This window comes from Channa argus, chromosome 4 (assembly GCF_033026475.1).
Source record: "Channa argus isolate prfri chromosome 4, Channa argus male v1.0, whole genome shotgun sequence".
Lineage (NCBI taxonomy): Eukaryota > Metazoa > Chordata > Actinopteri > Anabantiformes > Channidae > Channa > Channa argus.
In genome coordinates this window covers 4,861,134-4,996,548 of record NC_090200.1, presented here as the reverse complement: position 1 = coordinate 4,996,548, position 135,415 = coordinate 4,861,134, and the positions used below count along the sequence as shown (strand labels likewise).

Sequence of the window (135,415 nt, the reverse complement as noted above, 5' to 3'; positions counted from 1 at the left end):
TGTGAAACTATAGATTCAATTCACGGCCCTACTCAAGTGTCACTGCTGCAAACGGGTGACCGGCTTGTTGCCGTGCAGCCGCTCTCCCCACCAGGGGGAGCGAACGGCCCGCAGAAGGTCACTTGTCCTGTGGCAAGCGCCCGGATTGTGAGTCAACTTCAGTGCTTGTCTTCCTCCAGCAGAGCACACACATCCAGTTCAAGGCCAGTGACGGCTGGTTGGCGTTAAAAAAAAAGGGGGGGGGGGCAAACACATGTCTGGATGGTTATACACGGTTAGATTTTTCACAATCCATCAATTAGAGACAGCTGACTCAAAACCAGGGTCGTCCACCTCATGACGACAACTAGAGCAATAAACCCCAGTGAATCCAGAAACCGTGCTACAAAAAAACCAAAGTGGTTAACGAAGCATCGAGCTGCGGGCCTCATTCGGAGTGTTCACAGCTGAGGGGCTTGGTGCTACCTTACAGAACCAGAGACGACCCCTCCCTGCTGGGGTTTCATTCACTGTGTTTCTTGATTTGTCTCATCTTCTTCCTGCTTATCTATTTTAAATTAGGTCACTCGATCCTGTATTTCACACTGTCAAGCAGCCAGAGCGCGCACGCACACACACACAAACACACACACTACATTTTTCTTTGCTCATGATAAAAGCTAGTCATGCATGAGCTACATATGGTGCTGAACCCATTCAAAACATTGAAAATGCGCAGGTTCATTTGACATGCGCATATTAGTGAATGTGCATTTTGGTACTTTGCTGCACACTGACCTGATTCGAGGGTTTGAAGTATAGTCGGGTTTGACTAAAACCAGCTTCATTAAAGTCAAGTGACTGAGACCCTCTCTCGTGCGTGGTCAGACCACATTCCACTTTCCTGATCATATATATTCCCTTAATATGCAAATGCGAGTTCTAAACATATCGTCCTCGTCATGTGCCATTTAGACCAGCGTGTCCTCGTGTTTAGGGTATTTTCCCCTCACAGGCCCTTTGCCTACAGTACACAGACGCCCAAACACGTCCTCATGCAGTGACACTTCCAGTGCATTCGGGGCGTCTAGTCCACTGACACCTAGGGGAACTTGTGTCCTTTGTCACAGCAACTGGTTCTGCAACACTGGCACCATGTGTGCACGAGAGACGAGGCGTCTGAAAGACTAGAGCAGGGAGAAGTCACCGTCTGTGCACCGTGTGTGCTCGGAGAAAGCCCAATGTAAAGCCGATCTCCCGCAACGTCACAGCTGTGAGTGCTTAGCAACGAGGAGGAGAGAGAGAGAGAGAGAGAGAGACAAGACGTATCCGCGTTTTAATCTATCATCTCGAAAAAAGGCGTATGTTCCCGACAGGAACAGCTGCCAAAAAGGTGACTGCATTTTGCTGGAAACCTCCACATCTAGTTTCCAAAAAAAAAACATTTTTCTTGACATTATTTATTTGGAGCCGTCCTGGTCAGAACAGACTTTTATTATATGTTCTCGGGTTATAAATCTCACATTTGAAGAGAATCGTGTTGCAGGCTCTGGGAGGGGGACTGGAGTGGGCTCAGAACATCCCAGTGACCCAATGCACAAAGACATTGTTGGGGAGAGAGGGGGGGGTCTCCATGTTAAACAAATCAACACTCAAGCCACTTATTCATCGACCTTCAAGAAGGTTCTACATAATTCAAACCCCAATTCATAATACAAACAAGAAGCTACAATTGAGAGACATCTTCTCTTGACGACACCCACATTTTACTGCGGCTGCACACATGCTGATCACAGCTGACTGCAAACAGCATTTCTTCTTGCAATCACACGCAAAGACATATGGACACTGTCCTGGTCTGCTGACCGTTTCAAAAAAGATCATCCTGCAAACTATTTTACACATTTATCATTTTCCTTGCACAAGCCTGATATATTGCATGTGTGACTTCACAGTACGTCTGCAGCCTGTAATACTCCGGCTCTTTTAGTCGACTCTACTCTTTCTTGAGCCCCCTGAGGTCATCCCTGGTGTTTGTGCGCTACGGGCCATCCAACTTTGCTAGCGTCAAAAACTGTCCCTCTGAGGTTCAGTGATGTTCCTCCATGTGTGTGTGTGTGTTTCACATCTCCAGCCTCTGGCGTGGTCAGGTCCAATTTCTATCACTGCACTTTTGGTTTTTGGACAGACTAAGAAAACTCCGCCTCTGCAACCCCTTGACCATCCATTTGTCCATGCATCCATTCCATAATCAACAATCTCCGTTCAATGATTCCCCCATTTTGGACGTGCGTGTGCTTCTCCCGCCTGCCCCGCAGTTACCGTACCCATAATCCCCTGGCTCACGTCACCACGGTTCAGCACGTGGTCGCCCTGCTCATCATCCTCATCTGATTTCACAGCTGTATGTGCCCCGCATCTTAACGTGTCAGATTTCATTGGATGGTATGAGTCTAAATCCTATCGGGATTGTTCCAGGGGGAGCCCACATGTCGATGCGTTGTGTTGATTAAAATAGACTTCTATCATACCGTATTTGTTAGGACTCAACCCCAGTGATCTCTCCTGTATCAATCCTTGGGTTGAAGCCAACGCGCTCAGAAAACACCTGTGCGTGCAAAACATACCTGCACTTACTGCTCATTTAAAAGGGCAAATTCACAACTCTGAGGAATGAACTCAAGAGAGCTTTCTCACAAATGAATGTCATTGCGTATGATGTGATTCATTTTCATGCTTTTTTTTTTTTTTTTTTGTACCCTAATAAAGCAAGAACTTGTTTGTACCAAGAGGAGTCAGGCCCAAAGTTGCTCGCCAAACATACAACCCAACAAATCTATTCATCATCGGTTTTTGCCGGAGGGCAATGAGTACCCATTACTGGCTGCACTGACCACATGAGTGGAGAGGGTCAGGCGATATTTTCCATTAGGAGCATGGAGTTGCTTTGTGTGGAGCAGCTTTAGAGTTATGGGCAAAGGCTTTCAGACCATGCTGAACACTTACCGAGGTTTTATTGTCCCCGAAACACAAGAGCGCTCCAATTATGGCTATCGGGGAGAAACTATTGACGTAGAAGACGACGGTCAGACATTATCAAAGGAAAGGAAAAAAAAAAAAAGAGTTTAAAAGGACTATTTTAGATAATGGTTATTTATTTTTAAGTACTGCAAGGGGGTTTATCACCTTTCACCTTCATACTTTACTGCAGTGTTTTTTGTTTTTTTTTATAGAGACTTGCAATAACAGAAGAGTTAACGCAATTACAGATCATGCATCATAATCAGTTTCCATGTGCTAGTTATTTTCCTACATTCTAAGACCAAACCCCTATGTAGCTGTGGTGTGCTATACCTGGCCCTCACTAAGACTATGCATTTTTAAAGCAATTCAGAATGAGACGTCGATGGAGAATAGCAGCTCGCAAATTAAATAAATACCCTCATTCCACAGATACAAGCAGCCGGGCTGCAGCAACAAATTGACTAAATTAAAGTTATACTTTGTGACATTGTCTACAAAAGGCAAAACGTACGCCGTCTTATCATATCGGTTATGGCTTTTGTCCGTCTGTATGTTTTGCATCACGATATGGAACGAGGAGCAATGATGGCAGTTTGCCCAACGCATTGTAGAGATGAATCTCAGAAGAGCCAATATGGAATAAAAATTAATAAGAACCATTCCTGTGTCTTTGAAAGACACCGAAGACTAAAAACTAATGGTACAGACCAACATGTCAAACAGAGCAGGAGAAATAACACCTGATATGCAAAAATCCCCTCGATGTGGGCTCTGCTGTACCATAACTACAAGTTTGAGTTTTGTTAGAACTGGTTATAAATGTGTCAATTGATTTTTTGGGGGGAGCGATGACTCAGTTTGTCAGATATAATAATATGCTTAGAATGTTGAGTATCATCGGCGTAAAAGTAAAAGATGCCAAAAGATGTAGCTACAGAACTTCAGTAGGTCCAGGATGGTGCCTTGTGGTACATTACAAACCTCGGAGATCATTTATCTCATTAGCATGACTCAACCATGTTCGCATTAATTATTCAACAGTGATGTCGATTAAATAAAAGAATATTGTTTGCTTCACTGCTTAAAAAATGTCCAATTTGATTAGTTAAACTAGTGATGCGGGAAAAATAATAAGCTGGATACTTTAGTTTCAACTATGTTTAGGTTTTTAAAGTGTTTTTTTTTTCAGTGATACTAATTAATGGTGCAGCAATGGTCCAAGTGAAATCTCTGACTAGATTTTCAAGTTCTTTCTATACGGCGGGGTCAAGGGGGCCATCTTTTTTCTCCACTTTCCTTCCCCCTTTCAACAATCAGTGTGATTGACTATCACTGTGATCTTCCTCACTCTCTCCTTCATGCCCTTCTGCCTCCATTAGGACCCTGGCACCCTGATATGAGACATGGGCAACTACGAGGAAAAGCTCTGTCAAAGGGCGGGTTGGTCTACACTGGCTAGACTAGCCTGGGTTTATCACCTTGCTGGAGGCTATGGGCGGGGGCTAGTCAACTTATAGGGCCATGGAAGCTGCCCCGGCTTTTAGTGTGCCCGTAAGCTGCCATCTTGGTCCTAACTCCCAGGCTGCACCTCCTCTCACCTGATCAGGAGCCTCCCTACATCTGAACCGGTAAGCATTTTGCTCTTTGACCCTAAACTAGTGCTATGTTCAAAAGGATTGGTCACTTCCTTTAAATGACACAATTTTTTATTTTTGTTTCAGCCAATATGATTTCTACTTAAATGGTCATTTCACATATTCAAGCTACTCCTTGAAACCAATGAAAGACTAAAGACAGAGCACAATTAGCAACAATAAAGATTAGACCTTTCTCAATTCACACAAGTATGTTATGTAAAGTAGTTTTTCCCAGGGCTGCCACCATTCTTGGATTTAGGCTTGGAAGGTGAGCTGTCGTTCGAATATAAAGCAGATTTGCTCTGACGTGGTGCTTTACCACACACACTTTTCTTTTGCCTCCCATGATCCAATGTGGAGCACATTTAATGCTCCATTTGTAATTTATCCCATGGACCCTTTTACTGTTGGGTGGGTAGGCGGCAGGATGGTTAACACTTTCCGGTTATAGGTAGTAAAATTAAAACCCGACTGGGAAACGGAACACAAAGTTCATATGGTGTGTGTGTGTGTGTGTGTGTGTGTGGGGGGGGGGTCACATACTCTATGACCAAGTGTAGCTGTTGCATGGAGAGCATCTGCACTGAGGCAATTGACCATGAGGTAAAACACATTCTTCATTGTCTGAATTGCCCCTAATCCTCGGAGCATAACCGCACTGTTCGCTTTTTTCCTAGCAGCTCCCTGAAACAGTCTGCTGCTGCCATCCAACCCTAATAATGTCAGATTAAGCTCTGCACAACCGTCCCATCTGACATGAGGGCTAGATTTATGCTGGATTGGAAATTTTGGATGGGATGCTACTAAAGCTCTGTAATTCTGCACACACACACTCACAGACAGACACACAGTCATACCCACACTGAGGCAGATTAAAAAGCAGAGGGGCCGGGGAGGATATGCATGTCATGGTAGTGTGTTTGTGCACTGTTGGGGTTGTGTGTATGTTCAAGTGTGTGCCAATGTGTTCTGACCTCTGCGGCTTTGTGGGTTTTGGTTGCATCAAGCCCGAAAATTTCCTTTTTTTGTGGCTGCACATAGAGCCTTCCGGTGGGCCTCACTGCGTTATAAATCAAAGTAAAGCACGATTTGAACATGGGGGCGGGTTATCTCTGTGTCGACGAACATCAACAATTACAAGGACGATAGGTTTGGTGGGTGCACGAGGGTGCTCGACCCTCCCCTGGGACAGACGAGTAGCCCGGAGGCAACAGTTCAGATTCAGACCATGCCCCATGATGCCCGTGTACCTCACTGGGCATGCCCCCCCCTCCCCCTTTTTGTTTTTTTTTGTTGCAGCTGAAAGAAATGGGGCGTCTGACAGGACGGTGGGTGATGGTCACCCAGATTGCACATCCTCATACGGCCTATTTACACTCCACACCAAACAGTACGGCAAACAGAGTATCGAGCCACAGTAACAAAAACTGTGCTCATTGAGCACGGTTTCGTTTCATCATACAATTTCGACAAGTGTCACGTGTTCCTCGGGCTGTTCCCGTGACCTGGCGGCACGGACCAATAGGGTGGCATCATTTGTCCTGTGCAGAGCAAAAGGAAGAGGGGAAAAAAAAACTCCATTTGCGATTTTTAATCTTGCAACGCTGAAAGTGCTCGTCATCTACTGTATCCTCCACTACTAAAAGGTAAACTCTCTTTTTATGGCTTTTGAGAATAATTTGGTAAAACCTAGATAAAAAGGTGTGTGTTAGCGTTTTTTTTTTTCCATAATCAGGATATTGAAATGTTAAATTTGTTTTTCTTTTAAATTCTTGGGCAACTAAGTCATTGCTAGGGGTTCTGGACTTCTAAACGTTTTACAACTGGCCCATACTGAGTCGGATATCAATAATTAATTAACTTGATAACTTACCCACAGTCAAGAATAATCATTATCCTCATAATGAGCTGTAGCACGGTCAGACGTATTGACTCATTGTCTAATTTAGTCATTCGAAGAAGATCCAGTTGGCATTTTGGGAAGTTACCCTAAGAACACCCCAATATGGTGATGGCATGCAGGGTGCAATTACTTTGGTTTTCCCCAGGGATTAGTCAATTTTATGGTCAGTCGATTTCGCTTTCTGAGGTCCCTTGATTGTCATTGTTTGCGTGTTCATTGTCTTAGTTTAGATTCGAGCATGAGCGGTTTTATTGTTTAAGAACTAGTGCGGAAAAGAGAAAAAACCCAGTCAATGAAAGGATGACTGGACGAACTGGTGTTTATCCACCGTTGAGTACCAAGGTGGACTGAGCTTTATTGCCAAACGAACATGAACCCAGTTGAATTGATACATCAGTCCCTCCCCCCCCCAACCGAGATCGTTATTCCAATTATGATCACAATGATATTAGCACAGCTGATGGCCGCAATGTCATTCATTATTTCCACAAAAGCTAAACGCGGCATCTGACTTGAATTACGCTGATGATTAACTCCTTTGTTCGGGTAAAAAGCTTGTTACCCGGGTGTAAAATGACCAAAAATGAGTGTACTAGGTGGCAAAACTAAAACAGGGCAACGAGGGGAAAGACCGTGAAGACAAAGTCGATAACAGTTGGGTGGAAAGGGGAAAACTTCAAGGCGAAAGCTCCACGTACGGAAGCCATGACTTTGTGACAAGCAGTGATCTCATATTACAAATTGTGGCAAATCTAAAATGGCCGACGTAACGCTCAGCTCTTAGCACCGCGTTCACAGCACAACATGGTGTGCCTGCATTGTAAAGCCTGTGTGTCAGTGCGGCTCACTGGAGCCCCCACCACCCCCCCCCCCCCACCCCCCCACCCCACACTAGGACTATTTTTAAGTGGACACACAGTACTCCGCGAGGTACTTTTCAAGCTACTTGGCGATAGTCGGTCCCCGTTGTCGTCTTTGCTCGTTGCTCTCTCTGATTTGACTGGTTGCGGTGAGGATGTGGTGGCCGCAGTTTTGATTGTGATTTAGGCTGAGCTATCAGGATGCTGGGCTGCTGATGTGGGCTGACAGCTCTTGAGAGCACTGTCATAGCGGCGTATAGAGAGGCCCATTGGGTAGACGCCCCCCCTGCTCCTCTGCGCCGCGCCACATACAACAAAAGCCTGCGCCAGACGAGACAAGAGCTGCTCATATACCAGGAAAAGGAGGGCGAAAACCTCAGGACTCAGTGTAACTTGTTTCTTCTACTCGATCTGCCCACAGTTACATTTTCTGACAGGAGGAACCATCGCCACCAATTACTCATCATCCCCTTTTTTTCCTGCTAGTTGGTGGCTCTCATTCTCCTGCCGCAAACTTTCTCTCAAAGCGGTTGGTGCTTATCTAATGCTACGGGGGGAAAGTGCGACCTCCCTCCACGGGTAGTTGAGATCCTGTGAAAACATATGGATCAATGAGGTCACCCTCTGTGCTCTCCCTCGGCTGCCCCGTATGCATGCTAATTTTCCTTTGTTCGCCCTTAATTGGTGCACAAACACGCACAACAACCCACTCGTTACTTTTAGAGAGGCTCATTAACCGACTGACTTCCAGCGGCAAACATCTGCAGGTCAATGGCGGTTGCTTGTTAGCTACTCTGCTACCATGGAAATCTTCCAAAAACTGTTAAGTTTGGCTCATAAACACAAACAAGAGGCAACTCTTCACGAAGAGAATATAATTTGGAGATGTTTTTTTAGATTAGTAAGCAAGAAACGCTGTGCACAGTTGAGGTTTTGCTCTGCACCATTGACGATATATATATATATATATATATATATATATATATATATATATATATATATATATATATATATATATATATATATATTCGATCTTTTTTTTTTTAAATGTGTCCACTCAATCAAAAAAGCTCCCTAACAGAGTCTGGAAGACGATTCCACATAGAGTAGATCTAGTTTTTTAGAGACAGAGTGAAAAAACAAAAGGGTCAAAGGTCAAAGACTTCAGAGGTACAAACCTTCTTTCTTCGCATTTTAAGTATAAATTTAGGTTTAATGGCAAGTTTTCTTAGTACACACTGTATATGTGTACAATTCTTTTAGCAGCTGATTATGACTTATTTCCATACTCAACTTCCCCTACTATGAAACAGATGTGAGCTTGAAACGGTGACTGTATATTTGGGACAAAAAGACAAAAAGCAAATAGTTACCGCTAGAAACTCCCAGTATTTGTATGAAGAAAAACTCTAAACTAAATGTAAATAAATGTGCGTATTAATTATGTCAAGCTTACAAAACGTCATAGTAACACAGCTGTAGATCTGTGGATTAAGTTGGAACAGATGACAGGAGCTCTGGCCTAGATTTGACTGCTGGCCATCCATTTAATGATTTTCTAGACAGGATTTCACATGTCACTTTTTCTGTCTCTGTCAGCCTGCGTCTCTGATGACTGAACAGCAACACAATGTGTTTGGGGGGGGGGGGCGGTGTTTGGTGGGGAGTGTAATGTCTTACGATCACTTTGATTTGTCTTGGAGACAGTACACTTCTGCTGAACTTTTATTTTGAAAGGGGTAAAAATGAGGACAATTAGCCTTTAATTAAAAATCTAATAATGCATTCATGCATTAATCTTTTAGCTTGACTAATTCATCGGATATTTGAAACTTCCGTTTAAGCAAAAAGCCCAAAAGTTGAAAAGCATTTCCTAACTCAGGGAAAGGACACAGGAAATTGGAGTAGATGGTCACTTAACGGTGCAGTGGCTCTTGGTTGATTGCAGAACAAGCAGTGAGTTGTGCAATGAGCTGCCTCATTCCTGTCAAAGACGTAGGACAACAAGCTTTTTTTCTCCTTTAAAGGCAATAAATGGGTTCATACACCCGTTTTCCCTAATGAGCAATAAGCAGCTCTATTCTTTAGCAAAGCACAAAAAATGGACTTTAACTTTTCTTCTGCCCATTTCGGTGTTTTCCCATCAGTTACCCGCCGGTAACTCTGCATGAGAGCAGAGCATCTCTTCATTGTTAGCAGTACATAAAGAAATTTTTTTTTAAAATGAGTGGAGACCTTAGATTCAAGTTCTTCAAGAGCAGTGCGCAAGTCTTTACTGTAGTGAGCACTAAGCAGACACGGGGAGAGATGGGAGGTGGGGGGGGGGGGTGCGGTGCATTATGTGCGCTGCGTTGTCCAGCCGAGCGTAAAGCGTGATTAATTCAATAGCTTCCATAGCGGAGGAGGCTAGCAGCACTGCAACACCGAGCATGACCCACTTTCCCCGTCAGATGTCATGAAAAATTCCCCGCCGTCCCTTCTCGAACCTCCTGCCTGACTAACGAAGAGACAACGAGGGGGAATATGCACAATCGGTGCACGTGCAATATGTTTGAAATGCTCGTTTGTTTTCTGCTTTTAAAAATGCACTTAGGAGGAAAGAACCCAGGCCTTAAAATATAAAACTGGAATTTGCTGGGAGGTTTTAGCCCAACGGGGCAAATGATTCACAAGGCCTTGACCTAATTCTATTATGCTACAGGATGTATGAGTAAAATACTGTGTGAGAGGACAACTACTCAACACACGGCTCGTTCATCTGTGGGGTCCAACGGAGTCTTTCTGGTTGACCCAAATCTGCAGAGGAGTATCCCGGTTTAAGTGTCTTAGTCAAGGGGAAGATGCTCTTTGTATGGCCAGCTCATTATTGCGCTGGGAGAAAGGAGCATGTACAGTGTTTGTTATTTAGTTATTATTTATAATGTGTGGCTTTCTGAAAGAAATATTTGAGTGAAAGCCCCCCAGAACCCCAACTTGTAGTCTAGAAACAGCTGATTACGGTGCCATCTATCAGCAGCTCCGGCTTGAATCCTGTCGTCAATCTTGGGATTTTTATTTTCTGCCTCCCCCTCCCGCCCCTGGAGAGGACCTGCACCGCTGGCTTGGGTCTTAAACCCGGATTAAGGCTTTTTATGTAATCTGGTTTCCTTTGGGAGATTGGAGAGACAGCTGGCGACAGAATCCCTGTCCTTATCTCTCGAACCTCTGCTGGCCTCCGACCAGCACATCCCTCAGCACAGCCCAGATAATAGGAGGCCTGACTTCTGGAACATACCGTTACCACAATAAATAAACAATATTGCTTTTTAGCCCGTGAAAGGTGCTGCCTTTGGTATCGCCTCCGGTGATCCACACCCACAGAGCAGCACTGGCAGTAGTGCAGAGTCATTCGCTTTGAAACTCTTTAAAACGAGGCTCGTGTTTCTAACCAATCAGAGACCTTCATTTGCACCAGCTTGACTTGCATATTATCCCCTGCAAGTCCACCTGATAGAGAAATTTATGTTACAACAAATCAACTAGGAAAAAATTTCCAGATTAAAAAAGTAAATAGATAAAGTAAATAATTCTTGCCACTCTTGAATATACGTGCAGCGGTGTTAAACATAAGCCAATTTTGATGGGGATTACTGTACGTTACCTATATTCACTCCACAGCAGTTCACTTGTCAAGCTGCGACTTAAGCTCCCCTCTTGCTCTGCCCAGCCCTCCTCCTATCCGCTCTGCTGTGCTCTGCTACGCTCCGTCATAATCAAATGAAAATAATGAAGTTGCTGCAAAACTTACTAATCAATCAGAAGTCACTGAAATAGATGTTGCAGCATCGTTTTTACCAGTCACGAATGCACAGGCTCCCATTGTGCACCATGGCTCCCTTTGTAAGCGTATCTGAGACTGAGATTTAACCAAAACCCTTCCACGTGCCGCCTGGAAACACATTATTCTAAGTGGAGTAACTATTTCATGAGTTTTGTTTCACAGCAAGATCGTTAACGTCACTTCGACAAGCTGATTAGCGATTATGCCGCGAAAGGAGGCAAAATAAGAACTGATGAGTGGGATGAAAAGATTCCATTTCCACAGAGGAACAATGCCTCTGATTGACAGACAGTGACGTTATCTGTCCCTTCAGTCAAGGTCAGCCGCATCAGGAGGCTTTTCTTTCTGCATTTTGTCTCCAAGTGGCAATAATGTGATGTTTCCCTTCATACGATGTGGCGCAGTATTAATATGTGGAGGTTAAATGTGCTTTTTGTGCTATGAAATGTTAAAAGAAATCAAGCAACGTCATCACGTCACTTTTTCGGGCCCAGTGTACCAACTTCATAGGCCTGCTGTTAATGAAAAAACGTGCGGTGTTAATTTATCTCTCCATTTAATTTACATTCACTTATAAAAATTTAAACCCCCCCCCCGCCAAAAAAAAAAGAATCATCAAATCTGAGTGTCTTCAGTTGTACCTGGACTGTTATCATCCACTGTCTGGTGGGTTTCATCTTTTGGTTTCGTCCATATTCATTTATTCAAATAATAAATTAGCACCAGATTAAAATCCTCCTGCCTTGACAGCAATGATTAAAAAATAAATAAAAAGCCAAACTGCTGTCAGGCAGACTGGAGCGCCCTCTTGTGTTGGCTCTCCCAACTCACGTCTGCTTGAGTCATTACATCACTTGTCAGGCAGAGTTAGGGGGCTTCCAGCTAAAACGGGCTTGATAAAAATAAATATGCTGCTGAACGTTCGATGCCTCATCTCACGACGGAAATAACATATGCTGACCTACATTTCAAAGCCTTTTACTGCAAAAAGTTTTTTTTTTTTTTTCAAATTTACATCCTACATCATATTGTGATTGTTGCAAACATGTAGTTATTTCTCCCTTTGGGCAAAATTGAAATGCAAGGCCCCTTCTAACCCCCCTTTTCCCCCTCTTTCTGTGCAGCGAGTTTAATTTTCACCGTTTCAACTAATGGTTAATTCACTATTATCTACAATCTATTTAAAAACACGTATGTGTAGTTTGACTCAATCCATTACATGTGGATTAATCCGCCACTAAAAATAGGCCCCAACAACTTCAGTTGTTACTGCTGCTTGTTTGTATTTGCTCCTCCTGCTTTAGGAAGGTCCAGCAGGACGAGACAATGCTTGTGATGGATGACTTAAGATGCATGTACAATTAGAGTTGTATCAGAATCAGAAAGACCTTATTAATCCCCGAGGGGAAATTGCTTATGTGTGAAAAAAAAAAAATATTGAGATATGGACTAAAGCATTGTTAGTTTGGGTGTTTTCTTTGCATTTGTTGACCAAAATCGAAAGGATAAAACAGCCCTTTTCTTTACTTTAGCTCTTTTTGTTGTTGTTGTATTATTATTATTATTTTTATAAATGTATTTATTTTTCCTTACTTTTAGTAGTTGATCGGTTGGCTGCCTCCACCATCACACTCGTGTTGGCCCTTGAACTCCTCTATCACATTTCCTTCTTCCTTCACATCCAATCCCAACATGGAGCCCATCAAGGTCCAATCAGAAGGCGGACTGAATGTGACCCTCACCATCCGGCTGCTGATGCACGGCAAGGTACAAGAGAAAGCGTTTTTATTATCTAACTTGTTCTGGTTTTTATTTCCAATTATCTGTCTAAAGAAAAAAAAAAAAGCTCATTTCAAGTGCCCCTGCAGCACTGACTCAACCTAACCTTGTTTTTTTTTTTTTGTGTGTGTGTGCGTTTCGGCAGGAGGTTGGAAGCATCATAGGAAAGGTATTTATCACCAACACAAGAAGCAGGCCAAGTATAGCACAAATTCTGCAGGGAATTAAAGCTTACCGTGTCTTTTCTTTGCCTTTAGAAAGGAGAGACGGTGAAAAAAATGCGTGAGGATGTAAGTTAGAAGCTTTCTGCAAATCCTTCTCTACTCTTAATCGTTTTTTTTTTTCCCCTCATAATTGTGTATTGTTTTTTCTCTTGTGCATGTGCCCTGAAGAGCGGGGCCCGTATCAACATCTCAGAGGGAAACTGCCCCGAACGGATAGTCACCATCACTGGGCCAACAGATGCTATTTTCAAGGCGTTTGCCATGATAGCCTACAAGTTTGAGGAGGTATAATCCTAACACTGCACTTCGGTTTTACTGTACAATCAGATGATCTTCAGATCAGTTCAGAAAGTGAGAGGTTTCACATGAAATCATCTGGAAGAGCCACTCGACTACAAGATGACATCATCTGTGCTGAAAGAGCGATATTGTAACACAGGCAAAGCAGATGGAGGCTTTATGTCCTTCATGTGCTCTTTGAACAAAAACCACAGGCTGCAGGGTTGAAAATCACAAATATCCCACCTTAAAAGCAGAAGCCGCGCACTGAAAACGTTACTTGAGTAAGAGGCTTAAAGTATAATCAGCAAAATGTACTGTGTATTAAAAGTACAAGTACTAACTTTCGTTAGCACCAAATAGGACTTTACTCTTGTAGTATCACATTACTTTACAGTGCACTGAAACTACTCCTAAATACTTTATTACTCATCAATGTCATTGGCGTTGTCCAACACTAATTATTTCAAAAATAAAGTATGATTAGTTTAATATTTAATGAGGAGACCACCTTTACATTTTTTGATTTAAATAACTGACTGAAATAACATTTATCATATTGCTTGCCTCTATCTTGTCAATGAATTAATAGTGTCATCATTTCAGCTCTCTGTCTACTGCATATAGTTGGGTAAAGTCGTTTAATCTGTAATCAAACACCATATTTAATGTATTAATGAAAGCAACTGCTTTGCTTTTGTGTCTGTGCCTATTTCCAAAATGGAAGACGACCCAGGCTTGGCTCTGTTGTGTAGGACCGAGATGTGCTGATCTAACCTTGCAGCACCATTTGAAAGTGGGCCAGTACTTTGCTTCTTTGTGGTCCAGCCACGGCGAGTCAAAGTGTCTCCAGGACAACGAGCGTCAAACCTGTGCTAGGTCCTGACTATCGCGGTCTAATTTAATAACACAGACTATTTCAGTCATTGTAAGACATGTTCAAGTCTTTTTGTCCAAGTAAAGATCTGCGTACCTGCCTTCACTGGCATCTAACTTCTTTTGGTTCGAATGTAAAAAAATTGTCATTAAATGTTGCTCCTGCTAAATCAAAATCTCGCTCAACTTCCACTTGAAAAATGCCTCCAGATGACATCACTTGGAGGAACCTTCAGTTCACATTTTGTCATCTTAATGCTGATATTATGGAGTTTGTCATCACGGTCACTGCTTTTGCAGAGTTCCTCCACATGACATCATCTCAATGTCTAATGGTGAAAATCTCCTCCGGGTGTGAGGTCATCTGGAGGAGATTTTAAGCTAGTAGCAGAGAAATATTTTAATATAACAGGAAGTTGTACGTTTAAAATGATTAATGCACATTTACACCCAAACTAAAGCCATAGAGAAGCAAGTTGAAAATTGGTGAAGTCGCCCTTTAAGAATATTTGAGTGAAAATTCATCCAGTAAATTATGTTACTGACTAGATGTGTAGCCATTAGCCATCAACACTAAGGTTGATAATATGTAATTATTAATTTGGATAAGTAGAATTTTAACAGTTGTAACAAGTTATTTTTAATACCAGATACTCTATTTCCACCACTTAAACATTACGTTGGGTATAATCGGACGGAAATACCAAACTATTCTCTGAGTAAATAAGTGTACATATCTCACGTGGCAACATTCCCCACATACAAAAACTATAAAGGACCTGGCATTCGTCTGATAAAATCGGGTTTCTGCTTCCTTTGACCCCCCAGGATATAATCAACTCCATGAGCAACAGTCCAGCTACCAGCAAACCCCCAGTGACCCTGAGGCTCGTTGTCCCGGCCAGTCAGTGCGGCTCCCTCATTGGCAAAGGAGGCTCCAAAATCAAAGAAATGAGAGAGGTAGAGTGTAAACAGAGACATCTGTCCTGTTGTAGTCCTGCACAATCCCACGTGCATAAAGCTCAAGTACTTAACGCGCTTCGAAGGACCAAAATTGTAAAAAAATTCTCTTTCTTACCTCCAGTCCACAGGAGCCCAGGTCCAGGTTGCAGGCGACATGCTCCCCAACTCTACTGAGAGGGCAGTGACGATCTCCGGGGCCCCTGAAGCCATCATCCAGTGTGTCAAACAGATATGTGTGGTGATGCTTGAGGTACAGTATAGAAAGGAGGAGGAAAAACAAGGGGAAAATACTTAGACATTACTTTGTACATCCTTAAGACTAATTTTGTACAGCAGTTAGTGGAAGGATTTATTTTCCGTGATTGAATAAAAAAAAAGGCAAATTGACGGAAAAAGGAAATAAAAAAGAAAATCTAAAGGATCAAAGTCTAACACAGCTAAAGAAAAATGGTCTAATTGTGTTTTTTCTCTAAACGTTTGCATCCAAATGTGGGAGGAATTAATTCAGCTCATAAGAGGAAACAGGTGCCCTCTCTCCTGCAAAAATCGTGTCTGCAGCCGAAACACAAACAGTTAAACCATCGTCTCGTGTGTTGATCTTTTGACGGGGTTTTTTTTTTCCCCCACAGTAAAACAAAAATCAAACACGACATAAAAATCACCTATAGGATCAATACCGGACCGGAGGGCACCTGCTTTTGGGCAAACACTTTGCAGTTGTCTCTTGTTTTCTTGTACCATTAATTTTAACTATCTGCACAGCCGGTTCTCCTCTGGGCCGTCGCCGTGGCATCAGCAAAGGATGCTAGGACATTTGTGACCTGACTGTAAGTCTCTTTGAAAAGATACCGAACATACAGTGTGTACAGTAGAGTCATCATTATCCAGTTGAAAGTGTTGTTCCAGGTAAATCCGAGTTTAGTTGTGCACTGAGCGAGTCACGATTTGGAGCATGAACACGCACAGTGAAGAGCACTTTGGTGTCGCAGGTCGTCTTCCCCAAAGGCACCGTCCCTTTTGGTCTCACTTTATGCAACTTCTTTCTTTCTGTTCTAACACTCTCTCTACATCTCACCCCACCCTTCTTCTTCTCCCCCCACTCTCTCCTCCTCAGTCCCCACCGAAAGGTGCCACCATCCCCTACCGCCCCAAGCCTGCCTCCACGCCCGTCATTTTTTCAGGTGGCCAGCTAAGAGCAGACCCACTGGGGGCGTCCACAGCCAACCTCAGCCTCTTACTGCAGCACCAGCCACTGCCTGTTAGTGTCGCACCAGGTTTTACTCACTTGCCTCCCTTCCTCACCACCCCCCCCACTACCCACCCACCCACCCACCCATCCCTCCCTCACCTGCTCCCCACTAGCATGAAGCCATCACTGCTGTTTAATATGCCCTCACTGTCACCACCCAGAGCAGAACTGGGATAAATATCATTAGTCAGTGGGAAGATTTGAACAACGTTGACATCAGATCACAGGATCAATCTGATGCACAAGTACTACTACTGCTACTACTACTGCTACTACTACTACTGCTGCTGCTGCTACTAGTAAAATAACTTAAAATGAAACATCCAAACTTTAGCATCTGAACATCCACAAAACTGCAACTTACCAAGACAGCAGATTGATTTTGGAAGCACAGCTGAGTTAAAACTAAATATGTTATATTGCAAGATGCTCAGACAGACACAAGAAGAAAGGAAGGACACACAAAACAATACTGACCGGACAGGAGACGATCGGTATTCGGCTACAGGTGTGTTCAGTCACGTGATCTCGGCAGGGGAAAGGCAAACTCAACGGGGGCGACTAGTGGACGAGTGGGGTATTACAGGTACGGGACGACAGGAAATTAAGGGAAAATAAAACACTGAAGTTATTTATTTGCAAAGAGAAATAAAAGACAGGAATAGTACCAGGTTGACTTATACTAATTTAGGAATATTAAGAGTTCAAAGCACTAAACCTGTCACATAAACCAAAACATTAAGTTTAAAATACAGTCAATTTAATATATGTAAACAAAGTACTCATGTACTGTGCTTTACAATTATGAGGGAATTCTAATTTACCTGAGTGTTTCCACTTTCTGCTACGTCACATTTAGATTTTACTAACTTTAAGATATTGATTACTTCTGAGATTCAGATTAATGTTACACAATACAATCTAATCATGAGACTTCCTTAAAAAAGAAAGTTGTTAGATTAACTCTTATATTCTAAACATGAAAATCAAAACGGCATTTAAACACTTTCAAATTGAAAGTTTATTTATTCACTTGGTGTATTTATTTTATGTTAGACGGCTGAGCACGTGAAAGAATCAATAACTGTAATCGAAAAAAATCGTATTTACTGATGAGCAAATGAGCAAGAACCTCATAAGTTTAACCGCATATTCTATTTCTAGGTGCGACATTTTAAAGAAAACAAGCCTTTTTTGACATTTGATCATTTACAGTAATGTTTATCCATGTGTGAGGTCAAATAAAGTAAAATAAAGCTAATACCCTTGTACTTTTACTCAGGTACAAAGTAATCCTACTACTATGTCGACCACTATCACTAAAATGATTAACTTACATACTGTAGAAACATATGAACGTTCTAACAACGATTAACATGAAAACTGTGCATTTTAGATTTCCATAAAGCATATTGGATATTATCTCGGGAGGCCCGTTATTCAATTCATAAAACTTCATACAGAGACGTGAAATGTGCTTTTTTCTGGGTTTAGACGTAGCTCCGGTTGCTTGGCTGATGAAATGAAATGTGGCTCACGTGTGACCCCTGCGCCCCCCCCCCCCCTGTGCATCGCGGATTCAATAGGGCGAGTCGCGTTGCTCCTCTCAGGGCTGCTCCTCGGGTTTACTCCACACTCCTCCCCTGTCGCCTCCCCCATGTCTGAGTGCTCCCCTATTGATTTAGTTCAACTGGATCTGACTGATGAATAGTAGGAGAACGTGATTCTATAGTGCATGAGCTAAAAATACTGATTAAAAAGGCAATTTTTTTCATTGTTGTTGCTTTGACTGGATTTTGTTGAGCCATCGAGAGTTTGCATTTTTAAAAACTGACATAATACCGATTTGTGTATGATGTAACGGGATAACAATAAGCTCTTCTCCTCATGTTTGCAGGCTTATACCATTCAAGGACAGTACGCAATCCCACATCCAGATGTGAGTGCTAACCCACCGACACTCTTTAATTCTCTTATCTCTCTTTTTGAGTCTTTTCACACTTTCCACCCTTATTAATATTAATTGCTAATATTAATACAGCTCTTTTTTTTTCTGACATGTAATACCTTTATCTTCTAACTTTTCTCTCGCCTCCCTGCCCTCTGTTTGGCATCAAACCTCATAAGGCTTGGCCTGCCTGTTGGGTTTTTTTTATTTCAGTGTGATGTAGACTACCAATCAATTTGAGACCTGAAACGTGCTTAAAATAGAAACTACACCAAAAGAAGCATAGTTCAGTCTCTCCAGGATTTCACGGGGCTTTAGCTGAAGCCTAAAATTGTGATTGCAGGTTGCGTGCGGTCCACGGGAAGAAATGGTTAAATGAATTGCTGTGACCACAACATCACAAATTCCAAGATATTTTCATTTTTATTCTGTCGTTAACAAATCAGTTCCAGATAATAAACAGCTGGATAATACAATAAGTGCTTTAACATACTGTAGCATTTGCAGCAAAGTAACCATGGCAACGAAGATGCAAACCTTTAAATAGCAAGTCACTAACTTTAGACAATGACAACTTTTTTCTTAAATTAAGTCGAGCAGTTTTTTTGCCACTGAATGATCGAACAAGAAGCACGTTGGCACCAATGAGGACAAATGACCTGTACAGTTGTTTAGGTAGCAGGACTTCTGCCAGCTCAAACTTTGCCACCTAACAGGGAAATATGTGGACCACAACAAGGTTGGGATAAAAACAGACTTTGATGCAGATTTAAGCCCAGGAACACAAATGTATCTCAAGGGAACAGGCCAAGTCCTTCATGAGTTTCTTCTTCTTCGTTCTCTCTCTCTATTGTTTATCCTTCACCTGTCTGTGTTCTTACGTCTCCTCAAATCCTGTCTTTGCTCTCGTAGCATTTTTAACAGACCTTTATATATGTGTGTTTGTGTGTGTGTGTGTGTGTGTGTGTGTGTGTGTGTGTGTGTGTGTGTGTGTGTGTGTGTGTGTGTGTGCAGGAGTGCGTTTTTAACAATGACCTCATAGCTCTGCTGTCCTCCTACTCCCACCCCCCCCACCCCCCTCAGCAGTTGAGCAAGCTCCACCAGTTGGCTATGCAGCAAACCCCCTTTACCCCCCTCGGACAGACCACCCCTGCCTTCCCCGGTACGTACCCACCTACACAACAACCCTCTCTACCAAAGCTCCTTCTCTTGTTTTTACCTGTAGAGACAAACACATTTTCTTCCTCCTTTTTTTCTCTTTCTCTTCCTTTCCTGTCTCTGTCCTTTCTCTTCTTCTTCTTCTCGTCGTTCTCCTCCTACTGGTCTCTGTGGTGCACTGCCATTGACATGGCCTGCTGGTGGTCTGCTCTTGTTGATGTTGAGGTCTCTTTTGTTCTTTGGTTTTCCCTTAGCGTCCTTTTTAACGAGTCTGACTACGAGTCAGTCATTTTTATTTAATGCACTATACATAGTCCCTGATCAGACCGGAGCAAGACTTTCCAGTGACACGTAAACGCTACCAGCACATAGACAGGGATAGAAAAAAAAAAAACTCCAGGACTATAATTCAACAATGCAGTTCACCTCCCCATTGTGTCAAACTCTATTTTATGTCCTCTTCCATCTCCTCTGCTCTTTCTGTTTGCTTCCTGTGGTCAGCAGCAAGTCTGGATGCCAGTAACCAGGCCAGTACTCATGAACTCACCATTCCCAATGATGTGAGTACATTTGCTGTAACGTAGGTACTAATGTCTACTCGTGACTAGATTTGCCGTTCAAAACTGTTGGAAGACTGCTTGTCATTGTCAGAACAAATACCTTATTTAAAATCATAGAGACCATTATAACAGCAACGGTTTTTAAAGACGCCCGATAAAGGTTAGTGGGACATTGGGCCTCTGTTTACTATTCAAATCCATTTTCACAGAAATTATAAAATGTGACAGCAGCTCAGCACACATGTAGTATGGCCAAACGTAAAGGGGGGGTCCTAAACAGAACAGACCTGCTGGAAGTATTGAACGTATAGCGAAAGGCTGACGATGGCGGCTCTGGCCATTCTAAGTCCTGTCCCCCTTTTCTTCCCAGCTAATAGGCTGCATAATCGGACGCCAGGGAACCAAAATCAACGAGATCCGTCAGATGTCTGGGGCGCAGATCAAAATTGCTAACGCCATGGAAGGGTCATCGGAGCGCCAGATCACCATCACAGGGACCCCCGCCAACATCAGCCTGGCTCAGTACCTCATCAATGCAAGGTCAGGAATAGTCCATATGTGATGATTAATACCAGGTTCATGGGCAACATTTGAAAATGTCCTGCTTATTTTGCCTCTTCAGGTTCAGAGACGTGGCGGCCATGTGGAATGACCCATCTTCCATGACCACATCTTGAGATCCCTGACTGGCTCCTCCGTTTGGCCCTTTCCAACGACTGACCACCGCAGACAACCCCCAGTGAAGCCCTTTGGACTCTGGCTCTGGCTCTCTGAAAACCCTGACCCCCCTTCCTGCCCTGTTTCAACGTTGTTTATACATCAGGGAGGGCTTAGTGGTCATTTTTATTTTCAGAGAACCACAATAAAATGATAATTAACGAAAAAAAAAGGAACTACAAAAAAGAAATTCTCTGTTGATTAGGTTTTTTAGACACCTGTTGAAGCATGTTGAATGTTTATTAGGAACAACTTGTGTTACTCTACTTTATCTCTTTCTGTCTATTGCTTTCTTTCTCTCTGTCAGTGCTGCGCCATAGAACATCATTTAAAAGTATTAAGTATTAGTGAAAGACTGCAACTTCTTTGTAGAACGTAGTTATTTGCATATTACAGCTGCTCAGTGATGCTACCAGCGGAGCGTGTGGTGGGACGTGGCCAAATTGTCAAATTTCGATAATATATTTTGACAAGACAACAAAATTGGACTGTTACGCTTTTGTCCTGATTTGCATCTTTGTCTACTAACAAATCCGATCACTACCCATGACTCTCTGCTGCATCACGTGACCCTTTTGAGCCAATGGTATCGCTCCTAGAGCCTCCCTTCTCTCTGTGATTTCCTTTATTTACATGATTGTTTATGTCGCATGTGTTCGGTGTTGTGTCGTCGGGTATTGAGTGAGCCTGTTCAGTGTACGTGCACCTCGCAAACGTTACTTATTATTATTATTATATCTTTGTGCTCCCGTTTCTTTTCCGCAAACCTTTTTCAGCATTTTTGGCCATTCACATCTAGTCCTACTTCCTGCCCAGGAGAAAAACTTTCCGCCATAGCCTCCTTCGATCAGCACCGATTATTAGCGTATAGATGCATGAATGAAAATTAGTAAGAAAAAAAAAAAAAAAAACAACAAAAATCAGTGGCTAAAACACTGACGGAAATTTTAAATGATTGTTTACTAACTTTACTAATCTTCTGTATTTGTTTTGTACAAGGACTATTGTGACTTAGCACATTGGTCGACTACGCGGCGCTCATGCAATAGACTATTCAACACTTTATTTCTGGCCTGCCTCTGACGTGGGAGGAATTAGTTGGACTTAAAAGCCAAGAGTTAACGTCCAAACCTATTCGACTTCCTTTCCTCGTTTTTGCATATATTCACCTGGTCCTCGTGGAAGCTTTTGAAAAAGCGGGACACGGGGGAACGAAGTCGAATCTTAATGGCAATGTGGCCTGAATGTTTGGACAAAGGCAAGGAGTGGTATTTTTTTGGGGCCAAGGAATGTTCAGGGGTTCATTAGGGGGGGAACCCACAGGGCCTGGGCGGACATGACCACTCAGTCTCTCTTTCACGATTGTTCATCTTGTCATGTTTAGTTCGTTGTCGCACGGTTGATTTAAGGCTTTAGGTTTGAATGTCTTTTTATTGTCACGACTATGTCAGCTACTTAATAGTTTTTGGTTGAAAAATGACAAGTTGGATGACAATTCCTACTTTGCTGGTTTTAAGTAAAAAAACCATCATGTATTCATTTATAATGTAGCGATGCACGGATGACTTTTTGTTTGTCGATCATGAAACATAAGCTGAATTGGTTTCGTCGCGCATTTAATTTGAGAGGAAGTTGTGGATGCTACGATTCCTGTGTTTTGAGCGATCCCTTGCATATTCGAGTCATGAAGCTATGCTAAATACTTTTGGACAGTTTGGGTCGGTCTCCGAGCTTCAGCTGAGCTCAGTTCAGTGTTGACGCGTACAAACAGCTGTTGAATGTTACTGTCAAGTTCAACACAGCAAATTATTGCTTTTTAATTCATTTTAAATTCCAGTAGCCTCTTAGCTTAAAATGTTTTGATGATTTGGGAAAAACACTTGAGTTTTCTTGAGTATTAAAGGGCGACTTCACCAATTTTCAACTTGCTTTCTCTGGCTTTAGTTTAGGGTGTAAATGCACATTAATGCTTCCCTAGGTTAAATTATTTCTCTGCTTCTTGCTGAAAAACGTTTTTTTCATTTTTAGAAGTTCAGATGACATCATATGTGGGAGCTCTGGAAAAGCATGATGGCAAAATCCATAGCGTGAGCAACAAGATCTCAATTGAGGGTTCCTCCAAGTGATGCCACCTGGAGGCCTTTTTCAGCTAGAAGTATAAAGATGTTTTAATGTAGGGAAGTGAGAGGGAAGTTTAAACGCATAGAGTTACAGGTACGACTCAAACTAGAACAAAAAGAACCAAGTTCAGTATCAGCGAAGTCGTCCGTTAAGTTACTTTGATGACAATTAAACAACGAACAATGAGCCGGAAAGACAAATAAGTATCAACACACCGAACGATGCACGGTTGAAAATTCTGCAATAATTCGAATATTTGGATGTGAACTCATGTGGTAGTGCTAGCACCGAAATTACGGATTTGTGTTTTAATTTTTTCTTTTCAATTTCCGTTGTCGTAGCGTGTACTTTAATGGGAACGTTTGTCAAATGATCGAGGTGAAATGAGGTTTTCCTTTGGCAAACTCGCTCTTTAGCACAGTTAGCTGATACCTAAGAAGGCATTGTCGCTGAATTAGTGCGCGTAGAGTGAAGAACATCCTCGATGGGGTATTATAGTTTTTATACAACAGCTGCATGTGTTTGCTTAGAACGTGGATAATCGAGGACTGCTAACGGTACTAGCACAGTGCATTAGACAAATTAGATCTTGTGTAATAAGAATTTAATCAAGCTGGAATTTTGAGTTGTAAGTGACGGCAGTGTGATTTCAATGACATCGATATTCATGTGTTACTCTGTGTTTGAAATCTGTATTTATATTTGTGTTTATGCCTGAATATGCTACAACTTTGAAACAAACTGCAACTAATGCAATAATAGGGTGCAATGTGCAATTATTTATTCAGTTATTTCTATATTATACGTCTAGATGCAGGACAGCTGTGTAGCTTATTGGGGGAAAAAAAAAAAGCTTTTTCGTATTTTGTCCACTTTTTATATGGCAGCAACAGCAGGAGAAAAGAACGACGGGACATGTTTTGTTTTTTTTTTTCTTCCAACTTTTATTTGTGTGTATTGCAGTTTGGGACGGGGGACGTGATAGAACTTTGTAACAATTTTTGATGGATTTATTTGCTATGTGCAGATCTATATTAGTTGTGAGTAATAACATAGGTTTTAATTTCAAAGTGTTGGTAAGTATAAAAACAAATAAAGTTTCATTTTTTTCTTTCTGTGACTTCTCTTTGCTGCTTCTTACAAAAAAACGGACCGACTTCAGATTCTCTCCTTGAGCTTGCACCACGAGCTAACAATCGCTTATGTCGAGATAAAATCCCCGGGCGGAGATTTTGATAGTTTGATAGAATACAGCAAATGATTGTTGGGCCAAGTGATTATGCTAATTAGAAGATGGAGTCTAAATAGACTTAAAATGAGATTTTTAAAAAAGCCAATTAAATATTACCTCCAGCATTCTTATTGTTTAGAGCAGTGGTTGACAAAGAAGAATTTGTTGGAGATCTTCAAAATAATATTTCAGTATAATTATCGAATCTAAAATGGAAACTTTTATTGGTATTTTAGGTCAGAACCCTTTAAAAGGTTTTTTTTTGGGGGGGGGGTTATCGCAGTGTAAGTTATTACTAGTTGAAATATCTGCAAAGTTCTGATATCTTGTAAAGTTACTTATGGATCCATAATTACACTAAATATAAGAAAAACAACATTTTAAGTTAAAATGTAACCAGACACCTTCAACTGTCATCTCTTCATAAAACTCTGACACGTGGAACAAGTATTAACAGCACAATATGGTTCCGCAATAGATGAGAAATAACCATGACGCTCAACATGCAGTTATCAACATAATTGGAGAAATTTGAGGCTCCGGCTGACTGAAGCTCGACGCTGAATGAACACAGAGCTTCCTCATTATCTCTGACCCAGTGAGCTTGTTTGACTTCTTTCTGTGGAGGGTATTTGTCACTTTAAAATCAGTCAGCAACAGACGTATAGAAGGTGAGCTCTGAAGCTTTGGTCCCTTTCTGTAGTGGAAAAGTAATTCCAACATCTTGATGTATGCTGCCTGACCTTTGAACCTGAAAATTGCTTTGTGCGAGTGAATGTTGAACATCCAGACTGCAGACAGCTTCCAGGAAGCTCCCAGACATGCGACTGAGCCTGGGACCTACTGCACTCTCATTTTCTCTGGCCCTGAAGCAGTTGTGACAGCGTAGGATTTTCGGAGGACTTCTTCGGCCGCACCTAGTGAGATATTCAGGAAGTGAAGTTGTTCTGTGCCCGAACGTGTCCTAAGGCTGAGAAAATCCTCCAAGACAAATGTAAACGCAAACGTACCATTTGCAATCTGCCTGTAACCACCGCTCTACGATATATAAAAGGTGCTTAGAAGTGCAGAATCCTCCAAAATGTACATCATTTAGGGATTAGGTCTTTGCATTTGATCAGAAAACACCATTTTATAATGCAGCTATTCATCTTTTGTATCGCATTCAACGTCCATTCAGCCCTTGGAAGCACTCCAGCTGCATTTCACCTCTGTTCGTTTTCTGTTGATGCAGAAAATGAACTGGACTTTATTCTGGAGACCTGCTGGCACCCAAAATAACTCCTTCATCCTCTCAGCTCTACTGGGGGCCAGTTAATCACATAAAAGAACAGTGTGACATCCAGCTCCTTGTAATGAGCTGAGAGGATCGTGCGACATCTGGCGTCACGACACATGGCATATTGTGCGTGTCATAATTTGACTCGAGTCCCGTTGCTAAATTAAAACCATTTTAAGTTTATTTCTATTCTGAAATCTAACCCAGAGTGCGCTGAAGCTCATGCTGCGACAAAGAGGGGATGTGAAAATTGTCCAAAAAAGTGTCCAAAACGCTGTGCATCCGACTGTGCTCTCCTCACTGCATTTACCTTCAACAACGCCTCAATAAGAGTTTTGTCTGACCGGGCTTGTCCAAAATGTGACGGCCTCCTCTGCCCTTGCATTGGCTTGGTATGAAAGTTGGAGTGGGTCCATGCTATCACTCAGCATTGCTGTAAGCTGCTTACGAAACAACCTTCCATATAATGTGAGCGTCCACCCTGAGTTTGAACATCGGCCGAGGGGGTGGGGGTGGGGGGGCTCGTCTGAGTGTAGAGGAATTGGAAGGAGAGCGAGTGAAATCCAATGTCAGCTGGATGGTGTCTGCAGCGGGAGGCCATTACTACATCAAATGTCGTAACCATGGCTTCAGAGAGGTCAATATACACTGTAGGGCAGCGCAGTGCAGCTTCCAGAGAGGGACTGAGCAATGTCACCTGTAGAACAAACAGACAGGGACTGCGGATTGGACACAGTGATGTCCACACTGTGTCTCTGATCAGAGGAATAAAGCTGTTTTTACCTGATAAATATGGGTTATGATAGAACCATGCGCAACACTTATGCAACAAAGCTTAGCTTGAACTGGCTCGACTCCATGTCATTGCGATGACAAGAGGAATATGTTTAAGATGCCAGGAGCCTGACAAGACCAGGAAGAGCCCCAAACAAATGGCTTGGCGAGAGGCGTGAGGCTTAAAGAGCAGGGAATGTGAAATAAATCTGTCATCAGGATTGTTTTGGGATTATCGGTAGTGTCACAATAAAGCAAACTCACGCAGGGAAAAAGTGCCTCACTAGTCAATACGATCAATGATTCTGCCTTTCAGACAAATTGAGAGGTCTGTGGCTGCTATTTAATCATACAGATGCTTTGCAAAAAACTGCTGGCTTCATTCACTCACGTGGTCTACAGCTGGGAGTCCCTTCAAAGAACGGGTGTGACGGCGGGAATGTGTGACACAGGAAAATAAACAGTCCGTCACAGGCGGAGCGTGAGGAGGACAAGGTGGTAGGTTATCAAGGGGGGGGGGGACTCTGAGAGGAAAAATGTTAACTTTTCATTTTTTGCTGAGTAGCAGTGAGACGGTACAGAATCAATATGGAGATTTATATATGCATTATCTGTAAGTACTTATCCTTCACAGGGTCGTACAGTAGGGGGCTGCAGCCAATCTCAGCTGGTAATTGCTGAAAGGCAGCATACGTCCTGGGAAAGGTCACCAGGATTTAGCTGGTGCCACGATGCCTGCGCGAATTTAATAAGGCAACTTCCAACTTATACGTGTGCAATACACATCAGATGTGCCTTTAACTTAAGAAAGTGCATTTTTTGGCTTTGTTGGTTTTGGACACACAGGGAAAGAAATGTAAGCGAAGCGACGACATTCTGAAGAGACGAAGACTGTGATCCCCTTTCGGGATATTTAAGCCCCAGCGTTGACTTGCAGGATTTTTTTAGGAAACAAAACTGCACCTTCAAAGAGCCTAACAGTGCTGACATTTCATGCCCGGATGCGTTGAATCGCTGAATTTCCACCAAACACCATCTCGCGCGTGCGCAGTTGACCGATTCCAAGCGTTTTCAGGCAACGTTTGTTAAATATTCCTCCACAAAGTGTCTTGAAATGAAGAAACACATCATCCAGTGGAGCAGTTGGACTGAATATTAGACCCTAAGTACGAGTACAGAAGATCGACTGAGGGTTTTGGAGTCTTGCACGGTGATTGAAAAAGACATTAAAGTGTCTCAGTGTTCTTATGTAACGCTCAAGAGCGCAATACAATGTTCCTCATTAGACACAAAAGTCTTTAATACTTAAAGAAAACTATGTATTAAATTAGATCTGTAAAATATTCCTCCCTAAAATGTTTTTATTTTTTATTATGCCGACAAATGGTTAATTTAATATAAGCATTATTTCATTTTCACAGTGTTATATAGGAATGGATACATAGCACTTTGCCACCAATTTAAAGTAGATTACATCAAAATGACATTTATTTACAGCAATTAACAGCTGAGTATTAAAATGTTTTAGTTTGTGTAGCTTACAATACATCTGTAATGTAATGCAGGTGCTGTCACACAAATAAAGTTTGATGCTATGTGTGGGGAGGGGAGTAACTAAGTCCAACTGAGTGAGAAGAAGAAACAAGACCACGGCAGTGCAACCTCTGCACACACACACTCACACACACACTGCTGCTGCAAAGCTGCACCGACAGGAAGCTGAAAACTATCAAACACTTGGATCCGTGCTGCTGAACCGCCTCTATTCTTTTGGCTGTTAGGGAGACGGCAGGAAGAGAAGGATTATTCTTTATTCCCAGGTCGGTCAGCAAGCAGGAATCTCCCCGGTGACTGCGCTGTGATGTGAACGGGCAGGTAGGAAGCCAGCTGAACGGACTTTTTGCACCTTTTTAATCACCAGGAGGAAGTTTAGCCTGTGTGTCAATGAATGAATGTATGATGGCATTTAACACACACAAAAAAACTATTTTTAATTCTGTGATCGTTATGATTAGTTTTCCACCATCACATCATCGTAATTTACACAATTACTGCTTCTCAACTGAAAAAAAATCTCTTATTATATCTTTTTTTTTTTCCCACTGTGACTAATCTCATAACCATTTTTAATCAAATATATTTGACACCTTTAATTTGCTTCTTGTCTCTTACCAAACACAATGACATGCTGACACCTATTCCTCATCAATTCATATGATTTCTTCATGTATATTGATCAATTGCCTGTCAGATAACAAACCTATTCTAGTGGATTTATCTCCTTTATTTCCCAATAACCTATATTTAAAAATCGTGCGCTATCTCTGTCTTTCACCCTTCTCTTGACATTTTCATTAATATTCATACAGTGACATTACTTTCTGAGACATTTAGCTCATCAATATTAATATTATTCCAGGAATCGTGAAAGAATCAGAAACTATAACTTGTTTGACATTTATCATCTTGATGAACAAAAGCTGTTTCCTCCTTATCGGTTCTTCCCTTTATTGTTATCTTGCAGCCGATACATTTGCGTCCTATATTTATTTTAATAAGCATTCTGACCTTCACCGCTGTCTCATACCGAAACTGTTAATCTTATAGACTGGAGACCAGTTTATATTTAAACAAAAATCTAAATTTTAAAGTTCATCTGATGCATATTGATGAGCCGTCGTCTAATGGCTTGTTATTTTTTTTCACAGAGACAAATCTTGGGTGAATGGGCTCAAACTATGGAAACATGCTATTATTATGATAATGTTGAACTTTACTAGCTTTCTCTCCAAGGAGGGGAAGAGATTGAAAAGAGGAATTGGTGGAGAAATTTGACTGAATGGGCCCTTGTTACATGACAGAACCAGAACTTTAACAATTTACCCAAAGAATACAGGAAGTTCGCGGTGTGGTTTAACTTTTTTTCCCCTTCTGTCTCTATCCCCGGTTTCTTCTAGGCAGCCCAGAAGCTTTGCCCTCCCACCCTGGACACACATTTATGCCTCGGCCTGTCAAAAATCTTTTTTTTTCTTTCCTCTTTGCTGCACTTTGGTACCTCATTCAGCGAGTATGCAAACGTTCGGCGCTCCTTATATTTTGCATCGGGGCTCACATTGTCCGGGTACATCATGAACGACACTGTCCGACTGAATGATGAAAAGTTTCCCGACAACAAACTTTAGCCATTAGCACCCACACAGGTGAAGTGCCGACACAGTTCAGCCCATTCATTCGATACAATGACTGCCTTGATTGTGATTTAATGTCTCATCTGCATTTGAAGCAGCACACCCCCATCCACATTGTCCGCTAATGGGGGTCTCTCAAAGGCGTGGGTCTTCCTTAAAGGCTTCTTTCTTTGTGGGAACGCTGTGGCTCCTGTGGATGATCATCACTGCGTGTGCCTGCCCTAAAGTCTGTCACTGCACGGACAGGAATGGGATGGTGGTGCAATGCACCTCGCGCAACTTGGAGAACATCCCATTGAACTTACCCAAGGACACTGTAATCCTCCTGCTCTCCTCTAACCGGATCAGACACATCCCAAAGGAGGCCTTCACAGACCTCCATCGCCTCAGGGAACTGGACTTATCCCACAATGTCATCGAGAGCGTGGAGGTCAGTGCCTTTCGAGGAATTTCAGAAGGCCTCCGCACTTTGGACCTTTCAAACAACCACCTCAGCAGCATCCCTAAGGACACCTTTGCCAAAATCCACGCGCGCGTCCGCCTCTCCCACAACCCCTGGCACTGCGAGTGCTCTTTGCAGGAAGTGCTGAGGGAGCTGAGGCTCGACCCCGAGACGGTGAACGACGTCAGCTGCTACACGTCGGTTCAGGAGGAGTATGTGGGAAAGCCGGTGATCCAAGTGCTGGACTCGGGGATAAACTTTTGCAACTTCCACCACAAGACCACAGACGTGGCCATGTTCGTGGCCATGTTCTGCTGGTTCTCCATGGTGACGGCTTACATCATTTACTACATCAAACACAACCAGGAGGACACCAGGAGGCACATGGAGTACCTCAAGTCCTTGCCCAGCAACTCACGCATTAGCAAGGACTATGACACAATGAGCAGTGTGCTTTAATGTATTAGAAAAGATGCAACAGTAGATGAAAGTGCACCAATGAATATGTTTCTGGTCCATTCTGTAAAGGATAGTGATACGTGGCCCTTCAGTGCCAGTCAGTATTCAGTGAGATGGGCTACCCAGAGATGCTTACCGATAGTGGATACTTGTGGAAAAACGTCACATTTTCTCTGAGTAGACTAGAGTACGCTGCAGAGTGCGTATGTTCTAATAATACACATAGGATCTAAGTGGTGTAACTAAAGTTATCTAACTCTCCCAAACCTTGCATTCAATGTAGAATTGCGAATGTAAATTGAATTTCACACTTGAACACTTGTCACCTCACTTAATGTATTGCTTCAAAAGGTAATAAGTTTGCCACCTATGGGAGAGAAACTAATCAATTCCTGTCACAGAAAAACCTTGATCAACTGAGTTTCTCTCAGATATTGAACAAATACTCGTGAGAATTTTTTTTTTTCTTCTTCTAAATGATGTTGTAGGCTTTGAGATATTGTACTTACATAACAGTTCTCAAGTATAAAATTGTTTCTTCTCCATAGTTGATTCGGTCGCCTTCCTTAAAACAGCTCTATCTGTCCGTCTGACACACGAACCTGAATTGGGCAAACAGACTCATTTCACGTGGTTTTACAAGTTGCTGTAAGTTTCCTTTCAAATGTGGAACAAATATTTACTCAATTTCAAGAAAATCGGCACAAAACCGTGAATTTAAAACCTGTTTTTATGTGTTAAGCCACTGAAGAACAACATTGTGGGTCACACAATCACAGCTTGTCTGTTTCATGTATTAAAGCGGGATTTAGTACCTTTTTGGTTCATTATTGTGTACGTAGAAATGTGCTCCAAAACGTCTTTTAACGCAGACAGGTGCCTGTCAAAGCGAGACTGGTCCTACAAACCAATCAGAGAAGGTCAATTATGTCTCGTTTGCTGGTACGTTTTAAAGACTAATATCTCGATGATTGGGCGGAGAGAAAGAAAGGACTGATCGGAGTGGACTTTATTGACTTTCAGTCTTATGCTACTGTCAGCTTGATTCCCACATGTTGCCATGTTTTGTTATCAACACTTTTTTCCTCTGGATATTAGACGTTGCCCCAAATTACCAGGAAGGAAACACCTTCGACTTGTTTGCTTAAATCTAAAGTATATCATTTGTTAGTACCAATGGATGTAATATTTAAAAGAGAAGTTATCAGTTTACCTTTTAAATTTTATTTCATATGCCCTGTATTGGCATTAGAATTTAATCCTGTGTGAATCCCAAAGTTTGCTATGGTTCTAAACTATGATCTACTTTTGAACCAATCATTTGATCCTCTCTGCATCCAACATAGTAAAACATTTATGCTTATTAGGCTGATGTAAGGCTTTTTCTGTGCAGGAAACAGTATTGGCCTTTGGTGGCGGTGTCAGATTGTGAAACTCACTTGTCCAATTTTCCCCCCTGATGTCTGCATGAAGCTGAGACAGCAGTGTTTTGTATTGGGACTTTAAACCACTGCCATTAGCTTTTCAAACCAAGCTTTCCACTGCGCTGCAATTTGCCCCTTTCTTGTTAGACAACAAAAATATAACCACCCTCCTCTCTCCATGAGGACACTTGGAAATGTGGGTCTCAGTGAAGATAAATCTTTGTGTGTTTGACGGAGCAAGAGATTTGACTCCCGCAATCCTTTTTAAAATTCATTTTTGTCAGTGCTTTTAGTCAATAAATAAACCACAGATGGGTTAAACCTCTCACACCATCCTTTCTCAACTCGTCTGGAGCTATAAACCATCCCTCACATTGAGATTCACCTATTTGTTCCTCCAGAGTACTATAAAAAATGCCCACAGCTCTAAATATGAATGCCATGTATCTTCAGCTGCAAAGATCTGAATGGGCCAGAACATTAATAAATGTCTCGCAAGCCAAAAATAGTTTCATCCTACTAAGAGTTCTAATCCATAAATGTAATGAGCCTTGGTGGAAGGCATTACGAAGGCTACTCGCTTACAGTCTTACTACAGATTACACCGAATCATGAATCATAAATGACTTGTTCCAACTGCTTATTCTTTCTTAATGTTTTATTTTATGGACACAAAACCGTACAGTGTCTTTCTGCCAACACAGAAGACTTATAAGGCGACGTTTGCAATTTTCAACTCGCTTTCTATGACTTTAGTTTGGGGTGTAAATGTACATTACCGCTTTTAAACTTCCCTCTGACTTCCCTATATTAAAAGATTTGTATTCTAGCTGAAAAACTCCTCCAGATGACATCGCCCGGAGGAGATTTCCATCGCACACTCCATAGTGTGAGCAACAAGATAACGGAATCTAAAGTGAAGGTTCCCCTAAGTGATGTCATGTGGAGGCATTTTTTCAGGTAAACGTAGAGAGATATTACCCAAACTAGAACCAAAAGCAAGTTAAAAATCAGTGACGGTGTCCTTTAATATCCTTTGTATACTATCTGAAGCTGACCTCAGAAATCCCTGTCACACAGCCACAGCGTTAATTACAGTCCACATCAGTGTGTCTTATAACTCCTCAGGGCAGTGCCGCACAACGAATGGAATATCATTATCAAGCTGGGTACAGTTGAGGTCAGTGTGTCTCTTTGAGTTTAAGTTCAGAGGAACGAGCTTCATTACCATTAAATGATAAACCGAAATGTGTCTACAATTCATATTAAAAACTACAAGATACTTTTGAAAATATTCTCTGCATCTCAAGTACGAGTTCATTTACGTCTACAAGTTAAAATAGCACAAGGGGTTAATAAATGTGTCTTGAGGTGACCTAGTACTAAATACACTGTAAGTACTGTAAGTAAATTTAGATTACTATAAAGTCTTTATATTAGATATAACTGCATCATCAAAATGAGCACAGCTACATGTGGCACATGAACTTTATATGAAACAAACACTGAGAATGGACCAAGTAGGAGCTACTTTATGTTACAGTCGAGTTTGTGTTATTATTTTAAGACATAACCTATAAAAACTATAGATTTTTTCAGTACAGCTCAGAACAGTTCACATTAAGCCACTTGGTCGGTTATAGTGTTGTTACTAAAATCTTAGTTCATGGGTTTGGTCCCTACCGAGCCTCCATTTTTCTGCATTTTCCATTATATTAGTTACTGTGGAGCAAAAATATAAAAAGTAAATAAGTCCTTCATAACAGGGCTCACTGTTCTTTGCTCTGCAGAAACTACCATTATGGAAGATACTGGCATGAGATCCACTTATAGCATGAAAAACTGCCTTAACAAGCACAACGGAGCCACGGCTGTTTGTTGTAGGCTTGTGTGGAGCTTTAGTACAAATCTAACAGAGGGCTGCTTGTAAAATGTGAAATTGCAAATAAACCTTTTTCATTTTGATCCTTATTCGTTTCAAAAATATGTTCTTAGTTCTTACATTTGGAAAAACAAAAATGCCTCCGCCACACACACAGATGCACACACACACACACAACTCACTTACTGTATATTAGTCGAGGCTGTTGTGTGGTGAAGCACCTTCGCGGATCACTGTTCAAGGCTCAAACATCTGCCAAATGAGAAGGATATTTCCACTGAGATGCCCTCAAGTCATGACCTGTCTGTCCCTTTCATTAATTAAGTTCAACCGTCGTTCACCACGTGCCCAAACAAACCTCTGTAATGCCGTAGAAGGACCCAGCATTAATTCGAGTTTCAAAGCAACTTGCTGAATTTAAAAAGCGCAGTTTTATTGCTGGTGTTATTAGTCTCACCGAGGCGGTGACGTGCTGACAGCATAGCCAGAAGTGCTCCCCAAAGAGGAATGTAATTTTCTCCTTCTCCCTCAGCAGCAGGAATTGAATTTGTCGGCGTCCATTGGTTGAGTTGTGGCATATTAGTTTTCATCACATTCAATATGAAGGAGACACCTCAGCTACTATTCATACAGGAGGATGCTCCCACGGTTTGTGCCTTTCCTGGAGCCGCTAAAGGGAAATAGTGTCTGTGCAAAACTCTCAACCAAAGGGAAAAGCGGACAAAGCAAGACCCATTTGTCTTTTGATAAAGGACAGGACCATCTCTGCTTAGATGTTTGACATACTTATCAACAGTGATGCACAGCTATAGGAGGATGTGAAGGCAGGTTACTTCAAAACCCTTAGGGCCCGACTGCAATAAATGATGTCAAATAATAAAGGGCGACACACTTTCTGGGTATATTACCACCACCTAAGTCCACCACCATTGTGAGTGAACATCCATAAAATTGCTTAGAAAACACAGAAAAGAAAAAAATCGATCAATCGATTAAAGCACTTCCTGTGATTGCAACTTTTCAAAGCATGCTGTTTAAAGCTAACTCCAAAAACATTGTCAATTAGCAAATACACTTTGATTTCCGGTTCAATTAAGAGCTCTCCCTTAATTGGACCAGGGACTTAAATGCATGCCCATGTCCATTTTCACTTTTGAGGTACAGGTAGTGAGAAGCAATGCTTCCTCGCCATTTTTCAGACTCCAATTGGGCCTCGATGTTCTTACTTTGTGCACAACATTTGACGCCAGGCCCACAAACACTCCGCTTTCCAGAGCCATTCATCTTCTCTGAAATTGCTTCTGCAGACAGACAAAAATACGGCGAGCACACGTGGACACATTGTGAAATAAGGGCGGTTAAACGAAAACCTTGCTATGAATACTAACTGCTGCCTCAAACTTAAGGGAACGAGAACGAGAAGTACTACAACCGTGTCATCATGTTGCTTTTCCTATATCCTTATACATTTCCATTCGGAATGCAGTGTCTGAGCACATTTCCGTTGTGCTTTTATTATGTAAATCAGCGACGATAAGAGGTCCTCTCCATTTCAGACGTGTTGTTGAAGAAAGATGCAGTGTTTGGGTTTAGAGGTGAGGGGCAATAAGTCACTGTCATTGTGCTGCAAAGGAGTAGGAGGATAAACATGCTGGCGTATCACCTACCAAGCAACTGACCAAAGGATTTGTCTTGGAACTTTTTTGGATTCATCAACATTTTGGTTTCATAAAAGCTATAAAAAAATTTTTTGCATGCATCTAGGGACAGTTTAAGGATGTTTTTAATACTAATCATAAAAACACATATGGCCAATGTCATTAGTACAGGTCAAATGTTGATCCCATATGAGCCGTACTGTACAATACTGAAATTTTTTGCAGGATTTTGCAGGCTGTGGTGCATCTAACTGTTGCTGCTGAGGTTAGAAAACGAGAGCAGAGCTACAATCTTCTTAGGTTCATCCACTAAGTAGGAAGTAACTTGAGTGTCCCACATTTCAGGAAGGTACCTACTAAACCATACCTATGGGCTGATAAGTACAGTGGCCCTGAGAGCTCATGAGAAAACCCCTGCAAATTAAAAAAAAAAAAACAACTTTTGGAAACACTTCTATTGGTTTTCTTCCCATCCCCAACAGAAAGGGTTGTTTACTTTAGTTTTATATATATTTTTCAGCCCTGTTTCAATAAGATTTAGCTGTGGAGGCAGACTTGGACTTGACCCAGTCAGTGCCCACAGCGACCCATTATAACTAGTGGCTGCTGGGGAGGTCATTTATCAGAAGCTACAGCTCTTGGACCTGGTGAGCACACAACAAATCTTATCTTAATCTTATTTATATCTGCAGAGGAAAAGTAAAAAAAAAAAACAACTCTATCACAGCTAAGTTTGCGGAATGAAATGTTTAATCCTCCTCTGCTCCTGGAAGTTAATCTTTTCCTCCTCTGCTGCTCTTGGGTCAGAGGATTGTCTTTGCAGTATTGTGGTTTCCAAACTCCCAGCGGCAGGTCGTGTTTGCCACGTGTTATAATGAGCCGACATTACTGTGCCTCCTCTGGATGACTTTGATTGTGACATGGTAAAGGGCTACATCAGGTTTAGTCAGGTGCATTTGACACCTAGAAATAATAAAAAGATTTTTTTTTAAGGTGAGAAAATGCACTCTTACCTACAAGCTTAGATGGAAACTCAACTCCGTCCTCTTGTCTAGTTGTCTTGGGATTTACACGCTTATGCTAAAAAAACCTTTGGAGGCCTTCAAAGTCAAGGGCACGCTTCACAGATCCTGGACAAATGTGTTTTTTCCCCCCCCTTCTTTAAAATATGCTCCAAAGTTAAAATAAAAGAAAATCCAGCTAAGGCCCTTTGTCTTGTCTGTCAAAGGACATTTTTTGAAGGTCTTTCTGAGACCATCGGACTGTGTCCAAGGGTATTTTTGCCGGCCCAAAAAATGCGCTCGTCTGCAGGCTGCAGAGGGCGGCATTAGCGTATCGGCTTTAAAACCGACACAGCTACAGATGCATAGCTGAGCCAGCAAAGGGCTCCTCCGGCTGCTGTCCAATCAATTCTGACACGCATCGAGCTGAAGTTTAAATACACGGGGAAGAGGAGAGCAAATGAAGGTTTAGAGCCACTCTATCGAGAATGGGCCCACAAAGACAAAGGCTGTACATCAAGAACAACACTGGCAAGGTCCAATAAGAACACAAGAACGTGAGGGACAGAAGGAATAATCAGATGCAACAGGCAGGGAGACAAAAAAAAGTGCTTCAGTTTTCACATCTCTTATAGGAGAATTTAAAAATGTTCTGTAACTTTTTGAAAACTTTACGCAACACTGTAATATCTAGCAGAATATGAACTGACAAATCCATGTGTATATGGGGTAATTACCAGATATTTGACCTGCATGACAAAGGACGGCGGCCATGACAGCTAACCGTGAAATATCTCAGGAAGTCTTTCTTTTACTGTTACTTATTGCACCTGTGCTTTTCCTGCTGTCGTATGTCGGCTGCAAAAGGATCCCAACAGTGCTCCGCTGGCAGGACTGGAGTCGTGTTTACATCCCCAAAAAGCCATATATCCGTTCACTTTTGATTAGTGATTGATCATTAGATTAATCTGCTCCATTAATTAAACCTGCTCGAAGTATATGTGGCGGAAAAAATGCTCTCCACCTCGATTTTGAGACATTTTTTTTGAGATATCAGCCAAGCCACCGAATTAAAACAGCTGGATGTAGATGCTTTGATTAACCATTTGTTGTGTTATTCACAAGCAAACCTATTTTATAAATTTTATATTTTTTTTCTAGCAACTGCATCCGGCGTGACAAAGCACAAAATACTTCAGTCAGGTTTCTCTTTGTGTAATTTTCAGATGCTTTCTAAACTAAGGTGACGGATTAATGGTGATTTATTGCAGCAGGGTTCCTCATGTCAAAATAAACGTGCACCTTTTTAGTTTTTGTGCACAATTAACTTTGTCTATTTACAGAAATACACAAATATTACAGAAGACGCATCTTTGAATTATTAAGAAGCAGGCCTCACTTCCCTCAGTCCCTCTTCCTTTATCCCTTTTTCTACAAAATAAAGTCCTTATTATTCTGGTGATCCCGGAGCGAGTGGCGGTCCCGCTCCTCAACCGATTTAATGGATGGTCCCTGGCAACGTGAGGCCACGCCTCGCTGGTCCAGCTGCTCCCGAGTGGAAAGAGCTGGGCTGCGCCGCCGGCCGTCTAGTCCTAGATGTGTGCTGATCTGAGACGACCGAAGGCTGCTCATTTGGCCTCTTGCAAGACCTTCATACTTCTCTACAGGAGTTTTCTTATACCTGGAGGAAACGGATGGTTATTATACTCAGCTCTGAATAATAGGATGAAATTTGATAGAAACTCCAATGATGAGAAGCAGAAAAAGCACATATGTTGACTCACAATCTCAGCAGTAAAGACGACAGAACCACTGAAACAGAAGAAGCAGCCATGGCGGCCGAGCCCATCCAGGGTTGAAGCACGAGGCCAACGGTCATGAACACACCTAACACCCAGCAGAGGAGAGGCCGGCATTAGCAACAGTGTGTTTACGGTTGCTCACCACAATATATGCGGACTAAACGCTCGGTTAGGGCTCAAAGTTGGGGCGTTCGGACATAACAAGGTACCTGCGGCGACTGGTATTCCTAAAAGGTTGTAGATGAGCGCGAAGACAAAGTTGATCCTTATCCTTCTTACCGTCATCTGCGACAGTTCGATACTGGCCACCACGTCCAGCAGATCATTCTAAAGATTATAAAAAACTTTAATTCAGACAGTTCAAACGTGTATCTCCACGCGGGCACGTGTGCCACCTACTCGTATCAGGACGATGTCGGCCGCCTCGATGGCCACGTCTGTGCCGGTGCCGATGGCGATGCCGACGTCAGCCTGAGCGAGGGCGGGCGAGTCGTTCACGCCGTCCCCCACCATGGCGACTCTGAATCCTCGTTCCTGCAGCTCCTGCACTTTTGCCACTTTATGTGAAGGTAGCACCTCTGCAAACACCTTTCTGATCCCAACCTACAGTACGTAAAAAAACCAAACAAATTTCTTTTATTTCTTTTATTTCATTTATAATATTTACTCGAGTACTTTTCAAGATCCTTTGTGCTTTACCTGGGCAGCTATGGCTTTGGCTGTGCGTCGGTTATCTCCTGTTATCATGGCCACCTCGATGCCCATGCTGCTGAGTGTATGCACTGCTAACGCTGACTCTGCCTTCACGGTATCTGCAACAGCTAACATGGCGCACAGGACACCTGCCGAGAACACGCACAGTGTTTGACGTGTGCAACTGCCTCTGCAACAGCAGCAAAGTAAGAAACAGCGGAACCACAGTAGAAGATGCGTGTGGAAGATGTTTCGCGCGCACCATCTATAGCTACCAGGATAGCTGTCTGCCCTTTGGCTTCATGGCTGGACATGGCGGCATCAACGTCTGCTCCGATGTGGTGGCCGTTTCTTCTCATCCACTCTCTATTTCCAATCAGGACTGAGTACGACTGCCGCTCACCTAGACATGGAAATAAAGGAAAGAGGACTTCTTTCCAAAGCTGTCCTGCTTTTAATACTGTTCCTCTGAACAAACAAAACCCCAGAAACTGACGCCGGACCTGTAGATGGGGCTTCGGCAGCAGAAAGCAGACTGCTTTCATCAGTGGTGGCTCCCGGCAGCAGGAAACGCTCGTCCTTCTGCTGCTGCAGCAGATGTTCCACGTTGGACACCCGACAGCTGATCCCACATCCGGGCACCGCCTGGAAGTCCTGACAGTAGCCAAGCGTGTCACAGCCAAGCTCCTGTGAAAAATGTGTGACCCTGATGATTTTAAATAGATACAAAGCGCTTTACGGAGCATTAAATGGCTCTTTTCGACACACAAATGTCTGACGCACTTCCATGACCTCACTGCCTCCTCCTTTTCTCACCTCTCTGCAGTGCTTTGCTACGGCCACGCCCAGCGGGTGCTCGCTGCTGGCCTCCGCCGTCCCGATCACCACCAGGATCTTTCTCAGGGGCATTCGGGCCATTTCCCACAACACCAACACACGAGTCACCCGCGGCACGCCATTAGTAATTGTGCCAGTCTTATCGAACATCACCACGCTGATCTGTGATCCAATGACGCACAAAAAATTCTGATAGTTTATTATGATAGAAGCCTACAAAACTACAAGCATTTTTAAAGTTCTTCCTATTCTGTAAGTTTGACGTGGATTTCTAACATCAGTTATCAGTGCTTTACCTTATGGGCCATCTCCAGCGGCTCACCTCCTTTAATAAGGATCCCGTTCTGCGCTCCAACACCGGTTCCCACCATGACGGCGGTCGGGGTTGCCAGCCCCAGAGAGCAGGGGCAGGCAATGGACAGCACAGTGATGGAGGCCTGGAAGGCGAAGCGGACTATAACTTCTGCCTTGGAGATGTTCTGGTTATAGCCCTGTGACGAGGAGAACAGGTTAGTACAGCAGTGATTAACTTGGCAGATCTTTCTTAAAGCTGCTCGCTGTTGGAACATTTGTGCGCGCACCTACCGGGAAGTTCTCTTTTACAATTTCAAAGTCGACAAAGCCGACTGCCAGCCAGGCCACCAGTGTCAACAGAGAAACAATGACGATGAAGGGCACAAAGTACCCACTGAGCCTGTCTGCAAACTGCTGGATGGGAGCCTGAGGAAGCAAGAACACAAGGCTAACTGCTATGAAAACCAATTGTCCCACTGTGGCTAAACCCTTGATTGCCCAACAGCATGTTTGTGTTTGTGCATTTACTGCATTTTTATACAAGCTACATGCACAGAAAATGCTAAATCAGCGTTCGAAACAATCCTTTGGAAAAAAGGGAAAAAGCCAAAACCTCAAATTAAATTAAGATGAGATCCTGTTAACTACTGCCATTTGAAACTGTTGGAAATCACTCAACGTTAGCTCAGACATGTCAGTTCTGAGTAAGTTAGTGTTTGTGGAAGAGAAAAAGTCAGCTTACATTTTTTTTTTTCAATTTTAACCAGGACTTTTTTATGTCAGCTGTCATTTTCTTAATGTTGTCACGTTGATTTCCTTGTTTAAAGTTTTTACTAAAAAATCAAATTCTGAAATTTTGCTGACGTTTTGTCTTGTTTCAACATACAGAATGTTTAATACAGTATTCAATGTTGACCTGGAACGAAAACAGGACGTCCCACAATTATACAGTACAAGTACAAGTGATGTGCAACATGCTGGATACTTTTAGACGCTGCTTTTTTTTTTTTTTTTTTTTTGATTGCGTCTTACCTTCGACGTCTGGGCTTCTTCCACCAGTTTGACAATTTGGGATAAAGTTGTGTCGGCACCAACGTGAGTGGCTTCCACCAGAAGGGCACCGTGAGCATTGATGGAACCGGCAATCACCAAACTGCCCAGCTTCTTACTAACAGGCATCGGCTCCCCTGGCAGACACAAGTGGACAAAGACAAATCATAAAAAATACTTCTGGGCTTGACAAAGGCATTATATTATTTGGTTTTGGTTGTATTATTCTGACTTGTTTGTCAGATTTGATTTGCCTTTTTAAATCAGATGGTAGAAATTCACCATCAAAGAATTTCTTGCCTTCGTTGACAGAATTCACAACCAGGGTTTCCAGCCCTCGTACCTGTAATCAAGGACTCGTCTGCCATGGAGCTTCCCTCGATCACTTTCCCATCAACAGGGAACTTTCCTCCTGGGACGACCTTCACGACGTCGCCTCGCTGGACCAGCTCCACCACCACCTGCTCCTCACTGACACATAGTGTTTGAACCTCATGTTGGTAAATGTGCACACACTTGCCAATGATTGTGCACTGTTTTCGTACATTTTTTATTGATTGCATCCTGTGTGTCCCACCTGACTATGGAGTGGTCAGGTCCCAGTGTAACCACAGTGGCTTCAGTGGCTTGAAGTGACATTAGCTTTGCTAAAGCCGCTGAGGTTTTACTCTAAAGGAGAAGAGCACATTCAATACAAAAATTCCAAAATACATTTAAGAAATCAGATATGTTTTCATACCTTTGCAACATGCTCCAGCCATCTGCCCAGAGCGATGAACACAAAGAGCATGGGTGGAGTGTCAAAAAAGGTGACAGGGCTCTGGCTGGCTCGCTCAGCCATGGCTACGATAAGGACCACGCAGGAGTAGATGTAGGCGATAGAGGTAGCTAACACAATCAACACGTCCATGTTGGCCGTGCGGTGTTTCAACGAGCGATACGCCTGGATGTAGAAGTATCGGCCTCCGAAGATCTGGGACAGAAAGACAGTCCGGCTCATCCAAAAGGCCTCATACTGCATTAACTCGACGTTTCTGGGTAAGCGATGTGAATCCAGCAAATAACCCCTTTAAAATAAAGGCAGCAACCACATGGTCTAATACCTGCACAGGTGTACAGAGCAGGAAGAAGGCCAGGTTGAGGAGAGAGAGGCCTGGCAGCAGGTTCTGCTCGCCGGGCATGGAGCCGCCGTGCTCCTGGTGCTGACTGTCCATCACCATCATGTAGATCATGAGACCCATGACGGGCAGGCCGAAAACAAGGCTGAGCAGGAAGGACCTCTTCCACCTGGAACAGTAACAGAAATGTGTTAAAACACTCTGACATAAGTGCCTGTGTCCTTGACATTGAATTGAGTCGATTTCTATGTGTTTGTTAGCCTTTTGCCCAATGAATAATGCAATGGCCTTCAAATCCAGAGGTCGTGGGTTCAAGTCCCATCTGGGTCAACTTTCTGTAGAGTAGTGCAGCAAATGTGCACTGGTCTCATAACCATAAATCAATGGATGGCAACCAGTCTCTGCCGTTTTAGATCTCCCCCGGGGATTTCTTCTCGTCATCTTCATATATATTCATGTCTCACTCATCGATATATCAACAATAAAATTTCAGATTCCTGAGAGAATTTAGCATCATGCAGCCGGAACTTTTGAAAAGTTTTCACAAGATTAAACCTAAAAAGTTTGGTAAACCACAAAAAAACTTACTGTAGAATTTCTTCGGTGTGATCGAGGTTGTTTTTGAAGCCAGTTTTCACCAAACTGGCCTCGAATCCCAGACTCTGGAATCAACCAAACGTAAGATTATAATGTCACAGATTTAAGAAAACCGGAGGTTTAAGACTAGCTTACAAAGAAATCAATGATAAATACCTGAATGAGCTTGATGATGTCTCGAGCTCCGAGCATTTCTGGGTTAAACTGGATCTGTGCTTTTTGGGTTGCGAGGGCCACAGAGGCCCCGAGGATACCTTTGGTTGTAGTCAGTTTGGACTCAATGTTGTGGACGCATGATGCACATGTCATGCCGGTTATCTACATATTAAAAATGGTAAAGATCAAGACAAACGTTTTTGTGTGTGTGTGTGTGTGTGTGTCACTTTTTTTCCTGAGGACTTACAGTGAGGTCCAGTTTCCCATGTGTTACTGCATTGTCCTCCATCAGTTTGGCACCAAACCCCAAATCTTCTATGAGGAGGGTCACAGCCGCAGCATCCAGGATGCTTAAATCATACTTCACCTCTGCCTTTCCAGCCATCAGAGATACTAACACAGAGATGATTCCTGCAAGTCGACATCCACGTGAGCGTTAATATGCTCTCACCAGAGGATTCTCACTTATATTTCGAATTTGGAGACCATTTGATCAAACGTACCCTTGTGTTTCAGCAGGTTCCTCTCGATGTTGGCCACACAGGAGGCGCAAGTCATTCCCGTGATAGAAACGAAGCACTTTTGTAATTTAACGTCAGGGGAACTGGGACGACAGCTGGCAGAGGTTGTGTGTAACCCAGTGCTGTTGCTGACCCCCACTTTACTGGGGGATTGCAGGTCAGAAAAGTCAAAAGGTCCAGAACTGACAGGTTCTGATGAGAAGAGGAAACACAGTCACGATGGGCAGGAACTAAAGATGCGTGTACACAAATGGACGGACAGTTAAAGTCAGGAGACAAAAAGTTATGGATATTCAACTTTATGGAATATGTAAGACGTTCATGCTACAGTCATAGGAGGACTGTTTAAATACAAACTGTCATTGAACCACAACCTTTAGTGGTCGTGGATTTTTGCAGTTAGTCACCTTGTTAGAGAACAGCATGTGATGCAATAAGTGCTAAAACACTGAACAGTTGGACGTGTGCATTCAAAGGTTTAGAGAAGGTCAAATTCTAATTCCTGTAAAGGTTATAGTGCATTTTTGTGGCTTTTTGAAATTTCACCCGAAAGTTTAATATCCCAAACTTATGTATATGAAAATATATCGGTTTTGATTAGCCTTTTATTTAAAGGTAAATTTTTAATATTTAAGAGTTCATATTTAAATAACCATGGACACTGTACAAACATTACTGACTTTTCTGATCAACTGTCCATATTATTAACCTGCATAATCACTTTATAACTGCAATATATTTTTGATTGGGGGCCTATCGAGCCTTTAAGAACTGCTGGACCTGTAGCATGGATTTTATATAGAGATTAGTGACAGTTCTTCACAGCTCATTAGCAGAAATATGCTCTTTAACTTGCAGTATGTATGAACTTTAACAAGTCAGCGGCGGAATTAAAAAGCTGCACCGACAGCTGAAATTTAAAAAATGTGCATGAAAGAACCTGCTCATAATCTAGCTGAGTTAAGTCCACATTTTGGCTGGCAAGTTTTGTCATTAAATCCAGCAGGACATGAGCACCCTCTGGGTCACATCGGAGAACATACTTGTCTGGTTTCCACGGTAACCGATGGAAACTGAAACGAGGCGATAATATGAGCTGCACTAAGCATTGTATGCAGTTCTACATTCGAAACCACTGCTGCAACGTCTCTGAACTGAGAAGCTGTGCATGTGGTTTCAAATAGCGTAAATGCCCCGAACGCATCATGTGCAAGAATTCTCGAGCGTGATGGAAAAATCAGCTCGAATGGCACCGACACAATCGATGTGAGGGACCTCACCGCTGCAATACATGAACCAGTGAGGGGACAAAGTGAATTTAAAAGGAAAACCTTTCTCTACCTTCAAGTGATGCATCAAAGCCCATGTCCTCTATAGCGACCCTGAGCTTCTCCGGGTCCGTGAGGCTGGGGTCAAAGGCTAACATTCCCTTTTCCTCCTTAAGTGACACCGATATCGACTGCACTCCGGCCATCTGAGACATCCTCCCTTCTATGGACTGCGTACAAGACTTGCAAGTCATTCCTATAATCCTAATAGTTGCAGTCTGGGTTGACGAGTTCAGCGTGTCTCTCTGCCAGTAGCTTATGTCTTGTCCGGACAGATCCTCTTTGAATAAAGTGGCGTCAAACCCCATGTCTTTGATCTTGTCTCTCAGCTCCTGTTGGGTCACCAGAAGAGGCTGAAATACAATCAGAGCAGCCCCGTCTTGAAGCGACACCTGAATGTGTGAAACCCCGGGTAGCTCACCAACCTGTCCCTCGATGGACTCCACACAGGACCGGCAGTGCATACCATCCACCTTAATCTGCGCAACAGACTCCACTCGGTGCCCGAACGTGTGGAGCTCCATGGCGAGGTCTCTGGTGGTGACAACTGAGGAATCATAGTCCACTTTTGCAAGTTTTCTTGGTAAAGAGAGGCTGATGCCAATGACTCCGTTCAGGCTGGAGATTCGGCTTTCTATGGCTTTGGCCTGGAGCTCCGATGCGAGTCCCAGGAGTTTAAATGTCACTCTGGAAAAAGCTTTCGGTAGACAGTTGAGTTCACTCTGGCTCCCAAACTCGTAGGCCAAGTTCTCAAATCCTTGATTCTCACTGTTTGTGCCATTATCCTGGAAAGTGGAGAGAGAAGTGTTTTCACCTGTTTAAATTTAGGGACCATGTTCAAATTTATCACAGTGAAAAAGTGGGCAGAACACAAAAACAAGGCAGAAACCACTGGAGGCTAATTATTAGACTGAATTTATAACTAGAAAAAGCATTTCCAAAGACAAAATGCACTGTAAATGCTTTTGGCCTAAACGATTTTCCAATCAAACAGTTTTTGCTGAAATAGCTGATAGAAAATGTCGCTCCCTTATTCACTGGTTAGGCAAACTTCAAAGCCTGTTAGGCTTTAGGCAAAAACTTCAAAGACAATAATGTGATGTCATCGACATCGTCATTTTTAAAAGGAAATCTTAAAAAGTATAAAAGAGATTTTAAAAAGCTGTATTCAAGCAATAATGTCCTTTCTGAGCTGAGGCAATGTTTCCATAGATAATTAGAGTTTAATTTAATAAATTCTGATCTGATGATTATGACTTTTAATTGTAATTCTGAAAAATGTTCTTCTAATTATAAACTACTTTTACTGCAATTATCATCCTGTGATCCTGTGAATGGGATCCTTTTGCATTGGTCTGAGGTTTCATAGTTCTTTCAATCATGAGATCCAGCTCTTGTTATTCTAAAATATCATGACAAATATATTTTTCAAATTGATCAGATTCAAAATATAGTGTTCATACACTAATTCTGAAATATTTATCCTCGATTATAAGCTTTGGGTCTTATAATAATAAGACATTGTAACATATTTATGTGATATTATTTTAAAATGATGAAATACGCAAGTTATAAAGTTCCAAAATGATACATTTGCAACTTTTGTTGAAAACAAACAAATGCAACACTGATTGCAGGCTCTTGCTTCAGGCACAGGAGAAAAAAAAAAAGAAAGAAATTTATAATAAACCTCAAGCATAAATGGAGGAAAGACATGAATAACAATTCCTATATGATCCTCCTTTTATGAGCACATATTTTCATACAGTCCCTTCATCAACCTTCATGACAAGAAGTATATTTAATGGAGTTCTATGGCTGATTTATTTAGTGTGTCTGGACACACCTCAGAAGAGACCTTTTCTCCCTGTTTATGAGGAATTGTCATAAATCCAAATGTTTTAAACATTAAAAACATACCTGCCTTAAAACAAAACAACAGTAGCTGCACAGGAGAAATCTTGTAATATTGTGTGTTGGCTCATGTGGGACCAAAGGCAACTTCCAATTTCCTGTTTCGTCTAAACTGTGTTCGTGATATTACAAGTTCGGCTTTGTGGGTGAAGTCGACCATGGCAAGAATTTTAATCCCCTGTGAATCAGCGGAGCAAGGTCACTTTTCAGTTTAGCAGGTATCTGTTCTCACACTAGTCCCACTTTGTTCCGTCCACTCCAGGCTGCTGCACAACGTGAGCACTGACCACAGTAGAATGAGGTCCAGCTTTCTGTTCCCATAAAACGCGGGGTCGTCAGTTTGGGGCCTAAACCCCAGGCTTTCACATAAGCTGCCCAACGTGACTGCGGGAGCCAGCAGTCACTGTAGCTCACAGCACCGAGGGAATAAATTGATGATTTTCAATAATGTCTTATTTGTTTTCATTAGTGTTTCAATTATAAGTCAGTTTCAGTTTCACAGTGATACGTTAGGAAGAGATCGATCGATAAAGTTTTGAGGAGATACACACTTTATCTCACGGGCATCCTGGTGAGCTCTTGTCACTGCTCGGCGGGGGGTGGTTAGCGGGGGCTAACTTGACAATCATGGGTCAAAAACCTTCAAAAGGCTCCAGTCATTTCGTGACTGTCACTGAAGCTGACTTCGTGTTCCCTATTTGCGTTGCTCCTAAAAACCATTAAAAAGTTCACGAGTACTGTTTAACAGTTCAAAGTGCAGCTTAAATAAATCACACACACACTCACACACACACTCAGTGTATGGTTTCCCAGAAGCGTCAAAGCTTTCCATCCTCTATTATAAATTTCCAGTGTTTGTGCAGCAATTTATCGTCATAGCTGTGTTTAGAAAAACAAACTGGGCCTTTTTAACTCAGTGTGCAGCGGATGTGGATGCAGAGTTTGATCTGTGCAAACGATGTTTGTACGACTAAGCCTTAAAACCTAATACAGGGTCAGATACTGCACAGGTCCAAATGTGTCCCATCAGAACGGATTCTAACAGTTGACACATTTTGCAGCAGCATCTCAGATGAGCGTGAACATTACATCATCCTAATATTCATTTGGTCGATTACTCAGTCTATTACTGAGTCTATGCATGAAAACGTTAAACTGCATATTGTTGCGAAGGTCTTTTAATCAACACAGTTGCAATAAACATCATAAAAAAAATTAAATTCTATTATTTATTTTCAAAATCTATGCAAAACCCTAATTTTCCTCCTGGCAGATATAACTTTTTAACTTAAAGAGCCACTCGGTTAGTGGTTTAATTAAATGTAACTCATTATCAAAGACCACTTGCATAAAACATGATTTACTTCAATAACAAACCGATTGGTATGATGACATCACATTTGAATTATTGATCTTCTGCTTACACGCTTCATGACTACCTGCCATCACGATGCCTTACTGTCTGCACCTTTCCTCAGCTGCATAAACTGTGAATATGTTCTGATAACGCAGAGGATCGAGACATAGATAATAATCATTGGGTAACTGCTGAACCAATCAAATCCATCCTCTGACATTTTCCATCTGTGTTCACTGGCTGATAGGACACAAGACTGCAGGAATTAATATTTAGCGTTTATGGTGTAAATTGGCCTTTATTTATTGCAGCACCATGAAAGCAGCTTTAGTAGACAGATTGAGTCCAGTTAGTTATTTTTCCCACAGATTTCTAATAAAAAGCTTGTTGCTTATTTTTTTGTTTCTTCAGTATCATTGTGGATTAACCACTGGCAGCAGCTCAAATAGACAACAGATTTTGTTCCACACATTTCTACATATTTTTTTTCCCTTTTTATACTGTGTAAAAATCCTCTGGACAACACATGGACATTTATGGCATTAACAGCATTCAAACAGTTCAACAAAATTCAAACACTTTAAAACACCATTTTCTTAGTGGCTGCACATTGGTACTGTAAGTAAACTTTACAGCATAGTACACTGACTTGAAGACAACTTGAAGCAGTACTTCAACTTGTTGTGGAGTAATTTTTTAAAAGCTAAGTAATGGCACTTTTACTTGAGTACTGAAGCAAGCTGCAACCGAAAAGTGTCCCCTTTGTTGAGCCCTTAGAAACAGTACTGGACTAGTTTTTTGCATCTGTACATACTCCAGTGTGTGTTACCAGAAATTTAAAACAATGTCTTCAAGTGGACAACCAGAGGGGCTCTATCCAGGGCCACCTACCTTGATCCCCCGCGGACACTGACTCCGTCCTGCGGATTGGAAACTACAGGTGCAGTCCGGCTTACAACCACATTCAACCATGCAGATCTGCTCCCCGGGGCCCTGCGGATTCTTGGGGACAGACTTGGAGCGAGTCATGGGGGACATCGACGGAAACATGTTCGTGCCGCTCGGTCGCCTGCTGGCTTATCGTCACCTGTCAACGGGGGCAAAAGTCCAGAGCTTCGTCCTGTTCCTGGAGATAAGCGCAGCGCCGTTGCGCACTCCAGCAAAAAGTCATGTTTTTTTGGTCGTTTCAGGTCTGCACAAGGTTTTTGATCACGGGGGTGGGGGGTGGGTAGAGGGTAGATGGATTCATGAGAACAGGCTGGACCAGACCCGAATCATGACTCCTGCATGATTTGCCAGTGAAAGCAGAAAGACTCAAAAAGCACTGTAACAATTAGGATCAGAAAAGCTGCAAAAACTGCACGGAAATGAACCATATCTGTATAAAAATAAGTTTATTCACGTCCAATCAAATCCGAATACAAGCACTACATAAAAGCAAAAACATACCACACAATAAGACCACCTTCATTTCCCCCTTAAGCAAACTTTTATTTTAAGGGGGGGGAAGTCGCACAAATTTCAAAATAAAAGATTCCTAACTTCGGGGTGGGCACGAAATAAAATACTGCTAAAAAGAAAAAAAAAAAAAAAATCAATATCACTTTCAACACAACTTCATCTGACGAATAAAACTAATAATTTCAATGTCAATACTCTGAATTGCACAAAGTGACTCGAGTACATATTTACAAAAACGTTTTATTGACAGCATTTAGTATAGAACACTGTAAAATACAGTTTAAGAGTGAAGCAAACCAAATGTGGACAAAGCGGCAAAGGAATGTGTAAAACTCCCCCCCCCCCCCCCCCAAAAAAAAAACGATTCAGTACTAATGTTAAAATGTGGCACATTACAAAAATGTCTCATTTTGTCTGCAGCTTAAAAACTTATTTCCCTGCAAATTCTCTTTGTCTCAGTCATTTTAAGGACTTTTTGAGTGAAACTGTGTAGAAACCTACAAGGCACACAGAGGATGATTTCTGCTTTTAAACTATATTTAAAAATGCATCCGATCTCAGTCTTTTCTCTTAGACAAAAAAACAAAAAAATCATCTCATCACCTTTGTATGATTTCTCAGTTTTTATAGGAAATACAGCATTTTCAAATTGCACACAAGATGGCACACACATACACACGAGTTGTTTTCTTTTGTTTTGTTTTGCGGTGTGCACCAGTTCAACGAGGGCGACATGTTGTAGGAGTATTGAGCGGCCTTTTTTTTTCCATTTGCAACTGTTCAGCGCTGTCGGTCCCAGCGCCAGATGGAGGCATCGTCACAAACGGCTATCAAGATGCTACTGTCGCGGCTGAAGCAGGTCTGCCGGATGGCCGACGTGCATTTGGGGAGGGTCAGTGTGGTGCACCTGGAGATCAGAAAGATGACTCTTTGGGTTTGTTTCAAATAGAAATGTTTGACTGGTTATATATTAATACGCCGACTGCAATTCACAGAAAGAAGAATGTGTTACAGCATCAGTCTGATAAAAAAAACATGTAAGTTATCATCACATTTTAAGCCACCAATCACCGTCAGTGAGCGGTAACTAAGAATTTAAAATATGATTTATAATAATAATCTTCCTCCCAGAGATGTGTCCTTACTTGGCTTTGTGAGGGTCTTCCACTTCCAGGTCCCACACATAAAGCTTCCCCACTTGGTTTCCCAAAGCCAGCATCTGAAACCCAGCAGTGCAAAGCACAGAGCATCAGCAACTGGTAAAAACTTGCATTTTAGTATGTTGACTGTAGATGAAAGTACTTGATAAAAAGGCAACAAGTGAAACAATTCGTGGTAAAATCCCCAATATTTGAAATGCAAAAGGTCTAAAACAAAAAAAGTGGCACGTAAAAGGAAAATTTGATCAGCTGCTCATGAGAAAAAAAAACAAAAACAACTTGTTCACCTTCTGCCAGAAGTCCATGGAGAAGCGCATGTACCAAATGTCACACTGGCTGTAATCAAATCGTCCCAGAATGGACACATTCGACTCGTTTGGTTTAATGTGATCAATGTCGTCCTCCATCTTTCCTGGCTTCCAGCACACAATGGCATTTTCACAAGACTGTTAAAACAGATAAATAAATAAACAATACATTATGATGGGCTGACATCTCTGCAACAGAGTACAATAAAATCACGAATCATCATGAACATGGTTAAGTTTGTAAATAGTCAAACTGTCTAAAATCTCTGCAGAAGCCACAGTAAGGTCATTGCTCTTTATCTCTTACCTTGGAAAGAATGAGATCCCCCAGCCACCGCACACAGTCCACGTAGTTTCTATGAATGTCTCGTGTGGAGAAGTCAGGAAAGTGAATTTTCTGCGAGACGAAAGGCCTGAAGGAAATGCGCAATTATTGAATTAAGACACCTCAGCGTATGTAATAGATAGAAGACTGACGATTCCTGCAGCTTTCAAATCTACAGAGGTAAAAATACACGAGCCATTTTCAACCTGTTGGTCTTAGAGGGGTTGTACTCGTACGATCCGCGAATGGCTTTCCGCATTCTCTCCGAATTGATTCTCCACAGTTTGAGGGAGTGGTCCATCCCACAGGACATAATCTTTTCACCCAGGAGATCAAAATCCTGCAGCGGGACACAAATACAAGTGTGATCACACCCAAGAGGGTTATGGATTAAATCCAAATTATCAAAATATTCTGGAAAAATAAAAACAAACAAAATTCAGTTACTCTATGCATTGTATGTAGGTAATTCTTAATTCCAGGTGTGTTGAAGCACAGTATAATTTAATAATACTCACAGCACTCAGGACTTCGTCCCGATGTCCCTCCACGCCGCCAAATATTGCCACTAACGTATCTGTCTGTATGTTCCATAGACGAAGGGCATGATCTGATGTAACGAGCCCAAAGAAAACAATGCTAAACAAATGAGGCCATGTTGGGAGGGGCAGATTAATATTAAGGCCAGATATTGAACACATTATGGAACTGGGCTGTGTGTGCAGTTAGCGTTTTATGGAAACTGCACAGAGGCATTAGCAGAATGTTACCGCTACACAAAAAGAAAATCTTCCACATATGTTCACTAAATATTCAACTGCTTAAATTAAAGATTACAAGTTCACATGACCCTTTCACCTCAGATTAAGGAACCACCTGACAATCACACAGTAATAAAAACACCAACAAGCCCCACTTCAGAGTGACACACCTGCTGTTACCTACACCAATATATTATAGTGCTCGTGCCACTAAAAATGCAACAACAAATCACTGGATTGGTGTCAAGTGGATGCCATGTGATACTTTATACACAAAGAAAGGATGTCAATTACTTTAACAATGCTTGAGAATATTTACGTTTCTTACCTTTGCTGACAGACAAGAGCAGATTTGGATCCCTTGGGTGAAACTTGAGCTCATTGATGGCGTTTCCATGACCCACATAATGCTGGATTTGACAAAAATAAAAAAAGTTAACTGTAGATATGATTCTGAAATATTCAGTCTTAATACACAGACATGGGAATGCATCACATTATGAAGCTTAATGAATTTGATTCCCACGTGTCCCACTCGTGATAAATTTCCACACAGTGATGCATGAGACTGATGCAGTGATTTCCCCCCCCCCCCCCCCCAAAAAAAGAAAAGGAAAGAGCGTGAAGGTAAAGTGCTCGATTTACCATAAACCATACAGTTCAAGGTGCCTGAGCTATAACAGATACCTTGATGCACTGCATCGTGATGTGGTTGATCACCCGTATGATACCGCGTGACCCAGCTACAGCCAGCAGGGGATGGCTTGTGTTGGTGTCGTAGGTCCAGGCACATGTATAGAAGTTCTCATCTGCCTTCGTGCACATTTAGTTAAAGAAATCACAATGACAATTCTCACCATTCATCACCAAACTGACCATTACTTAGACAAATATGAGTCACACATATTTTTTCCTGCAACATTTACTGTATTTTTGCAGTTAGGGGAAGGATACATCTGCATCGACGTATGACTGCAAGAGTCTTACTTCTCCCTGAGAGTGACACTCGTACAGAGTTACCTAGCAAAGAAACAAAGCCGCTTACATATGGAACAATGCGACAATAGCAAACAACAACTGAAAAACAGGGCAAAGCAAGGATTGGATCCAAAACACAGCATTGTTTTTGCAGTACAAATGCTTTAAATGCTGTAGTACCAGATGAATTCCTTATCACTGAGGTGCCTCATCATCTCTTACTCTGTTACTCCCAACGGTTGCAAACACCATAGGGTCTCCCTCCTTGCTGTGCCAGTTAAACTGGACTCCAAACAGTGGCTGTCCATGATCCTCCTGTGCAGAATTTAGAGTTAAGAAAAAGTGTTTATTATTATTATGAAACAGAAAACCCAAAGGTTACTTGATAAGGTTTGATGGAAGGAGGGGGGGGGAGGGTGTACTTACCCGCAGGCTGTTGACACATTTAAATAAGTATCTGCACTTCTTGGACTTCCACTTGCCCTTGCCCCAGCTCTTTCTACCGGGAGCGTTCGCGGTGTTAGTGGGTGTGTCGGGGCGCTCTGCATTGGTCCCGCTCTCAACGCTGACAGCATCATCCTGCATAAACGACACGGCCGAGGAAAGTTTCATTGAAAGACTGTGGTGCAGAAACACGTCTCCTTATGTGCTTTTAAAGAAGGTAACCAGCACAGTACAAGTAAGATGATTCGCAGTGGCTGTATTTTACCAGCTAAATCCCAGACAGAAAAAAAAACTATTAGTTGTGAGGAGATAAATAGTGACAAGCAACAAAACACACAACCCAAGTAATTTCACATATTAATGCATCTTAGGTATGGGTTCCTGCACAACCACACAGGAAAAGTCTTAGCATCTGTGGGTTTTTAGCTGAGATAATTTCACCGAAAAAGCGAGCGAAAGTCTATACAAGCCTGGATCACTTCAATCTGCTGGAGGGAACCCAACCGTATTATTATTTATCAGTTATCCCGCTAAGGACATGCGTGTCTTGCTCAGTTATATGAGCACAAAAAGTACAAATTGCACAAATTGTAATGCGATAGATCTTTCCATTCTTCTGATTTACAAGGTTTTTGCAACGGAGTGCGTGTAAACGCTAATAGCTACAGCCAAGGATGGCACTCGTATCATTCGCCACCATGTTGCTTCCAGCAAGGGGGGGGCTTCATTAAGTCAAGTTATTTCTACGCACACCTTTACATTATGTTTAAGTCGAAACCTTAATTCAAGCGCTACCTTGGATTACTACCTCTGCCACAATGTACAAATTGATCACCGATTAACCGGATAATTTTGTGTAGCAGCGGCTGCTGCTAACTCTTATTTCAGTTTACACGTGAATGACTATTCTGAAGCCAAAAAGCATCATTAGCATATGTGCCCTTCAAAGACAGCGACAGGCGGTACACACGCCTCTACATCTAGTACTTTTTTGAGATAATTCGATGGCTTGTAGCAAATTGCACTAGAAATAATATTTCCAGCTGTCAAAATTCAGACGGTATAACTTAGATGGACAAAGCTGCTAGCTTCCCCCATTAGCTACTCGTCTACCTTAGCACGCTGCTAGCTTGCTAATGGCTAACCGCAGGTAAGCTCTCGCACAAAATCAACATGATTTAACTGCTTACATTCTCGTCGCCAGATAAATCGGGGTTACTATTCTCGTCGCTGCTTAGTTTTTGCTTTTTCGCCGGTATTTCTTTTCCCGCTTGAGTAGGGGACTCGGACATGTTCTTATTTTCCCTCATCTTGGCCCAAACTCCGCCTTTTCCGCTCGGCCGCCGCAAGTGCTGTCGGGAATGGTAGTTGAGTGGGACTGAGGTTGTAAAGTATGCGCTTCAATTTTTCTACTTCTAATGTTACATAATTTGTTAGGCTCCGTATTATTTAAACTTAGGGCGGTGGCAATTGGATTACAATTTTCCATAGTTTGTAAAATAATTTATATACATTTATTATAATAAACCCAAAGAAAAATGTGGCCACAGCTAAGGTTGTGGTCTGTCTGGGATCTGTGCAGTTCCTTCACACTTGATGGAAATGATCACTTGAATTATGAGTTCATTCCCATATTACAAGGCAATAAATGCATGAAAAGAGCTAAATGTTAAAGAAATGCCTCATCCCATCTGTCCTGGGATTTAAACTAGCAACCTTCAGGTAAAAGGCATTTTGTCACCGCTACTCAGTGATTTATAAAAGGAATTCAGATACCTAAGATACCTGCATTACATCAAAGCAGTATATTTTGGAGACTGGTAGCTGCTGTTTTTTTAAAACATCATATTATTGCACAAATATCACTTTAAACGCATACAATTATAGACCAAAGACAACATTAGAAATGCTCATTTACACGTGAATTTAATAAAAAAACATTTGTTTTCATAATGTTCATAAAGTACATTTACAATCATTCTCTCTCTTTGTGCCAATGGTAAAATGTGGAGGCGTCAGCCTACAACGTCAACTCTGCACTGTCCAACGAAGCTTCGCTCATCTCCTCTGACAGCTCTTCGGCGTCCTGCTCTTCCTCCTCGGCAGGCCTCTTCACACCCCTCTGCTTTGAGAGGGCTGCGGCATAACGGATGTTATACATGTTGAAGTCACACCTGTACAGAGAAAACACACATACACTGTTAACGACTGATGTGAATATCAGAATTTCGTCAAACTGGTCAGACTTTTGTGGTTTCGGGGTCATTTTTCATTACTTGTTATGACTAATCTCCCTTTCATGTAATAAATTAAGCAAAATCAGTAAAGTGTAACATTAATTTGGTTCAATGGGGGACAGTGGGGAGTCCACGTTGAGACTTACAGTTTGGACAGATCATCAAAGTGTCTCTGGATGCTCTTCTGCAGCGCCTGCAGGGTGGGAAGTATGGCTCCTGATCTGTGCACCAAAGAAATACACAGAACATAGCTACAGTCACTAAACACCATGAAATGCTTGTCTTACAGCCAGTAACTATCTGAAGAGTTATGTCTATGCTTGTTAGTCAGAGGTCACTGTGGCTTACATCAGAAACTCTCTCCTAACTTCCTTGTAACGCACATTCATTAAAACAAACGGTAAGAAACAGACTTCGGGCGGACCTGTTTTTGAGTTTCTGTCCGTGCAGCATCAGCAGATTGTTGGCCCAGGTCATGTAGAACTGCAGGTGACCCGACTTCTCCAAACAAGTCGTCACAAAGCCCAGAAGCTTTTCCACATAAATGTCAGGAAGAGAGCCGCACACCACTGGTACTGTAATCCAAACCAAACATATATAGTCGGGTTCAGATGTGCTAAGCTCAAAGCCAGTAAGTTGTAAACAACTCAGAGGAGAGTGTTTAGAGATTTAACACACGACTAAAATACCATGGCTGCATCGTGTTAAAGATCGTTCACTCACTCTGCCCATGCGGCACGGTTTCCAGCACTTCCTGCTTGAGGGCTGTTTCATTTAATCTAAACGCCAGGACAATGGCTGATGTCCACTCCTGAAGCCGTAGCTGCTTGCGTATGCTGGCCGGTGTCACGTCCAGGTCAAGGTCGTAGGGGTCAAAGACTAGAGATCCATCAAGGGAGTATACCAGCAGGCCCTCAGTGGTGGTGGCTGCCCAGCTACGACCTGAGAGACAATGGGCACCACAACAACTTCACTACAAGCAAAGAAGCTGCCCTATTTTTTTAAACAATGTTTTTTTTTATCATCAACTCAGGCAAAACCACTGCTGCTGACTGTTATTCTGTCACCTACCAGTTGGGGAAAATCGCAGCGCGCTGACTCTGATTTCTGGCTTGAAGTGTCGAGAGCTCATATCACCTTTAAAGACACATGCAATGAGTAAAACGTGTAAAGTCATAAAAAACTAGGGAATGGAAAACGTGAGGTGGAAATGTGAAAACAAAACAAATAGTGACTGTAATTGATCAATTTGTTGAAAAATTACACATTAATGCAGTACAAAAACAAAAGAAAACCTTTTCTGACTCCAGGGAGGCTGATGTTGACCTCGTCTCCGTCTCCAGCTCCCTCGTCTACCAGAGCCAAGCTGCCAAACTCTGTCATTTTTCGTCGGTCCAGGAACTCCTTAAAGTTAAACATGGCCAGAGCAGAGAAAACATATTAGGGGGACCCACATACAAGGTTTGTGTCTCAACTGCACTGGCAAATTCTGGGTCAACTCCAACAATCCTGCGGTGGAGCTGTATCTGAGGTCGTACCTCCATTGCATCGAAGGACAGGTTGCACGAGATTTCAAACTTCTTCATGAGCATCTGCTCCTTGACATTGTAGATGCAGACAAACTTGGACTGACCTCCTGCCAAAATGGACTCCCCATCGGCAGAATAACACAGCGACGTGAAGGACCTTGAAAGTGAACACAATCCAACCTGAACCAATGCTATGCCACAAAAATCATTCTGTTTAACCATTGCACTATGAAAAAAAAAAAAAAACTGTCTGTGTCCTCACACTCGAGTCTCTCACTCACTTGCCCTTCGCCAACTGCTTGGCTGTGATTTTATCTGTCTCTTTGCGGCCTGTTTCCAGGTCATGGCGACCAGCCACAGAACCGGTCTGTGTGGCTGTTTGGGGGTTCCAGAAAGAGATCTCGCCGTTCAAAGTGGCCACGGCCAACTCCTGACCATCAGGACGGTAAGTCAATGACAATCCTAAGTGAAGGGGAAAATAAAACATTCCGTGGGGTCAACAATCTACAATCTAGATGACCCTTAAATCTTTTTTTAGGAGAAGGATGTAGAGTCAATCATGATTTACCATCAGAGGTGAGGGGAAGGGTTTCCTTGACCTGCCAGCTGTCCAACATGTCCCATAGCCGGACAGTGCGGTCCCAAGAGGCACTGGCCAGAATGGACTGAACTGGACTAAAACACAAGCAGCTTACAGGACCCTCATGGCCCCCAAGGACCTAATAAATCATAGGAATGAAAAGAGATAACACATGACAAATGAGATCAATGTCCACACACTGTAAGCAAGATGGCCGTGCCTACGTTGTTGCAGGCTGCTTGTCGCCTTCTCTTGTCGTTTCTGTCTTTGTTTGCTTGTGCTCCTGGAGGGAATCTGGGAGCCCCAGTCTAATCCTAAAATTGTTTTACCTTCAATCATAGCCCCCTGAACTACATTGGAGAGCAGCCGGAAGATCTCTTCCAGCTCACTTGATGTTACTGCATATTATTAATTGTTCTCTGGTCTCCGGCTGTTTCCCCCTTAAATTTTAAACAAGCAGTTGTTCAGTCTCTCCTTAAAAAGCCCAACCTCGACCCCTCTATTCCAAACAATTTAAGATACTTCCTTTTATTTCAAACATTTTAGAAAACGTTTTAGCAACTCAACCGGTCCCTGTTTTGAACCGGCAATATTGTTTATATATTTCTATCTGGTACATGCTGCCCCTGGGAGACATCATCAGCAGGTTTAAGGGTGTGTCATATCACATGTACGCCGACCATCTCCAGCTATACTATTCTTTCAACCTTGACAAAACTGACAAGGTCACTGTGTTGCTTTTGCTACTGTGGCAACAATCCTGTGAAATGCTCCTGCACAGGTTTTAAAGGACTCCTGCTTCAAGGGATATTTGTTTTTACAAAACTGTAGATAAGTGGTTAAGTTGATGTTGTACATTTGTCTTTGTCTGTTGTTAATATTTGATGTGTTCTTTTTTGCCCTGTTCTTATCAATTCATTGTCCCATTACCTCCACATGGCAAGTACATATACACATGCACACATAACTGAGTAAGCCACACGTTCCTCAGCGGAACAAGTGCTTAGTAAATAATAAAGTTAGGTTACCTCCAGCAGTCTGCCTGTCTGCATGGACCACAGGAAGATCTCAAATGAGTCCTGGGCGCCCGCGCTCACCAGCTCTCCACTGGAATCTACTGCAAGGGAGGAGAACTGTGCAGGCCGAGGTGACGTGAATGTGCGGAAGTTTCGATACCTGCAAATGCACGCAAACATATTTACCCGTGTGTGCACAGTTAAATAAAGTGCATAGTACTTTCACAAAGTAACCTCTGAAGTTCACCTGTGCAGGTCGAACGCTCTAACCGTCCCGTCCAACGAAGCGCTGACGATGACGAAGCCGCTGGACGTAAAGGTGACGTTGGTGACGCTGCTGGTGTGCTCTGTGAAGGTGACGAAACAAAGGCCGCTGTTGGTGTTCCACACTTTGACCTTAGGAAGTTAAAAAAAATACATTTAAAAAACAGCCTAACATTAGATACAGATAGGCCGCTAGGCCCAAATAAAAGCTTTAACATAAATGTAAGAAAGTAAAGATGCTTAAAAAAATAATTTTATTCTTTTGCTTTTTGACATTTTTACTAAGCTTACTTTCATCAAACTAGGGGTGGAGCAGAAGACTGTGTGCCTGACAAACAGGCTAATATCTCATACCAGTTATTAATGAATCCATTTAATGTTTTTCAAAACCAAAATCAAAGAGGTCAATTTGTCTCACAAAGCCAGTTATAGGCCTAAAGAACAGTCTGACAGCATAAAATACTCCTCACAACCAGACTGAAGTTATAATCCCAGTTATAAGTTTGGTCCCAGTTTTTGTTTGGTCTTTTCGGTTTATCCCGTGAGTTCAGGGTCGCCACAGCGGATTATTGTCCACATGTTGATTTGGCACAGTTATTATGCCAGATACCATTCCCGACGCAACATTAGCCAATTTCTACCGCGCTTGGAACGGCAGAGCACAGCTGGGGAGGAATATGGGCTGTTAGGCCTTCACTGTCTTGCCCACTTCGACGTATAGGACTGGGGATCGAACCACTGACCCTGCGGTCCGTGGACGGCTGTCTTACCAACTGAGCTACAGCTGCCCCCAACATTTATAATTTTAAGTTACACAACACTGATATAACAACAGTGGAGGGTGTGGAGCACTCACTTTGCCGTCATCACCTCCCGTTACAATGTACTGTCCATCCGCTGAGTAAGCCAGATAGGCCATGTTGTTGAAGTGTCCCTGCTGCTTGAAGACGTAAGACTCGCTCTGCCACTCCCAAACCAGCAGCTGGCCCATCCCTTTAACAACAAATAATACACAGATATTTTAATCGTTGCATGTTTTTGCATGTTTTACTAAACCACATGATACTAATCAATAGATGTGTGCAGAGCTGAAAAAAGGACACAGCTTCTTACCTGAGCACCCAAATCCAATCCAGTCTCCTGAGCTGTTTATAGCCACTGAAGAGATTCTCTGGTCTGAAATACTTTGAGGAGAATCATTAAAACCATCTTAACACATGCGTACTGTCATTAAATTCACCCTACAGCAAGTTAATGAATCGATTAAGGTTAAGTTAAGTTGAATTTTCCCTCACCTTAGAGAATGAATGAGGTTAAAGTCTGGAAGTTCGTGCAGGTGGAAGATACCAGAAGCAAAACCCGTGACCAGGATGTGAGTTGGCTTGTGGTAGGCAGCAGCGGTCAAGTTGTTAAAGTCCCCTTCTTTGTTGAAGAAGTGTCTACAAGGATATAAAATTATTCAGCGATAGAAGGTTGCTACCCACTTTAACCCACAATGAACTGCTTTTAGAAGTTACTTACTTGCTTTTGTGCTGGTACCGAACATTCTTGATTGTTTTCTCGTTTGGTGCTTCCGGTTTCCCTCTGATGACCTCTCCCTCTTCTTCCTCCATCACCTCATCCTCTTCGTCACCTGGTCTCAGGGGCTTCGGTTTGTCCCGGCTCTTCTTCAGAACGAGTCCGTCGAGTTCGGTGTCGCTCTCCCATACACACAGCGTCCCATCCTGGCTCACTGTGTACAGCTGACGACACAGGAAAACATTTACATGTTTAGAGTCTCTGTTTTCATGATCGCTTCTTAAGCTTTATGCAAAGCAAAAGGTAAAATGCGAGATGTCAGCTTACATCCAAACTGTCTTTCTCAAAGAAACAGCCCACAATAACGTCCTTGTGTCCACCCAGAGAGTAGTAAATAAGGTTGGCCCAGCGCTCCGCACCAAACACCCACGTTGACATGTCTTTGCTGCCTACCACAAAACACCTGCAGAAAAAAAGTGTATTATTTTTCTCAATTAGAAGCTTTGACATCTAACACATCTTTTAACTTTTACGCACTTAGAGTCGTCTGTCCAGTCGATACAGGTGGTTTCATCGTACGGACCGTAGTAGCTCTTGTCCAACACAAAAGCGTTAAACTCCCGCTGTTTTCCAGGAGCATGGTACATCAGAGCTACATTCTCCTTTGTAACAACAAATTTCCTGGGTTTGGGAAAAAAGCCAGATAAACACAGACATTTTATAAATACTGCATTATTTTGGGTTTTTGATGATTTTTAGTTGAGACATCCAGGGTTGAGCTGCTCACCTGCCGTCAGGTGAGAAGCGGATGCTGTTGACAGGTTTGTGAAAGTGGAAATGATGAAGGACAGCACGGGTAATGAGACTGACCAACAATGCGGAACCGTCTGTATGACAAAGACATGAAGACGCGCAATTATTTTTCAAGACGACATAAACTTCTGCTTAAATCACTACCAAAAAACGATTCAGTTCAGTGCGACATCTTACCTTCATCAACCAAAATTGCCAAGTTGCCATCAGGAGAGAGACCCACACATGTGATATTCTTTGTAGTGGAGACAGGCAGTGTCTCAGATGTGTTGCTTAAAATTAAGGAGATATGTGTGAATTCTTGCTTTGGTTTTAATAAACAATTAGGGTCAGCTTAGTTTACTATTACCATTTAAAAGCATCAGCATTTCTAGCATCATCCTACTATATCTTAATAGAGATGTTTTAGCCCCATCACTGGAGTATAATCAGGAAAAAAGAACAAGTTATCCTACAATGTGATTTAGTGAATAAGCGCACAACATCTGGACATCATCTGGCTGTGCAAAACAGCAGACTTGTGACAGCGTGGATAGTATTATTGCCATTAAAGTCCTGACTTACTTTTTCAGGTCGAAGACAGAGACTCGGTTTCCGACGGGGCTGATCACAGAGTTACCATCTTTGGAGAAATGTAAATTCCCCTGACGATAAACTGCCCCGAGGAGGTTGGAAAACTGCAATGACAAGACAAAGGTTTTCTTTTGTCTGGTGAAGTTTAAGGTGAGGAGTTTTGCAGTCGCACCCCGCCTTTCCAGCAGCTAATTGCTCTATGACAAATTAAATACTTTTATCCACATGACAAAACCATAACGTATTCTGGTAAAAGTGGGGCTTTCACTTAAATGTAAATTCACTGCGTTTTCAGGAGCGTATCCAGTAAATTGAACATAAGCCTCCCCCCAAAAAAGAGGGCAATAAAAACGACATAACCAATGTTAACAAAATGTTTATCAAAAACGTTAGCCGGTCTGAGCATTTAATGCTAACACTTAAGTTTACATGGTTCGTTATAAACAGTAGCGTTAGCATACTTACCCTATAAGCAAACTTCATTTTTCCGAATATTCCTTATACCAAACACATTTAGACACTTGTAATTATTTTATACAATCCAGTGGAAGTATTAAATTGGGGGATAACATCACACATGCACGTTCGACCACACGTGTTTGCGTTTTGTTGACACTCGCCGCTTCCGGGTTTACTTACGTTGACAATAACGCACAGCACCTCCCAGCGGCGGGGAGGCCAAATAGATAGGTCGATACTTATTATTATTATTATTCATACCAACGTGAAACTCACAAAATTCCGCCATATCCACAACTTAAGGCAGGGAGGCAAAAACGCAATAGATACAAAATCTAAGGTCTATTCAAACTGTGAGTACATTTCGATCTCCTGTGCAATAAGAGTACGTAGAATATTGCTTAAATGTCCTGTGCAGTCCAAATATTTAGAGCATTAAATGGGCGCATTGTGTACAGTTTGTAGTACAGCTCAGCACAGTAAGGAAGGGCCACTTCTATAGCTTATATACCTGATTATACACACACACACCTTGCTGCCATGCCAGGGCTCAGTGCCTAGCCCAAGCCACGAGGGTCGGGAACCGAAGCCACTGACCCTGTGGTTCGTGGATGGCTGCCTTACCAAGTGAGCTACAGCCGCCCCTTCTTGTGATGATGATAATAGAAAAACAGCCATGACTAAGTGGGGATGCTGCCGTCCTGTTTCCTCTTGTAGTGTTCGCATCATGGGCTTGAGTTTTTTGTCACAATGTGAAAGTGGTTCCATATACAGATGGTGCGTATACGTACTGTATATTTGTGTCCATGTACAGTTTTTGTACCACGCCACTCGCCCGATGACAGCTGGAACATCTCCAGCCCTCCAACGACCTACATAGCATAAGCGTTGACAGGTAATGGATGGATGGATGGTCTGACTAGTTGATTACCAGTGAAAGATGTCATTTCTGTTTCATTTAATTTGGTCAACTTTGATTTGGATCATCTTAAATTTAACAATTTAATGTAAATGTGCACCAAAGCCTGCATGTCTAAGTAGAGGACAGATGACATTCTTGCCCTTGATCAAGCTGCTTCTATACATGTCCAAGCTTTGAAAATTACAGGGAGTATACTGTCCACAAAGTTAATATTGACATCAGCTCCTGAAAACTTCTTACATGTGGCTTCTGAAGCCTTCAGGCTATTTCTGGATGTATAGACCAGACAGCAGTGTAGCCACAGGAGAGATCAGTCAGAACGATGGAGATGATCCAAGCTTAAAAAAAAACAAGCTACGGGGAAGAAGTAGAGATGTCCTTAGAAATTTCCAGACTGTTTATTCAGGTTTACACAAAAAAGGGCAGATGTTTTATGTAGAGTCAAAGGAGAGGATATAACTGTTTAGGCTAAAATCATCTGTTGTAATAAACTTTAATTCCCTTACCTTCGTAATCCTGTAATGAGTTTTTGCATCTTGTCACATGTCAGGAAGCTGCAGGCCTACAATGACCTATCATGTGAACACACATTGTCCCATATTCCCTTACACACAATCTGCATTATTCATTCTTTCACAAGTCCGGAAGAGTCTTCTCCATCCAGAAGGACTCAGCAAACAGGACCAGAACAATCAGTGAAACTAGAGTCCTTTTCTGTGTGTGTGGTTTTTAATAGAGGAACATATTTTTATAATGTTCGCTGCAGCCACTAAGAACTTTGTAAAACAGGTTGGAGACACTGGGAGGCTGATACCCGTCCCGAGCCTGAGTGAGGCCGACCGCTACCAGCCCCTCAGCCTGGTCACCAGGAAGAGGAAGAGGTATTTCTGGAAGAAGAACAAGTTCGCCTCAACCCCGTTCTCACTGAAAGACATCCTGGTAGGGGAGAAAGAGATCACAGCAGGTAGAGTTATGAGCAGGTTGAGATGTTGTAATTAAGACATTTTAACTTCTGTTTCGGTGCATGTGGGTCAAGATAAGGTATAGAGTGTCTGTAAAGCTTTAACCCAAGCAATTATATTTTTTATGGTATTTTATTGAAATAATTGTCAATGATAAAGTCAAAAATCATCACATGCAAAGGAATAGTTTGACATTTTTGGGAAGGTTTAAGACTATTCTAGCTGTGTCATGGCAAAGGAACAGCTAGTCTTTGATAATGATAATAATAATAATTTAGATTTTAATATAATAATTAAATGATATCAGGGTTAAATGTTTACATTGATCTTTTTTTAAACCAGTGGTTTATTTTTACAATGTTTTGACACATAATTAACATTTTGATGAGAAAAGTTTATGAACAATAAATACAGCATTTATAAAGAACAAAAACTGAGTGCTGGTCTAATATTACTTAATATTTACAATAATAATAATATTTGTACACATTACATAATTTGTATTTAAAATATGAATAAGGTAAGTTCAGCAGAGTAGTATAAAAAAGGAAAATGGAAATATTCTCAGTAACTGAGTGAATGTAGATACATGAGTAGATGTAGATACATGGCAGCTCTCAATATTTCCTATTAAATCCTCCTTTTCTTTGAGCAGGAGTTTCCTCTTATCAGCTTCTCAACTATGAAGACAAATCTGACGTGGCTCTCAACGGTCGACTGGGAAACCACCTCATCAACGACGTGGGCTTCAACATCACCGGATCGGACTCGGTGGCCGTCAAAGCGTCCTTCGGCATCGTGACCAAGCACGAGCTGGAGGTGCCCACACTACTGAGGGAGCTCAGCTCCAGGTATGGCGACACACTGTGTGCAAGCAGCTGCTCGGCGTGACCAGGGTCATCGTGGTATCACTTCAGGCTAATTAGATAAAGTGCTATCTCGGTGATGTTTCATTAATAACCGCCTTAAGATGTCTGTGTTGTGATCATTGATTCAGTGTTCGAACGGAGAGATGTCGTCCGTCATGAGCAATTTTTTTCCAGTTTGAAATTTTTGCTGCCAGTTTTGCTCCTCATACAATGATATCTGACCTCTGAACTCCCTGACACAGAAGGAAAGTGAGAGGATGAAAACACGATCATATATTTTCACACAGGAGCTATGTTAAAGCTCAATGAAAGACAGGAAACAGACAGCAGATGCAAACTACTGTGTTGCAAAATGGCCACGGGAACATTAAACACTTAGTAAAGGATGAAATGAACATTGGACAATATGAACTGTCTTTTCAGGAGAGTGGACCTGGATCACTGCCTTATTCGACAGGCCAAAGAGAGCAGACGAAGCGTCCTCTGCGTCGTCGTGGAGAGCATCCGCACCACGCGGCAGTGCTCTCTGACCGTCCACGCTGGGATGAGAGGGACAACCATGCGGGTAAACACACACCTGAAGACATTTGAACTCATTTTGAATGCAGCTCTTTATGTGGGACTAGATTTAAAAGATCAGTCAGGAAATCAGCACCTGGTACTTACAGTCTCGTTTTTTAGTTTGAGTGCATGTATTGTTCAAATCGCCATCTTTTGTGATCATATTTCAAGGGCGACTCCCCCTAATTTTCAACTTGCTCTCTATGGCATCAGTTCAGGGTGTAAATGTACAATAATGCTTTTAAACTTCCCTATGTTAAAATATTTCTGTGTCGCTCAAAATGCAGCATTTTTCTACCCTATTTCTTTGTGCATTAATCTTTTCTACGTACAGCACAGTTCAGTAGAGTTCAGTACAGTTCAGTTCTCCCTGACTGCGTTTGGTCTGATGCAGTTTCAGATCGACGACGGCAGGAACCCCAAAGGCCGAGACAAAGCCATCGTCATCCCGGCTCACACCACCATCGCCTTCAGCATCTGTGAACTGTTCGTCCGACTGGACGGCCGGCTCGGTAGGGAGGACACCTTCATTCACACAAACAAACTATTATGCGAACTAAACTAAAACTGTTAAGTTAAAAGCTCTCTGGATAAGTCTCCACTTGTTAGAGGCCTGGAGGGTCTTTGAAATCACTTAGTGAGTTCTTAGAAATTAGTTTAGTGAACATAGTAAGTAACTGCACCTTTGCATGAAGTAAGCTCCCACAGTCAACAGGAAGGTAAAAGTTGCTTTATTTCATATGGCTGCAGTGGGATGCTGATCATGAAAGTTATGCAAAACCGATGCTCACAGATAAAATACTGTAAAGGTGCTCGATGAACTGCAGGGTTTAGGACTCATTCAACTACTCCAGAGATTAATCAACAATAAAAATTAAAAAAAAATAATAAGCAGCAGCCATAAAGCAGCAGCCTTGGATGAAAATAGAGATGAAAAGCTGCAGCTGAGCTGATGTTATTGTCTTCTCTTCAGACATTTGCGTAACCCCAGAGTTTCAAGGCGGATTTGAGCGGGAGCAGATCAGGGAGCAGCTCGGTGGTTTCATCGGTCGCTTCTCCATTGGTCGCCTGCGCCGCTTCCTGTCTGGGATCATCTACGGAAACCCGTTAAGAGCAGGTACAGTAATGACCTCTGCTACATGATCAAAAACCTCCTGTGTGCACTACAGCTTTGCCACTTACCTTCATCATGCATCTTGTGTAGATGACCGAACATTCGAGGAGCTCACCCACTCTGACTCCTACATGGACGACATGGTGAACGACTACTACGAGAAGTCCGCCAGCATGACGGACGTGTCCACCGCCTACCTGAGTCAAGCCTCCCACGCACGGGTCAACCTCCTCAAACACAACATCCCTAAGGGACCCTGCGCGCTGTGTGGCATGGGCAACCAGAGGCGGGAAACCGTCTACGGCTGTTTGGAGTGCTCGACGGGGGGCCAGAAATACGTCCGCCTGCACGTGGTGCCATGTTTTGACCTTTGGCACAAAATGCTGAGGTGAACCAGAGGAGATCTGTGCAAGATGCTACAAGTGTTACTGTTTACTAGGTTGTTTCAAATGCGGATTCACACAAAACCGATCACTATGCCCGTGAAACACACCTGCAGCCATTACGTCAGCCAACGGTTTCAGTAAACGTGGTGTCATCTCTCCCTTTGTAGTGTAGCGCGTCACCAATATCGCTTTCAGTTTGCCTTTGACACCAGGCCTTTTCTACACGTGTGCTGTGAGTGTTCTGTGGCTGCCAGATGATGAATAATTCAGAGGGAGGTATTAGAGGTGGATTGACGTGGGATCGGGTGAAGGACTGAAGAGGACAGCCTGGTGTTTGTATCTTTCCTCATGTCACATATAAAGTGTGTATATATGATAAAAAAAACCCCGACTCTTTACACTTGAGCCTTAAGTCATTCAGCTTTTCAAGCATTGAAGTGACTGGACATGGCCTGTCATTAGAGGACAGTGCCATGCTGCTTTTGCCCTCATTTCCAATGAGTCACCATCATGTTCTGCATCACCCACATTAGCATTAGCTACTGGTACGAGCATTGTGTTACTCCTAAAACCTCTATGGTTGTTTACGTGGAACCAACTGGCTGTTTTAAGGAGCAAAAGTTAAGCACATGTTCTCAAACCATCAGCTCATCACACGTGCATAAATAAAACATGACTACGCAGAAGGTGACCTCTGATCTGATGGAGGAGCCGTCCTCCCATCTGCTTTGGTTTCTGTTCCCCTGTGGCTCTGCCCGGCTCTTTGAATGGGAAATCAGTCTGTTATTCAAGAAAAAAAAAAAAAAATACTCAACACTTCCTGTCTTGTTCTGCAAAAGGAAACAAGTGAAATCCTCTTCAGCCACTCACAGAAACGAAAGAGAAAAATCACTTGTCCAGAGACCAGTTTCTGCGTAGCAATCACTAGTATTTCGCAATGTGTTTTTACCTCCGAGACATCACCTCAAGGATTGATGGCCTGATGCACCATCTTGTGCAGAGCGTTGCGCTGGAAAACAGATCAGAGAAGTCTAACATGCACATTGTAAACTACTCAAGCTGGAGTGCAAAGATGTAGGTCAGCAAATTCGGGGGTAAACAGCAACAAGACAAAAGATCATTAGTCATCTGACAGTTGCTTGGGTCATGGACACTGTAGTCACATCATACTACGAGTAACATAACCATTGATACACACCAGGTTACAAGTTAGAAGCTCCTTTCTTAAATCGCTTTAACATTATGAAACTACCTGCAATCTGGTGAGTTTACCATCGAACTAAAAATGCATCAGCTAAATCAAGTTGTGCATTTTTATCACATTGTCTGCAAGATTAAACCCACTCTTATGTCGTGTTTCTATTAGGCTTTAACCAGGTTAGCGTGGCTTAGCAAATAGCTCCAGTACCTCCTAGTTAGCATGTTTAATTTTGTATTTTATTTTATTTAATCTGTGCAAAAAAACAGCATGTCAAAATGATAATTTGGGGAATTATTGGGGATGCGTGCATGGATTGTTTTTTTGGCTGGTGCAATGACTTCTGCAGGAGAGCAAATAAAGACATTTCCCGAAAATTAAAACTATTTCTTTACATATGTGTGTAACAGTTGTTAACAAGTGATATTGTAATAATAAAATATGTTGTTTAACCTGTCACCTGTTTTTTTTTCTTTGTAGTTTTAAAAGACACCTGCACTGATGTTTAACTTGGTTTTGTAGTACATGTAACTGAAAGCCATTAAACTTCCCTTTGAGTCCCGTATATTAAAATATCTCTCTACTTCTAGCTGAAAAAAAGCCTCCGGATGACATCACTTGGAGGAAGCTTCAGTTCAGATTATGTCATTTTGTTGCTCACACTCTGGTCAACCTTCTTTTACAGAGCTCCTCCAGATGATATTATCTGAAATCCTAATAATGGAAAACTTCTCCAGGTGATGTCATCTGGAGGAGTAATTTATTAAGTGACACAGAGGAGCAGATATAAAAACAGAAACAGAGGAAGGAGCTGGAATTGTATATTTTTCTATTTAAACTTTGGAGTAGCAGCAACAAAAATGGCTGTTTTATTTTCAGCTGCAGCATCCAGCCCACCTTCCTTCATCAGTCATTTGGACAAATTTAATGGAGTCTTTAATTAGCTGCATCTTTCAAAACCCATCTCGCAGCCCGAGGAGGAGGTTGGCCCTGGAATAAATCAAGAGGAGGAGAGTGAGGAGTGTAGGAGGGAGGACGTGGGGGAGAGGGAGCTTGTTTCAGTTTGCAGCAACTGCTCAACCAGGAGCCTGTAGCACTCAGGGATATTTGGATTTTGCAGTCTGGATGCTGTAGCTCGGGGCCTGTCTCTGACTTCCTCGTCTGTGTGTGAGGACGCTGCATGTCTGGTGGGCGGACATGGGCCCCTCTTTGTGCTCTGGGATTACTGTCTGCCTGGTCGTCGCCTTGGCTCAGGTGATCTCTGTGACCTGCCAAGAAGATACCAAGAAAGGTGAGAGACGGTCACCTACATATGACTGTGTCTTCTGATTGGTGCTGACAGGTTTATGAACAGAGGAACATCAAAAAAAAAGATCATGAAAATGCTTGGCTTGGTGACACCGAGTCATTGAGATGTTTGCCTGGATCTGTGGGCGTCTGTGCTGATACACATGTTGAAGTTTTTTACAGTTCTGTTTGTTTTTCCCATTATGTCCCTGGTTTGTGATTTTGTCTCTTTCAGAGTGTTTGCATGTGGCTTGGGAAGTTTCTCATCTCGTCAGATTTTCATGCTCCTTGTTTTAGTCTAAACTGAGCTGCTGTGCCTCCCATTACCTGGACCACACTGGCCTCGTGGTTTGGGAAGTAAAGGTTAAACACACACCCACCACTCGGAGCAGAAAGGGTTATTACGCCTCACTGAGACACTATTTTCCTGTTTAAGAAAACCACTAAGGGCTGATTGGGTGTGTGGCCAAAACATCTGGCAAAAGCTGCAAAAGCAAAAGCTTTTTAGGAATCCATAGGAAAAAGCTTTGATGCAATGTCTTTAGTACTGAGCCTAAAGAGGCCCCCCAAGTGGTCCCAGAATCTCCAGTTCAAAGATGCTTTTCTCGTTCAGGCAACAGTCAGTTTTCTAAAAAAACAAACAAACGTCTAAGTGGATGTGAGCTTTGGTCAGAAATACCTTCAGGCTGAAGTACACACTAAAGAGCGCGTACGGCTGGCTGGGCTATTTCAGTGCGAGGTCGAGCCTGAATGAAGGGGTTTCGAGTGCCACGGCTATAATGATGTGGCGTTGTGGATGGGATGGACAAAAGCAGGCCACTAATTTTGGTCAGACTTGAGGCCAAGGGCAGACGAGACACACCCAGAGTGAGAAGATGCTGCATATGGAATATGCACACTTTTATCCACTGATGTGGCAAAACATACAGATGTTTGGCTACATCGAAGTTAATATTTTTGGTTCTGACATGTGCGGGAGCTGTTTTTGTGAGCGTGGGCTCTGCTTAGTAAAGGTGTCTGTGGACTGACAGGTGTGTCCATACAAGGCGAACACCGAGAAGGTGAAAACCATAAGATCGCGTCTTGTCCCTTCAGGGGTCGCATCAGCGGAACATGTTCTGCACGTTGATTTGGTGTGTGCTTTTACGCCAGATGCCCTTTCTTGCCGCAACCCTCCCATTTTGGTCCGGGCTTGGGACCGGCACCAAGGTTGCCCTTGGTGGCTGGGTGTTGCTACACCTGGTGGGCTGGGATTCAAACCCCTTGCCATTTGTATCCCATCCCAATGCTCTTTCACAAGAGAAAACTATAAAGGGAGAAAATTCATTCAAATAAAATTTGGCAGAAGTATAAACTACATCAATGCGTTCTAATCATAATTAAAACACAGTACTAGTACTGGCAATACTAATTTTTATTTTTGTTTTTTTTAAATATATACAGTAAAAAATCTAAGGTGTCAATGTTAGGTGTCTTAATGACACCTAACATTGAAACAAACATCAGCTTATCGTCACCAAATCTCGCTTTTACTGATTTAATCATAATATTAAATGTATAACTGGATGCACGTGGTTTCATCGGTCATGTGCCGCACGGTTTCTGCGAGTGTCAGAGAAAGTGTGGTTGTCTAAATGCTAAGCTGAGCTAATTGGCCGCTGACACGAGAGCCGTATCTGTCAATCGTCATTAGCAATATATCAAACTAAATTCAATTGTTTGATTTTCGGCTGCGTATTTGCTCTAACAACCTTAATTTATGTCTATTTGAAGTTCTTTCCAGCACCAGAGTCAAGGAAGTTGGAAAAATGTGTTGCTGTAATACATTTTCGATTATTCTTATTATTTTTATCTTTGTGCTTATTTATTTATTTGTTGCTGTCACATTTTGATCACATGCAGGCTCCCAGTCCACAGGATGGGAACCATAGTGAAATATTGAGGATTGGAACCTAAAGACCTAAATTACAGTCTGTGTCAGCAGTTTTAAGCCAAGTGTGAATAAACAGGAGCAACCAAGCCTGAACAGGTTCTTTTATGATAACCAACGCTGCCACGTGGAAGGAAATGTGCACTGAATAACCAATTTAGTGTCTTGATATTTCAGAAATGTGCAGTTAAATGATGTTATGTGTGTCTTTTTAATTTTCACATTAGCTTAGAGTCATACTGGTCTACGTTGTCTTCCATCTTTTGAAGAATATATTTTCCTTTTTATCATCTTTCCATAAATAATTTGGACCTGATTCAACCTTCAGGTTTAACCCACATATTATAATATTGCTTAATCTTTTAACTTGCATTCAGGCAGTTTGGGAGGCTCCGGACTACAACGTCAGTGAGAAGAAGAAACCCACAATTAGTCACAATAATTGCTCACATACTGTACATATACAGTAAGCAATAATTACAAACAAATGAGGGGCCACTACATAAAAAATAGGTCTTGTGAGTTTGTAGTTGGTAGCTTTTCTTTTTACCATCTATGTCATCTGCAAAGTCTTTCCCTGGCAAATAAAAGGCTCAGTCGTCCAAAATCAACGCAGATGCAGCCGACCAGAGCTCTGCATCCTAAAGATGCCTGAGACTGGCACTTCAAACTCTCCTTCTACGTTTCTGTCTCCGGGTGTGGCACCCCATGTGCTCCCCGAAATAAAGGCATGCCGCAAGTTTTACCCGAAGCCCAACGTATAATACAGCCACTGTGGTTTCCCCTGAAATAACTTCTGCTGCTGAAAAGCGGCCTCTCTCGCGGGGGGAGAGGCTCCACCACATAATTAGCACTTAGGGGACGTCACTAAACTGCCCGGATTAAAATATGCTCTCAAAGCCGGCAGCAGGTGGCCATATTTGCCTTTCTCCCCTCCTTCTTTCTGTTTAGCTCTGCACTTCCTGGTCATTTTGCTTTAAGAGACAGGGGAGCAAAAAGAGAATGAAGTCAAATAGAAGTCACAGTTCTGAAAAATGTTACTTGCAACTTGCAAAAAAAAAAAAACACACATCCTGTTCCACAAATTTCCTACATAAAATCACATTTATAGACACGTACTTGTGTGAAAAGTACACATCGGCGCATAGTGTTTACAGTTGACGCCGAGACAGAGACACTGTGCTTGTGTGGAGATGATTACACACATGGATACAGACACGTTTATAGACAAATTTACAGCCAGGAGCTGTCAAGTTCAACCGAAGTCTAGTCGGGCTAAATGGTTGTAGTGCTTTGCTCAAGTGCAGGACGAAATCTCAGTCTTTAAGCAACACTTTTTTATATTACATGAAGAACCTCATAGATTCTCACGTGTTTTAGGCTCCACTCCTGCAGTTTAACCCCGTGGTGACATCACCTGGACGCCGATCCACAGGGAACAACAAACAAAGACAACAACAACGAAAACGCTTTGTTCACAAGTTGGGAACTATTCACCATAAACAGACTCCAACATGCAAAATTCATGGAATGTCCCTTTCAGTTCCTTCTAAATATGAACTTATGCAGTATTTCATGCAAGTCCACCTACTCAAGTATTCCACAGCTTTCAGCTGACTGTACTTTGCTATAATATACTTTTAGGGGGCATATTCTACTTTATTAGCCAGATTATATCAAATGGGTTATTTTTTCTGTACGTTTACTTCTAATACTCTACATTACTTTACATTATGATTCAGAGGGCACTGCAGGACCCAGGTTAGAGGGAATCGACCCCTACCTGCTGATTTTTATCGGTACTTTCTAAGTCGAGTTGTTTTTGAGTGATTTAACTTCAATGTTCAGTTTTCTGGAGGCTCTGTGGTTTCTGACTGAACTAGAAAAAGCAGAGTGTTTCTACATTATTATGGCTAATTAGACACTCGTGCTTGTGTTGGAATGCACTACTGTGCTTCACTGGCATCTCCCTCAGGCTTTTGTTAGTGTTGGAGCCATCTCCACGTCTTTTCTTTGTCACTGTGCTGTATGTGTGTAGGTAGTGTAAGAGTAATGTGTTTACGAACGTCCTGGCTCCATTTTAGATATTTTGTGTTGGAATTTTTATTTTGGGAAATGGTGTGTCTGTAGGCCATTTTTATAGTTTGGTGTCTATTTTTGCATTTTTGATATCTTATCTTGGACAGTTTGTGTCTATAGTTGCATGATTTTTCATGTTTGGTCATTTTGCACCTCTTTTTTTGTTCATCGAGTAATTTTGCATCTTTATGTGCTTTGTTGTCATTTTATGCCTTTTTTCAAACAAGACCCCGGGACAGTGACTCCAGATGCTCTGTCCCACTGGCCCCTGACTTTTTGGGCCCCTTCAGTCATCCATCTTCTTGTATTAGTGGCAACCAATGCTGAATCAACTGTAAGAGAGATCGAGATCATTGATAGTTGAATTCAGATAACTAATAAATAGAAAATCATCACTTCTAATGTTGCTTCCTGTGTTTTACCAGCAGTACTTCATTGTCACATATTCGCCTGAGGCAGTTAGCTCATTTCAGCTGTCACAGGTTGAACTACAACCTGACAAATGCATATAAATAAATATATATAAATATATACCTTGAATGGAAGTTGTGTGGAAATCCAACTGTGGATGGAAACACTGGATGATGCCGTGCCAGTATTTACCATGTGGTCTAACTGAGGACAAGTCAAGGTGTTGACTCTTGGTGCCATGCAATCTGCCATCTGTGGTTCAACCACTTTCCCACTGACTGTGTTTCGTTTTTTGGATTTGTAAGTCCATAAAAAGAGAAAATCCAGTAGATATGTATGTATGTGAAAGTCGGAATTGGCCAGTGGTTTGAAGTAACTGTGACCTACTTGTGAAATGTCTTATTAGAGTTAAATAGAAAAAGATTGACATGTAGCTCCGTAGATCTTGTGAGTCTTAGACTCATAGACAAAGTTGTTTGAGTTGACTGAGGTCTACATGAGTTGCTTTTAGTGTCATGTCTGAAAACCCTCCCTTTGGTTTTAGTTGTTTTAAGTCTGGTTGGAGTAAAGTAGCATTTGTATTTGACTGTTTATTGAATATTTTTTGGTCATGTGGGTTGTTTTTTCATTAATTTAATGTCTTTTCTGGACGTATTTTGTCTCTGGACCTGTGCCCAGTTCGTATAACCCCAAGCTGATGGACAGATTTCAGTGTCATTTAAAGGGAATCACGCTTAGATACTCATGTGGTTGCTGTTCTGTTTCATGAAGATCCCTGCACACACAATGGCAAGACCTACTCCCACAATCAGATATGGAGTCCGGAGCCATGTCGAATCTGTGCGTGCAACACGGGGACTGTTGTGTGTGAGGAAGAGGTATGTGAGGAGCTAGGGGACTGCCAGACAACCGAGGCCCCTGAGGGCCAATGTTGCCCCGTGTGTTTGACAGCCAGACAACCTCCTCTTTACACGGACAATAAAACTGGTAATTAATGTTTAAAAAAAATTAGAAACGTAGGATTTTGGTGAAAAGATTTAACATTTACAAGCCTTGGCTCTATTTATGTATTTCTGTTTTTTATTTCTATCCACTGTGACACTGACATAGAAACATTATTGTCACTGTAACATGTACAGCGAAATTGAAAAAGCCATCGTAAACATCGTAAAAAAACATCCTAACACGGAGGATAAAACTGCTTAATGTATTCTGTACGATTAAATGTCCATAAACCCACTCTGAAATGGTAAGGAAACATGCTCCCTGCTTTTTTCAGAACTTGCCTGAGAATTGTCAGGTTTTTAAGTTTTTTTCGCTGTCTGCGTGATACAGTGATATTTGTCTGTACATCCAATGGCAAATAGCAAACAGGAACTTCTAATTTTTTTAAATCGAAAATAATGAGGCTGATGTTAGAACTTAGAGTAGAAACTCGCTATGTTGCAACTGAGGACTTTTAACATTTTATACAAAATTCAAAAGAATTTTAATTGTGCATTGCATGTAAGCAGCTGTCGAAATGCAGCTGCCGAGCGGCTTCACTCATGTAATAAATGCCTGGTCTCATGTCCATAACAATGTCTTTTACTAACTGTGAAACAGCCATCAAAGAAACATCTCGGTCTCTGATGTCAGTTGCTGTTCTTTTTCATGAAGATTCCTGCACAGAGGACGGAAAGGTCTACTCCAACAATCAGATATGGTCCCCACTCCCGTGTCAAGTCTGTATATGTGAAACGGGGACGGTGGTTTGTGAGGAAGTGGCGTGTGAGGATTTAAGTGACTGCGAGACATCAGAGATCCCCGAGGGCGAGTGCTGCGCAGTGTGCGTGGCTGCAGCACAGCGGCCCATCGCAGATACTGAAGCTGGTAAACTGGAATGTAACCTGCACATTTGACTGTTTGAAGAAAAAGGTGGATGCATTGTGATCGTGTTCTTTGTGTGTTTGCGGTGACTTCAACGCAACCTCAGCAGTCGGACAATCTTCCCAACTGTGTCAAGACTGCTGCTCTTTCACATCTATCCCAGCCTGAAGGCCTCCTCTTCAGGGTCCATCCTGTGCGCATCACCTCAAAAAAAACCCTCACATTTTGTTTTGAGCGTCCGTTTGACTGTATTTCCTGTCATTTTGCTAATGGAATACACTGACTTTTTGCCAGATAAGTTCACTTCTCAACCAACTTTTGTCCAACAAAAACTTTAGTAGTGTGTCCTTACGGCCTTAACAACAATGGGCAATGAGGACGCTTTCGCCGCTTCCACTGCCCCACAAAAGGGGGTTGAGAAACTTATTTACCAAATGACGTGTATTTCTATGGGGATGCACCGTATCAAAGCCTGATCTTCTTCTACTGTTTCAGAATGATTGCCGGCATGGGAGTCAAAGCATGTTAGACAGTAATGCTGGTATTTAAAGGGCCGTTCCAGTATTTTACCTGCAAATCCTGCACATACTTAACTTTAAAGTTTTTGTGTGCAATGCTGTTTTCGATTTTTAGATGCATTTTCCCGCCATTCCAGCAGCCAGTAGTTTTGATTTGTGCAACGTTAAGTCTCGAGGCCCGTTTGTCACAACTCAAGTCTCCGTGTTGTGCAAAGGGCATCGTGAATCTTAACACAAATGAATGAGAACCTGTGGCCGCCTGGAGTAACTTGAGCCGTATTTAAAAATCACAACAGCGTTGTTCACAGAGTGTGCGTGATCTCTAGTAAATGTGTTTGGTCGTTTTCTGCACAGTTTTGCTCCTGTTTGGCGACTAATTGAATTCCCCCACATTCCTGTTTCACAGACAACTGCATGGAAAATGGAAAAGTCTATGCCAACAATGAAATGTGGAGCCCGGAGCTGTGTCGGGTGTGTGTGTGTGAAGAGGGCACCCCCGTGTGTGAGGATGTGGTGTGTGAGGACCTCGGCGACTGCCAGAAAACGGTGACCCCAGAGGGCGAGTGTTGCCCCGTGTGTTTGACTGCAGCTTCAGCGTCCACTCCCAGCACAGACCCCAACACAGGTAAATGTTACATCTGACATTCAGCTCAATCTTTAATTTTGCTGCTTTAGCGACGTCGTGCTTTGTTTCTTTTTCTGACGAAGCGGCAGAAGAGCAAAAAAAGGGGAGCTGCACAGTCGACGGCGAGCTCCATCATCACAACGACATCTGGAAACCTGCGCCCTGCCGCGTGTGCGTCTGCGACGACGGTGTCGTCATCTGTGACGAGGTGCAGTGTGAGATACTGTCCAACTGTGAAAAGGTCGTCACTCCGGAGGGAGAGTGCTGCCCCGTGTGTGACACCTTCGCCAGTGCAGGCCGGATGATCGGTGGGTTACACAAGAGGAACACTTCATTACATTTGCCACAAAAACAACGTATTTTTACTGTATCACCTGTGTTGAAAGCAGTTTGTAGCCATTAACATCCGACTGTGCTGAGTGAGAAATGGGAAAAAGTAAGCTGAAGTGTGAATCTAAATAACTTTCTTTCTCTTTTCTTCAAGCAATTATGGGTTTCAAGGTGAGTCCCACAGAGGTTTAACAATCAAAATAAATGTTCTTGCTCTTTAAATTTATTTCAACAAATTGTTCATTTATATCCTTTGTAGGGCCACAAAGGTGAACCAGGTGACATCCCATATGTAAGTAAGAACAACTGCATGCATACAAAGCAAATCTATTTCCCTTAGGCTTCTATTTTGTTGAGCTCTTGACACTTTTTTCCTCAGGTGGTGGGGAACCCAGGGCCTTCAGGACCTTCTGTGAGTTTTATAGCATCTTCCTCACATGTGTAAATCTAGAAATGACTTGGAATGCAGCAGGTCTGCAGATTGTGACACTAGGTGGCACCAAATATGTGTTTGTGGTTGGAAAACACCCCGTTAACCTGGTTGACTGGAGCCTTTAGAGAAATAACTGTGCTGCAGCTTGTCAGGCCGGGTTGTGTGTAATGCATAGTATTTTAATTCTTATATCAAAGGACCTATTTTGAGTTTATTGTGAATTTTATATAATACATTTGGCCAGCGACTGCAAAACGAGGAGAATGGAGAATAATTAGGTTGATTTTTTTACATCGGATTTATTTTTGGCCTTTTGGCTTTTCCTGTGAGTTCAGAGTCGCCTATTTATTGTTATTTTATGTTTAATGTCTCAAACTGTGTTTGTGGTTCAGGGTCCGCCAGGAGCTCAGGGCAACACTGGACCGAGAGGCTTTAAAGGCAGACGGGTAAATCCTTTAGTCTTCTTTGTCTTTAGTACTGTAACTATGCATGACTCCAGATGACATCATCTGGAGGAGTTTTTCAGCTATAAATATGTGATGGGCAAGACAGAGGGAAGTTCAATACCATTTTCACACTGTATGTAGTGGAACCAGGATGCAAGTGGGAAAACGGTGAAGCTGCGATTTAAATTAAGTTAATTTGGCGCATTATTATTTTTGTATTTTATATCTTAAACACATTTGTAGCATTAACCAACTGTATCATTTGGTGCTTCAGAAACCGGGAGGCTCTTTTGAGATTACACTGTATGTTTAATGTCAAAACTTTTAGAGCAGCCTCGGGAAAAAGTAAAAAAAGGGACAGGACTAATTGCTGGCAGTGTGGAGATGTTTATCATGACATTTGTTAATTTGTTTATAAATCTTTATTCTAAATGAACTTGCCAGAGGTTACAAAAAATGTAATCATAATTACATAATTGCAATCTTAATTATTAAGCTTAATGATTAATTTATTGATTATTAGTACACTATTAGTAATGTTTGTACAGCTATGGAGCTACAGGCTCCAGATACTTCCGTTCTTCTTTCTCCAAGTGAATGATTTCTGGAAAACTATGAGCCGTTTCCGGTTATTGATGCATTTCCAAAAAATCTACAGGGATTCCCCGGGCCTCCAGGATTTGATGGCGAGCCCGGCGTGCCAGGTAATCCAGGAGAACCGGGACCCCCGGGCCATCCCTCACCACCTGGGGTGAGTTATTCCTCAGTTCGTTTTAGTGTCTCACCTACAGATGTAATAAAGTTTGATCAAAGCCTCACTCCTCTGTGATGGTTTCCATCTTTTTCGGTGAATGTCTCTCTCTCTAAAAGGGCCACTTAGTGTCACAGATGGCTTCGGGGTTCGATGAGAAGTTTGGTGCGGCTAGGATGTTATCGGGATCAAGGGTGAGTGCAGCGCAGTTGTAAAGGACAAAAGCTATTTGACATATTTTACATTTATACAGCATTCTGACGTTTGAATTGTTGCTATTTTAGGGTGAAGCAGGACCACGAGGACCTCCAGGGTCGACTGGACAACCAGTAAAGTGTTCATTTAATTTTGAGCTGATGACATGATGCAAGAACGCTGCAGAATTCAAATTCATACCTTGTGTTTTGTTTGATTGTGATGTTAATTTTTTGGGATTGTTTTCACGTTTTCTCCGTTTCCGTTCTCTTCCAGGGTCCAAGTGGTGCTCAGGGGATTCCAGGAGAAGCTGGAGAACCAGGACCAATGGTAGGAATCTCTCTTTTTAAATTTTTGTATTGTAGACATTCAGTTGAGCTGTTCCAACCTGATCTTTAACTCTGGGATGTTACAGCAAAGCAACATTGAAAAGAAAAATGTCGAAATTGATGCTTTTACCTACTAACTTGATCTTTATTTTTAATTTTTCTTCCAAAATGATCTGTTAATTTATTCGTAAATAAAATGACCGATGTACAGTTGCATTTGCTGAACAAAATTGTATGAAAATAGTTTATTTTATTATTATGATATTAACTGAGCGCTGGCAGCACTGTGGCGGAACGATTAGAGCTCTGAGTAATAACTGAAAGCTCAATGTCCTTGTGTTTGTGCACAGGGTGAGCCAGGTCATCGAGGACCAGATGGGCCTCCAGGAAAACCTGGGCCAGATGTGAGTCAAACATAATGCACATTTGAAAATTTATAACATCCTGATTTATAATTATTTCTGCCAGTTTTGGATACTTCTGCTGTGATTATGACTTTTTTCTTGTTCAGGGAGAACCTGGACCTGCAGGGGCTACGGGAGAACCAGGATTTCCAGGATCTGCGGTAATGCCAAAATTAAATTTATTAAAATCCCAGAAATTCTGATATACCACAGCACTGACACAGCCGGGTCCAAGCACATGCACATTATTCCTCATAAATGGCAAATGCCACATCTAGCTGGAGACGTCATTTATGATCTATGTTAATTTACTTATTTGTTTTATAAGTTTTATCAGTAAAACACAGTCTCCAATGAAGACATCAGAAAATGACACACACTGACATCTAGTGATTTTCTCATGACATAACAGCAGGAACCTGCACACTAAATAAAAACCGCTTGTAAAACCTTTCGTGCCATCGTTACATACAGGAAATATGGCCGACAGACCTGACAAATGTACCCACTAATCCAAAATGAAACAAATCCAGAACTGACAGAACCAAACCAAAGAGAAAGGGTGCGAGCTGTGAATTTATATTCTAATGTTTGACTGCAGGGTGCAAGGGGATTTCCAGGACTTCCAGGTCTTCCAGGTCTGAAAGGTCACAAAGTAAGTCAAGCACACAAGAGCCCTCACTTTTTATCATTGCATCTCTGTCTTGTTTTTTCCCATGTGTGATTTCAATCTCTCCAAACAGGGACATGGTGGGCTTGTTGGGTCCAGAGGTGAAACTGGAGCTGTTGGAACAAAGGTATGAATCTTGTGGGTCTCAACTTTTCCCTGTTGTCATTATTTTTTATTTGAATAAAATAATAGCAAACTGTACCAAAACCTTTTCTGCTGCACTAGTTGTTTTCACTTAGAGGCCTTAGTAAATCCTTCATGATACATTCCAAAAGAGCGATGGTTATGAAATTACTTGAGCTTTTTTTCTCCATCTTAAACCTATTTGACAAATTTTGTCGTTTAGACGTACAGAAACATACAGTGACATGAAAAAGTACGTGAACCATTTGTGTGAACCCCTATGCGATCTGGTCTTCACTTAAGTCACAAGTACTGGCAAATAAAACGTGTTTGCTGTAAATTACTGTAGTTGTTTTAATGTTATTTACCAGCAGTGTTGTGATTGTCAAGGTGTTTTTTGCAAACTCAAAAGGATGTATTTTTTTGCAATTGTTACATAGACAAATATTTCATATATAATGCACATACCAGTAGCTGCCACATTATAAAACTGCAAATTACACATATAAGAGCCCAATCCACATCAGGATTGGGTTGGTCCCATCCCACCAGGTGTGGCCCCACACAGCCACCAAGGGCGACCCTGGTGCCGGTCCCAAGCCCGGACAAAAATGGGAGGGTTGCGGCGGGAAGGGAATCCGGCGTAAAAAGACATTCCATGTTGACGTGCGTTCTGCTGTGACGACCCCTGAAGGGACGAGGTGAAAGCTGTTGAGACCCAGCAGTGCTTGTTTTTACAAACCTGGACATCTTTGTCTTTGTGTTTCGCAGGGTGCATCTGGTACCCCCGGTGCCATGGGTGCTCCAGGCCCACTGGTGGGTGACAAACGCATTAAACACCACATCCCCATGTTATGTAAGTGGCACAGCTACTGAGACTGTCTTCTGTTTCAGGGGCCAGCAGGCATGCAGGGAGAGAGAGGCCGGGCTGGACCAACTGGTCCTGTGGTAAGAAAAAAAAAAATTACATGATTGAATTAGAATCAATTTAAAGATTCATGCGTGATCTCTGATGATAAAGATGTACTTTCTTTCTTAGGGAAAACGTGGTGCATCTGGTCATGTTGGCAAACCAGGGCCTCTGGTAAGAATTTATATACGTGTACATAAAGTATAATTAAAACCAGCCTGCTGCCAGTGTAAGCGGAGAGAAGTACGAGCATGGGAATAATTGCATCGAAACTTTTCTTCATTAACAGGGTCCAATAGGAATCGTAGGTGTTCCAGGTTTTCCAGGTAGCCCAGGAATGAAGGTGAGGTTTTCCATTGTTTGGTGTCATTGAAAGACTTTTCATCCGTAAATTTAAGAACTGGACATTTTTACACACATTAATAAACTGCCCAAGCTTGAGTCTTAATCCAACGTAACGTCACCTCAAACTTTTGAAGATCTCTATCAGAAATGATGACCCTGACATAATTTTAAGTAAACTGGAAGCTTTGGTAGACCTGCACTATGAGTCCAATTACCAATCAATTCCTTTGACAAACTCCATTATAATGGAGAAAGCTGCAGGTTAGAAATCTGTGACTCCACGTTTACAGATTCGCGTGTAGTAAATGAATACTTCAAACTCATCATTTGACCTGAAACTGTCCCCTTGTGCAGGGTGAAGCGGGACCAACAGGAGTGAGAGGAACTCCAGGACAGCAGGGACCCAGGGGAGACGCTGGTCATGTTGGACCACCTGGGCCAACAGGGCAACAGGTGTGTCATGTTAAGTTTAAAACTGTGAAAATAAACACGCAAAAGTTTTTTTTTTTAAGTCTGGAATTAATATTATTAATAATTGTGAGTTAATGTTTTTTTCAAACAGGGCGCAGCAGGAACTGATGGAGCTCCAGGTCCCCGTGGCCAAACGGTGAGTACACCTGCATAGTTATGTGTATCTTGATGGATTTGTCCTCCACAGTATCACTTAGTGCATCACATGTGATTAGTTTCTGTGAGCACTGGGTTCTTTCGATTAAATCTGTGATCACTCCATCTTCTTGCCAGGGTCTAGCTGGCGTTCAGGGTCCGGCAGGTTTGCTTGGCCCACCCGGTCCCCCTGGCTCTCAGGGAGTTACAGGACTACCAGGACCAAAGGGCCAGTTGGTGCGCACTCTCATCTAATTAAAATATAATTATTAATTTTTTATAACTGGAGCTTATGAAATGTCACAAAGGGGAAGCTTTCCTAAAGATTGTTCTTTTACAGGGTGATGTTGGAGTGCCTGGATTCAAAGGAGAAGCTGGACTCAAGGGAGAAAGAGTAAGCTGAAAACCACAAGAGTCCATTCGTAATGTTTTGGATGTACCGAATTTAGGGATTGTCTGATTGTGGATTTCTGTCACGTTAGGGTGACCATGGTGTTCCAGGTCCATTGGGACCAATGGGAGAGGATGGAAAGCGTGGACCACGAGGTGATGCTGGATCCATCGGGCCTCCAGGACCTCCAGGAGAGACAGTGAGTCCACGTTTTATCTCCAAATGGTATGTGAGTGGGTTCGTGCCGCTAAATCCATTGTTAACACATTGGTGTAATTTCATTAATTCTAGGGCTCTCCAGGAAACAGAGGTTTCCCTGGTGCAGATGGTTTACCAGGTCAAAAGGTGAGTGGCCCGATGGTAAAACAGAAATAATGCAAACGTTTTTATTATTAGCACAATCCTCATTCAGTTTTGTGTTTCGAATATTTAATGTTTGGCCAAACAGGGAGCCCAGGGTGATAGAGGGCTGCCAGGGACGGCTGGCGCGAAAGGTTTAGAAGGAGACCTGGGACGTAATGGAGAGCCAGGTTTAACTGGAGCCCGGGTAAAGCTACATATCCAATGTTCTTGTTAATTTATTTGTAATTGCAGCATTGCATAACATATATACGTGTGATCCATTTATTAAGTAAAAATTAAAGCAAAATGCACAAAACCAGGAGTTGAAGTGCTACAGCAAAGGATCTTGATGCTTTTTCAAATTTACATTTCCTCCTGAATTTTAGGAAATTTCTAATCCATGTGAGAAAACATGGGGGATAATTTACATCCATTTAAGATTTCTGAACACTTTTACTGCACTTGTGAGAGGAACCAGAGCCTTGTTTATGTCTGATTGTATTTCCCAGGGCCTAACGGGACCTATTGGTGCTCAAGGACCAGAGGGGAAACAAGGACCAGTGGTATGTAAAATCTTTTAATTACATCATTGATCTTACCACCACATTATCAAAAGTTGTTTGCCCAAATGTGTTTGTAGTGTTTACTTTACGTTGGCATGAATTTAATCATAATTTTGCCTTTTCAGGGCTCTGGAGGAGAAGATGGGAAACAAGGGCCAGCTGGTTCTACTGGAAACAGAGGTGGAGCTGGATCGATGGGCCTCCCAGGACCAAAAGGCTTGACTGTTAGTATGAATGGGTCTGTGATCACCAGAAGACATATTGTTTGGGAGCATTTTCAGAATTCTGGGACAGGATTTAATTACCGACTAAAAAATGTGAAAATCTAAAACAAACTGTGCCACACATGAATGTAAATAGGTAGTCCAGACTTTGATATTACTTTAAAAGCAATTAAAAGTAACACAAGAGAAGATTATCATGTTCCTGTTGATTTTAAGGGTGATCCTGGGAAGATCGGAGAGGCTGGAAGTGCCGGACCCCCAGGTCCAAGGGTAATTATTACTATTAATATAAATACTAAACTCCTCCTCCTGCTCATACTGAAGCTTAATCAAAGTACAAATATAATGCTAAATATTACACTTTTAACATTTTTCTAGGGACAGAATGGAAAAGATGGAGAGCAAGGACCTTCTGGCCCAACTGGCCCAGCTGTAAGCACCTCCATTTGTTAAGAAAACCATCGATGATTCAACTTTATGTTTAGATTATCTTACAGTCAACTTGCTTTGTTAAAGGGTCCTGCGGGAAAAAGAGGAGAACAAGGGCCACAGGGAGTGAATGGATTCCAGGTACACTATATCCCATAATTCCAAAATTCAGATTTTGACTATTGACTGTTGTCAATTCTATAGTTGAGTTTTTCAAAAACTATAGTGCTTCTTTTTAAATAAATAAATAAATAAATACTTAATACTTTATACGTAAGTTGATATTCTTCTCTGTAATTGTTGTGAGCATTCAATAAAAATGGGTTTGGTCTTTTGCAGGGTTTGCCAGGAACACCAGGGCCACCTGGAGAGTCAGGAAAGCCAGGTGATGAGGTATGATGGGATAACACAAATATATGTGAATCATTTTACTCAGAAAGTCTTTATATGATACAATGGCAGCGTGTTTTTCCAGGGTCTTGCTGGAGAGGCTGGGGCTGTTGGAGCTACTGGTCCAAGGGTAGGACAATTTTGCCTTTCATTGCACTTCTCATTCTTGGTGAAGAGTTTAGTTCTTATTCATTGGGATTAGATTTAGTCAATGTTTTGTCTTTTAAAAAAAAAAAGATTGTTAACCCAGTTTATCATTGCAGGGAGAAAGAGGCCCTCCAGGAGAAAGAGGTGAAATTGGACCCAATGGGCTGCTGGGACCCAAAGGAAGTCCAGGTGGACCTGGACCAGATGGACCAAAGGTACAACCACATAACTGCCACCAGACACTGATATTTAAAGCACTGACTTTAAAAGTCTACATATTTTTGAGTTCCTGTATGTGAATCTATGATACTTTTTTAAAACTTTTAGGGTAGTAATGGTCAAAAGGGTGCTGCTGGAGAGCCAGGAGGTCCAGGGCTTCAAGGTATGCCAGGGGAGAGAGGCATACCAGGACCAACAGGCCCAAAGGGAGATGCTGTAAGTCAGACTATAAAATTAAGTAATCTGCAAAGAAATTTAGACTTGGGCTGATTGGGCTGTTTTCCTATAACAGGGTTCCGTTGGAGAAAAAGGACTCGAGGGTAAAGCAGGAGCTGATGGAGCACGGGTCAGTCATCTCAGCATATTGGTCCAGACACAAATGATACGGACAGGAAAACACTTGATTGACAGCATTAAAACTGGAAACATATGAGCTGTTAAAACCACCAGGGGCTGACAATCTCACAACTTTTTCTTTTTTCTTTCGCTAAATCACACATTCAAATTCATGTTTTTTTATATTACTTAAAGGGACTGCCTGGTCCTGTTGGACCTGCTGGTTCCACTGGGCCCAATGGGGAGAAGGTGAGTTCAAAAGCACTACAGAACCTGAAAACCAAAATGATCACATTCTAAAAAAAAAAATTATAAAGTCCAATTGCCAAAATAAAACACTGAATATTGTAATGAGAGCTAAACGAGGGAAAAAGTCAGCAGTAAACAAACATGGCAAAGCAGGTAAGCGTTTTGCTTTTTTAGTTCAAAATGGCTGCCATGGAAATACAGCTACACTTGAATAAAACGTGGTGACATGACCTAAATGTTTAAGTCTAAAACTTTAAATCTAAATTTACATTGTAATTTTAACTTAAACCTACAAGTAAGAAAAGACTTAATTGTTCCATTATTTCAGGGTGAACCTGGCCCACCAGGACCTGCAGGACGCCGAGGATCAAGAGGAATTGCTGTCAGTAATTTGTTTTGTAAGAGTCACATTAAATTGAGTGGATGTTTAATGTCCTTGGGTGAAGTTTCTGTTTTTGTGTGTCATGATATTAACAGGGTTCGACTGGTGATGCTGGCCCAATTGGTGCTGCTGGCTTCCCCGGACCTTCTGTAAGTGGCCACTGTTTCAGTTAAGGCAGGGCAGTCGTGTCCAAAATACAACAGTGAAATGGAATAAAAGCTGGAGTGAAGGAGACTAATTTCCTGTTTGTTTCACAGGGTCCAGATGGTCAGCCCGGGGTCAAAGGTGAAACAGGGGAGCCAGGCCAAAAGGGAGAGGGAGGGCTACCTGGACCACAGGGAATGGCTGGGAAACCAGGGGAACAGGTGCACATTGAATACATCAATGAAATCAGTAAATCACTATTGATCGCTCACTTAAAGGAAGATATACAATGGTTATTTCATCTATTTGTGTGTGTGCGTTTAGGGACCTGTTGGTGTGGCTGGATTGAAAGGTGGTAGAGGAACACAAGGTCCAACGGTGAGTCAGGCATATTTTTATAGCGTCAGTTTTGTTCTTTGTAAAATAAGTATGGTTTGTCGGCAGTCTGATTCTACGGTGCTTTGTATAATTTAAAATGTTTTGCTTAGTATTTTTATAATATATTCAGTATTATCTTTGTCGCAGGGCTCACCTGGTTTTCCTGGGTTGCCTGGAGGAATTGGACCACCTGGTTCTCTTGTGAGTTATTATGTTACAATAAATGAAAATAACACAACAAAAAAATTGTTGTCACAGTTCAGCAATCTGTCTGTTATTTACAACAAAAAAGGGGCAACCCTTTTATATTATTTTTCAAAATTTGGACTGAAGAAAGATCCTGTTTACTGTATGTATCAGGGTGCTGTTGGGGCAGATGGACCCATAGGTCCACCAGGAAAGCCGGGCCAACCTGGGCTACGAGGAGAGAATGGAGCTCAAGGAAACCAAGGAGAGCGAGGACACCCAGGCCCATCTGGTGCCCCTGGAGAGAAGGGAGAATCTGGGGAGGATGGTCCTTCGGTAAGAAGCACTTCAAACCGTGCAGATCTCTCAGGATCCACATGCTAATAAATCCTGAGATGTTTCATTTGCTTGTCTGCTCCTTTGTTTCTCTTTTAGGGTCCTGATGGGCCTCCAGGACCTGATGGTGCTGTAGGACAGCGAGGTGTTGTGGGTCAGCCTGGAGTCAGAGGAGAGAGAGGCATGCATGGACTCCCCGGTCCTGGTGTATGTTTTCTGCTAATGGTTTAGTCCTTTTAGCTTTAAAGTTAGACTGCATTGTACTGAATACTGTATCTTGATAACGCACATTTCACGATGTCATAATGTTTAAATGCTGACGGGAATCTCTTAAAATTTTGTATTTAATTGATTCTCAGGGCCCACCAGGAAAACCCGGTACTCCTGGAGCTCAGGGCAGCATAGGGCCTGCTGGTGGAGTTGGTTTACCAGGATCCACAGGCCCAAGAGGAGACGCAGGCCCTGAGGTTTGTCCTGACAGTCTTAGAAAAAGCCTACAGCTTTTCTATCAGGAAATGTTTTAATGGATGTGCTTGCTCGACTGAAACCTGTTCTATTATGCCCTATGTTGATGATTTAGATTAACATTCCATTATCTGCATTTATCCAGGGTCTAGCTGGAGCAGAGGGTTCTCCTGGTAAAGATGGCCTTGTAGGGGAGAGGGTAAGATTTAGTTAGTTATTATTGTTCTTTTTTCTAATGAGATCATAATGCATGTAATCACTGGTGTATGTTTCCAGGGAGACAGGGGTGCTCCTGGTCCTGAGGGTCTAGCTGGTGGTACAGGGTCTCCAGGAACCGAAGGTCCAGTGGGAATTACTGGTGGACCTGGACAAAGAGGCGAAAATGTTAGTTTCACAAACAGAAATTGATACAAGCATCAGTAGGTCTGTCAGCGCTGTTACAGTTGAATAGTCTGCTCTCTCATGTCTTCTTGCCTGTCTCCGTATTTTAGGGAGCCAGAGGCCTTCCTGGACCCCAAGGCCCAGCTGGAGTACGGGGAAAAGCGGTAAGAATGAAATGTCGACACTACATTTGAACAATTTAACAATTCAAAAATGGCAGTGAGGTAGATGTCTGCTTTAGTCTAAAACATAACATTTTCCAGTGATGTAGTGCATTTCGATCCTTCATCTGCTCTAGGGGTCTCAAGGACCACAGGGAGACAAAGGAGCACCTGGAGAACGAGGAGAGAGGGGTCAGAAAGGGCACAGAGGATTCACCGGACTCCACGGTTTGCCGGGATCGGCTGTAAGTAACATGTTTGTTATTTAAAGCCTGATGGATACTTTTAAGATATGATGGGTGACCATACACACTTTGCCATACTGTCATACTAACAGAGAATCAATTGCTGAGTAGAGGCAACCCCAAGTACCCAACACTGTTTCATACCTGTACCTGGGATTGAGAAAGAATCTGCAAGGATCTTGGTGCAGCTTTAAGCCAAGTAACAGTATCCCATAAATGTACAACATGATTAAATGTCATTGTGTTCTGTTTCAGGGCCAAACAGGGGAGCCAGGCGTTACAGGTATTGTTGGACCAGCTGGGCCAAGAGTAAGTGCTTTATAATAGTATACAGATAATTTTAGTCCTTGGGCACCAGGTTGTCATAACTAATAAACAGATATGGTAAATGTTTCATGTTACCTTGTAGGGTCCTCCAGGAGTGTTGGGTCCTCCTGGAAAGGAAGGCAACATTGGTCATCCTGGACCAATGGGTCCTCCTGGAAGCAGAGGAGCTGGCGGCGACCTGGGAGCACAGGTGACACAAAATTACATTTACTTATTTGTTTCTCTATAGTAGCTTATTAGATAAAATGATCATTTTAGACAAAAATCCTTATCCCTGTAGAACCATGAACGCCCTCTGCTTTAAGGCGTCGAGATTTCCTCATGTCAAGACAAAATTATTGGTTGGACCAACCTTTAATCTTTCCTTGTAAGGGTCCAGCTGGCGAACCGGGACCACCTGGTCCTCCCGGTCCCCCTGGACCACCCACAGCAGCTATGGAGGACCTCTTCGCTGCCCCTCTTGACTACGATGGAAAAGAAAGCATTCCCGAAGCCGAGGAATTCGTAGAGGGTGATGTGATGCCTGATTATCCTCCACCTCCTGAATTCAACAAAGACGAGGCCCTTCCCAATAAGATCTCTGCGATCCTGAGAGCAGACACCGGTGTTCGTGCGACATTGAAGACCATCAGCGGACATCTGCAAAACGTCCGCAGTCCTGACGGCAGTAGGATGAACCCTGCAAAGACATGCCAGGACATCAAGCAATGTTACCCTCAGAAAAAAAGCGGTGAGGGTCCCGTTCTCCTTTTTTTCTTCCCTTCTCCCGTTATCCAAGTCTTGTTCTCTTATGCTTTATGTTCATCATTTCCTGTGCCTTTATACAGGGGAATACTGGCTTGATCCAAATCAAGGTAGTACAAAAGATGCCATCAGGGTATTCTGTAATATGGAAAGTGGTGAAACATGCATCTCAGCCAATCCAGCCAGCATTCCCCGTAAAGCCTGGTGGACAAAATCCAGTCCCAGTGCCACCCAACCTGTGTGGTTTGGAGCCAACATGAATAGTGGATCTAAAGTAAGAAAATCAGGATTCGTTAGTAAAAATAACAACTAGAAGTATGTATGTCTTGAAATCCAGTCTAAACACGTGTCATCGAATTTCAGTTCAGTTACGGAAATAAGGAGGAGCAGCCAAATGCGGTGGCTGTTCAAGTAAAGCTGCTGCAGCTTCTGTCCAAAGAGTCGCACCAGAACATCACCTACCACTGCAGGAACAGCGTGGCTTTTAAAGACGAGAAGAGCAGCAACCTAAAGAACGCTCTGGTCCTCAGAGCCTTCAACGGCCAGGAGCTTAGAGCGCAAGGCAACACCCGCCTCCGTTACACTGTCATAGAGGACGGCTGCTCTGTAAGTCTTTGACAGAATGTTCAGATTTGATTTAAAAGTGATTGTGAAGTGCTTTGAGTGATTTATTTGGTTGTCTTTTAGAAATCAGACGGCGAATGGGGCAAGACAGTGATTGAGTACAGGACTCAAACTTCGACCAGGCTGCCCGTGGTTGACGTGGCCCCAATGGACATTGGAAAGCCTGATCAGGAGTTCGGCCTGGACATCGGCCCCGTGTGCTTCTCTTAAAACACAAATCCCCCATGTAAGATGGACGCGAGCCAGCCCTTTTTAGAGAAGTCACATCATCGCCAGAAATGATAGCATATTGACTCCTGTGTCTGCGAGCGTAGAAGTCCATAAAAGTTCTTCACACATGGCTGCATTTCCCATAAGTACAGTGTACTGACCTGTAAGCTATGTGAATGGTAGCATAATTTATTCACCTTGTCAATAAATTTACCATCTCAAGTACAAGTATTCTACTGGGAAAGGCATATGGATGGAAAAATGTCAGAGGTGCTTAAAAGAAACTACTTGCATAAACTGGAAAAACAGTAATATTAAATCTTAAAGAGATGTTTTGACCTTAGTGGGATGTTTTAATATTTTGTTTTTACTTGTGGTGTTTTTACTTTTTTCCAGTTAATGCATGTACAGAGGCCTAGAAAGGGCATGTGTTTATATGGCAATGACTGTAGTTCTTAATTTTTAATGGAATAAAACATAAAAATCATGCTTGAACCTAAATTATTAAGTTCTGTCCAAGAACACATTTAGTCTTTCAACAGAAAACCGATTTAACTCCTTTTAAAAACCCACGACTGTAAATGCAACACATGACTGTAAAATGCATATTGTTTGTTTATTGTTTACTATGGATGTGGAATAAATGACTTTCTATGGAATTAACACAAACCAAAGCAAGAAAAGTTGATTAAACCCTTGGCCTCCCCCTCTGAAACGAGGCCGGATTACAGAAATCCCACCACTAGAGGGAGACAGCGATTTTCTTTCGATTTATCGAATCACAGTTTAATGCTTTCACTTGATATTTCAGGTGCAGCAGGTGTTTCAAACAATGTAAATGTAAAACTTCGTAATAAATTAATACAAACATTGGCGTTAGCTCTGGCATGAGTTTATGTTGCATTTGCCCTGTGTTAGTGCTAATTTCTTGACATTTAAAACCACTGGTTTATCATTTAGGAAACATACCACAAATGTTTAAGTCCATGATGTACACTTCTCTATTCCAATGTGTCTGCAGGCATATGGGTGTGTGCCGGCAAATGACACACACACACACACACACACAAAAAGAGATATCTAGAGAGAGGGAGAGAGAAGGCGTCCTCTCAGGAAGAAAATGAGTCAAAGTTCAAGCAGCACATGTTTCTGGGTCGACCTCTCCTCTCAGCGCTCGGTGAAAGACGTGACACTCTCACCGTTTCCTGCAGCCCGGGGCCTCGCTCCACATCTGTCGAGGTGTTCATTTTTAGCCGGGGCTGCTATTTTCATTTCAGTTCATGGAAAATTTTCAGGTAAAAGTGTCAGTGTCGAAGCTGCACTTTTGGATTAGCTCTACAGTATATTTCACATTGTTTCGCTTCGCTTTCTTCTCAAATGTTCTATATATAAACTGCTACAAAAAAATGTCAAAAACACTAAATTACTGTATATAAGATGGAAAAAAACTATTAATTGTAATCTTGTTCAAGCCAGTTTATCAAAGGCCTAAGTAAGTTTTCATACAAAGTCTGTAACCGGTTTCCGTGGTGAATCTAAAACACATTTCTTTCCTTCAAATCAGGCCAAATTAAATGGATTAAACAATATTTTCATCGTGCATGGCTTACAGGAAATGAAAGACGCAGAATACAGAATACCAGATGTGGCTATTACACAGAGAGAAATCACAGTACTGTCATTTGAGCTTTGCCACACTTCTGTTCATTTTATCAACTTTGCTGTCAGATGGCTGTGGCTATCAGGAGTTTACACGGGTCACCCGCTAACTGCAGGATTGGTGGTTTGATCACCAGTCCCAATGGGCACTGAACCCCAATTTGCTCCAGAGTTTAACAAAATGATTAGATATATTTTTATTTCTGTTTTGCCCTGCAAAGTAGTTCACAATTGGGCTTTTGAACAACAGTAAATGCTTTCATCAGCCTCCAAACATGATCTCACAATAGACGCTACGAGCACACGCACATAATTTTGCAGAAAACTGGTGATAAACCCAAAAGTGTACCAGAATGTACCAAAATTCATGGTGATCCATACGGCATTAGTAAAATAATCAGAGGCTTTATGACAATGACATTGCTTTTGTGACAGTGACACTCACGCTGCTGCAATGCTCAAAAAGAAACATGGATGCTGTTATTAGTATTATTAATCAAAGGATATATGGGGGCACTGGTTTACAGAAGCTGTCTAATCCAATTAGCCTCCGGTCTCGCTCATCTCACAAAGGGAGTCTTTTATCATTTCCTGAGGAAATGTTAGTCCAGAAACTTCTCTCTAGATTCTTCTCTATCTCTTTGTTTCATCTCCTTTTCCCTCCATGCCTACGTAAAGATCTGTGAGAGCCTGATGTACGGTCACTTGCCATAAATTCTGGGAAAACTCAAGCGTGTTCCACGTAACATATTGGCACCCACTTCCACTAAATGCGGACTTCAGGCGTCCGCGACCCTGAGATGACTTGGCACCAACGCCCAGATCCTGACTGGGGTGTCTCTTGTTTGCCAAGGAGCCTCTATGAGATTTCCCAGCTACTCCTTTTCCTTCCTGTGCACCCTCCAACCCCACCTCACTGAGGCACCTCTGAAACACTTAAGGAACACTAGGAAAAGATCATGAGAAAGGCCCCAAACGTCAACCCAAATGATTCTCACTGGCAAGAAAACACAAGGCTGAGAAAGAACTCTCACAATCGAGGGAAAGTAATAAAGTTTGCTGGTAATGGTGGGAATGTGTTGTTAGAACACCTTGCGGTCACAAATCATAGGTGTTGCAGGTTTTACTATGCAGGTTGGGAAGATTAATAACATTAATAGAAGGAGGGTTTTGAATAATTGGCTCATGTATGGACTCATTGTAAATGTATACAATGGCATACAAAGCCGGACTCCTGGCATTGTGTTACATATTTAGTGAAGCAGATGTGAATCTAAAGGCTGGTGAGATTTAATCACACTTTTCATTGTTAGGACAATCATTTTTGAATGTTTTCATTGGGTTGGGAGATTATGTTTAACACCGGTTTCAGAGAAGTGACTGTTTAAAGTCTGTACAGCCGGGAAAGGATTATACAGATGATTGCAACTAATTTATGAAAATGTCCTCAACATGAGACTAAAAAAAAACAAAAGTGAGTTTCACTTGGAAATTATAGTTCAGCTCACACACGCATGTGTTTTAGCTGATCGAAAAGGGAAACGGGGCTGCTTTAACATCCCACCTTTTCCCAGATCCTGGGAGGAGCCTCTGCCTGGTGGCAACGGCGAGAACAATGGCAGGAAACTGGAAGAGGAGTGAGGGAGTTCCTGCTGGCAGGATGATGCTGAAGACAAGAGTGGCGGCACGCCTCACATAAGTGGACACCGGCCTGTAGCCCCGGGCAGTAGGAGCTGGGCTCTTTGAAACCGTAATAAGCTTATTGTTTGACATGTTTTGAGGAGTTCAGGTCCAAATATCGGACGTTTGAAGTAGGAATGTCATAGATGCAATGCAAGTAGGCGTGAAAAATGAGTGTGAGGGTAAAGCCTCTTGTAAAGTAATTAGTGTTGTTCCCTGTAAGTGACACAGGACTCAAACCCCAGTAAAATCACTTTCACGCCTTCGCTTATGTTCAAACATTGTGATGACACCACTTCTTTTGGTTCTAGTTTGGGTAGTACATGGAACTGAATGCCATTAAACTTCTCTCTGACCTCCCTATATTACAATATCTCTCTCCTTCTAGCTGAAAAATGCCTCCAGATGACATCACTTGGGGGAACCTTTAGTTCACATTATGTCGTCGCTCGTGCTATGAAGTTTGCAATCACGATCAACCTGCTTTTCCACAGCTCCACCAGATGACATCATCCAAACTCCTAATGGTGAAAAACTCCTGCGGCTGATTTTAAATTTAACTTTTTTAAATGGGAGGAAGTCAGAGGTAGATTTAAAAGGCATTAATGTGTATTTACACCCTAAACTAAAGCCATAGAGAGCAAGTTGAGAATTAGTTGCCCTTTAACATTCAGTATTTCTCAATATTTCCGTACAAAATTGCCATTTAAAAATGTTCAATCAGTACATTAGTGGGAAAACATTGCTCTACAGCACCACTAGTGGTTAAAACCTCCACACGGTGCCTTCAGGTGGTCGAGAGAATTTGTTGCTACAACCTACATGATACTTAACTGAAGTGGTTATTCGTAATTACAGCTAGTTAAAAGACGCCATCATAACCCGCAGAAATGACGGCCAGTCCTTAGAATTAAAAAAAAAAAAAACCCACAAAGAACTTTCTCTTTTCACAGTAATAGCTGAGTTCTCGAACAGCATCTTGTGTAACTGAAACATAGCAAGTTTTCTTTAAGTTTGGCTGCTGGGGTAAAAGTTGACACATTTGCAAAGGACAACAGAAAAAATATACATGGTCCCAGAGGTCTCCCTACTGTAGCTACGCCTCTGGCCTGGACTCTGGAAATTCCTTTCCACATGATGTATTTGCACATTTTATCATGACGTCCCTCCACAAACACCAAAGTAGACAACCAAGTGTTGACATCACTGTGGGATGAGCTGCTCAGATAATTCATGACCCTGACAGGGCCTTGCAGCGAACAGCAGACTTCCTGCGGTCCCACCCAGGCCTGGTCACATCTATACAGCCGGGCCACATTACCCACACCAACCCCTGCCCCGTACACTCTCCACACCCTCGAGCACAGCCAAGAAGTCGCTCCATTGTTCTCAAGACCGAGACATCCCTATGCACAAGGGGCCCGACTCATGCTATGGGCCAGATGTGTGTATGGTATGTGGATGTGTGTGACAGTGCATTGTTTGGAGACTATGGTTATGAAAGACCAACGTGTTAACAGCGAGGAATTACTGGAAACGGCTGCAGCATATTGTTTCGAGCTTGAGTCATCCTCCCTAAGAGAAGAAACAGCTTATCAATGTGTGTCATCGTGTGTGTTTCTAAGCAAATAGGTTGCTTTTTTGATCCATCTCTCTTATGATTGACTCTTTGCTGCGTTTCCCAGAACTTATCAGTCAAACCACGTCTTTTTTTAAATTTTTTCCTGATAGAGGCGCTGTCTGCATTTCTAACCTACCACCTCGGTTGTTGCTGGGAAGGTAAAGCGCATCATTAATTGTGCAACTTGAGGGTTTTTCCGCATGATGACAAATGGGAAATAGGAAGTTTTCTAATTGGAAGGAAGAATCCATTTAAATGGTCCGCGAGCTCAGAAAGCAGAACGTGTTAAGACTCTATGCTCCTTTCCCTTTCCGTTCCAGGCTTCCATGCTTTTATTTATTTGTTTGTTTGTTTGTTTGTTTTGAAATTTTAGGTGTGCGAAACGTTCTCGCTGTGACTTGTCAAAAAGAAATGACAGACTTGCTTTAATGAAACTATACTTTGCTCACAGAGCAGAAGTGATGTGATATATAGTAGTAATATATATAGAGAGAGATACTGTGAATCTCACATAACATGCTGTTTTGTTACATTACATTAATTCAAAAAGCAACATGGTTGGGTTCATGAACAACCCTAAAAACAAATAAAAGCCCTCCAAATATCTGCTCATGCATGAATAAAGAATCTGGATAATGTTTCTGCAGAATTTGGACCTTGGTCAGTGTATAATTCTCATCTGTTTTCAATTTTCCAATTAACTGAGGGGATTTTGATGAATGCACTTGCTTAAATCACAAGACTCATGAATTTGATGACTTCAGACTCGACATGATTAAACTCTAAAAGACAAGCAATTTGACTTTACCACCAGTCATTTGTGACTTCGCCTGGATTTTAACCCTTTGACTTGGGATGACTTGCTCTCCTTTCTCTGTTCAAACAAATGTATGAAGAAAAATATCAGTTGAGTCAACGCAGTAAATTGGTCAGATGGAGGCAGGTGGGGACTTGACTTGAGACTTTGCTGTGCAGATTTATTTGAGGCTTGCAAACAAAGACTGAAAGAGACAGTTTGTAGGTTCCATTGTTCTTGGTACTTGACCAGAGGCAGACACACAAAGTCGCTCAACATCTGCTGTGTCTTCTGCCAATCCCCCAACACGTTATTTCACTTCCCGCTTTCTCTGGTCATTTTTAGGTATTTGGCTCAGAGTAGACACCGAAAGTTTGCCCCTGTTAAGCTTGTACCTTTTGTTAAACTTGGATCCCAAATTGAAACAAACGCTGTGGATTTGTTGCTCATGACTGTTCTGACTAATGAAATATTGAGACAATCTGAGTTACTTAAGTACATAATAGTCTGTTTCTCTCTCGGGGGGAAATTACTCTAGATTAAATCATTAAATGGCTAATTAAAGCTGAACGTGGAGCAGATTTGTGAGCTTATTTTCCACAGCTGCTATTCTGCAGCTACAGTACATGTCTGTGGAAGTGTCACTATGCAGGGGAACACGTGTGGACATCTAGCGTGTGTCTCTATTTACAGCAGCGTCCTTGACAAATGCACAGAACTGCTACCGACTTACATGATGAAAGCGTGTCTGGACACAAAACATCAGCTAAATGCTTTATTTGTCAGTAGAAGCCGTGCGGAAGCAAAGGCAGTAAACAAGTGTTAGTCATGAGACGAGGAAGTGTTTGCTACCAGCACACAAGACCCAAAGGATCAAGAGTTCAATGGCAATGTATTCTTAGAAACCGGAAGCCTCCAATACATCCACGGGTATGATTTCCATTTAGGTGAATAAAGGGATGTGGGGCCTGTTGGATAGTGTTGTTATAGGTAAACAAGCCCCCCCCCAAACAATCTACAGTGAGGGCTTTAACAAATGCATACTTTGAGTGTAGCTTTCTGCATTATTTTAATCTCAGGAAATCTGTGCCATTGTAAACTCCACAGGATACTACACCATCCCCGATCTTGATACCTCAGGATGCAAGTGAAAAAAACGTCAGAGCTTTAGTGCTTACATGGGAGGGGGATGTTCCCATGATTACTCTAATGATGCTCCGAACACGGTCCAAAACCGCAGACACCATAGTCCTTCGTGGCCTGAGGTCACGACTGCGAAAGGCATGCAAGCAGCTCGTAAATATTACTCGCAATGACACACAGTGCGCGCTTGCTTCGGGTCCCCATCAAATGTTTGCAGATGGATCTATTTACCAGCTGGGGGGGGGGGGTAAAAAGTTTCATGCTAAGTGCTTTCACAGATTCTTTCTTTTTTAAGGTTGACAAATGATGCACCAAAAGTATAGATATAGCCCTTTTCCTTTGGGACTTCCTCATTGTACTTGCCCGCATATACAGTTTGGATGAGGAACAGACAGCAACACGCCTTGCTTTGTCTAGAAACAATATTCATTTCAGTGGGAAACATTTTCTAAGGTCGGACAAGGAAATCCCACCCTTAATTAAGTATGTGAAAAAACAAAAGAGAGTGCATAGTTTCGTCCATTTGTCGTTAAGTTGGGGGAAACAAATGGCAGCGTCTAAGACGAGGCTTTGAAATGAAGTGACTCTTTGCGCCAAAATCTCAGTTTAAAAACCAACTCGTTTTTATTTACAGTATTATTACTTTTGCATAAACGAGCGCTGTTCAAATATACTGAGGAATCTTACACTAATCTGAAAAACATAGCATGTGTTCAAACATGGTAAATAACATACACATATTTACTGTTTTTTTAAATAAGCTTATCCAGACGTTCACGGTTCACTTGATGGCAATATCCCATGGCCTTTATCATTGTATTACAAAGCACGTTATTATTCCTTTTATGTGTATTTCAAAGTGATACAAATGTCTGAAAACATGCTAAAGACATTTTGTAGAGTTTCTGCTGTTTCCCATCCCAAGCATTTATGTCAGCTAACTGGCTGCTGACTGTAGCTTTTATTTTCTGCACAGACTTGTCACTTAAGTCTGCAAGAAAGGAAGTAAGCACATTTACACAAACTGCCGAAGACAAAGTAACACATGCAGTACAGTACAGTATAACTATGTCCAGTGTACAATACAGTAAATATGTAACCGTGCATCCCCTTAAGCACATCCAGGTACATTATTAGGGTCCTTTAATAGCAACACCTGTGATACTGAGTGTGGTAGCCATCAGGATAATGAATGCATTTTCTACAAGCATCGTTTCTGATTTGTAAGGTGTGTGATGTCATAGTAAATTAATATTGGAACGGCAGTAGACATTGACTGAAGGCTGACACCAGCAGCTCTCCCCTCGCGGCCTGTGCTTGTAATAATGTTCATATTAAGCAGTATTACAGGTCAAATTGGTAAATCAGTTCCAGCTGACTTTGTTTACGGGACACCAAATGTTTCAGGGATGCACCGAAAGACGTGTAACATCATTTTTTTTTACTCTTTATACTTGATACTTGTGGACAGTACGTTTACCAACAGTCGACTACACAATGTGTTTGTGTGTTTTAATATATATGTCATATTTATACACATTCAAATATATGTACAACCACATCCACCTCTCACTCCGTGTTTCGCTGCACAACCATCTCTCCAGCATTTTGGAATAGGGTTTAACCTTGAAGCAGGAACCAGTGATGCGATTGCCAAGCCAGGTAATGTAAGCTTAGGTTATGTTTCTGACAAAAAATATATCGTGTATTGTGAAAAGAAACGTGAAAACTCTCACCAGGGATCTTTTCCCCCCCTGCATATACTGCATTTCTAGACTTTAATTCAAAAGTGGCTAAAGCAGAAATGGCCAGAGCAAGTTAGCTATTAGTTTCTTACGTTTATATTTGTACTTAGTTTTTACATTTTAAAAGTCCAGTTTTGTATATTGTAATACTAAGCACTGCTATAAAAAACCCCCACATATATTATGGTACGTTATTCCTTTACCTTTAGCTCCTTATACACAGGATTATAGCTTCCTCCAGTGTCCAATCTCCAAACACATGTGCCCTTAGACCTTTGCCCACTAATGTCTGCATTGACCAAAGGGATTTTTTTCTGGCTGAAAAAGTAACCTTCCCTCTTTGCAGGTTTCTCAACAGAAAGGCTTCTTCAGCGTGGGTGGGCGGGGGCGGGGCGGGGTCTTCAAGTTTATTCCGCACGATTTAAAAAGAGCATTAACTCCTTGGTGATTCAACGGTTCTTTCCGCGCGTCAGGCATCAGCCCATTTCAACATCCACGGGACCTTTGGTCTCAACAGCTTTGCATTTAGGGAGTATTTGTGACCAAAATATTTCAAAAAAAAAAAAAAAAAAACCAAACAAACAAACAAACAAAAAAAAAAACTTGGCATCAATCTTCGTTGAGTTTGCCTTCACACGAAGGGGCTGTCTGATCTGAAGATGTCTGCGTAGCTCTTGCCGTTCATGTGCTCCGTGTGGCTTTCGATGCTGTAGCAGCGGTGAACCTCCGTGAGCGACGACGCCACGTACGACGCCGATCGGAAGAAGTCGTTGTTGGCAAAAGTACCGGCAAACTGTATCCGCTGCTGATTCCAGTGTCTCCGCAGAACGCTCTGAACCTGGCCAAGGGGGACACAAGGAGGATGTAAGAAGACTGGCCTCTTTTCTTATCTTTGTGAAAAATGATCCAAGCAAAAGTGTCTTAATAAGAGGGATACAGTAAAAAATATTTTTGGGTTTATACATATTTATATTTAAAGCTATGACCCCAGTTGAGAACGAGGAGGTCAGATCATCTGCATCTCATCCTTTTTTACGGATGGTGGTGGTGGGGGGGGGGGCATACATCCCAAATCCTTGCTGCAGCCCTGTGTCTATCAGCGATCTAATTTAGTGCTATATCTACACCTCTATTATTATTACAGTAAAACCCACGTGAAGTCAGACCCTGTCTGGCCAAAACTAAAGATGAAACTTTAAAATCCGTCAGTGAGAACATGTTGAATCATGCTACTACTCACCTCCCCATTGAAGAAGCAAAATATTGTAGCAACCAAGAGACCCTGCATGTGGAAAAAACAAAAAGAAGTTCTAGAGAAAATATGCAAGACAGGAAATCTCCAGCTCAAACGGTTCATGCTTTTATTGTGAAACTGTGTATAACTTCGCCACACAGATCACATGCACTCTGACTTCCTAGCATTGAATAATAGTAAAATCTGTTCTGTTTCTTGGATCTTTTGAATTACTGCTTAGCGCAAATCACGTGAACTGTAAGTGCATTAAAATATGTCCAACCTGATAGTGCATGAGGATGTCCATGATGTACAGATAGATCTCCAACACCCAGTGGTCCTGGGGCTTGTAAGAGAGCAGGATAAACTGGATACCAAGCAGAGGGATGAGGATGAGGGTGGCTCTCACGGCTCTCATGTAAAGGCTGAACTCGGCCTGGTGTGTCACTCTCAGCTTTGTAATGAGAACCCGCACAATGTTCAATAGGAAGAAAAGGTTCACCTGGATGAGGTGAGACGGGAGGTTGTGTAAAGCCCCAGAAAAAGGTCGACTAGTTTTGGTTTTGCCAAATCATTATATCTGCGTTACTTGATTAAATATTTAAACGTGCGTATGTTTTTCTTCATGCAAAACGTCAGCGCTTACCAGCAATGCAGCACAGATGGGGCCGTGGATAATGTACAGCAAAGAGGTATCTGAGCTGACCCAGCATCTGTGAAAGCATAGATTAGATCATTGCATTTGCGGTGGCGACATATGGAACAATTTGACTCAGAAATGGTCACATGTGGAAGCGATGAGCAAAGACTACTCACTTGTCATTGTAGTAGCAGTGTCGTGCTACTGAATGTATTATTGCTGGCATGAGTGGAAAACCTGCAAGTCAAATTGGCACATTTTAAACAACTTGCGTGGAAGACAGAGGAGTGACCAGAAACCAAATGTCAACCCCGGCTCACCCCATCCGAGCAGGTAATACCACATGAGATGTTGTTTTTCTGCAAAGACTGCCACAACAATCAGAGTGTGGAGGTAGATTCCCTCGCAAAGCATCCAGAAGTAGTTACAGCTCATCAGGTACAGATGGATAAACATGACCATCTTACAGCTTGCCTAGAAGAGAAATATGTAATATGAGCCCACACATTTTGTCTTTATTGAAAATGAAAATGCCAAACAAAGTTGCAAAAAAAAAACCCAAAAAACAACTCACAGTCACGCTGACAGAATCGTGATTCACGTGCGCCTGTTCCTTTACCACTGTCGTAAGCCAGATGACAGTGATAACTGAGTTCAGCACGAATGAGACAAAGAGATTCTTGTGGAGCGTTATCCTCTGGCAGCTCAGGCTCCTGAGGGAAAGTGGAGCAGGGGGAGACACGTTAAACACAAAATGATGGAGATCCAGGCTGGTGAGACGTGGATTTGGCGGGAAATTCAACCGCCACCTCCGAAATGTCGGGGCATAAAAAAACCCAATTCACAACATAACTAGACTTTAATTCAATTCCCCAATTGAATCTGCTGTTGCGAAGTTGTAATAAACGTCAAGTAACAGGAAAATATATAGATTTGTTTCACTTTCTAATGAAATTAGTCTAAATAAAAAATACGTTTTTTTTGTGTTTTTGTGTTTATTAAAAAGTCATGTGTAAAGAACAATTTCTAACTTTAGCTAATGTGTACAAGAGATGTTGATTTTCACAACCTGGCAACCCACGAGTCCTTATTGTGTTTCTTGAGAAAGTAACATTACATAAATAGCTTGTTCCTCCAAATATTAAATTAAATTAAATAGCTTTTCTATCCAGACACTTTTCATATCAAATAGACAACTTTTTTTTTTTTTAGAGCATTTAGGAATGGAACCCACACTCCCCCCCCACAACTTACTTAAAATGGAAGAATATTCCCAACGATATGAGCAGGGACACCAGCGACAGTCCATGTCCAATCATAACCAAATAGAAGTGAGTCATCGCCGCCTGCAACAGGACACAATTAAATGCACCTTCTCCTTTGTCATTGCTGCCCCGTAGACAAAAAAAGCTGCTTTAATCTCACCTTGCCGTGGTGTGTGGTGTTGGCTTGGCAGTTTGTGAAGTTCGTCCATGTCCTGTTGCTCTGCGGGTGGTGACCCCAATCCCCTGTCTCTGTGCAGACTTTAGATGCCAACGCTGTGAACACATTTTGCATTAGAAGAAAGAAGAGAGCAAATTGGAGGAGAATATTGTGTTTACTACAGTATTTATAATAGGGTTGGTAAGGTTCGAAAAGATGAACGGAGTTGACAAAACTCACCACTAACGTCAAAATCTTTAAAATAATCTGGACAGCTCTGCTCTGCTGTGAGGCCTGCTTCAGTTTCATCCCAGCACAACCATCCATCCCACGTCATGTTGCACACTGGCCCTGCTATGAACAAAAAAGAAAACACACAGTGATGTGTCAGAAACAAGATGGTGTTAATGACATAAGTAGTTGTACAAGTACAGTAAGAAAAGCTTTTTTTTTTTTTTTCAATTTAGCAAAAAGCACGTTCTTTCGCTCATCACCTAATGTTTTTGGTGTGCGATGTGATTGTTTAACAATCCTCTGGAAGCATTCGTACTGGGCTGTGGCGATGTGGTTCTGTGTGGACTGATGGTCACCCTGATGATTTGCATGCTCCTGGTTACTACTTGCCACCAGCAGCAGCTGAGGTTATTGAAATAAGGAATGCAAACACAGACAGATACAAAGACAGACACAAGAATTAGCCCACGACTGTCAGTAATAACAAACTAGAACTTAGCATTTATTGCAACAGGGCAAGTCACCAATTTTGCAGCCACAAAAATAAATCTTCTAGTTTTGCTGTGATGTAGTGCTGCACTTTTATCGCCTCACAGCAAAACTCGGTAGATCATGCACATATTAAAATAAAATTATTTAATAAAAATGATTATTTCTTTGTTGGCCACATCTGGACATATGCAAATGTCCTAAACAACTGATAACATGTAGCAGCAACAATTTGAATGTCATGCTTTTTTTTGGGAGGGGGGGGGGATTTTAGAATCTCTTAATTACTAAGATAACTCACAAACTAGTGATCTAAAAATAATTTGCAAAGCTGCAAACCTTTCAGGACGACACACAGTATGTTCAGACCATCAACTGCAAAGCTACAGGTGCAACCACTTTTTTACCTTGTTGAGGGCACATAGGACGAAGAGGAACAAGCTGAAGTTCACGTCCATCTGTGCTCTGATCTCCATAGGGTTTCTGAGGAAAGGTAACAGTTTGTGGTTAGTAGCTGATAAAGTTTTGATGCCAAGCAAAGAAGAACATCCAGTTCCCAGACCAAGGAAGTACATACTGTAAACCCTACACACAAGTGCAGCAGTGCCGTTATCGCTTTATGTTCTCTGTCTTATTTGTGTTTCCCTGGAGGTTATTTTTAAGTGATACGGAGGAACAGGTAAATATTTTAGCATTATCCCAAATAGTTTCCCCCCCATGAGGTTTATTTAAAAAAAAAAAAAGCTTCCTGAATTGCAGCAGCTGCCAACACTGATCCAACACTCACCATCGAGATAGACGCAGTTAGACTGCAATTGTTGTACATAAGGATTTTTTTTTTTATGTATTTAACACAGTTGTTGATTATTTTTTTCCACATGCACCGTTAGATTTATGTAGCAAATATTTATTTGTACTTATCATTTCATCTATATGATTAGATATCAAAACTGCCTTGTGGTTTTTGATCTATCTGGTGCATTTTTGTTCGACTTGATAATAATATTACAACCGATCACATAACTGAAACAGATACTTTAGTTTGAAACGTATGAAACTATTTAAAAGAAAACAAACAGTTCTTTAAGAGTATTTTTCCAAACCAATGTTTTTTGGGGGTTGCAGATTTGCCCTCTTGCTTCCTCTCTTCCCCACCGCTTCCTTCCTGCATGCTTATTATGCATGTTGAGCAAGATTAACAAACGGCGTGTTTGGCCACAAAATGTCAAAATTGCAAATACACTGAGAGCAGGCAAGAGCCTTCCACTTTTAAACCTGACATGAATCCTGGAGGGGAACATAGATGAAGCTTAAAGATGGAGATATGGAAATTTAAATTAATTTGCAAAAGCGAAGCAACTCAGTGCCTCGCGTTTGCAACAAATAAAAAAAATAAATCAATTTTGTCTGTTTAGATTATTGTTGTCAGTGTAGTGAGTCAGTGAATGTGGGATGTGGTGGAAGTTATGACAACAGTAATAGTAATAAACAATGTGTGTGGTTATGATTTAATTTGGGTTCTGTAGATAAGGAGTTACACTCCCTGAAAGCAGAGAGATGCATCCATCCAAAGGAGGACTTTGGAACAAAGCCACATACTTTGTGAAAAGAATAACAGAAGGATCCAGCTGCTGCTCATAAAAATGCCATTTGAAAATATTGTGGAATTTTCCAAAAAGTTTTGCAGCGTAAACTGATACATGGTCCATGGGTTTATGAATGTACCCGCAGTGTACCAACGCTAGTTCCACGAACATATGGTTTCCCTGTATCTCTATCTCCACATCACTACAGTACAGAGTACTGCCAGTTTAAGTTATAGCATCATGCTGCAGAGATCAGACCACAAACAGGGGGATTTGACGTGCATTTGCAGTGTTTCTGAACCTTGGAGTTTTAATTATTCTGAAAAAATTATCTTTTGGACATTTCCTTTGAAATAAAATTATGTTTATAATTTATATCACAGAACAACAGCAAGTGTGACCACATACAACTCCCTTGACGGCTTATTCACGATCACTTTCTCACTTTCGAAGATTGATATCTTCTTGAAAACACCCAAAGACAAACAATATAGCTCTGTAATGGCCTACAAAAACACAAATTAACTTTTTGTGAAGTCATTCCCTTATTGTGTGGCCCATCAATTATTCCAATGCTTTTCTGTGTGAGTTATCCATTGTTAGAAAGACAACTGTTCTGAGAAAAATGATCAAAACCATAACATGTGGCTATGTGCATGTGTGTATTGCCGTACAATATACGGCTATACAATAAGTACTGGATTTCTACGACGAGGCTCAAAAATGCTAATTTGACTCGTTAACAGTGCTGTAAACACAATGTCCGAACACTGATGGCAGTCTACATGCGGAAAAAGTGTAACCATTCAAAACACTCACCTTTGCAGAAGCAGAAAACTGACGCCGCTTCTTAAAGAGTAATCCCTTAGTCTGGGAGTATGCCGTTATACCAAATCAATGTAGTTTTAAAGTTTCTTGAAGAGTAGTCCTTCAGGGTGTGTGTATGCCCCAGAGTCAGAAGCAACACTGAGCTTTCTTGATAAAAACTGAATGGGGCTGTGGATGACATCACAGGCTTCCTTTTTAGCAGAGGCAGATAAAAGGACACCCCTAATGGACTAACAAAGCATGACTCTTAACCATTCGATTTAATCATCTTTATTACGTGTAATGCAACTTTCCCAACTGTTTAGGATCTTAAGTTATTTGTGAGTGAGCTGGCATGAAGCAGGACATCTTCACTTTTTTCATTCTATGTGCAGAATTATGTTGTAACTTTCAACGTGTAGATGGTGTATTAACCCCCCGTAAAAAAAAAAATATATATATAGTATCTTTGTACATATGTATATATAGTATCTTTGGACAATGATCAGATTATGCCTGTAGAACAAACAGTCAAGACATGAAAGTTGATCTTCAAGGTCCACAAACAAAAAAAAAAACATTACTGACTTTAAAATATTATGAGTGTGCCTGTATAGGTCTTATTCGTGTTTCTTTGCCATTTTTATTGGCGCTGCCATGGCCATGAATTACTGAAAATGAGGAATATTTAACAGAATGCAGTAAAAAAAACAAACAAACAAACAAAAAAAAAACAATAAAATAGAATAAAACCTTATTAGATCAACATGATGAGTCCCAGGCACCAGAAGACTGATATGGCCGCAAAAGAAAATAAAAGTAACATTTTTACGTCACTGTAGTCGCCGTACAAACCGACCAATCAGTACGGTGGTTTGTATTCCTTAGCAACGTCGCCCTCTGCCGGGTGAAAACCTTCACGGCAACCCCACGGTTACTATGGCTACAGCGTCCTTGCCAACCGTGTGGAGCCCCTGCGGCAGCGTTGCCCGTGTTTAGGGTTTCATTGAAATAAAAAAATACTTGTTCGCGAGATGTGTGCACGTCAGGAGGTTAGTTTATTATTCTGAAAAAAATGATATGTTTCATGACACAACTCTGAGTCCAACAGACTGGTTTGGTTGTTGGAATAAACCGGAAGCAGCGAGCAGGTGTGGACTGTTAGCCTTATCAACTTTGAGCTAGCAGCCTTAGCGATTCAAGACTTAACGTCGACTCTTTCTTTTCTTTTTTTTTTTCTTTTTTTGGGGATATTCGGCTGAGTTAAAATAAAAAGGTTAAATATAAAGACGTTTCCGAACATTTCGAGGTACAGTAATATTCACGGGTTTGGCTATAATCTGTTTGTCATACTTTTGTTGTCAAGAAGAATTAGTATCGTTAGCAAACGTTAGTTAACGCTAACTTGCGTTTAGCCACACAGCTGAATGCGAGGTGTAACTTTTTGTTCCATCTTTACACTGGTTATTTATTAGCGTCACGCCAAAAGGTTCGTAAAAGTGCCGTGTTTCCATGCACTTTTAACCGTTGGTAAATTACTTGAGACCAGGTAAAGTGGTTAGTCTCGCTTCATGCAATCTCAGACTAGCGATGAGATGTTGAGATCTGTGATCCACGTGAGCCCATTCTACAGAAAATATAAGGGCCAAGCAGATGGTATTAAACTGCACAAAAAAAAAAAAAAATCAGAAATTCACTGTTCCACTGCATTGATCCAAGTGTAATTGAGGCTTTAACCTCCTGCAGGTTTTGTATCATGCACACCCTTAATTTCATTATTGCAACGTAGATAATTGACTGAAGTCTTTATTCTGCAGTGACAGGATGTTCAAGAAAACTGCCTGGAGGAACACGGCCAGCATTGCAGTGAGTGTCCATCAGGACCAAGCCCTCAGCACAACCATATTTCTCCTTAAATCCTATGGTCCGACAGGGTTTCTGCTCAGAGAGGACGGAGAGATCCGAAACTTAAAGGTAAAACACCGTGTGAATTGGAAAGCGTGCTGCTCAAATTGCAGCAACAATGTTTGCTGCCCTTATTCCAGCAACTTTTCTTGTTTATGTGCTTCAGGTGTACTTGGGTGACCCACATACCTGCACTTGCCCCGTCTTCACCAAGGAGCAGGAGCCATGCAAACACATCTGCTGGTATTAGTAACACACCTGCAGATGAACACAACAGGAGACCTTAGCCAATGATATTTGAGTGAAGACTTTAAAACATTATTAGAAAACATAACTTGTGTGGCTGCGGCCAACGAGCATTACAACCTGAACTTGTTATGGAAATCAAAAACACTTGTAGGGACCCAATCTAGTCTCAGTACTTTGTGCTCCCAGTACAGAGTATGTAACTGTAGAATAATACAGTTGACTTGTTAGTGTTGTTTCACGTGTCTTTTTTATTTTTTATTTGTTTATCAGATATTGACAAATTTTTAACAATTTTTCTTTTTTACTTAACGCAGCTAAAATGTATTTAACATAATATGATTGCAAATGCCAGTTTTTATGTCATTGACAATTAATTAAACTTTTAATTGCTACAGGGTTTTACTTCGTATATTCAGACTCCCCAAAGAACATGAATGTAAGTTGTTTTAAAATATTGATTTGTTTTTGTTTTTTTTATACCGATTGCCTACATTTTAAAATTGTTAAAACATAAACGAAGACTTTGTCCTGTTTGTTTTGGACCAAGTTTTACGTTTTAATTCTTGTAAAAAGTAAACTGAATCTTAGTGGAAGGATGATTTACGATTCCAAAACCAGTTATGTGTGAACATCATGATGCAGAGTTACAGATTGTATAACTGCCAAAACATTTACTGTGGAAACTTTGTAGGCAGTTTAAAAAGAACTGACCTGTCCTTGCACATGTCCTCCTTTTGGCACGTAACGTTACAAATAACTCTGCCATAGATTCATTTCAGCATGGACTTGTTGAGAGACAGATCTTGGAGTTGCTCAATGGTTTGCACCAAGCCAAAGCCCACAAGACGGAAAATGATGTCTCATCTGCTTCTGGGACCTCGAGCCAGACGGTGACGAGCCAGAAGGATGGAAGTGTCTGCCGGAGAATCATCCAAGCCCAGGATGTGTGTCCTATCTGTCAAGAGGAGCTGCTGGAGAAAAAAATGCCTGTGTCCTACTGCAGGTGTGTATGTGGCCCTTCTCAGGCTAGGGTTGGGGTTTCAAACTGTTATTTCAGTCATAACAGTCATATTTTAGGATGATGTAGGATGTTCTAGTCAACTTCTGCTGAACTGCTGCCCAGAACATGACCCCGTATGGCATTGTGTGTCACACTACTGCACATCCAGCTCTTGACATACAGGATGTTTGGTGGAAACGCCAGCACAGATTTTCAGCTATAATAAAACAAGTTCACAGAAGAGGGCAATTGATTCATACACAAAGAAATCTACACAGATATGTAGAGCATGTTCATTTCGTAGACTCATTTCCTGTAGACTCACACGGTGCCTTTGTCTCCCCCCAGGTTTGGTTGCGGTAATAATGTCCACATATCTTGCATGAAGGTGTGGGCAGACTATCAGAAGCTCTCCGACAGTGAAAGCATTGTAAAGTGCCCTCTCTGCAGGGAGAACTTCAGCTCTTTGAAGTTGCTCCAAGTGCAAGTGAAAAATGCAGCAAAGCTCTTCACCGCCGCTGAAAGAGAAAAGCCAGACAGACACCTGGGAGTTGTCTGTCAAAGCTGTCAAGTTTGTCCTGTCATTGGCAAATGTTTTAAGTAAGCTTATGTCAAATCTGTGTTCTGTAAAATCATGGACCAGTAGTTCCTAGCCTATCTTTTTTTTTTTTTTTCCCAACCATCCCTGTCTATCACACAGCTTTCAGCTTTTGATTGACTAAACACACACGATCCAGGTGATCAGCAGTGGGTTTGGCGGGTATAGTTGGGAAAACAATCCGGACAGAGGCTCTCAGCGACTGGAATCGATTGACCATGTGTAAAGACTAGAACAAACTAGATACATGCTGTACAGTTGTACCTAATGCCGGTGGATTTGAACTTGCATTTTTTTTTTTTTTTTTTCAGGTGCACAGTCTGCAGTTACTTCTACCTGTGTGCGGATTGCTCACAGAAAAGCTGCCACCCACAGCATCGGTTTGCACTACGAACTGTAAGCTATATTGATTCAGCTGTCAATAATACTTTACCAGCTAATCTTCAACCCGAGGCTACAAGCATTTCATGTGTGCCTTTGATTGAAAGTATAACGACTAAAATAGCAAAAACATTTCCAATAGTTTGTGCAGAAATGCACTGCAAATTCCTTAATGAGAACTGTCGATGCTTCTGCTTGTGAGTGGTTTTTTTAACGAACAGATACTGTAAGCGATACGTTCAGTGAAGATAATAATTACTGACTAAATCTCAAACAGGAAAGGAGAGAAAAGTGGCATCTTTTGGACGAGGACCTGCCTGGTGAACCAAAGGGTGTGACCTCTCACCTAGGAGACGCCGGGCAAGTTGTTAAATAGTGGCAGAATCCCTGTTGCCGTTCAAACGCAAGCAATATTGCAAGCAACTGTTATTTACTTTGTCTGAAATATTTTTTCTACTCTCCTTTTCCCATGTGGCTCTCCAGCATCAACCCTGTAGCTGAAGACCCTCTACCTGAAAATGTGTTGAGGTGTCTGCCCACTGTCAGGGTTAGATCAGGATCTCAGCTGTTGGATGATGGGCAACAGTGTCGGATCTGTTTGCAGAATTTTTGCCTGGGACAGCAGATCCGAATTTTGCCTTGTCACCACAAGGTAGGACTTTCCATTGTTTATCTTAAACTTGGAGTACTTTTTTTTTTTTAACACAATAAATACATATAGAACTGTTATGTTTTAACTTTCCATATGCAAATAATGACGTCTGAAGAAATACTATAAGAAACGTGTTTTTACTAACTTACTTACTTCTGATCATCTATAAAATATCTGCCTGAATCAAATATAATTGCAAACATTTTATTATATAGACCTCCCCCCCTCTGTCTCTCCCCCCCCCATCACATGTTCCACCCTCAGTTCCACATGGACTGTGTAGATGGGAGCCTGTGTCAGCTGAACGTCTGCCCCTTGGACGGATATGTCATTTATAATCCCTTAACTTGGACAACGAGCGAGAGGAAGCTGTCCCCTAAGTCGGCCTCCTGTCTTTCCAGCGACTGTGCCAAACAACCAGAAAATAACTTAAAGGATCTGTTTATTCCAGGAGTGGCACTGCAGGCCAAGAACCCTAAAACAGCTCCTTCACATGGTTCTCTTAACTTAGAAGTGTTGACAAGCTCTTCAGAAACCTTAACCATCCCACAAAAAGTATTAACTAACCAGTTTCATGGCTTGTGCGTTACCAAAACAAATGCCGTGACAAAAGACGGAAAAGCTGTACTGCAGAAAAAGCGAAATCGGGTTTTTCCCGAAAGCAGTTCTATTAATCACTCACCTAAATGTGACGCGGCCGACAGACAAAATGCCTGTTCCTCAAAAAACCTAGCAGCCGCGTGCGCTTCTGCCACACCTAACATGTTTGTACCTGTAACACAAACTGACCAGCCCCAGGGGAACCTTTCTGTAGGTTCGGGCAGACCAGAACCAGATAACAGAGGTAGAACCTCTTCTACTCGTAGGCGAACCGGAGTGCAACCCAGAACAAGAAGCACTCCAAGCACTCAAGTCAGGAAGAACAAACCTACTTCAGAGCTAAGAATGACAGGGGTCCCTATAAACACACAGCTTTAAAGGAAGATAAGGGGGGAAAATAAGCGTTTGTTTTGGTTTTTTTTTTTTTCATTTCAGTCGGCATAAATATTTTTGGCGCCACATCACTTCGTAATTTTTGCCTGCAAATACGTGCAACGTTTTCATTGTTCAAACCTAAAAGTGCTTTGAATAAAAGCTTCCACACAACAATTGGTACCAAGTAAGTTTATTAATTGAATGCACAAAAAGCCAAGACTAATAACACTACCATCATTACAAAGGTAAAACACAAGAGGTGCCCATTTTGGAAGAAACAGAAGCCCATGGGGATCAATGGCCTGACACAAGAGGAGCACGCGATAGAACACATTCAAATCAATACGGACACATCCAGTGAGATCACTTTAAAACAGCAGTTGGGTGTAGGGTCGACCAGCGCAAGGTGTTCACAAACCCACTCCTCATGTTTCCTATGCTGGCATGTGTTGTGTTTTCAAGCTGACAGTCTAGCAGGAGACCATCTTTTCATCTGTAAGCATACTGAATGATGACGTGCTCAAATTACCGCTACATTTAAAATTTACTACATTTACAAACTTCTGACTTTTTGTACGCTCCCATGAAAAGACTTGTTTTTAAAAAGCTAAGCTTAAAATACTTCACAGTTGTTTGAAGAGGAAAAAAAAAGAAAAAAGTGTCATTCAACCGGTCAGTGCAATAGACTTATGCACCTCACAGACGTTTGCTTTTGGAAGAAAACAGCACAAATTAAACTATGTCACAATCACATTATACATAAAAAGATGCTTTACTATGTACATACCAAAATGTATTCCATGAATGTAGCTACACAATCCAGGCTCAGACATACAAAGCGAACTCATCTGTGAAAAGGTGTTACAGTAGTACCATGATGGAAGACTAAATACGGCAAAACTGTTGCTTTGAGGTTTGGTATCAAAATTTGAGTCATGGTAAATATTGCTGAGGGTATTATGTTAGTGTAGTTATGCTAAATGTTACACCAAACTTTCACTGCAGAGCAAACAGAGTTTCATCCTGGAACGCTGATAACCAGCGTAACAAATTGGCGGATAATAAATGGTGACGAGTGACTAATTTGACCTGGGACAGCAGCTGCATGGTCTGTTGGAAAACCTGCACGAGTGTATGTCCAACCCAAACGAGACAAAGAATCTGCAGCCATGCTAGCAGCTCTGAGCGGCCTTTGCTCAAGTGATTTGATACGAACACGTTGCCCTAAGATTAACGGACAGTGAAGTACAAGTACTCAAATACAAGACTCGACACATGAATAGTTGAAGCTGATGTAAAACGTCATTTGGTCTGCGAGTATTTAGTCATTGACCGAAGTGCAGAGCAGGACAAATTGAAACACCGGTTTGACGATTGTCCTGGATGAAACATTCAAGGTGCACTGAAGCTGTTAAAAAACATCCTGAGAGGAGCCTTAAATATATACAGAATTTCATGGCAATGCATCCAGTAATTGAAATATTCCACTCAATACCACAAATGTCAGAAATGTGAAAGCACGTTATGTGTCGTTATAACTCAAATTATAAGGATACATAACTTAGGAACGGTGCATGTTGATCCAAAATATAATTGCCTGATACAATATGTGCTGAAAGCGTTCAGAGCCATGCGACTAGACAATTTTTAAACCTTGTATTTCAAATTTTATTCAACGCCTCAAAGGTTTCAGGCTGTCCAAACCAAAAATGTCTCCCATGGTTATAATCAATGCTTCGGAGATAGTGGAGACGAAATCAATCTATAAGGCACCAGCTGTATCATGTTGTCAAGTCTATAATGAACCGAGTGGAGAAGAAATAAACGTCGGACTCAGTGCAATGTTTTGGCCTCACTGACATAAAGCTACAATATTTGGGAATCAAACTGTAGCATAAAACACGTTTTCCTTAAAAGCTCTCAGCCAACTGCGGTGCTGTCTAGGTATGTGGCTATAAAACTGTATTAAAGTGGAAATTCTCATGCAATTAGAACTATGCGTAGTATTTCATTAAAATAGGTACTTAAATGAACTTACAGTCATCTAAGAACTACAGTGACATAATTAGCACTACGGTAAAATGCAATTTTATCCTGCATTCTAACATAAAAGCCGTATGCTCGGGAGGAAAAAAATTCAAAATGGCAGCTTAGCTTTACAACGCGCACGAGTGTCTTTCTCCTGAGACTCACGTGTCCGTCCCAGGTTTGGAAATTGAAGCACAATTCTTTTTCAACAAGTCTGAGAGGATGACGTATTTGTTTTCATGAATTTAAAAAGGCGAATGGTTTTTGACGGATCGGATTCTGAGTAAAATGAGGAAACGTGATCTTAACGAGATGTCGGCATCAGCACTTCTGTTGTCCTAATTGAATTTACAGCAGGCATATATGGTGAGGATAAGTGCACTACACATGGACCTGCATCTGCGTTCTTCCTGCAAACTCACCATCTTTCATTGAATACAGAGAGTTAACGTGCCTCGTGTAATCGTACCTAATGATTACGGGCAGAAAGAAGGCACCTTCTTTAATGCAGGTACTTGGGGCTATGGGACAACGCGTGGGCACAGACATTAAGCTTTGACGAATCTCGCTGGTGATCTTCAGATCGGGAGAGCGTGAGAGAACGCGGTGCACGCAACTCGATCTGACGGCAGCTACATGATGCTTCGACGTGACACAGATCCTGCTTTGTTTCTTGGGTTTTGCTTATGCATTCTTTGGCAAAGTTGTACAATCGCGTAACTCAACAACAACAATGCCTGTGTGAGCACAAGTGGACAGTGGGACATTGAAATGGAAATGAAGATACTTGTCTTGACGTTTGTATTTATTAGACATGCTCTAACTTTGCTTCGTCACTGGCCTCCCTTCACGGACGTGCTTGGCGCTCCTCTTTTCGGTCTTCACCTTCTCCCTCACCTTCCTCAGTCGTCGTGGAGGTGGCGTACCCCTCGACTCGCTGTCCTCCTGAGCGCTGGATGTATCCATCCCGTCTCCCTCCTCTGGAATATTGGGAATAGCCCCAATGCTCCCATCCAAAATGTTCCTCAGAGAAGTGTCCTCCGGTGTACAGGTGGCAGTGGTGCCACTCTCACTACTGCTCAAGTCCTGTTCTTCACCATAGCGCCCCCCTCTGCTGTGATGTGGCAAGGAGGAGGCCCTGACTGAAGGCCTGTCGCGCTCGGTTTCTCTGATGTTCTGCTGAGGCTCGTTCATGTCCACCCCAGAGTCCAGGCTGGTGTCGTTGCTGCTAGGTGGGCGGCGGCAACTCTGAAGCTCAATGATGGAGTGGCGCACCTGGGCGGCAGGCTTGCCATCTAAGGAGACGAACCAGGCCCTGGGGTGGGACGACGAGGACTTTCCCCTGGTCAGCTCCAGCAGCGTGCGCTCCGAGATCCCCTGCAGCTCTCTGGGCACACCGTGCCCACTGCTAAAGGCCTCCATACCGGCTGCCTCGTTGAGAGTCCCGGGCACGGAGACGGAGGATTCGAGCAGGTTACTGTAGCGTCCCCACACACCAGAGTTAGGGCCTTGGCCTTGGGGAGGTGTCTCCAGGGGCCTAGGCTCGTCTTTGCTCTGCTGTGGGCCGCTCCCATCTTGGGAGTGGTGGTGCGGAACTTTGGGTAGTGTCTGGGTGTAGCTGTCTTTACTTGCAGGTTCCGAGTGAGTATCGTACTCCACTCCGTTACGTGGGAAAGTAGCGGACTTGCAGCCTGACAGCTGCTGCTCCTGAGCACCGAAAAGTTCTGGAGCCTGAATAATTGCCACCGGTTGGTTATAGATATGGATCAACTTATCTTGAAAGAAGTTGTCAGAGTTCATGTTGGCCCGGTTCTGCTCTGACTTCTCCCTCAGCCGAGCTACCTCCTCACTGTTGATGTAGTGAGGGGGCAACGGGGTCCCTTTGATCCGATCCGAATTGATGTTCTCATAAAGAGGAGCTGCCGAGCGGCTCCCTGGATCTTCCACATAGATGTTGTAGCTGGCTTTGTGCCTCGGCGTCGACGAGGGTTCACACTGAACACTACAGGAGGCGAGGCTGTTGTCGCCCGAATGGAACAACAAGCCTTCCTCCATGTGGGTGGAGGTGGTTTGGTCTTTTTTCACCACTGTGAGTTTGGAAAAGCGGGCTCTCCTTCTCCTGGGCTCTCGATAAGAACCCCTGTATTTATGAGAAATAGAGGGTTTTGGTTTTTTTTTTGTGAAATAGACATTTTTGCAAGAAATTGACTTTATATACTGTAAATTGATCCGACCAATAACGACCAAGATTTTCTTACCCACAGTGACACAGCAGCAACGAAAGAAATCCAAACACTATAACCAGCGTTCCTCCCAGTATTCCCATTAACAGGTAGGTGTGGTACGATATGAAATCCATATCATGGCCCAGATAATCTAAATAGTTGATATGAACAGGTAAACATAAAGCATATTGTCAATGCTACTCAAACAACATTTGCATGTGGTAATAAAGGCAGATGAAATATGTACCATTGGGGGAGGGTATGGGGGCAGCAATCCAGTAACCCAGATGGGAAGCTGTGTAGGTCCAAACAAGCTCATCACCGACTGCTTTCACTATCCCCAGTCCTTGATTTTCCCAGGCACCTTTAAACATACGTACATTTTCTCTTTAAAGTATTATACTGCAATATGAAGTAGTAAATTCACAGTATATGATCCAAGCGTCACTGACTTTGTAATTAAACACTGAAATAAAGAGCATCCTTTGAGTCAGTCATTGAAATTTCTCAGAAACTCTCTAAGAACTCAATCGCACGACAATCCCATTAATCCTTATTTACATGAACCATTGCATTGTTACGCATTTTGTTTTGAAACCCTAATTCAGCTGCTTCCCCAATCTTTATTCGTACCAGTCTTCAGATTGAAGGCCCAGGCTGGAACAGTGTCTGAGGCCCTGAGGTGGGTGCTGTGTCCCAGGGGCAGGCTGATTTGAATGGGCCCTCGAACCTGGAGCTCGTCAGTGCCCGAGTACAACAGGACGCTTAGAGCTGCCACCGGCTTCAGCGCTAAGCTTCTGACCGCTGCAGGATGAGTGAAAATTTCAATGGTAGATTTGTTTGCTGTCAAATGTGTGTAATAGAGCTAATTGAGATTTCAATCTTGAATTTATGTCTTACCCGATTTGCTGCTAATGATGCCCGGAGTGCAGTTGGCACAGTCTTTAGCGAGGTGGTGCTGTGGTACAGTCAGGTACGCAGTCACCGAGGTAATGTTGCTCTTCTCAAAGACAGCGAGCAGGTTCTTGGGGAACTTTACCTTAGGCTGGGAGGAGCTGTCTGTGGAAGCGAAATGGTAAACGATTCGTCACAGTCTCTGTATGTTTAATAATTGGTCTCGGTGAGGTTGCATGCGCATTTACCAGGTAACTTTCCGGTGATGAGCACCGAGTCCTCAAACAGCCAGACGTTCCCCTGACTGTGAGGGAACAGCAGCAACGTCACGGCAGAGAAAACTGCAGGGAGACGCAGGAAAAGGTCAGGGGTCAAACGTGAAAAGGAATTATGTGGCAGCATTTTCTTTCCACTTTCACAGCTGTGGCATCTGCTATTAGCAGAGCAAACGGTCACGGCCGTAGCTGGAAACTCAGAGGAGATCACATATAAAGCCATGTTACAATCTCCATCTACACTTCATCAACATATATGTGGTACAACATGGTCGCCAGCAGATGGCAGCGATACCTCAATGCTCCCTTTAGGATTCTGCTGTCTGGCTCAGCAGCACAAAAGGGAGGCGCCTTTGACAATGCAGAGCAGAGATCCCTGACATGCTTTCCTTTTTTTGTTGTTGTTGTTTTGTTTTGTTTTTTGGTTTTTAATCCCTCATCATATCACCGGCTCCGTGTTTTCTTTAAAAAAAAACACCACCTCTTTGCTCTATTACCGGCTGATTCAGACCGGCCTAAGAGGAAGTGGGAGCACAGACAATAGAGTAAGATCCGGGTCGCTTTTTTGTTCCAGCATGACATGGGTATGGTTAAAGAGCCCCCCTCCTCCTCCTCCTCCTCCTCCTCCTCCTCACTCGATTCATCGCAGCACAAAGACAGTTTGCTGAGGCAAGGATGTGTCGAGTCAGACATCTCGGCTCCACAGCACATGCTGCTTGGGAAACAATTGATGAAATGAATACGAAACGTGGCGCCCGGTTACACTTGACTGTGCACCAAAGCGTAAATTGCTACATCATGAACAAACCTCTGTGACATGCTTTATGTTGTCGCCGGCAGTTCATTAATTAACCATGACAGTGAACGGTGGCAGCTGGAAGGAGCAGGTCTGCTGACACAGGCCTTTGATACATATACAGTGCAACAAAAGATACTTCCAACATTTACGTCAGTTAATCTAGTTTCTAGTCGATTGCTGTTGGGAAATTTTGCCTGACTTGTTCAATGGGAGCTCAGCTGGGTCCAGTATCTTAGCCACAGCCACAAAGGCGTCCGCAGCTCTTTTTATACGTTTCTGTGATTAACACAAAGGCTTCTGTATTGAGATTTTAGTATTTTGCTCCAAGTTGCATCATGTGTTCTCCTAACTTTATTTGTGCAAGTTGAGGCGGTAAAAGGGGATTTTGATGATTCTCTGTTGTCGTTGTTATATGTATATCAGAGTATCTTAGCGAGGAAGCATTTTAAGGTGCCGCTCAACAATCCAAGAACGCACGAGCACGGTTGTAGGGAGGTGGTGTTTTCAGACAAGCTTAAAATAAAAGCACAAAAGACTTTCAGCATGTTTCGGCGCTTTAAGATGCTACTCACTCGGTCTCTTGGTGGTCCTCCAGGGCAGGGGGCTGGGGACGTAGCCTTCCATGCTGCCCAGCAGCGTCAGACTGAGACCTGGGCTGTAGGCCACCCAGAGCAGAACCTCGCCTCTCTCCCCTGTTCGTGCAGAGCTCCGAAGAGTGTGGTTCAAGTAAACGTCCACTGAGGCCCCCGGCAGAGGCTGATGGGTCACCAGATCCCTCACCAGGACTTTGAGCACAAACTGGGGCTCTGGAGAGAAAGTACCATGAAGTCAGTTGGACTCACTGCTAGTAGTTCTAGTAACTATTCAAGGAATCCCACTATTTATTTGTGGTAATACTTGTCGCGTGCATCCCTCCAGCTCTTCCTCTCAGCGGTAACCTTCTCTCACCATGAAAAAGTGATGAGACTAGCACTGCTGGATTGCAGCGAGACTAAAATATCGAGAAACAAATGCCAGGAGGAGAAGGCAGAGAGGAAAAGCTACACTGTGCTGCCATGTCGGATGCTTCTTCCTTTCTCGACATATACACGTGCGGTAAGTCTCTAAATTTTAACACACAGATGTTGAGTTTTGGGTTTGTTTGTTTGTTTGTTTGTATGCAATGCCCCCATACCTGCCCCTGAACTAGTGTGAACAGACTTTGCAGTCCTGGCTTATACCTGCTGTATCACAAGAGCAGCTCAGCATTACTATACTCTCCTGTTAATACTTTACCTGCTCAGGCCTAAAGGTTAAAACACACCTGATCCCCTCAGACCTCCATTTTATAAATCTTTATCCTGTTAGAGTACTGTCCAATCCTGTAGCTTATGTGTACAAATATTTGACCTTTTTAGAGCCTTTATTCCTCATTTTGATCATTTTCTTTTCTTTCTGACTTTACTTTCATAAGCTTTTACGTAAAAAACATGGTCATGAAGTCTTTGTACATCTTTACAGGGTGTTGCCTATAACATACTACAAAACAAGGATTTGATGCAATATAATCTAAAGAAAAGCCGCCGCTACCTCCGGGTTCAGTCCTGTCTTACAGCTAATTTACATTTTTTATAATCACGACCGACCTCAGCCTCTCTTTGTGTTTGTTTACCTGCTATCAGGGCCGAGGGGCTGAGGAGCCGACCCGGGGAGGTGGGCCCGGTGCCAGGCGGCCCTCCTTCCGCGGCGGTGAAGCCATTGTCCAAGGGCGAGGAGAAGAGCAGACCGCCGCCCTCCTGCGCTGCTCTCACCGCCCCATCCAGGCACGAAATCAAAAGCAGCGACGGCAGAAAGAGCAGCAGCTGCGGCGGCGGCAGGTGGCGTTGAGCGGCGGGCATGGCGAGAGGGGGAGCAGGCTCAAAGACATAACGAACCTCGAGAAGCGAACTCGGGAGGAGAAGAACGAGGTCCAGCTGTGGGGGTCCGGATCCCCCTCATGTTTTTTTTATTTTTATTTTTTATGTCGCGGACAGAATGGGGGACCAACCCCGTGGTGAAAGGATGGCTGGTGCTGAGGCTGGGCGTGTGGTCGAAGATCGTCTTTGCCACAGAGAAAGAGACGTCTCACTCAGTGACAAATATACAATATCTTTTTATGAACATGTTAAAATAACTTTGTATTTCTCTGTGAATTATGGATGTAAATAATTGTTGCCGGACCAAATAGTTATTTATTATTCTGTTAACAGTTTAGTCTGAGCAGTTTTTAGTTGCAACACGACCAAGACACTATCGACCACTGGCTGTGCTAAGAAAGACCGTGAGAGTGAGACGTCTGTATTTGGGGATTTTCTTTCTTTTTTTTTTTTTTAAGACGAGAAACACTGTTACATCACTGGGGTCTGTGTGGCCCTCTATCGCTAAACCGAGATCCCTGGTTGCCTATTTTTATCGCTCTTGCTCCCTCAAAACTGATAAAATGCACCATTCATGTCACATGTTAAAAAATCAGACACGACAATGTGTAAATGATATGCCGAATAAAGTTGGGTTGGGTTGTGTTTTTCTGAAAAGTCAGAAATTATAAATCCCCCCGAAGAGAAATCCACCCCCATGCAAGAAAATATAAATTATCAAATACTTTTAATTTTGCATAATCAAAATCAGCTGCATGCAGTTTAGAAAAATGTTATTAAACGGTTTCACATAATTTTATTAGTAGTTGAAAAATATTTTAATCTATAAATTAAAATGTGATTAACTGAGATGTAATCTGTTGTTTAAACTTTTCAAATTATGTAATACTTAAAGTGGAAATTTTTAACTTTCGTCCTTATTTTATTTAATCTCTGCAAAGTAAAATACTTTAGAAACTTTGGACTTGAAACACATCAAGAAACTAAAAACCTTTTCAGGTGGTGCGTCAGAATGGCGAAATCAGTGGGGACCAAAAACGACACTAGTTTTTTTTCTTTTTTTAGTAATAGTAATTCTCTTTTTGTTTGGCTGGATTTTTAAATTTTATTTAATACTTCTTTTTGCATAAAAGCTATATTGCATACAACATATTATGTAATATATTGATATATAAATGATTGCTTAATATTTAAAATTAAATTATGTAATATGACATAAGTTTAAATAACTATCTGTAGTGTTAACACAGTCATTGTTTTTTTGGTTAGTAAAACAAAAACAGGTTTACTCTTCTGTTTTTAAGAAGAGTAATTATTAAACCAAATAACAAAAGCAGCATTAAAAATGAGTCGGGCTCAGATCAACTTCACCCATTCAAACGTAATATGATGGTTTTGTCCAGCAGGTGTCGCCATTTGTACTGTATGAAATTCTTTCATTCAGTGAACCTTTTCCAACAAATTCATGTTAATTCAGCACTTTAGAAAACTTTAGTTTATCCACCAGTTCCCATTGCTGTAAAGTGCATAAACAGGAACTGTGTTCAGAGCTTATAGCACATTTAAAGTGCTCATGTCTGAATGTATTTCATCTCCCTGTCAGCCAAACACCCCTGCACTCTTACCCCAACTTGGTGTAGTCTGAGTTCCCCCTACTCAAAATCCAAACTGGGTTCATCCACTTCCTCTTTGTCAGAAAATGGGATTTGAGTGTAATTTGGTGTGATGTGGCAGGTTGCAAACAAATACGTTTGGTTACATGTAAAGTTTGAACATGTTTAACTTACGTTAACATATTTAGCCTTAACAATTTCTATTAATTAAACATTTTGGCTGTAACCTGTGAAGGATGTGCCAATCATCCATCTCATATGACCGCAGTTAAATTGGTGTTTGGTCGTTTTTTATTTTCTTATATTTTAGCAAAAGGTTAACACACTTTACCCACGTGTTCTATTGTTCAGCTGAGGCTGACATGCAAACCCTCCACTTGAAAAATGTCCAGGCCTGTCTTCTTCCACTCTGAAGGCTAACCACACAAAACAGAGCAATGTCCTAAAACTGACCCCCTACTGGCTGTTGGGGTTTAAAGATGTTTTTTTTATCGGTTGTGATTATTCCTCGTTATACAAATCCTCTAAAAGATGCTTCTTTGTAGGCAGTGGGGGGCAATAAAAATCTACAATCCTTTCACAACTCTGTTTTTGTCCTTTTCCTTTTAATGCAGCTCAATGGGCAAAACCCACATAGGGAACTTTAAATTAAAAGGTCTCCGTCAGTTCCAGTAAAAAGGCTTTGAGACTCGATCTCAATCGCCAGTATGAACATAGGGACCTTTTCTGGGTTTTTGGGTTTTCTTTTGTCCTTTCGGCTTTATCCCGTGAGTTCAGGGTCAGCGTCCCTTCCTGACGCAACCCTTCCAAATTTCTAAAGGGCTTGGACCGGCACTGCACAGCTGGGGATGTTTACATGCATATAATTTCAGTTTTTAGGCAAACTTTGAAAAATGAGCCCTTTTTTTAAGCGAGTGTCCCTACTTACTAAATAAAATAACCCCCCACAAATAAAGTCAGTCGCTATAACATGCATGAAACAATGCATTTAATTGTATAACAACACTGATACTATCACAGTGCATTTGGGAATCTCAATATACATGATATTACAAGACTAGAAGACACATAGTATGTGTGTTATAACAGTCCAATAGCAAGCGTGTAATGAGATGCGAAAAGGTTTCAGGACACACATGGACTTTTTCGCATCTCATTACACGCTTGCTATTACACGCTAATAACAGTGTAGTAACACGCATGTCATAACCGTGTACTTGCAAGCGTGTAATGAGATGTGAAAAGGTTTCAGGACGCACATGGACTTTTTCGCATCTCATTACACGCTTGCTACTACATACTTGCTATTACACGTTAATAACAGTGTAGTAACACTTTTGTTATAAACATATAATTACAAACGTGTAATGAGATGCGAAAAGGTTTCAGGACACACATGGACTTTTTCGCATCTCATTACACGCTTGCTATTACACGCTAATAACAGTGTAGTAACACGCGTGTCATAACCGTGTAATTGCAAGCGTGTAATGAGATGCGAAAAGGTTTCAGGACACACATGGACTTTTTCGCATCTCATTACACCTAACAATTACATGCTAATAGCAGTGTGGTAGCACTTTTGTTATAACCATGTAATTGCAAGCTTGTAATGAGATGCGAAAAGGTTTCAGGACACACATTGACTTTTCGCATCTCCTTACACGCTTGCTATTACACAGTTATTGCACATGTGCACTGAGATGCGAAAAGATTTCCAGAATTAGAATAACTTTTTTATATTTCTGTTCACACCAACAAATTTACTGCAAGGTAATAACAAGCATGTCATTATGTTAACAAATAAACAGCTCCACTGAAGTTTTAAGGCTATGTGTTCGATTCTTTGTCTGTGAATTTTAAGTGGAACTCTCAAAGTTTCCTGTTTGATTTTGGACTTGAATCAAGATTTTCCATACTCCTTTTTTTAATACTTCTTGCAGGTACAGGAGGAGATGAATTGTTTAATTTTGGTTTACGCAGTGAACTTGCGTCCAATTGTTAAGAAAAACACCACCAGGAATTGAACCAACTATCTTAGATCTACAGACATAACACATTACACTACAAGCTCTCGCTCAATACAGCTTCCTTTAACATCTCCTCAGGGTGATTGCTTTCTAAATTGACAGGAGGACTGAGGATCGAACCCACAACACTAAAAGCTCAAACCCCCAGTTTTACATAGTGAAAAGGGTCATTAGACGCTATTTGATCCTCAGCAAGGTGTCAGATTTGGCTCTCCCTCTTTGACAAATACAATTTTGGAGAATGCTGACAATTCCAAGACGCAAGCCAATTAAAAATCTATTTTTTAAGCAACGCATTGCTAAATTTGCTTTTTCATTCAGTCCCAATTCATTTTTTCATTCAACATTTTTAAATTAATCCAACATTAATTCTTCAATGAATGAAATGTGAGTAGGTGTATATAACATTTACATCTAGTCATTTAGCAGATGCTTTTATCCAAAGTGACTTACAACTGAGGTAGGACGCAGCAAAAATCGAAGTCAAGGAGAAAACATCAAAGTCCTATCAGAAGAAGTGTTTACTTTCATGAGATGCAAATGCAAGAAAGAGCAGAATGGATGTTTGTGCACAGTAAAGGGCCTTTTTTCGGCAGTGTTTTGAATATTCATCAAGATTTTGCTGAGATCGCAGGGTTTGGTAGCTCGTACCACCATCGTTGGGTCACTGAGCTGAAGAGTTTTGCTTGCCGTCATCTGGGCGGCGATGGAACCAACAGACGTCGTTTATGCGAATGTTTGCAAACAAAATATTCATCTCGATGTAATAATTCAAAAACTTTTTACATCCTGATTGGATTCACTGATATGCTTCTTATCCACATATGCAAATATTTCAGGATTTAACTTTTACCATACATAACTATAATCGCTGTTTTGTGGTTGTATGCTAATTTTTTCCACATGCACGTTTATCGATGAAGTTGTTTTTAGTCCTAAATGCATTTTTAAAACCCTTCATGTAACGGTCGCAGGGACTCAATGTTCATGATATGCATTTGCAGCTCTCTTACATTAGATGGCAATATGCCTTTTAAATATACATTTTCCAATTTCTTAACTCCTGAACCTCATAGTTGGTAAGTTGTGCACTTTGTGCCATCGTTCCTGGTTGCAACATTAAGATGAAACGAAGGCACTATTCAGTAATTTTCCATCATTTTACCGGTTGTTAAGGGCTGCATGTATAACACATAATGAGAGAAACAAGACAGTTTTCATTCAGTGGGTTTTATTAAAATGTTAAATCATTCAGTCCATCACAGTAACAAAAGTGTTGGGATATTGTGAAATGTGTCATGGTACGTCATTAAAAACAGAAGTGAGACATTACAACAATAAAAAAAAAAAAACAACAAAGTGCTACATTATGCCGTGTTTAACTATGAAATCTCCCAAAAAACATGGACTTAAGCCTTTTGCCATAAATTGATCAAATGTAAAAGTGCAAACATTAGTAAACCGAACATACAAATATTAGTAAATAGAAATATTTATACAAAGTGCATTGGGAACAGTTTCCTTTATAGGTCGTGGGTCAACACGAAGAGTATTTGTGAAGCTGTGGAGGAGACAATTTGTAAACACATTCAGACATTTTCATTTTGGTCAGGATTCACATTTAAAATTCAATAATATTGCATCTATACACTTATACATACACAAACTTAGAAGTTAGTTTTGTACATAAAGACATTCTTTGATGTCTTGCATGTAAAAATTCGACCAAATGTGCCCAAACCAACAAGGACCGATTACATTTTAGCAGCATTATTGGCGTTTGTTGCCAGAAGGTAAACACCTGATTAGTCAAAAAGATTTATTTAAAATATATATAAATAAATACAATATTACAAGGCTCACATTTAAAAACTTGCAGCCCTCTGAAAGCAGGTTAGCATTACTGCTACTCTACAGCCAGCTGTTTATTGCACGAGAGCAACAGGGAACATCTCCCCCCTTGGCACACGAACTCGGTGAAATGAAACCCGCCTTAGCCGAAGGAGTTCTGCATAGAATTGATTACCCGACACGAAATCGGTTCAAGCGAAGACCCCCAACCGTGATTAGATGTTGCCGTTCTATGCAGGACGTTGAATTTAAGGTCATCTCGAGAGTCACACTTGAAGTCGAGGAGCAGCGAGTTACCCCAGCCAGCGGGGCGCCACTGCACTGCTGCGTCGCTCAGTAGCAGCCATCTCTCCAGGCGCTGTCTCGAAGGGCACTGAACGTGGACAAGCTCTTTGGCGGAGTCAGAAAACTGAGGAAATGAAGGAAAGACAGATCACACCTAAAAAAAGTTGTAAGACAAATATTTAGTAGTGTTGAAAATGACATTCTCCGTCACAAATGTCCGTGCGTTCATCTTAAGCACATTTTAAAAAGTTTTCAAAGACTGCAACTGTGCAATGGTCCTGCAGGCAGAGTGACGCCGGAAGTTATCAATGTCTCTAAATGTTGTGACACTTCTTCCACCTGGACCACAGTTATTTACTGATTTACTGAGATGACGCTCCATGGAACCACGACGCTTAAATGAATAAACAACTTACTAAATGTTTTTGGGCACCTTATTTGAACACAATCTTAGGTACCAGGTTTTATTGGTGGCCTGTCAGGGGTTTCTGAAAAAATTATTCGTTTTTAAAAATCAAGTTCAATGTGTATAGTTGCGTTTTCAGGGAATTGCTAGTACACAATTAAAGCTGCATGTACCTTCGTGCTGGTTGAGCTACTTTGCTGCGGGGCGTGGAGCTTGTGGTGCCCACGAAGGAGGCTGGGCGTGGCAGGCTGCTGCGCGGAGCAGTGGGGGTAGAGGTGCCCGCTCCCCCGGACGGTTTGCTGAGCAGGGGGATGCTGCTGCTGCTGCTGCTGCTGCTGCTGCTCAGACACTGCAGGCTGGTGAAGGTCGGCATGGAGGCCGAGCCCTTGATGGTCGGACTAACGTAGGCGGTGGCCTTCAGCGGCTGCCGGGACAAAGAGGTAAAGTTGCCCACGCTCTGAACCCTGTTCTGCAGCTGACCTGGGGAGGGGACTGAAGGGTGTCAGCAGAAAAGTAGAGTACAGTTAATAAAAATCATTCTGGAGGTGGAAAATAGCATGTTAAAGTACTACAAAGAGTATCTGAGTCTTACTGGAGGACTGCAGCCGAGCCAGGCCGCTAGAAGAATCAAAACTCTGGCTGTTACGAAGCAAAGAAGGGGAAGCACTAAGATTGGTTGGCATGGGCACACTAGGCATGCTGGGAGCTCTGACCAGGTTAGGCATGCTCCTCCTCAGCTTATCTGACAGACCAAAACACACGCATAAAAATAAAGACAGGCAGCATTTATTTTATTTTTTCTGTCCGTTACTAAATGAAAAGCAGCGCGAGAACAGAAGAGTCTTCTCATTTAGTCGTATCCTCCCTTAACGTGGGCACGTGAAGCTGGCTCTGATCTCCTTTACTGTAAAACAGTGTCCAAGTCCCTCAGTCGGGTATACAGCACCCACCCTAATCCCATCTAACTCCCTCTTTAGTCCCCGCCTTGGAACGGAAACACGTCCAGGTGTACAAGAGGCTTAAAGTTTATTATTAAGTGGTTAGAAGATGAGCGTGGGTCAGTGTATGAGTGAGAACACACAGAGTTCACCTGTGGCTTCACACTGTGCTCAAGTGACAAATGCTGGGACCATTGTTAAAAAATAAATTCATTATTATTATTTATTTTATTTTTTTTAAAACGGAGGTTAAGTGTAAAATTGAATTGCATATTGCAGAGCAAAAAGCGTCTACTTACTCTCATATTCGGCTTGAGGTCACGTTGAAGTTCCCCCCCAAAACAAATACACACCCACAAAAAGAACATCACCACCACACACACACACACCTCAGTGCAGTGAATTATTTCAACAGGTAGTGTTCACTCTCCCAATACTGCTAAATTTTCATAACAGCATCAGTTTTTTAGCATTTTATGTTAAAGAGCATTTGATTTTGATCGTTCAGACAATTACATTTTCTTGTTTTTATTTATATTATATTAAATAATTAAATAATATATATATTAAATGATAAAACACTGCTGTAAGCTTCGCCACCTTTTTCACACCACAAATAGTAATTTAATCCGTTGTGAACACAAAAGTATCGATGAGCGCAGCTTTAAGGCTTTTTCTCAAGCAAAGACTAATTATGCATAACTACAGTATTATATTCAAAGGGTCTTTTCTCACCGGATCCTGGTCTGAGGCCCTGCAGCTCGGCTCCGCACAGGCTCCCCAGGCCCAGTCCCTGAAGCTGGGTTTGGGGCTGCGGCTGAAATGCGAACCCAGCGGAAGGGTAGGGAGGGTTGGAGGGGGTGGAAGGAGGGGTGCACAGGGAACTGGTGCTTCTTCGCCACTCTCGGGCGCTGGAGAAAGTGTGGGAGTGCGGCAGGCGGGTGAGGCGCGGCTGCGGCGGGGGCAGGAGGCCGTAGTCTTCGTCGTCCTCCTCGTCTTCCTCCTCCAGGTCGGGGCCGGCGCTGAGCTGGCTGAGCTGGAAGCTGAAGCTCTGGCTGCGGCGGTTGGCCGGGATGTTGGCCGTCGTGGTGGCGTAGTCCTGCCTTAGACCTGGGGGAGCCAGATATGAGGACCAGCGTGCAAAACAAGCGCGCGCACACACACACACACACAATCATCACCTCTTGGGGTTAATGAAGCTGAAGTAGCGATGGGCTCTGAGATCTGGTGCCATATGTTAAAATATTAGTCAGGAGGGAACGACAGAGACAGATGGACAGCAGAGGAAGTGAATTGGTGCACAATTACACAAAGATCAGTTCAACCCACAATTCAAGCTCATCTTTTGGTGCCTCTTTGTTAAAATCTTCGCACCCCCACTTTGGGAGCGAGTAGCGTAAAATAAGGGCCGACCCAGTGAACACGCAGTTGTCTAATGTCGCAGCATTAAAAGGTTTAATTACACACTGTTTTCCAAAGTAAGAGCTGTTCTGGAGGCACAAATACAGTCATTAACCCTGTTAAAGCTCCCAACTGTGACAACTGCGCACCGTTTTCTGCGTGTGTGGTTTGTCGACCAACTTACTCTCCTCCTGCAGCCGGGCCATAACCTGGACGTCCGTGAGGTCTTGCAGTTTGTACGCCAGGGCGATGGAGTCGTCCTCCGTCTCCGAAGCGCCTAGGTCGCTGTCCACGGACGACTGGGGACTGAGGGCCGAGCACCTCAGGCTTCGGCCTGAGATTAAAGCAAAGGAAAAGCGGTTTGACTTCGTGCCAGTTTTGATGCTCGCCTCTGTTCAGTTTCAGCCGCTCAGTAGTGAGAGAAGCACCCTCGAGTCTCCCGAGTGTCCTCTACGTAAGGATAAAGGATCCAAACTGATGGAGGGTGATACTCAGCTGTGAGAATTAGAGCCTATTAAAACACCTCAGAGGCAGGAAAATTATCAGGCAGGTTGGATAAAACCTCTTCACTGTACATGATATTCCTCATTTCCACTCACTGCAACTGCTCTTTAAAATAATACTTTAATCTGTGCTTTTATTCTAGCGACTTCTGCCACCTTTTCCTCGTGGGCTCGTAGTTTCCTCGCTCTTTGTTAGAGGTTTCGCATGCTCACCTTTGACTCCGGTGCTGAATTTAAATTTGCATATATAGCGAAGTGCACGCGCCTTTCTGATTTACATTCACATCCCAGTCTGGATTTCATACTTTCGTATTGATTTCATCACATGATCAAGTTGATTAACTTGTCCACAAATGGACAAATAGAACAACACTGTGGACTATTTGACTTTGCAGGCTTTTTTTTTTTTTTTTTTAATTTTTCCAGCATCATGGAATTGTGCTTTGGGTTTCAAACCACCAGTGTGTCCCTGTGGCATGTGGCCCCCTCTCAATCCCTGCAGCGTGGCCCTCGGTGTCTGGAACAGTGCTTTTTCCGTGGCTAATAATGCACTCAAGTCTGTCGTTTGCTCAAACCTCATACGGCAGCAAAACGCAGAGAGAGATAATGAGCAACAAGCAGCGCTGCTTTCCGAAAACGCTGTGGCTCCGTTTCATTTCTGCAGCTGAAATGTAGCTCGAAGCTGCAACGGAAATATATTCCTACGCCTACACTTTGTTTGTGACGACAGTGGAAATGTCTGACCCAGTTCTTTACAGAGCATTAATATTCTGATTATTATAGGAGAACTCCAAGCTGACTGCAGGATTTCACACATGTTGGTAAGATTCATGTCTGGGTTTCATATGAGGTGACAAAAGCAGATGTGAAGATGTTTTAAAAACAAAAACAAAAAAACACACAAAGAGAAATAAAAGCAACATAAAGCTTCTTACTCCGTTTGGTTGGATGAGGGAGGAAGGTGGGGGTCCTCTCAGCTACAGGGGAGAGCTCCTTCCCTACAGGACTCAGGGTCTGATGGAGGACTGGGTGGAGTGGGGAAGAGCGGGATGGCACTGAGGGACAGATAGCAAGGAAAGAAATGAAAGTATAATAATGAAATATTGAGTAAAGCTGCTGCACAGAGTTCAGTAGTTTGCATTAAAAACTATTTTTAAAAAAAAATAAAAAATTTCCTGGGCAGAGATTTAAACTTTACCTAAACTATTCTATTACGGTGAGAATGAAAAACAAACAAAACCCACTTGTCAGGTTGGAGAAGCTCTGGTTACCATGTCTCTCGGACGACTGGGGAGTGGAGCAGGGCTTGGCAAAGGGGGGGGTGCTGACGGGAGACATGCCAGCGACGCGATTCAGGGGGGGCCCAGGGGACGAAGAGGGGGACGGGCTGGAGAGGGAGCTACGCCACCTGGAGACTGAGGAGGGAAAAGGGGTGGGGGGTGGGGTTAATACCAGCACTTCCAACAGTATTTGTAAAATACTTTAAGAACTAAAGAGAATGGGATTTAGCCATTGCAGTAGTAAAAAGTAGTACATTAGTACACATAGTAAAGTATCCCATGACAACAATGTATATTAGAACACCACTAAACTTTATGCTGTTAAAGAAAAAAATAAAACGTCTAGTCCAGAAGTTAAAGGATATCAACCACTTCATGAAATGACGTGTGGCCGATCTGTTACACATCGTTTATTAGTTCATTACAATTTGTATCCACCTCTGCAGAAAGTCAACTAAACCCATCAAAAGCAACCAAATGGAAATGCAGTACACGTCCATCTGCCACCGCTGAATATTTAAAATAGTGCGTTTGTGCCGAGTAAAGAGCAACAAGTATCCAGCAGTACGTGGTCCCACAGATTCCCCCATTTGAAAACCAGCAACAAACAGCGAACACACTCAGTGTCTGTATTGTGTTACTTCACCAGCGCCGTGTCCGTCACTGCCTGCTCTGCACCACACGAGGACAAAGCTTTATTCAACACAACAGAGCCGCCTGCACACTGCGGCTGCACCTGGTGCTCGGCATCTCACACACACACACACACACACACACAATCACAAACAAACCTCGGTTTCTATTCATAGTTCCACAGCAGTAACTTTGACTGGATAGAAGCATCTGCGATATGAAACTTCAGCTAGTGTCTCAGAGGAAAGATGAAAGACAAGACACTGAGTGTTCGGGTGATTGACGCCATGCAGAGGAGGATTTCTCTCTGTTTGCCTTTAATGATAACATAAGCCACTTAGATGTGAGGGGAGGGATGCATTCCTTTCTTGTAAACGGTTTCCATGGCAACCGCTCTCCATCCTGACCGCGCTGAGAAGCAACGGCAGGTCGAGCCGGTGGGAGGATTCCTCTCTGCAAGCGTGGTGCGGTGAGGGGTTGGCAGCGGCTCCAGAGGGTGGGTGGTGGTTGGGGGGGGGGGGCATGCTGACCATCATCTGATGCAACAAGCTGCACGGCTGGTGCAACTTGAGAGGCCAGAGACGAGTCAGAGGTCCAATGCTGAGACCCAGATACCGACAAAGACTGCTTCCTACTGTGTTGGGGGAGAACGTGACCGTCCTGCTGACAACCCCGACCTCTGAATGCGTTTGGTCCAAGACCTCTTCAGCCCCCATACTGCCCTGCAGCCGGGGCTGAATCCCCCCACCCCACTTGAAGATTTAGGGAAAAAAGGGCGGACAGAAATAAGAGCTGCTTACAAAAATAAGATGGACATGCAAACGTGTTTATTGCAGCAACCTTTCCAACCATTTTCCTGATAGTCATGTCGTTTACACTTTAAACAGCAAATGCAGCACTGCGGACGATATATAAACCGCAAAAGCAAATCTAGAAGAAAAAAAAATTTGCACCCACGCAGGTGAGCTGAGCACCACCTCCGCTCATTAAACCTTGGGGTTGTTCGGCTGACGTGCAGCTTCTCTCCAGATGACGAGTTCTTCACATCTGCATTGAGAATCTTCGTTTTCAAGAAATCTATTTATATATCAAAAAAAAAAAAAAAAAAAAAGTCGATACAGACTGTCGAAGTTACCATGACAACAGTGAAGCCTCAGGACAGTTATCGATTTTCTCCAGCCTGGATTTTTCAGACATGTAACCCAGTGATAAACACATGACAGCTGATACATCAGAGGAAGCTCAGCGGACACTTTCCCTGCTGTGCTTCCCCAAAATCATGACTTCTTCAGTGATGTTTTCCATAATTAAGCACGGCCACCAGGTCAGGTGACCCGGGCCCGACCTGCTTAACGCTATGAGACATGAGACAGATTATGGTCTGTGAGCTGTACTGTTCTGCTGAGCCCCATTAATCGCACTGAAGGGATAATGATGATACAACTTCACCTTGTGTGTGTGTGTGTTTCATGTTGTTTTTAAAAAAACAACATGAAATTAAAGTTAAATACTGTAGTTTCAAGTTTAATCATTTAAAAGCCTAAGAAATCTACCAGATTTATTAAAAACTGGCTTTGACAATTAAGACCCCCCCAAAAAACCCCACTAGCTGCCAACAAGTTATTCATCAAGTTCTACTTCCAGATGCAGGGAGGCTAAAAAGTAAAAGCTCATTTTAGGCCTAAGAAAAGGCACCAGTTGCATTTTAAAAGGAAAATATCACTTGTACGTTGACTTTACATCAGATTTCTTCCCAGATAAAAATCCTCCACAAACAAGAAAACGCATCGAGCATAAAGTATAGACAACTTGTAATGTAGCTCTCCGTCCTGGCTGAGATCCACTTTGAGAGACAGACACCGACCTCCTGGGCTCATTGGCACGACACCTCGAAGCTGCGTCCAATAGTTTAAAATAGCCCTGAGCGGAGCAGCAAACTAATGTGCTGCTTCGGCCTCTGGCCTGAAACGTGGCTGAGGAAAAACGCACTTCCTGTGTGAGCCTAGAAAACCAGAACAAATGGAAAGAGGGAGAAGAAATGCCAGGAGGCGCTAGTGTCTAAACATCCGAGTCCAAGACGCTCAAGAGACAAAATGCGTCCCTTAGAAAAACGTGCCAGTATCTGTCTGACAGAAACTCTCCACCTGCCAGACATCCACCATCTGTGTGCCCACTGACGTGTGGTGCTTCACCACAAAGCCCTGATGGTGTATACAACTATTACACATTTGAAAGGTTTTAACACTGTGCGATAACGGAAACTTCACTTGCATTTTCCAGCGGCGGGAAACGTTGCAGGGCCTGAAAACGTCGTCTCGTACCTTGTTCCAGTCGCAGGGACAGCGATCGTCTGGCGGCCTCCACCTCAGATTTGGGCGAGTCCAGGACCTGCCGGCACCACTGCAGGGGCGTGAGGGAGCCGTCTCTGGACTCTGTGGATTTTGATGATGCATACAACCTAAAGACAAACACACACAGTTGCTAATGCATATTTGTCAGGTTTACCATTCTCTCCATCATCTGGAATGTTAGTGTGCTACCATTGAAATGTCAGCAATTTTCCGTTTTTAAACTTCCCTCCGACATCCCTGTCCCTGTCTAGCTGAAAAACTCCTCCAGATGACACTATTAGGTTTGATGATGTCAGCTGGGGGAGCTCTGACGAAGCAGGTTGACCATAGTGTGGGCAACAAGATGACGTAATCTAAACTGAAGTTTCCTCCAAGTGATGTCATCTGGAAGGGTTTTTCAGCCAGTAGCGGACAGGGACGTCAGCTGAGTGGGGCGCAAGACCCAAACTGTCTGACAGTCTGTTATCAGCAAAATAGGTCGAAATATTCTTTATGTCCTCAAGTCTTTTACTACCGAGTCAAACAGAAACATGCACCAACTCCTTGTTATAGAAAAGCGATGGCAGAAATCGAGACGGAACATTTGCAACATCAACATGTTCCAGCTTTTTATTCTTCATTTCCCAACTGAAATTTGTTTTTAAAGCAAACATATTTACATTCGGCTTGTTCTGCATGGTTCTACATATAAAGTCCTATAAATGTTTATAGGACTATGAGAAGGGGAAGCTCTCCTCATGCCGCCTAGTGACAGGTCACTACCCGCACAAGGTCTTTCTTTTTGTCCCTCTGGCTTAAGGTGATGTTGGGTTTTTCAGATATCACCAAGAAGAAGAGCTGCTCTGCTCCAATGGACTGGATCAGATTATTGTGACAGGCCTGCACTGCTGCAGGAAACGTGGAGGGAGCTGAATTATAGATTAAAACCGTCACTGACTTAAGGTTAAATTGAAGGGGACAGAACACACACATGCACACACACCTCCGGTTACTATTCCCAGACACTGTGGGAGGATGTTCAGTGTCCCTGCAACCTGCACACAGCAAACAAAAACGCTGCAGTGCACATTTAGCCTCTAAAAGATCATTTTTGCCTCCTTGAAACCACCTGTAATGTTTCTCCATCTGAGGAATCGCAGCTCGTGGTGATGCCGAACAGAATTTCCACACATTAAAGCTAAATTCAAACCCATTTTGTGCAGGTTGTGGCTTTATGCTTTTTGACTTGGAGCATGGAACAGTCTCGTCTAAGCGCATGGAGACATGAATTTGTGTCCAAGCACAGAGACAAAGGTTGGCAGCTTGGTGCAGACAGGCCTGCTAACAAGTGGCCCCAGCTCCCTAATTAACTCCCAAGGTGTGTTGCTTTGTTTTGGCCCCGCCGCAGGCCGGACAGGCTGCTCATTTACATAATGATCCTCCAACAGACAAAATTAAACATTTGCATGCACGAGTTATGGCTTAAAGCTTTTGTCAGAAGCAACAAATGGTTGTGCATTTGAAAGAACCACTTGATAGTTACCAGGTTTCCTCGGATTCATCTAAGGAGCACAGAGAGTCCAAGTCCAAAAGATCCAGATCATCCAGCAGCGACGCCTCGGCTCCGTCCTCCGCCTCCGCCGCAGCAGCAGCTCCATCCCCGGCGTGCGGATGGAAATAATCGAAAGGATCCTCAGGAGACGCAAAGGCCCCCAATGACGACTGGCACAGGAGCGCAGGAAGCGGGCTGGGAAGGCGGTATCCACCGAGCACGCACGGCGGGGACGGCGGCAGCGCATGCGGGTCGCCCGTGCAGCAGCTCGCCCGGGTCCGCAGCTGCTCGTTCTGCCGCTCCAGTTTCCGGACCAGCTCCTGCAGCTTCTTCACCTCCAGCTCGGCGTTCAGGGTGTTGCTGTTGCAGTCCAGCTCCGGCATCATGGCGAGATTCAGCAACGCTGCCTCCATTGGACAAGGACGCAAAAAAAAAAAAAAAAAAACACACTATAGCTGCCGTGTCGCTGCTCCACCTTCAAGCTAGAGAACAGGTGGAGGCTCACAGAATTCCGTCTGCGGCAATGGTACAGTAGGACTGTCTGTTCACTCGCCCAGCGGGGGAATATATGACTCCACCCCTCCACCACCACTACACACCCCCACACAGCCCAACCTCCACCTCTCAACCAACAAGACTGATTACAGGTAGAAGATGCACCTGTCACGTCTTTTCTAACCCAACACAGTTCAGACCAGAAGCTTTCATCGTGTATTTACTTCCCATTGGTTCTGTTCACGGACATGTCTGGTTGGAAGCAGATGCACTGCGCCTACACTGTGTACTTTAATCCTCGATGACCTAATTACGGAGAAGATGATGCAGGACTATGAGAACTAGCGGTGACACACCTGGTCAGCATTTATGCTCCTTCGGCGACACCTCGTGGCCAAAGTTGGTTATAGCACTAAACTGGAAACCAGGGAAATACGTTAGTGTCTTGAATTGATTTTCTGATTTTATTGCTTTTACTCAAGTACTATGCTG

At 42.4% G+C, this 135,415-nt stretch overlaps 11 protein-coding genes across 21 annotated transcripts; 5 read left to right on the top strand and 6 right to left on the bottom strand.

Moving 5' to 3' along the window:
- The first annotated feature begins 12,826 nt into the window (after positions 1–12,826).
- On the top strand, positions 12,827–25,144 carry LOC137126299 (poly(rC)-binding protein 3-like). Its single transcript, XM_067502929.1, has 12 exons — positions 12,827–12,990; positions 13,148–13,171; positions 13,260–13,292; positions 13,395–13,511; positions 15,210–15,341; positions 15,466–15,594; positions 16,459–16,602; positions 18,491–18,532; positions 19,628–19,707; positions 20,208–20,259; positions 20,630–20,799; positions 20,882–25,144. The coding sequence occupies exons 1-12, from the start codon at positions 12,916–12,918 to the stop codon at positions 20,934–20,936; spliced, it is 1,053 nt and encodes a 350-aa protein (XP_067359030.1). The 5' UTR covers positions 12,827–12,915; the 3' UTR covers positions 20,937–25,144.
- Positions 25,145–28,483: 3,339 nt separating this feature from the next.
- On the top strand, positions 28,484–32,582 carry LOC137125855 (leucine-rich repeat-containing protein 3-like). Its single transcript, XM_067501977.1, has one exon. It carries the CDS (start codon positions 29,694–29,696, stop codon positions 30,468–30,470), a length of 777 nt encoding a protein of 258 aa, XP_067358078.1. The 5' UTR covers positions 28,484–29,693; the 3' UTR covers positions 30,471–32,582.
- A 2,986-nt stretch (positions 32,583–35,568) lies between these two features.
- Positions 35,569–49,282, bottom strand: atp7b (ATPase copper transporting beta). The gene is made up of 21 exons (XM_067501974.1): positions 48,994–49,282; positions 44,845–45,616; positions 43,486–43,695; positions 43,230–43,393; positions 42,983–43,144; positions 42,818–42,891; positions 42,215–42,398; positions 41,851–42,084; positions 41,689–41,780; positions 41,455–41,582; positions 41,094–41,248; positions 40,353–40,487; positions 40,064–40,258; positions 39,747–39,929; positions 39,434–39,617; positions 39,193–39,333; positions 38,937–39,079; positions 38,637–38,840; positions 38,447–38,564; positions 38,220–38,322; positions 35,569–38,116 (listed from the first exon to the last, which is right to left on the bottom strand). The coding sequence occupies exons 1-21, from the start codon at positions 49,150–49,152 to the stop codon at positions 37,867–37,869; spliced, it is 3,990 nt and encodes a 1,329-aa protein (XP_067358075.1). The 5' UTR covers positions 49,153–49,282; the 3' UTR covers positions 35,569–37,866.
- Positions 49,283–49,479: 197 nt separating this feature from the next.
- Positions 49,480–54,887, bottom strand: eed (embryonic ectoderm development). Its single transcript, XM_067501975.1, has 12 exons — positions 54,730–54,887; positions 53,522–53,674; positions 53,318–53,410; positions 53,072–53,137; positions 52,805–52,930; positions 52,446–52,527; positions 51,875–51,966; positions 51,563–51,696; positions 51,339–51,444; positions 51,011–51,169; positions 50,709–50,782; positions 49,480–50,470 (listed from the first exon to the last, which is right to left on the bottom strand). The coding sequence occupies exons 1-12, from the start codon at positions 54,847–54,849 to the stop codon at positions 50,344–50,346; spliced, it is 1,332 nt and encodes a 443-aa protein (XP_067358076.1). The 5' UTR covers positions 54,850–54,887; the 3' UTR covers positions 49,480–50,343.
- A 559-nt stretch (positions 54,888–55,446) lies between these two features.
- pwp2h (PWP2 small subunit processome component) lies at positions 55,447–62,692 on the bottom strand. The gene is made up of 21 exons (XM_067502587.1): positions 62,535–62,692; positions 62,061–62,173; positions 61,674–61,768; positions 61,471–61,570; positions 61,221–61,364; positions 61,011–61,146; positions 60,687–60,907; positions 60,461–60,604; positions 60,279–60,349; positions 60,022–60,158; positions 59,149–59,297; positions 58,914–59,061; positions 57,874–58,024; positions 57,587–57,767; positions 57,315–57,462; positions 57,072–57,180; positions 56,848–56,913; positions 56,500–56,718; positions 56,201–56,351; positions 55,923–55,997; positions 55,447–55,713 (listed from the first exon to the last, which is right to left on the bottom strand). The coding sequence occupies exons 1-21, from the start codon at positions 62,550–62,552 to the stop codon at positions 55,560–55,562; spliced, it is 2,730 nt and encodes a 909-aa protein (XP_067358688.1). The 5' UTR covers positions 62,553–62,692; the 3' UTR covers positions 55,447–55,559.
- Positions 62,693–64,203: 1,511 nt separating this feature from the next.
- pjvk (pejvakin) lies at positions 64,204–69,019 on the top strand. The gene is made up of 7 exons (XM_067502267.1): positions 64,204–64,414; positions 65,068–65,263; positions 65,705–65,846; positions 66,237–66,354; positions 66,816–66,870; positions 66,966–67,000; positions 67,047–69,019. Exons 1-7 carry the CDS (start codon positions 64,204–64,206, stop codon positions 67,346–67,348), a joined length of 1,059 nt encoding a protein of 352 aa, XP_067358368.1. The 3' UTR covers positions 67,349–69,019.
- Positions 69,020–69,593: 574 nt separating this feature from the next.
- Positions 69,594–91,549, top strand: LOC137126109 (collagen alpha-2(V) chain-like). 2 transcript variants are annotated; one of them, XM_067502549.1, is made up of 56 exons: positions 69,594–69,831; positions 75,907–76,119; positions 77,041–77,259; positions 77,343–77,567; positions 77,744–77,760; positions 77,849–77,881; positions 77,969–78,001; positions 78,415–78,468; positions 79,127–79,219; positions 79,339–79,413; positions 79,504–79,548; positions 79,691–79,744; positions 80,094–80,147; positions 80,255–80,308; positions 80,749–80,802; positions 80,891–80,944; positions 81,712–81,756; positions 81,835–81,888; positions 81,980–82,024; positions 82,140–82,193; positions 82,550–82,648; positions 82,758–82,802; positions 82,940–83,038; positions 83,142–83,195; positions 83,284–83,391; positions 83,484–83,537; positions 83,641–83,739; positions 84,044–84,097; positions 84,223–84,321; positions 84,538–84,591; positions 84,700–84,753; positions 84,838–84,891; positions 85,090–85,143; positions 85,226–85,270; positions 85,404–85,502; positions 85,615–85,722; positions 85,799–85,852; positions 86,038–86,091; positions 86,420–86,473; positions 86,569–86,622; positions 86,731–86,838; positions 86,942–86,995; positions 87,143–87,196; positions 87,356–87,517; positions 87,617–87,724; positions 87,877–87,984; positions 88,128–88,181; positions 88,259–88,366; positions 88,474–88,527; positions 88,662–88,769; positions 89,025–89,078; positions 89,179–89,286; positions 89,469–89,826; positions 89,924–90,114; positions 90,204–90,446; positions 90,528–91,549. In XM_067502549.1, exons 1-56 carry the CDS (start codon positions 69,738–69,740, stop codon positions 90,672–90,674), a joined length of 4,983 nt encoding a protein of 1,660 aa, XP_067358650.1. In that variant the 5' UTR covers positions 69,594–69,737; the 3' UTR covers positions 90,675–91,549. The 2 variants fall into 2 exon arrangements, with proteins under 2 accessions (XP_067358650.1, XP_067358651.1); XM_067502550.1 differs by lacking the exon at positions 75,907–76,119 and having other exon boundaries at positions 69,595–69,831.
- Positions 91,550–99,228: 7,679 nt separating this feature from the next.
- Positions 99,229–105,959, bottom strand: calcrlb (calcitonin receptor-like b). 2 transcript variants are annotated; one of them, XM_067501938.1, is made up of 13 exons: positions 105,743–105,959; positions 103,745–103,820; positions 103,109–103,250; positions 102,855–102,965; positions 102,618–102,730; positions 102,447–102,538; positions 101,767–101,905; positions 101,513–101,666; positions 101,369–101,429; positions 101,199–101,265; positions 100,836–101,054; positions 100,559–100,600; positions 99,229–100,156 (listed from the first exon to the last, which is right to left on the bottom strand). In XM_067501938.1, the coding sequence occupies exons 2-13, from the start codon at positions 103,811–103,813 to the stop codon at positions 99,950–99,952; spliced, it is 1,416 nt and encodes a 471-aa protein (XP_067358039.1). In that variant the 5' UTR covers positions 103,814–103,820; positions 105,743–105,959; the 3' UTR covers positions 99,229–99,949. The 2 variants fall into 2 exon arrangements, with proteins under 2 accessions (XP_067358039.1, XP_067358038.1); XM_067501937.1 differs by having other exon boundaries at positions 102,855–102,968; positions 105,743–105,952.
- Positions 105,960–105,983: 24 nt separating this feature from the next.
- On the top strand, positions 105,984–110,371 carry zswim2 (zinc finger, SWIM-type containing 2). Of its 4 annotated transcripts, none has more exons than XR_010914218.1 (8): positions 105,984–107,039; positions 107,548–107,704; positions 107,802–107,878; positions 108,280–108,320; positions 108,653–108,887; positions 109,233–109,704; positions 109,794–109,878; positions 110,141–110,181. XR_010914218.1 is itself a non-coding variant. In XM_067501942.1 (8 exons), exons 2-8 carry the CDS (start codon positions 107,555–107,557, stop codon positions 110,237–110,239), a joined length of 939 nt encoding a protein of 312 aa, XP_067358043.1. In that variant the 5' UTR covers positions 105,984–107,039; positions 107,548–107,554; the 3' UTR covers positions 110,240–110,371. The 4 variants fall into 4 exon arrangements, 3 of the variants coding, with proteins under 3 accessions (XP_067358043.1, XP_067358042.1, XP_067358041.1); XM_067501942.1 differs by having other exon boundaries at positions 109,233–109,484; positions 110,141–110,371; XM_067501941.1 differs by having other exon boundaries at positions 105,984–106,782; positions 109,233–109,484; positions 109,794–110,253.
- A 1,293-nt stretch (positions 110,372–111,664) lies between these two features.
- On the bottom strand, positions 111,665–119,927 carry fam171b (family with sequence similarity 171 member B). Its single transcript, XM_067501936.1, has 8 exons — positions 119,363–119,927; positions 118,284–118,517; positions 116,886–116,978; positions 116,644–116,802; positions 116,377–116,547; positions 115,991–116,107; positions 115,777–115,894; positions 111,665–115,658 (listed from the first exon to the last, which is right to left on the bottom strand). The coding sequence occupies exons 1-8, from the start codon at positions 119,586–119,588 to the stop codon at positions 114,338–114,340; spliced, it is 2,439 nt and encodes an 812-aa protein (XP_067358037.1). The 5' UTR covers positions 119,589–119,927; the 3' UTR covers positions 111,665–114,337.
- Positions 119,928–124,469: 4,542 nt separating this feature from the next.
- Positions 124,470–135,074, bottom strand: LOC137125941 (SLAIN motif-containing protein 1-like). Of its 6 annotated transcripts, none has more exons than XM_067502201.1 (10): positions 134,420–135,073; positions 132,868–133,004; positions 129,878–130,048; positions 129,569–129,688; positions 128,315–128,464; positions 127,465–127,839; positions 127,029–127,040; positions 126,384–126,533; positions 125,965–126,283; positions 124,470–125,539 (listed from the first exon to the last, which is right to left on the bottom strand). In XM_067502201.1, exons 1-10 carry the CDS (start codon positions 134,839–134,841, stop codon positions 125,434–125,436), a joined length of 1,962 nt encoding a protein of 653 aa, XP_067358302.1. In that variant the 5' UTR covers positions 134,842–135,073; the 3' UTR covers positions 124,470–125,433. The 6 variants fall into 6 exon arrangements, with proteins under 6 accessions (XP_067358302.1, XP_067358304.1, XP_067358306.1 ...); XM_067502203.1 differs by having other exon boundaries at positions 124,470–125,509; positions 134,420–135,072; XM_067502205.1 differs by lacking the exon at positions 128,315–128,464.
- Between the last annotated feature and the right edge of the window lie 341 nt (positions 135,075–135,415).

Bases quoted from the DNA above. Each gene is read 5' to 3' on its own strand.
- LOC137125855 (XM_067501977.1), top strand. From the start codon at position 29,694: ATGGGGGTCTCTCAAAGGCGTGGGTCTTCCTTAAAGGCTTCTTTCTTT.
- eed (XM_067501975.1), bottom strand. From the start codon at position 54,849: ATGAGGGAAAATAAGAACATGTCCGAGTCCCCTACTCAAGCGGGAAAA. The intron at 50,783-51,010 runs GTGAACAAGTTG...GCTGGGTTTCAG, and splicing joins CCATGGACTTCTGGCAGAAG to ATGCTGGCTTTGGGAAACCA. The intron at 50,471-50,708 runs GTAAGGACACAT...TCTGATCTCCAG, and splicing joins GAAGACCCTCACAAAGCCAA to GTGCACCACACTGACCCTCC.
- pjvk (XM_067502267.1), top strand. From the start codon at position 64,204: ATGTTCGCTGCAGCCACTAAGAACTTTGTAAAACAGGTTGGAGACACT. The intron at 65,264-65,704 runs GTATGGCGACAC...CTGTCTTTTCAG, and splicing joins CTGAGGGAGCTCAGCTCCAG to GAGAGTGGACCTGGATCACT. The intron at 66,355-66,815 runs GTAGGGAGGACA...TCTTCTCTTCAG, and splicing joins CCGACTGGACGGCCGGCTCG to ACATTTGCGTAACCCCAGAG.
- LOC137126299 (XM_067502929.1), top strand. From the start codon at position 12,916: ATGGAGCCCATCAAGGTCCAATCAGAAGGCGGACTGAATGTGACCCTC. The intron at 13,172-13,259 runs GTATTTATCACC...CTTTGCCTTTAG, and splicing joins TTGGAAGCATCATAGGAAAG to AAAGGAGAGACGGTGAAAAA. The intron at 13,293-13,394 runs GTAAGTTAGAAG...TGTGCCCTGAAG, and splicing joins TGAAAAAAATGCGTGAGGAT to AGCGGGGCCCGTATCAACAT.
- pwp2h (XM_067502587.1), bottom strand. The intron at 60,159-60,278 runs GTAAGAAGCTGT...TTGTTGTTAAAG, and splicing joins GATTGGATTTGGGTGCTCAG to GGATGGGCCAGCTGCTGGTT. The intron at 59,298-60,021 runs GTGAGTGCTCCA...TAACTTCCTAAG, and splicing joins CGGGAGGTGATGACGGCAAA to GTCAAAGTGTGGAACACCAA.
- zswim2 (XM_067501941.1), top strand. From the start codon at position 107,555: ATGTTCAAGAAAACTGCCTGGAGGAACACGGCCAGCATTGCAGTGAGT. The intron at 108,321-108,652 runs GTAAGTTGTTTT...ACTCTGCCATAG, and splicing joins ACTCCCCAAAGAACATGAAT to ATTCATTTCAGCATGGACTT. The intron at 109,485-109,793 runs GTAAGCTTATGT...TTTTTTTTTCAG, and splicing joins GTCATTGGCAAATGTTTTAA to GTGCACAGTCTGCAGTTACT.
- LOC137125941 (XM_067502201.1), bottom strand. From the start codon at position 134,841: ATGGAGGCAGCGTTGCTGAATCTCGCCATGATGCCGGAGCTGGACTGC. The intron at 129,689-129,877 runs GTGGGTTTTGTT...TCTGTCCCTCAG, and splicing joins GAGCTTCTCCAACCTGACAA to TGCCATCCCGCTCTTCCCCA. The intron at 125,540-125,964 runs GTACATGCAGCT...AACTTTTTTTAG, and splicing joins GTAGCTCAACCAGCACGAAG to GTGTGATCTGTCTTTCCTTC.
- atp7b (XM_067501974.1), bottom strand. From the start codon at position 49,152: ATGTTTCCGTCGATGTCCCCCATGACTCGCTCCAAGTCTGTCCCCAAG. The intron at 39,080-39,192 runs GTGCGCGCGAAA...TGTTCTCGGCAG, and splicing joins TATCCTGGTAGCTATAGATG to GTGTCCTGTGCGCCATGTTA. The intron at 38,841-38,936 runs GTAAAGCACAAA...TACGTACTGTAG, and splicing joins CCAAAGCCATAGCTGCCCAG to GTTGGGATCAGAAAGGTGTT.
- LOC137126109 (XM_067502549.1), top strand. From the start codon at position 69,738: ATGGGCCCCTCTTTGTGCTCTGGGATTACTGTCTGCCTGGTCGTCGCC. The intron at 85,144-85,225 runs GTATGATGGGAT...GTGTTTTTCCAG, and splicing joins CAGGAAAGCCAGGTGATGAG to GGTCTTGCTGGAGAGGCTGG. The intron at 85,503-85,614 runs GTACAACCACAT...TAAAACTTTTAG, and splicing joins CTGGACCAGATGGACCAAAG to GGTAGTAATGGTCAAAAGGG.
- fam171b (XM_067501936.1), bottom strand. From the start codon at position 119,588: ATGCCCGCCGCTCAACGCCACCTGCCGCCGCCGCAGCTGCTGCTCTTT. The intron at 116,979-118,283 runs GTGAGTAGCATC...GTCTCCCTGCAG, and splicing joins GAGGACCACCAAGAGACCGA to TTTTCTCTGCCGTGACGTTG. The intron at 115,895-115,990 runs GTACATATTTCA...TCAACTATTTAG, and splicing joins CCCCATACCCTCCCCCAATG to ATTATCTGGGCCATGATATG.
- calcrlb (XM_067501937.1), bottom strand. From the start codon at position 103,813: ATGGAGATCAGAGCACAGATGGACGTGAACTTCAGCTTGTTCCTCTTC. The intron at 101,667-101,766 runs GTGAGTTGTTTT...TTTCTCTTCTAG, and splicing joins ACGATTCTGTCAGCGTGACT to GCAAGCTGTAAGATGGTCAT. The intron at 100,157-100,558 runs GTGAGTAGTAGC...CCCCTTGGCCAG, and splicing joins TTTGCTTCTTCAATGGGGAG to GTTCAGAGCGTTCTGCGGAG.